This window comes from Peromyscus maniculatus, chromosome 9, assembly GCF_049852395.1.
Source record: "Peromyscus maniculatus bairdii isolate BWxNUB_F1_BW_parent chromosome 9, HU_Pman_BW_mat_3.1, whole genome shotgun sequence".
Classification (NCBI taxonomy): domain Eukaryota; kingdom Metazoa; phylum Chordata; class Mammalia; order Rodentia; family Cricetidae; genus Peromyscus; species Peromyscus maniculatus.
Window position 1 is genome coordinate 40,843,199 of NC_134860.1, and position 144,179 is coordinate 40,987,377.

The window sequence follows — 144,179 nt, forward strand, 5'->3', positions numbered from 1 at the left end:
AGCGGTGTGTCGCTGGGGGTGAGCTTTGAGGTGTCAAAAGCCCAAGCCAGGCCCAGTGTCTCTCTGCCTGCAGCCTCTGAAACTGTAGCAGGCCCTCAGTTAAACGCTTTCTTTTATAAGATTGCCTTGGTCATGGTGTCTCCACACATGACCAAGAGAACAGTGACTAAGACGGGTCTCTTCAAATTTAGAAGAAATAAAAAGACAATAGTATTTGGAATATAAAATATTACATCTTTATAATCTGTTACGGGTCTTTTTCAAGATTAGCTCTATCCCCTGCTCAGGTGGGTGGATCCTTTGGCATTCTCTGTGACTCTCCAATCTCCTCTCTGTGACTCTTTCTCCAGCCTCCTCTCCCCTGCAGTGCTCAGGGCTGATGACCAGCCACCGTCTCAATTAGCTGCCAACTTGGGAACTTGAAACAGACATAGACCAGAAACAAAACAACTGAAGAGTTTTGTTCTAAAGTGTCAGTTTCAGAAAACAAATGGTACAAACTATGTCCCCTTAAGAAATGCACTGTGGGGCTGGAGAGACGGCTCAGCAGTTGAGAGCACTTGCTGCTCTTGCTGAGGACATGAGTTTGGTTCACAGCACCCACATGGTAGTTCACAAATGCCTGGAATTTCAGTTCCAAAGGACACGAGGCTCTTTTCTGGTCTTTGCACACTCTTGCATGCACGCAGCACATTTAAACTCACACAGACTCACACACACACACACACACACACACACACACACACACACACACGGAAAGTGAATAAATCTTTTTTTTTTTTTCAGAAAAATACACTATCTACAGCTATGTGAAAATGTTTATTTTTCCTTCATCGAGTTTACTTTTCTGTTTTGTTTTTTTCTAAAATTTCATGAATTGTTCAATGAACCGCAGTATGTGTTGGTTGCAAAACTCCTTGTACTGCTGTTCTTGATTTGCTCGGTATACAACTTAATTGGGGGAATATGAATTGTCTTGCTAAGCCCCGTTACAACTGAACTCTGGCCTTATGTCATACTTGATACTTCTCATTATTCACTTATCACTTTCTGACTCCAGATTAGAAGCATTTATTTACTTATCTGGGTTTATTATTACATTTACACTTCCTGAAATTAGAGACTACAGCTTCCTCATTTGTATGCTCCACAGACGAGAACTTTAATTATCCACTCCTAAACTAAAGTGACATGTATAGTTGGCTTGGCTCCAAGCGCTTCAATGGCACCCCTCAGCTCGCCAGGAAAGGCCTTTCTTGATTAAGCCCCTGCCTTTGTGCACAGTCTCACCAGCTGTCACTGCCTTCCTCCAGCTTCCGGAAGTGTTTTCCTCTCTCACACCCATTGTTCATTGCTTGCCTTTGCACACCTTCTTCCAGAAAAATAAGTTATCATTTTGACTGCAAGTGAACTCCTCGCAATCTTCAAGTCACAGTCACTACGTCCCGACCCCCCCCCCCCCATCTCTATCTCTATTTCTATATTTCTATCTCTCTCTCTCTTTTGGCCTTTTAAACTGAATCAAAGTCGACAGCCGGTCTGTCTTGCTCACCACTGCTCTCCAGTGTTGGAAAAACAATTTGCATCTAGGATGAGAAGGATCTTAAATTTAGCAAGAACGCGTTGTCTCTAGAACACAGTGGGTGACTACTGAGGCAGGCAAGCACAGGAGAGAGTTTATCTCAGAACCCAAATTTGGTTTGGGGTTATACACATATCCCCTCTTACAATAATGCACTTGGCAGCCTCGTTCTTTCACCTGCATGTAACACACACATACACACACACACACACACACACACACACACACACACACACACCTCTCCAAACAGTTCACCTAGTACTTCAGAACCCCTTCAAGTCCCCCAGCTTCCATCAAGCTATATGTACGTCCATCTGCAAATAATAATGTTTTTTCCACCCTGAGTAACAATCATACTTAAACCATTTCTATTCAAGTATATTTCCAATGTATGGGGTATAAAGATTAGAAGGGCCAAGCCAGCCTGAACTGGTTTGGGGTACAAGCACAGTTAAGGGAAAACTATGTCCTCTAATAACCCTTCAAGGATAATCTCCTATTTACTGTCTTATGCCTGTGCACATAATTAAAACCAGATGCATTATTGGAAGGGACAGGAGCAATAGAGAAATGATTATATAACCCAATCTATCACTTAAAATAAAGAATCACCAATACTAGTAACCAGCCACTCCTTCCTTTGGACTCCGTGAAATCAGAGAGACCCAGGCTGTAGCCTGAAATCCTCGGTATTCTCACCTATGTGGCCTGCTACCCCTCTGTATGTTGCACTATAGATTTGCTCCAAATAAAACTATTTTGCTTTTGCAAATTTGTGTGAGCCCTTATTTTCAATTCTTTGGATAAGAGGCCAAGAACCTGGAAACAATCAGCTCAGACCACAACCACTGACACCTCTGCTAAAAGTACAAAGTTTTAAATGAGCGTTTTTAGACAATTAGTCGCATTGTAGAGTGAGGAAATAATTAGAAAAGGCTTCATCTCCAGGGAATCCGACACCCACACAAACATAACGCTCAGGCAAAATACCAATGCACATAAAAGAATAAAAGAAAGGGCAAGACTGGCTCTAGGAAACTAGTGAGGCAATTAACAGTCAGCAAAAGTGATTGGGGCCTGATCTGAGGTCACAGCCAGGGACTAGAGAGGACATAAAGGATGTGAGACAGGAGAGAGGGCCGGAGTTAATGGCCTATGGGAGACAGTGACTGAGAGTTTGGGGGAAGGAAAGGCCGGCTCCTGGTTTCCGACTTCACTCTGGTTGGTGACAAATTGAAATATGACACTGGGGTTGTATGTTATCTGTGCATCACTCCAACTAGTCCGAAAGATGTCCTGCAGGGACCTTTCTTTTCGGTCTTTGCTTTACCAGCGTTCAAGGAGCAATTAATACGCTCAAAATATTAAGCAGCAACTCTGAGCCAATGAGAGCTATAGCCGATCGCAGAAAGCCTACAGGCACCGTTTCTTGTTAGTTTGTTTTTCAGTTTCAGTTTTCGCCTCCTGTGACAAGGAGTTAAGCCCAAGAAGCGCGGCTCCAGGCTCGCTTGCGCTCCATTGTACAACTAGGAAGCTGACAATAAAGTTTATTTGAGCGTCGACGTGCCCCGACGTGGCCCCGCCTCCCCAGCAGCAGCGCTGATTGGTAAGCGCTCGCCGGCCTCGGGCGTTCCTAAGCCGCGATTGGCGCCGGCTGCCGTCCGTCCGGAGCGTCGGCCGCCGCCCCGCCCTCTCGCCGCGTCGCCGGGTGCCTGCGCCGCCCGCCTCACCTCTCTTCTCCTGTCCCGGCGGAGGCCCGGGCGGCCAGCGCGAGCAGCGGGGACCATGTTCCGTCGCAAGCTCACGGCCCTGGACTACCACAACCCCGCAGGCTTCAACTGCAAAGGTGGGCGGCGGCCGCGGGGCCCGGAGACGGCGCCTCCCCAGTCCGCCCGGACCCGGACTCGCCGACCCGGCAGCCGCTACCCCGCCGCCGCCCCGCGGCACGCTTCCCGGGGCTGGGCGGCTCGGCGGGCACCTGCTGGGGCAGCGGGGCAGGGGCGGGGGCCGGGGAGGCCTTCGGGGCGCGCAGAAAGTTAGTGGCCGGCTGCCAGGGGGTGGGATCGTCCAGAAACAAAACACTTGGTTTTGAAGTCCTGCCGGCCAGGGGGAGACGGGGAGTGTGGCGGGGACCAGGGCCTCATTCCGCTGTACAGGACGCCCAGGTAGAAAGCAGTTTGTAAGCAGGGTAGCAGCGTTTGGTCCCTGGATGCGTGACTGGGTCTATCCTGGTGTTGTACTCGGCCTTTGACTCAAAGCTTGATGGGTGGTGGTAGATCCGAAATTGGGGTTTGAGTCTCAGCTCTCTGACGTGTAAAATGAGGGTCTTTTCTGAGTATTTTTGGGAAACTCTAAGGAAGCAAATGCATCCTGGTAACAGTACACTTTCTACTAACTTTCAGTTTTAAATATTTGCGTTCAGGGTGTTCTGCTCGTTTATTTCTTGTTTATTTTACACTATTGACTTGCTTCTGAGCGTTTACCTGTGCAAAACCTGTTATACTCTGAGGGAACCAAAGTACACTGTTTCGTGCATGTTTAATTCATTTAATACTCAAAATAACCCCATGCAGTAAGTCCCATAATTATGACCCTGGTCTTTTATCTGAAGAATCTGAAGCTTAGAAAGCGGACCCAGTTTTCTGAGGGCCACCCAGGATTTGAGTACATTGCAGTGACTGTGGTTCCAGAGTCTGACCTTTGAACTGCTGCTTATGTCTCTTGAGGGGTCAGTTCACTTAATGTCTGCAGGCAGGAAAGTCACAGAGGATCACCAGGTCTATCTAGCAACTTGATGCGTGATGTTTTTGTTGCAGATGAAACCGAGTTTAGAAACTTTATTGTGTGGCTTGAAGACCAGAAAATCAGACACTACAAGATAGAAGACAGAGGTAACTTGAGAAACATCCCCAGCAGTGACTGGCCCAAGTTCTTTGAAAAGGTAATGAATCAGGAAGTAAGAGGACGCATGAAGTTGAGTTGAAAGTGTTCTATGTCCTTTCAAGATATCATAGTGATCAGTATAAGTAAAGCGAATTCCATGGATTTCAAATTTCGTTCTTCAGATTTTTTGGGGGGGTGGGGTGGGGGAATTTTAGACAGGGATTCTCTGGGTAGTTTTGGTGCCTGTCCTGGATCTTGCTCTGTAGACCAGGCTGGCCTCGAACTCTCAAGAGATCTGCCTGCCTCTGCCTCCCCAGTGCTGGGATTAAAAGGCGTGCGCCACCACCGCCCGGCTGCTCTTTTGATTTTTAAAACAAGTTATATTATGTCCTCCCACCAAGCTTTCAGAATTTAGTTTAAACATCATTTTCTAAATGGCACGGCATCCCTTAATAGGGTTGTCTACTCTAATTTTTATGTATGTGTCCCTGTGTATGCGTTGGTTGGGTGTCCACAGGCACCAGAAGAGTGCGTCAGATCCGGAGCTGGAGTTACAGTAGACACAAACATGCAAGAATAGACTTTTGAGTACTTGTCTTAGTCACCTTTCTAGTGCTATAAAGAGACACCATGACTGAGGCAAGTTATAAAATGAAGCATTTATTTGGGGTTTTGCCTACAGTTTCAGAGAGTGAGTCCATGACTGTCGTCCGGGGAACATGGCAGAGGCAGTCAGGCTTGGCACTGGAGCAGTAGCTGAGAGCTCACCTCCTTATCCTCAAGGAGGAGACAGACAGCTACCTGGGAATTGTGGGGTAGGGTGGCCCACCCCCAGTGACACACCTCCTCCAACAAGATAGCCCAATCCTCCTAATCCTTCCCAAGCCAGTTCCACCAACTGTAGACCAAGCGTTCAAATATATGAGCCTATGGGGTCCGTTCTCATTCAAACCACCACAGTGCTCTTATTAAAAGATGTAATTGGTCATCATCCCCGTTAGTATAGTGGTGAGTATCCTTTCCTGTCACTCGGGAGACCAGGGTTCGATTCCCGGACAAGACTATCCTTTTGGCTGGGCGGTGGTGGTGCACGCCTTTAGTCCCAGCACGCGGGAGGCAGAGGCAGGCGGATCTCTCTGAGTTCGAGGCCAGCCTGGTCTACATAGCAAATCCAGGACAGACTCCAAAGCTACACAGAGAAATCCTGTCTCGGAAAAAACAAACAAACAAACAAACCAAAAAAACAAAGAATGTAATTGATATGTCTGAAAACTTGAAACTGACATGTTTATTCTTATAGCTAGTGTACAGATAGATATCCTTGTATTTGATAGAAATGGTTCTAAAAAGCTCTGTGGATATTTTTGTGACTAGAATTAGGTTTCCTATTCATTTATTTTAATTTTAGCTATATTATTCAGAAAAATTGTTTTCAAAACTTGATAAAAAATCACGTTATAACATCAGTGAATGGGAGTGACGGCACCTGTCTCCTCATACTCTTGTTCATGAGCAGTGTGCCTGATACGCCTGTCCCCACAGGCGTTTTCCATAACAAGGCCAGCATGCTTATGGCCACTGTCACTACTTCTGCTGGTTTATTTTTGTTTACCCTTCAATTTTCAGTGGGCTTTTTAAGATTTTAGAGTGCAATACTGGTGTTTTCTATTTGTTCACTTGATCTCTGCGGCTGTTCCTTCATGTGAAAGGAACAGATGATGGAAAGTATGCAGAACTTAAAGACAGCTGCTTGTATAAAAGACCCAGACTAAGAGTAAAGATAAATCATAGGTCACCCAACTACTACCAGGAATGTCATTGTTCAAGACATATTTGAAAACATCTATTCTGTGGTAACCTCTAGATTTTAAGTTGTAAATTATATTTTTAAAATACTTTAGTACTGACAAGTTTTTTTGTTTGTTTGTTTGTTTTTTTGTTTTTGTTGTTGTTGTTGTTGTTGTTGTCTTATGTTTTTTTGGTTTTTCAAGACAGGGTTTCTCTGTATAACAGCCCCAGCTGTCCTGGAACTCTCTTTTATACCAGACTAACCTCGAACTCAGAGCTTCTGCCTCCCTAGTGCTGGGATCAAAGGCGTGCACCACCACACCTGGCTCTGACAAGTGTTTTTTGATCGTGGCCAGATCTTATGAATGAGATTTATTTGGTTTATTAAAGGAATAAAATCTTTGCTTAGAAAATGAATAGTGACTAAAAAGTATCAATTCATAAGTTATCCCCGAAGTTTTGACTGAAAACTTGGTTGTTAGGATGGACTTTCAGCTCCTAAGAGACTGAAGGGTCCTCTTGTTTGCCTAAGTACTTGGTGGTAGCCAACATGTGTTCCACGGCTTGCTCTGTTAAGCATTTGTATATGACATTTATATATTAAAATTAAAATTCCAGAACTGACTGAATTGTCTGTCCTTCTTTTAAAGGACTTTATCATTTTATCTAATTGCCCTGTGCACTGGGACCTGGAATCAAAGCTAAGGTTCTGGTCCTAGATCTAAGTTGTGTAGCCACTGTTGAGTATCAGATTTCTCTAGACTGCAGGTTTCTCATCCAATGAGGTTATTCTTGAGTCCAGCTGTCCTTCCTGGGATCTCCCAACGCAAACACTTTTTTAAAAGGGGATATTTCATTGTTTTTCTTAAAATTGTACTCTTAAGCCGGGCGGTGGTGGCGCACATCTTTAATCCCAGCACTCGGGAGGCAGAGCCAGGCAGATCTCTGTGAGTTCGAGGCCAGCCTGGGCTACCAAGTGAGCTCCAGGAAAGGCGCAAAGCTACACAGAGAAACCCTGTCTCGAAAAACCAAAAAAAAAAAAAAAAATTGTACTCTTAAATGTTTTCTTCCCCTGAGCTGTATAATTATGACAAAGGTTTAATAATAATAGATGTGGTGATATACACTGTAATCCCAGTACTGGGAGCTGAATGAGAGAGAATCAGGTTAGTTCCAAGCCAGTCTGGGCTGCATAAGGCACTACTCACAATGTTAATAATACAGATGTTACAAGAAATCCTTAGAGATCCAGACAGAGACCTCTGTCAGATGTGCTCTTCTTTAGTTCTGTGCTGTGTGATAATGAAGTAGATGTTTTTGCTCTTCCCTTTACAGTATCTTAGAGACGTTAACTGTCCTTTCAAGATCCAGGAGCGGCAAGAGGCAATTGACTGGCTTCTTGGCTTGGCTGTTAGACTTGAATATGGAGATAATGGTATGTTTTGTGGGGAGCGTGAGTGTGGGTGTGGGCTTGTGGGGCTTTTAAAAAGATTTTTATTTTTAGGTGTATGTGTATCTAAGCATACCTGGTGTCTGTGGAGGCCAGAAAAGGAAAGCAGAGCTCCTGGAACTGGAGTTTGAAGCAGCTGTGAGCTGCCGTGTGGGTGCTGGGACTCAAACCCAGGTCCTCGGCCAGTGCTCTGCTGAGCCACCTCTCCAGCCGTGTTTAGTTTGGTGCTGTGGGTGGTTGAAGATGAGAAAGAAGGTTGTGGAAATACTTCTTTGTTTTGTATTTTATGTTTGGTTTATTCTTATCACAAGAAGTGGAATGTGCTTTACTGTTTCTTTGATGCTTACATTTTTCTTTTAGAATTTGGAAATTGATTCCTGAAAAAGGAATCAATTAACTGAATGCCTCAACAAACATTACTGTGGTTAATTTGCCAGCTTCCACAGTCTGCCCTTAGCCAGCCTCAGAACCCACGGGGTTTGGAGTACTGGTTGCGGAAAGGGTCCTCTTGTTTGCCTAGAGTACTTGGCAGTAGCGACACACAAGTTCCATGGCTTGCCCTGTTGAGGATTTAACAGGAGAAAAGCCTTCTAGTGTGTCTGGTATGTAGTGTGCACATACATGGCCAGCACCAGCGTGTCTGTGTTGTGCTGTCCTGCTGTGTCCGCACTGCTCTATTGCTGGAAGCTTTGGAGTGTTAGAGCCAAAACACAACCTCTCGTTACACTTGCTGCCTTTCGTTAGATCTCAGGCTGAGCACCTTGCTTCACTTCCGCCCCTTACATTTGCTTTTCCTTCTCGGTACTGTCATTTTCCGTTCCGCGGTAGTCGGCTTTGAAACCTGTCTGATGTTCAGCTTCTCTCCCTCCCGTCCTCTTCTCCCGTCTGTTCTGTCACCTTTGCTCCTGCTGCTGTCTGTCGCCCAGCTTCTGATTTTGATTGTGCTAACTGGTGTCCAGTGGTTCTCCCTTCTGTTCCCAGCTGCACGGTCCAGTGACTAACTTTCTCAAATGTGTTTAGATGCAGCTTCCTTCTAAAGAACGGCTCTAGTTACATCTCAAGCATTATCAGTTTCCCATTCTCACACACAAAAAAGCCTTTCAGTTTGATTTGAAAATACAAACAACCCCGTGGTTTCTTTCCATTGTGGAATAAGTGGGACTATAAACCTTGTGACCTCCATCTTGTTAATAGTTAGAGCCTTTCGAGGTTTTTTTCTGCTTCCTTCTCTGGGTTGGTAGCAACTCTGTGGGAGGTGGTTGTAGCCCATTAGGTTACCCAGTGGCTGTACCCAGCAGGACTGCATAAGAGGTTGATTGGACCACGGGCCTGGGTACCAGGTGTTTGTAAGGGTCTACACTTGACTGTAACTAGCAAGGGGGATGTCTTTTACTCCACCCCTTGCCACTGTTATAAATAGACCTTTGGAATAAAGTTCTGGGTCGGTGGGTCCAGACCCACCTGAGTCTATATTTTTATATCGGAAAAAGGAAGGAGTCGAAAGAAATAGTATCAACAGGCTTTGTTTAATCTTAGTTTCAACATTGCAGGAGCAGAGACCCGGACCTGTCTAAGGCAGCCATGCTGGCCTTCATCAGCAGGAGGCGCTGGTGTTCTTGACTTTAAACAACTTACATTTGTTGAAATCATTGCAATTTTTTTTTTGTATGCCCTGCTATTATTAAAAACCTTTCGATCACATGCCAATCAAAGTGACTAAAATCTGATTTAAATTTCACTACCTTTTAAAGTTTAGATTATTAGGAAAATTATAACATTGCAGAGAGTTTTCTTATACCAGGATCTGAGAAGCCGTTTTTGGCATGAAGTTTCTTTGTTACTTCTTTTAAATATTTTTGAAGTAAAAAGAGAATGCTTTCAGAATTTTTAATTTCCATGACACGTTTTAAATTTGTGTCTGATATTACATTTTATGTGGTTTTGTTTTTTGGGTTGAAAGCAGTATTTTAGTATTGGAAAGATTTTGGGGAAAACTTTTTTACTTTCCACCTAATGTTCTTTTTTAAAACTTGAGCCAGGCAGTGGTGGTGCACGCCTTTAATCCCAGCACTCGGGAGGCAGAGCCAGGCGGATCTCTATGAGTTTGAGACCAACGTGGGTGACAGAATGAGTTCTAGGAAAGGCACAAAACTACACAGAGAAACCCTGTCTTGAAAAAAACAAAACAAAACAAACAAACAAACAAAAAACAAAAAAACAACCTTGAGACAGGTTTTTGCCAAGTTGCCCACAGTGTTGCTGAGTTTGATTTGTAGTTCAGGCAGACCTGCAACTTGTGACCCTCCTACTTGGCCTCTGTAACTGGGGACATGGATATATTGCCACCTTGCCCTGCTTCTGTTTAATTTTAGGTAACTGTGTGTGTGTGTGTGTGTGTGTGTGTGTGTGTGTGTGTGTGTGTGTGTGTGTGTCTCCGTTCTGTCGCAAATTTAAGAGCAAGGTATAAAAAACTTTATTTCCTAAACTTCAGATGTTGAAATATATTTAGGGAAGTTTATTCCTATAATTCATGTGTTTGGGAGATAGAAGCAGGAGGGTCAGAGTTCAGGGCCAGCCTTATCTCAGAAACATTAATGGGAAGAAACTTGTGTCCAGTGTCCCAGTAAGCAAGATTTCAGCTTAATCAAAAACTTCCTTACCTTTTTGAATTTCTGTGTATGTAGCACAGTATGATTTTGAGTGGATGTCATAACGGCTTAGCTAAATTCAGTAAATAACATTTATTTTAACATTAAGTTGCAATTATTTTGCCTTAAGTTGCCTGTTTTTTATAGCTGAAAAATACAAGGACTTAGTACCTGATAACAGGAAAAATACTGACAACGCAGCTAAAAACGCAGAGCCGTTGATCAACCTGGACGGTGAGTACGCGATCCGCGGGTGACAGTGGGTTTGTAGTGCTTTCTGCTTGTGGAGCGCAGGCCGTGTGCCGCAGTGAGACCTGACGGGAGGGCACTCACCGCCTTCTCGCCGGATTTCATTCTCACTGGCAGCGTGCTCTCTCCACAGCTCGCCACTGAGGATGTGAATGTCAAATGCTGGGAATTTGGGTCTTGATTTCTTATTCATGGTGCCGGTCATCGGTCACCTTCCTGACCTGGTGACAGGTGACAAAATGTTTCATTATTTCAAGTCCCACATGTACTTTAGTAATTCCCTTTTAAAGGGTGAAGATTATAAGAGTTACCTAAAGTGTGGTGTGTTAAGTATGTTTTCATCGACTGAGTCACCGTGACCCCAAGTACAAGTTAGTCTTGAGTGAATGAGCTGCTTGTACACACCATAGCTGCTGTGCCCGGAGAAGCAGTGGGGAACTATAAAATTAATAGCTTTGGGAAGAGCTGAGTGTCTGTAATGGGCGTTGCAGCCACTCCAGGGCAGACTCAGTGTTAAATAGTCACTTATGAACTGGCTTGATGGGCTGGTGAGATTGCTGAGGAGACCTCGCACTCATCCCCTGACTGTTGATGTGGTGCACTGACTGCGTCATGGCTTTCCTTGAAAGCAGCCGAAAGACTAGAGATGAGTCAGTCCAGAGAGCTGGTATTTCTGTAACACGTGTGTTCAGGTAAGTAGCAGGATGTTTGCAGAGCTGTAAGGTTTAGCTTATTCACCTTTAATCTTTTACAGTAAATAATCCTGATTTTAAGGCTGGTGTCATGGCTCTGGCTAACCTCCTTCAGATTCAGCGTCATGATGATTACTTGGTAATGCTTAAGGTAAGCTGCCCATTTTATTCTTGACAGACAGAAACTGCATATGTAGAAGAATCTTCACTTTTCCATATGCTATTTATTTATTTATTCTTAAAGATTTATTTATTACTTATTACTATTTATTTTTAACCTAAGTTTATGATGGGCTGATAAATAGAAATTCAGAAGAATGTGGGACCTAGAGCACACATCATTATTTTATCTTTTTCACATTACCCAGCAGTAAGCTGGTATCCAAGCATTAACTGTGTACACACAAATGTGTTTTCTCTTTGCAGAAATAAAATTTCACTCAATCCTACTAGCAATCATGCTGAGAAATACTTAAAAAAAAAAAAGCAAGGAAACAAAGACTGGGGGCCTATGGAGCTGGCTCAGCTGGCAGAGAGCTTACTGCATAAGCCTAAGGACTGAGTTTGGAACTCAACCACGTGGAAAGACAGGCACAAAAACCTCCGCTGGGAAGGCAGAGACAGTGGATCCCTGTGGCACGCTGGCCAGCCAGCTTAGCCAAATCAGTGTGAGCCGTCTCACATGGATCATTGCCCTAATTTTATTTTTGACAAATATCTAAAGGCAATTTAGTAGAGAAAGGCTAATCTGAAAAAAGGTTGAGAGCAACTGGGAGGCACCCAGTGCCAGCCTTTAATCTCCACAGACGTGCATGCACACCCATATGCACAGGTACACACAAACATGTACACACTTGCACCTCACACCAAAAGAAACAAGTTTCATTAAGAAACTGAGACCTGGAAGAAGATAACAAACATCCAAGACACAGACAGTGGCAGAGCCACCTCTGTTCAGTCAGATGAGAGTTGAGTGTGTTGTTGAGGAAGGGGGAATGCCACATCACTAATGGTGACTTTCGCTACACAGCAAAACCTCTGTAGGAAACAAGTATCTCGTCTTCAGCATCTTTCCCTTCTAGATAAACAATGCAATTTATATCCCACCATCAAGAAACACAGCTACCTGAAAGAACATTCTTTGAGAAAGGAAAAACATTCCATAAAAATTTCTGCTGTGAACACGCAGTCCTGGAGTGGGGCAGGAGGATGCAAGTAGTAGACTTAGAGGCTGTTAGATAACTACTCTGGTAGGAAATGAAAGCCTGAGACCTCGAGTGGAAGTCACTATACAGCACTTCATAGTAAATTGAATAAACTTCCCTCTACCCAGAAGGGATTATAATTTATCCTACTTATTAGAATTATGTGGGTTACGTGGACAGTTTCAACAAGGAAAGTAGTGTTCTTAGCTTAATAGAATATTCATGTTGAATCCAAGTGGACTTTCTCAGCCCAGCTTGGATGCCAAAGACATCAAGTTGTTGTTAAAGTTAACTGTTTGGAAGTTTAGTTCTCTGCTTAGTCCAGTGTGCAGATTTGTTTGGGACAGTCCCACAGTGATCACTTCAGCTTTAGTCATAAACTAAGGGAGAGGAGAAACAGATAATGCAGTGTATTTGGGGTACTTTTGCCAAACTTTGAAAATCCCTAAGTACATATAGTAGCTGTAACAAGCTTTGTGAAGTCCTATGTGGTGGTATTGTGTTCCCCAAAATATTGTGTGCCCTAATAAACTTATCTGGGGTCAGAGAACAGAAAAGCCACTAGATACTTAGGCTAGGCAGTGGTAGCACACGCCTTTAATCCTAGCATTCCAGGGGCGGAAATCCATCAAGGATACAGCCAAGCATGGTGACTCAGGCCTTTAATCCCAGAAAGCGAGCCTTTAATCCCAGGGAGTGGTGGTAGAAAGCAGAAAGGTATATAGGGCGTGAGGGCCAGATACTAGAAGCTTTTAGCTGGTTAAGCTTCAGGCTTTCAAGCAGAGTTCAGCTGAGAGCCATTGGGATGAGGCCACAGAAACTTCCAGTCTGAGGAAACAAGACCAGCTGAGAAGTTGGCTAGGTGAGGTTAGCTGTGGCTTGTTCTGTTTCTCTGATCATCCAGTTTTCATCCCAATAACTGGCCTCAGGTTTGATTTTATTAATAAGAACTTTTAAGATTCATGTTACAGTCCTAGGTCTAGATATACCTTTATCTTGTTAGGCATTCCAGTAGTCGTGATACTCTAGAAGGTGTCTTGGCTTTGCCAGGCACAAATGTCAGCATATTCAGGGCTGTTGTAGTTCAGTGGTAGAGTGCTTGCTTGGTGTAGCTGAACGTTTTCCTGTGTCCCACCCGGTCTGTAGCCACTCAGACCCAAGTAAACACACAGGAGCTTATATTAATTGAAACTGCTCGGCCATTAGCTCAGGCTAACTACTGACTAGCTCTTGCACTTAACTCAGCCCGTTTCTGTTAATCTATATGTCACCCCGTGTTCCGTGGCTTTACCTGTGTGCCATTACATGCTGCTTCCTGGATAGCAGGCTGGTGTCTCCTGACTCAGCCTTCCTCTTCTCAGCATTCTCCTTGTCTGCTTTTTTATCCCACCTATACTTCCTGCCTGGCTCCTGACCAATCAGCGTTTATTAAACCAGTGTACAAAAGCATCACCCCACAGCTGTTTGGTGTGCATTAGAGCTTGGGTCCAACCCCAGCATTGGGGTAGGGTGAGCATTGTGTATTAGTGGTCTGGTAAAATAGTAAGTATGGTGTTTTTGGGTTTCCTAGGCAATTCGCATTTTGGTTCAGGAGCGTCTAACACAGGATGCAGTTGCTAAAGCAAATCAAACAAAAGAGGTACGTGTGTTTCTAAGATTCTAAGCCAGCTAATGGAAATTCTTTATTGCAAGCATTCAAACTTACTGTTTTCTTAAGAGAACACATTCTGGGCCAGGCATGGTGGCACACACCTTTAATCCTAGCATATGGGAGGCAGAGACAGGCAGATCTCTTTGAGTTTGAGGCCAGCCTAGTCTACAGAGTTCCAGGACAGCCAGGGCTACACAGAGAGACCCTGTCTCGGAAAACCAAAGGAAAAAAAAAAGATATTCAGTTTGTTGGAACAGGAGAAAGGATAACTGACTTATGTGTGAATTGAATTCAGTTCTTAAGCAAATTCAGTGTATTCAGTGACTTGAGGTTCAGACAGGTGAGCAGGGAATTGCGTATCTCAGTCATCCATTCACGGTCTGCAAACTGAGGCATGTGCCCAGTGGAAAAGAGATTTGGCTTTGTGAAATGTATTAGATTGTTTTGATGCATGGTGGGAAAAGCAGGACACACTACTGTCCTGTTAAGTCTTGATCCCATCCTCACACTTGTGAGTCTTCGTAATTTATCTCATTTTGTTCAGTATGCCATGATCACCACCTCCTTGAAGAATGCTACTGGAACTTTTTGTTGTTGTTGTTTTGTTTTTCAAGACAGGGTTTCTCTGTGTAGCTTTGTGCCTCCTGTAACTTACTCTGTAAACCAGGCAGGCTTCGAACTCAGAGCTCCACCTGCCTCTGCCTCCCAAGTGTTGGGATTAAAGGCATGCCCCACCACCGCCCAGCTGCTACTGGAAGATTTTTAATTATACCGCCAATTTAGATATCACTGATAATGCCAGGTGTGGAGGTGTAAGCATTTAATCAGCCTGGACTACATAGTAAGACCCTCTCTCAAAGAAAGGAAACAAAAATGAAATCTCCCCAAAGCCACAATGCAGAGAGTGTTGTTGGGTGAGGAGTAGCAGCTGCAGTTCCAATAATGGTCCTTTCTTACTACACAGACGCTGGAGAGTGCTCTGTGCCTGCCCCCACCCCATCCCCTCTCTCCAGTCCTCCAGTGCCCTTTGTCCTCTGACCCCTGTAGCCAAGTCCAGCAGTGGTGAAGGGCTGCTGATTCCAGGACAGTACAGTGGAGGCGCTTCTGAAAGACACTCAGCTTTCTACCAAAGGGTCTTACTAGCTTAATTGTGTATGAATTGGCCACTGGAAACTGGATCAAAGATCACTTATTTCACCCACACTGTAGAACAAGCAGCAGATTGTTCTGGCTTAATAGTCATTCATTCACCAAAATGATGTCTTTGGTTTGGAGGCAATGTGAAATGATGCTGAGCCAGAACTCTCCCTCTGTTGCAAAGGAGATCTAGCTTCATCTTTAGTGATACAGTTTATCACTTCAGATTACATTCCTGACTAATATTTGAGGGCTATGTTGATTTCAGGGGTAGCTGTTCCTTGGTGGTCTGTTGGCAGGCCAGATGATACACAGAGCCATTCAGGACAAGTCTGCTCTTACTTTGTTCTGAATTCCCATTCATTATGTAAGTTATTAGCCCTGGTAAAGCAGGGCTCCTAGGTGGAGTATGTTAGATTAGGTAGAAATTTAGCAGTAACTAAATATTGCTAATGACTTGAGATACTTTTTTTTTTTTTTTTTTTTGGTTTTTCGAGACAGGGTTTCTCTGTGTAGCTTTGCGCCTTTCCTGGGACTCACTTGGTAGTCCAGGCTGGCCTTGAACTCACAGAGATCCACCTGGCTCTGCCTCCCAAGTGCTGGGATTAAAGGCGTGCGCCACCACAGCCCGGCAGAGATACTTTTTTATCAGCAGGAAGCCTAGACTTATTATAAAGTTATTATTGTAGTTTGGTATCATCATCCCTGAAATATCTAGATGTAGGTGCTAATGAGTTGGATAATTAAGCCATTTGATTAAGATGATATCAAAGTGACTTCATACGGTAAAACATTAAACACATCTATCTGTTAAACAAGCTGACTGAAGACAATTGTATGTTTTAGATACATTGGTATACTTTGTAGTGTCACTTGTAATTAATTTGCAGGGCACTTGCTTAGCTCAGTCCTCCTTCCTGAGCAGCACAAAGTCTTTGTAATAAGGGCTCTTAGAGGCCAGTTTAAAAGGGTGGGTGGGCTTTCCTGGGTGCTGTAACACCCTGTTCTTCACGGGGTACCTTGCATAGTCCTTACACTGAATAACCAGGTGCTCTTTAGTTTCAAATGAGGAAAGGGACTCTTAACTAAATAGTCTTGTTTTGTCATTCTTTTAAAGGGCTTACCTGTTGCTTTAGACAAACATATTCTTGGCTTTGACACAGGAGGTAAGTTATTTTGCTTTAAGTCAAGCTATTTTGAGGGACTTGGTGTTGTTCTGAGGTATAAGCAGGTAGCTGGAAGCACAGAAACCATTCAGAGAGAGAAGGGGGGGGAGAGAGAGAGATGGATGCAGTGTTCTTGTCTTGTGACAGATGCAGTTCTTAACGAAGCTGCTCAGATCCTGCGGTTGCTGCACATAGAAGAGCTCAGAGAGCTACAGACGAAGATTAACGAAGCCATAGTAGCCGTTCAGGCCATCATTGCTGATCCAAAGACAGACCACAGACTGGGGAAGGTTGGAAGATGAGCACATCAGGATTTCAGCTTCTTGCCTGCTTAGTGTGATGGGAACAGTCTACACCGGCATGTGTTCGGGAATCAAATGTCACATTTTCAAGGGAGGAATCTCAGGAGATTGCCCGTGTTCTAGAGATTTACCACCACGGCTTTTTTTCTTTAATAAAGTTGGGGAAAGTAAAAAGAGTTTTTTGTTTTGCTTTGTTTTGAAGTAATGTATCCTGTTTCTATAATTACTGTGCATCCTCCTTTTGGGTTAGAGTCATCCCAACCCATAACTTTGTCATGGAGACAATATAGATCTTTAGACCACAAGAAAGCTGTAAAATATTTTATTGGAGTTACATAGAAAATTTAAGAACTGCTACATCTTTGGTATTTTACATGGAATACTTCTGAGGGATGCTTCTGTAGAGGCACTTAGGGGATCATTCTAGCACCTTAAATATAAATAAAGTCTGAGGACTGACTTTTGCTGGGAAGTATAAATAGGCTGGATCATCCCCATGACCAGCATCATCTTCTCTGTTACATCATCTTCTCAGTGGGCTTTAGGAATACATTTTCATAACCAGCCATGTGTTTTACTTTTCTTGATCAGGTAGACTCCATGGCAAAAACCAGATTTAGTGTCTTAAACTCTTATTTGGTTCTTTGTTGAATGAATTTGGTCTTTTAAATAAGTGTTTACAAAAAGTTGCTTCAATAAGTAATGATTAAAATTCTATTTTAAACTTCTGATAACCTTTGTTTTTAAAAATACAGTAGTAATGATTGAGGTATACACTTCACAAACTAGACTTAGTCTCGCTGCACTGGGAATGCTCATCTTGTGTGCCCAGAGCTCATAGCGGCCAATTCCTCTTTCACTGCCTTTGTAGTAAATGTTCTTAGGTCAAGATTCTTGTAAACTTGAAATCTTCCTATACATTTTATGTTCATTTTCTTCCTGTGAGGGAGGGGACAGCAGAGATATTTCATTAGTTAAACCACACGGGAAGGAAAGCAGTAGGGTTAGCACTGTGTTAACTTTGTAGTGTTAGCACAGCCCTTCTCCTGGGTATCGTGACGTGCACTGATGGACTGACCTGTTGGACAGTAGGGGTAGACTGCGGTGATCCCGTAGAGGTGAGACCGCTGCTCGGGGAGGTACTCATCCGTAAACTGGCCACTGTTTTTATTCACTGAGATAACACCGTCCCTAGTAAGAGAAGGAGAGGTGGACAGGGACGGCCAGTCACAAGACAGTTTCAGTAGACAACAGTCTGGTGGCAGTTTTCCTTATACATTACAAAAACAACTTTAGCTAAATGAGTTTTGATTCCATTTGTCTACCACCAGTGATTCTGGACATAGCTCCTGCACCGGTATCACCTGGGAGCTTAGAGAACATGCAAAGACTGTTTTCTCCTCCCTGGCCCTCATAAGTCAAAACCCTGGGGCACCAAGCAGAATGTATTTCATTTAACACTTTGTAGCCATAGAGCTAGTGGCTAAATCAGTTCCCAATTTTGGCTACGTCTGGGGGGCCTAAAGTATGGCACTTAGAACTCATGTGAAAATCAGGAGAAGAAAAGGGCTCAGACATGCACCTCTGTTTTTTTTTTTTTAAATCTAAGCTCAGAGCCAAACTTTTTTCAGTCTTTAAGGTAGACAGTTGATGTTATTTTTCTTATTGTTTGGTTTTTTGAGACAAGATTTCTCTGTATAACAGTCCTGGCTGGCCTGGAACTCACTCTGGACCAGGCTGGTGTGAGACTCCCAAGTGCTGAGATCAAAAAGGAAAATTTAAACTTTATACCACTTAAAAGTACTCATTCTCTAAGAACAGGTTAAGTAAACACTTCTTTTTAAGTGGTATAGTACCAAGTGTCTTCAACTTATATGCTGCCTGAAGCAACACCAGTCAACTTCAGGGTGAGGTGGAAAGATGACTTCAGAGATGACCCTGGACAGACAGACAGACAAACAGGGCTTCCTAACTAGAGTCGCTGACCGGTAAAACAGCGGGCTCCCCGGAACTCGCTGTCCCTGCGGGCTGCTCCTGAGTGGGGCTCACCTCCGCCAGTCTGTATGGTAGAAGTGATCCGCGTAGCTCACGACGCTGAAGGGGTAATTGAGGTGACTCTGGATGACACGGCGTCCGGTTCCGTCGGGCAGCGTACACTCCAGTTTCTTGGTTCCTTTTAAGATATCCAAGGGGGAAAGTGAGGTGCCAGATAGAGTCCTCCAGGGGAATAGAGGCAGAATTTTAAAATGGGGCGTTTTATTCCCACAGTAGCAACTGTAAACCTTGCCGCTTGACTCTAGCTTTGAGTAGATATTCAAACTTAAATCCTTTTATGGAAGGAACAATGTAATCTGTCGAAATCTTGCAGTTTCTTCCCAAGGGGGAGCATCAAAGATTAGCATTTTTAATAATTTTAAGCCTACATTTATAAGTTGAAAATATCTACATATAAGAAAACGAGCATGGTAGTAGGTATTTTTACACTTTGAATTTTTGAGGAAAAAAAAAATTCAAGAATTTTCATGTTCCAGATTTCTAAAGACGTCTAAATTCCATATACTTTTAAAAAAACATAATGTTCGGACAACTGGATTTTAAAAACACCCAGCTGCATGTTCAGTAAATTCAAGAACTATATTTAGTAGAAATGAGGTATATAATGTCTTCGAGTTTTTCTAGTAATGCACAGTAGACCACAAATAGATAACCCTGGTGTTAATGCATTCCTGAAGGAGACCAGTCTCACAGCACTTGATACAGGATCATAATACACAAAGTGGTAAAATCTTAGAGTTAAACTCTAAGAATGGCCCAGAAGGTAGACCAACCTCAGTTCATCCAAGCGTCAACTAATACTTCTTCCAACTTAGTTTTCCAACGGCTCATAGCAGGGGCAGGGGGCAGGCCAGACATGCTGCACAGTCAGGCTCCCCTCTGAACCCCCAATAACTCACTGTAAGAATCACTGCAAAATGTTCTTTTAAAGCTTACAGATCTGCTAAGTATGCTCTGTGCCGATAGAAATTTAACCCAAAAGATCTAAAAGATGGGTGAATCCCCATAGCACTCACACTGCTGTAAGGAAGATCATTGTTCTCCACGTCACCAGTATTACCTGCATCTGCCCAGCACAGCAGTTTGGAGAAGGGGTCAAAGGTTAACCCATTGGGTAACCCAATATCTTTGTTGATCAGAATTTTTCTGTTTTCTCCATCTAAAGATGATGTTTCAATCTTAGGAGCTTCTCTATTCCAGTCTGTCCAGTACAAGTTGCTGTGGATAAATGTTAAATTAAGACTGTTATGAAGAGTTCTGCATGGGTTGGTATAGCTTAGCCTGGACAGGCCCCTAGACTAAATCTCCAGTACCCCACCACACACACACACAAACCCCCAAAAAGTCAGCCATGCAGCTTCGGGTACGCAGCAGCCACACTGGCCACCACTGATTGCCACCTCCTGGTATTCACAGCCTTAATCTCCTTCTCTGAGTTTGGTATCTTGCTCCGGGTGAACAGTATGGTAGAATTCAGAATATCATTTCACTATTAGTTTTTTAAAACTGGCTTTTGTCGGGTGCCTTTTCTTGCTCCACAGGGAAAGCTAGATTCTATACTGCAAGCTACCCTATGAAGAGATCCCTGTGCCCAACAGCTGGCAAAGACTGCCAGTGGCCCATGTGGGAACTTGAGAAGGACTTTCTCAGCCAAGCCTTGATCTTGGCGGCCTGGCCAGTGCCTCGGCTGCAGCTTCTTGACATTACCAACACACTTGTGCAGTCCCACCCAGATATTTTACAGTTAATAAATGTTGTCTTGGGCTGCTGAGGCCGCCTAACAACTGCAACTGTGTGGGGAGTCATTAACTGTCTAGATCCTTGCCTCTCAAGACACCTGATGGCAGTTGCCCAGGAACCCATTTTTGTTAAAATCTTGAACTGGATCTTAGGCCTACAATCCAAAGAAATGTATTTGTTAGGGAAACTCTTGTGGTAGAAACTAAGGGAACTGTTAAAAAGAACTGAGTGGGATTCAAGGAACAGAGGAAGAGTTTCTTTAAAAAAATACCCGTGTTAAAGGGGACCCTTAGTTGTCCTACACCTGGTTACCAGGACAGAGACACTCTTGTTAAACACTATCTTGTTAAAATCTGCAAACAGAGCAGAGGTACTGAAACTTCCATGTATCTATAGAGACTTGTCAGTTGAACCCAGAGAACCACAGCAAAGGGCGAGAACTGTGAGTCTCCTCTGCTGTGACTGTCCTCCTTACGGGTGGCCCTAAAAGCCAGAGATCCAAACAGTGAGCGGCATCCCTGGAGACGACCAGCTAAGCCTCCGCGAGAAGCTGTGAGGACTTAGACGTTACAAGTATGGCACTTACCCTGGGGTCAAGGCAGCTGCTTTTGACATTCTCCTCTAGAATCTAAATCCTGGAGTGTAATGACTGAACAAGGCGCCATTGTTCAGCTCCTGTCCTTTCAGAATAAGCACCAAGGACTATCAAAAGAGGGCCTAGGAGTTACTTAGTCCTGCAGATAAGGAGCCTTCGCGTGCAGGACTTAAAAGTCCAAACCACCTTTGAGGCTTCCTTGTCTGCCTTAAAGGGCTTCTCTGTAACTGTTTGATGGAAGCTGCATCTCAAGTCCCAGGGACCCCTGCCCAGGCCTGCACCCCGCAGGGGAGAGCCTTGGTAGCTGTCGTGGAGAAGGAACATTTTTATCTGGATTTTGTACACTCCCCATCTAGGAAGAAAAGCGCTGTTGTGGCTGTAACGAGGCTTTCTCGGGGTGCTGCTGAAGGAAGCCATTTCCAAGGTCCTGCCCGTGACCACCTGATCCAGGCAGCTCCCGCAGCCCGCACAACACATCACACCCCCAAGCTAACGCTCTCACTTGCATGTCATCTTACTTCCTGCTTCATACAATGCAAGCTCCTTAAAAAAACAAGACCTCACACCTTTAATCCCAGCACTTGGGAGGCAGAGGCAGGAGGATCTCTGAGTTCAAGGGCAGCTTGGTCTACAGAGTGAGTTCCATGACAGCCAGGACTGTTACACAGAGAAACCCTGTCTTGAAAATCCAAAACAAACAAACAAAAAAAAGAGCCTGCTTCTGCCTACAAGGATGCCTGCTACCTAGCAGCACCTTGACTCAACATATTCTCTGGTAAATTAGTGTATTTGAGTTTTTATTCTGGTCTGGACCTTCCCATGACATATATAATAGCCAGAGGCTCCAAAACAGATCTCCAGGGGAACTGGGAGAACAAGGGAAGCCAGCTCACCCTCGGATGGGGTCCACAGTGATGGCTCGTGGATTCACCAGATCTGTGTGGAAGAGGACCTTCCGCTCGGAGCCATCCAGCCTTGCACGCTCTATCTTATCCAGGCCACTGTCTGTCCAGTACATTGTTCGACGGATGTGGTCGATGGCAAGTCCTTCCGGGCTTATCAGACCTGGAAATAAAGGCAGGACAGAGCATCTGCAGGGTGTGAAAGGTGAACTTAAGTACCCTATCCAAACAGCTTACAGAATCCAAAGCAGAAAAGAGCCTTTAAGTTCCCAGAACCAAGGCTAACAGGATTTCACCTTCTGTTGCCTTTTCAACCATATCTGGTCTGTACTAGACCTTACCACTCTGGTGGCTCCTCCAACCATGGTGGTGGCGACAGGCACTATAAACTGCCAGACCCTGAATTCTTTTTGTGACCCACTTCTTTTGAGGACAGTTTGTCTCATCCTAGAATCACCTTTGTTTCTCCCGTATAAATGCGTTTGTTTACAGAGGGGCAAGGCCTGTGCAGCTCAAAAGTAATTTGCACAGTACTTAACCTTCCCCTTTAGATCAAACCAGGAGAAACCAGGATTCAACAGGCCAATGACATACAATCAGCTGTATTGCCAAGTGTCCACGGAATGAAGCCGCTGACTGACCTGAGGTTATGATGGTCTCGGGTTCTGCTCCTGCTTCCAAGCTGGCGCGGCTAATGCTCCGCCCGGCAACATCTGTCCAGTAGACCATCCTCTCCTGGCAGTCATAGTCAATCCCCACCACGATGGAACCCTTCGAGAACCAATCACGGAGTCAGAAGAATTAGGATTCCTCGAATCCCCAACACTAGTTCATGGCTACACAGTGCTACTGTGAGCAAGCAGGGCAGTGGCGCCCAGTGGTTAGACAGGTAGGTAGTAACTCCTCCCTAAGGTCAAAGCCAGGCTCAGCCACTTCACCCCTATGTCTTCGTCTCCTCCAACACTTCAAACAGTAAGACATTTATAAAGAGTCCAAATGGCACCCACCATACCGGAAGCTCCTCCAGCACTATTAACACTGGCTGTAAAAACCCTCGGTCATGAGGAAAATCAGCCCTTTCGCTGATGAGAGGATCATCTCCTCAAAGTAAGTCCTTAACATTTAATGGTGCAAAAGATGAATGCTTCCAAGTGTTGTGGGCATTTTCTCAAAGAGTCTTTCTAAAACCCGACAACACATGCCAACAAAATTTCCCCTCCTGGGTGAATAGACTGAAATCCTCCCCTACCTGGGGAGCAACCATCCCTGCCTCTTAATACACGCATTCAGCTGGGTGGTATAGAAGAAAGCCTGTAATCTAACAGTGTGAGGACTGTGGTCACCCGGCCCTTGGCCAGTGTCTCCTCTCCCCTTCCTTCCTGCTGAGTCTTATTGAAAACCCCAAATCTGGGATGTTCCTGCTGGAGCTCCACACAGGACTGGCTTCTTTCCATTTCTAACCCAGATTCCTGCTGTGAAAACCCCCAGCAGACGTGAGAATCAACACAGGTCACCCTAGGCCCCGCCTTGCCTGGCAAAGCCTCCTGGGGCTTGGCTCACCTTGTGCCTGAAGCGGTAATCACCAGGAGACACTGTATGAAGCAGAATTTGGCTCCTACAGAAAAGCTGGCATTTATATGGGGGGAATCTAAGGTCTCAGTACTTTTATTTGAAAATCAAAATTAAAAGGCCCTCTATCCGAGGCAAGAGTACACATTCCTACAGGCGGCAATGAGCCCAGGGACTCAAGGGATTCATAAACTAAGTGTCTTAGTATGAAGGTCCCATTTTAGGTAAATTTCCCTAAAGTGTGCTTGTAATGCAAGTCTCCTTTCTCCTTCAGTTCCACTACAACCGTCTCCACCCTGCCCGTTAGACATGTTCAGAAATGCAATCAAGCCATCTGGTGTGGCTAGAATATAAGACGGTTAGTACAAGAAACTTATAAAGCAGCACACTCTTAGAGAGGGAGAGTGGGGTTGGAGCCTTGAATCTTAAAAAGAAGAAAAAGACAATCTTTTTTTTGACAAACACTGGCTGCTTTTAAGTTTTCTTGGAATCAAACAGTAGTTTATTAACAGAAGTAAATATGGAGAACCCTGCCTGGATGAACAGTCAGCTCAGTGTACCATGAAGAGAGAGGGTCAGACCAGTTTTCACGGTAGATGTTAATGCCTCTCTTCTCCACACTTTGGAGAAGAAATCCCTCCTTCCACAAGGAGGTGCCTTGCTAGCTCCAGAAGTAAGCTCGTCCTCAGGGGCTGCAACAGGAGCACACACTCCCCCCAAAGCAACTGGGAACAAGGAGGAAGACTAGAAAAGATGTGCATCCAAGGGACATAACCAAATCGGAAGGGACAGGCTGACGAGCAGTCCAGGGAGGGCTGCCACCCTCAAGTAACCACGGAGATCACCTCCAAGATGTCTACAACCTGAACAGAGCCCCCAGGAACTTGAATTAACAATGATCTTCCCACAAACACCTGACAACTCTGAAGTTCCTTGCTATCTATCTGAACTTCCATGAGCCCCCAGGGTAGAACGGCTAGAATGGGCCAGACATGACCTCCAGCAACTGAACCCCATCCCATCAAGCAGACTGCAGCCCAGAAGCACGCCAGAATTCCCTGCCCTGCGGCAGCAGGCAGAGGCCTTCTGAAAACCACAAAGCACAGCTCTTCCATGCCCCATCAACCCAGCATGCAAGCCCACCCTCATCCCGAGCCCCATCCTCCTCCTCATGCAGCCCAGCCCTCGGGAGAAATCCAGTTTACATGCAGTGACAGCAGAGTCTTGGCTGCATCCTTCTGGAGCCTGCTGCCATTGAGAGGCAAGTGGCCAATCTGCTGGCCCTGGGCATAGAGCAGGAAGGTGCCCACAGATGGAGGGGTCACATCAGGGCGGGGTGTGGGCCGGACCAGAGGCGGGGCGACGGTGGGGATACCTGTTTGTGGAAACACGGACAGAAAGAAAAGTTATTTTTGTGCATGAACCTCCAAAACTATCCAGCTTTTTCCACAGGGCAGGTATTCTTCGAAGAAATTCTGGTTTCTAAGGTTTTTTTTCAAAGATTAATTATTTAAATTGCTGACAGTACTCAGGACATAAAGACAACAAAAAACACCAGTCTCCGAACAAAGTGGAGGGATTCTGTTGTCATTTCTGGAGGGCCACAGGCTTCCTGGGGCCCCAGGGTGGCCCCAGGGCTGGGGAGGCAGAATAATCACATGCTGGTCTGAGATCAGCTGTTCTTACAGTAGAAACTGCCAGTGGCAAAGCCAACCTTAACTCCAGACTGTGATCCTGAGTCATTCTAACGATAACCCAGCCTATCAATGGGGTGACGTCACTCATCAGACTTGGTAACCCGTTTCCTCCCCACCCTGCCCACCTTGGGAAGCCAAACCCCAACCCAAAACCCTCAACGGCACCGAGGGGAGCCGAGGCCGTCCCAGGCTTACATGCAGGCCTGGTGCCTGGCTGCGAGCGTGTGCCCTGCAGCTCTCTGCCATCCTTGTCCACACACCAACAGAAGTCACTCTTTCCATGACACTGCAGGGGTATGAAGTGGCCCAGGTCGTCACACTGGGGGACATACTGGTCATCCCTGGGTGTGGTCCCATAGTGCTCCAGCAGACTTTCCCTCCAGCGCTCACAGACTGTCCGAGGCCTCTGGGTGGGCTCTACGGTGGGGAAACAAGATCATCAGTCCAGGTCCAGGTCCCAAGCCCTGACCGCTCGGCCTTCTTGGACACACCCCTGGACACCGGGCCAGGGAAGCACCTGTGTTCTCAGGAGTTCCCTGTGGAAACGCAGAAAAGAAATCACCTTGATGTTCCTTGGTGCTCCTGTCTCCCAAGGCCAAGAGGACCTGCCATGGAGGCCCAGGCACCTCAGAAAAGAACAAAGGAGACAAGCTCATCGATATACCTCACTCAGGCCAGTAGAGATGCATATGGACATCTGGCCTGTGTCCAGGGATCCTCTGATGACAGATGACAGAATACTGTACAGACTCTGAGGGCTCAGTGATACATGTGACGCTTAAAAACAATTATTCTTTCCCACTTGTTTCAAGTTCTTGGACCTGTTGCTACAAGATCCATTTCCAGGCTGGCCTACGTGTCCTAGAAAAAAAGGGCTGAAGACCATGAGGTGCTACATGTAGTCCTCAGTTTCACTGGAAAGTCACATGAAGCAAGAGTAACATGGGAGTGTATACAGTACAGCAGAGGTGGCCCTGAGCAACGTGAAACTGATTCTTGGACTACCCAGTTTCATGAAAACTATGGCCATCCCATTGCTGGGAACTGTCTCAATGCTGAATTTTTCCTCCAAGCTCTAGCTTTCTGCCACAACGCTGTCCTGTTTTCTCCTCTACCCCACACCCCCAATCCTCCTCCTATCCACAAACTTGTGGTTCACACCATAATTAAAGAAAGCCCTGCTGGCTTCTGACCTGTGCCAGTCCCTGCTAGGCTGCTGCCCCGGGGCCACGGAGGTTCTGCTCTACACATGTGGTTGTATCTACAGAGGCACTGTTTGTTGAAATCACTTGTTCACTGAGATTGGGTTACCCTCAGGGCATAACTAAAGGCATTTCTGGTTCAGTCTTAATTCCTGCAACTCAAAGCCTGTGGTCTGCAGAATCACACAGTTGATTATCTCTTTGCTACCTCCATCTGGATGCACAATAGAACTCTCAGCACAAAACGCAAACGCTGGGCTCCTGCTTTTTCTCAAACTGGCCGCTCATGCCTTTTAGTTCCATTAAACAGCATCTGCATTTCCCATTGCTCAGACACAATCACTAGATTACCTCTTTCTCTCACACCTCACATTTCAAGTCAAAAAAGTCTACCAACTTTAACTCCAAAAACATTCCGACCAGAGGCGGACATAGTGGTGCATGACTTTAATCCCAGCACCAGGACACAGAGGCAGGGGGATCTCCATGAGTTCAAGGCCAGCCTGGTCTACAGAGTGAGCTCCAGATCAGCCAGGGCTACATAGTGAAATCCCATCAAAAAAAAGAAAAAGGAAAAAAAGAAAAAATCCCCAACAACAACAAAACCCCCATTCAGACTATCTTGACTTCTTGCCACTTTTCCCATGTGTGTGTCGCCCTGGATACGGACATTTCACCCTGGGATCATGGCAACAGCCTTCTGGCTGGCTTTCCTGTTCCCACCTTCCCCACACCAAATACTCAGCCAGCAGCCACAGTGGCGCATTTAAACCCAGGGCAGGGCATCATCTCACCCTGGGACCACGGCAACAGCCTTCTGGCTGGCTTTCCTGTTTCCATCTTCCCATACCTTCATGCCACCAAACCAATTACACCCAGCCAGCAGCCACAGAGGTGCGTTTTAACCCAGGGCAACTGAGTCTATTCTTCTGCTCAAAACCCTCCAGACACTTCAAAGAACAAAGCTGCAGGGAACCGGTCCTCTGAGAAGGTGGGGAGACGCCAATAAAGTCTCCAGTCTCAAGCTCAGCAAGCCCACTCAAGACTCCCATCTTGGGAAGTGGCTGTCCCCTCAGGCTGCTAAAGCTCATGACCCACAGGAAGTAAAGGAGACAAAGACAAGACTGATCTGCTCAGCCCCAAGTGTTCCAGGACCAGGAGAGGGGGCTGCTGCTCCCTCCAACACTCGCCATCCACTTCACGGTGGGATGTGCTGGGGGAAGCCACCAACAAGTCCACTCCACACTGACCCCCCTCAAGAGCTGCTCTTGTTTCTGGGGACCACCCAAAATGCCTATGTGTCTGGGTGAACGTAAACACACAGCAAGTCAAATGGGTCTCAGATCACTCCCAGGTGGGCACCCCTTCATCCTCTAGTGCTTTAAGCAACATCATCCAACGTCTTTCCTGCTTCTGGTGGGTAAGGGCTCAAACAGTCTCAAGTCTTGAGTGCAGAGCATGCTAGCCTCCCTCTCCCTGACTGGATGGTGCAAATGAGACTCGTCAGAGATGGCAGGCAGGGCCATGCAGTGCCAGGGAAGAAGTCTGGGCCATGAGAAGTCTGCACAAAAGAACGTGCCCTTATTTTAGTCATTAATATCCCAGCCTGAGTCACTATCCTCACCACATGTTTGTCTTAGTCAACTTAACAGAATGCCAAGCCATCCCGCCAAGGCCCCACTTAACCACGGACTTTCCAACCTCTGACAGAGAGCTGAGGCTTTTGAGAGAGGCCACGACAGAAACAGGATTTCTCTAGGCATCTTAGTTTTTAAGGCCCGCAGAGTCTCGTTCATAAATAATAGAGGGGTGAAGAGGATCAATGTGGAGCAATCCATTACCAGTTTCCCTGTGTGAATCTATTTTATTGAGAATTTTTTTTACAAGGTATTTTGATCGTATTCACCCTCGCTCCCCCAACTTAAAGTCCCTGGCCATGTTATGACTGTTATAGAATCAACACTGTTGGAAATTGCCCAGCTCTATTTCCCTCACGCATTAAAGGCTGAGATAAGTAAGTCTGTGGATTTTTTTAATTACTTTTTTTTAATCTTATAATTTTAGAAGCTGCTCTTTGGATACGAGCTCCCAGATCAGGCAGTATCTGGGCTAAAGCAGCAGCATGTGTTACCCATTTGTGAATAATTTCACAAGGGGCTGGAAAGCTGCCCAGTGCCAGCTGCCCGCTGCTCACACTGCCCGTGAGACTGCCCACCATGCTCCAAAACCCTGGCAGGAAGCAAGCAGATGGTAATGGCTGTTTGCCATGAGCACCACAGATGGGGGGGGGGGGATCCTACATGTCCTATGAAGGCAGCTGTGCAAAAAGAGTTTCCCATCACCATGCTGGACTAGCTAGAGAGGGGCGGGGGTCACTGGGTTAAAAGGAAACTCAATGGATCCGTTCTGAGTTTCATACCCATGTTTCCTGCCAACCTTAGCACAACCTTCAGGCTGCTTTCTACAGGGAAGTGACATGGTTACCCAGGAAGGAGCAGAGAAAACGTTAGGCTGGCGAAGTTCTTCAGCTCTCTCAAGCCTCTCACAGTGGGCCACAGCCTGACGTAGCCACTCAACTTTCAGTCACCGTTCACCAAGGATCTATGCACCTGGAATCCAATGTGTAAAGGATCCTGCATGTCACGTACGTAACCGATAGATCCCATGACATTAACATGCACATGGTGGTGCCTACATCATCCAAGTGTTCTTTGGAGGAAAAAAGCTATAACTACAGCAGCCAGTCAGACCCGCGTCTGTCTACACAGCGAGAGCTGTCTTGTAAATCACCCCATTTCCAGAGCCCTTCTATTCTTTGACTTCAGGCCTGAGCTGGCACAGGTCTTTCTTCGGGGCCAGGGGGCTCACCTGATGGTGGTCCACAGTGAGGTGGGGTGGAGCCAGGTGGAGTCTGGGTGCCAGGGACTTCCTGGCCATTCTGGTCCACACACCAACAGAAGCCAGTGCTGCCATGGCACTGTAGGGGAACGAAGTTGCCCTGGTCATCACACTGGGGGATGTGGATCCGTGACCCAGGGTAGGCATGCTGCGCCTGGGCATAGCGCTGCTGATGTTCGCAGAGCTTCGGGCCTGAGACGGAATCTTCCGGAACCGTGGATGGGAGTGACAAAGAGGAAATTAGAAATAAATTTATTTCACAACCCATGCACACTAACCAGCCCCCATAAAGTCTTCTGTACTGAGACTTTCATCCCTACAACTGGAAGTTATCATGACATGGAGAAATAGCAAGACACGAACATTTTAGAGTCCTGAATTCTTATTTTGGCTTTGCTACCATCTACCTAGTTGTCCCTAATTCCCTCCATTCACCCTGCACATCCTCAGCCCTTGGGGGCCAACTGCCACCTGGGCAAGATAGAGAATAATCAGTGGCATCTGCCCAATATTCTGGAGACTTCATTGGACAAGTTAACTCCATCCATTCTTTGGGACCCAGAGTTCAAGTGTGAGAAGCCCAGGTCAATGGCAGCCACACTGCTGTACGTTGGGCAAGTTCCCCCCAAGGAGTCACCCCGAGTACTGACTCCTGGCTCCTTGGTGCATGAGGCTCCTACTGAATAAGCTCAATAGTTTATTCAAACAACATGCAGCAAAGCAGATGAGTAGGGCGGTGAACCAGAACAGCCACAGAGTGAAAGACAGGCAAGCAGCTCACATACCAAGTAGCAGTAAGTGGGCATTAGGAGGCGACTGAGAAGAATCCAGAGCTTGGAAAATGCCCCCACCAGGCCCCCCAGACCAGCTTCCATCAAGAGTGGGCTGGGAGGAAAATAAGAGGGAAGGAGCTGGGAGATCCTGCGCTTAAGCAGGTCTTCCATCACTTACCAGATGTGCAGTGGAACCCGTCCCCGTGGTACCCAGGCTGGCACTGGCAGGAGAAGGACCCAGGGGTATTGTAGCAGGTAGCTGCCTCGTGACATCTGTTTTCCGCACATTCATCAACATCTGCAGAGGTCAGGGACAGGCGCAGAGAGGTGAGCAAAGGAAGGAAGACCATGACTTCACCACAGACAGCTGTGCAACTATATGGTCTCAGTGCACATGGCTCAACACGTTATCAACTTTAGAACATCCCTGGGTCTGAGCTGAGAAGTGCTAACATTGAAGAGTAAGCCTGACAGGAAAAACAAACAAACAAACAACCAAATCCACACACTAGCTAGTTTTATGTCAACTTGACACAAACTAGAGTCATCAAAGAGAAGGGAGCTTCAGCTGAGAAAATGCTTCCATAAGATCACTCTGTGGGGCATTTTCTTAATTAGTGATCAATGGGAGAGGGGCCCAGCCCATTGTGGGTGGTACCATCCCTGGGCTGGTGGTCCTGGGTTCTATAAGAAAGCAGTAAGTAAGCCATGAGGACCAAGGCGGTAAGCAGCATTCCTCCATGGCCTCTGCATCAGCTCCTGTCTCCAGGATCCTGCCCTCACTGTTTTTGATAATGAACTGTCATATGGAATTGTGAGTGAAATAAACCCTTTCCTCCCCAAGTTGCCTTTGGTCATGGTGTTTCATCACAGCAATAGTAACCTTAACTAAGACAAAAACAAATCCAGGAACATGTGCATTAACAAATGAGATGAATGCTCAGAGCAGACATCTAACGTGTGGGTAACTCAGAGAAAAATACCCTGCCGTGGACTTCTGGAGCGTCTTTGAGCTACAGTGAATTCTAGAAGTGATTTCCTTTCAACTACTAACCTTTAGACTATAAATCATTAATTTCCCGTCAGTGATGTTACAAGAGATAAATATAGGTAACAATAGTTTTTCCTCTTTGTTGGGCACCAGCTCCCTCCACACTCTTGTGGAGTACACTGGAGAAAGATGAAGGCCCAGATACACTTCAGCTCAGGACCTTCAGCCTGCCTAATTAGACTGCTGTCTAAAACCTCCAACGAGAGACTGCCTCACCCAAACCTACTCTTCACTTGTACAAAGAGAAGAATGTTATCAGTACTTTTGGAACAACACAGAAACAGCCCAGGCCCCTGCTTCCCTGAGGATTTCATACTTGAAACTCCAAAATCCACAGCTTGAGCAAAAGCCAATTAGCAGGCCTTTTTATTTTCCTTATTAAAGTTGGCCCATGCTGTCAACAGCAAGTCACCTCTTTCCCCACCCCCACACTCCAAAGACCCCCCCCCCCAAGAAACTCTTGAGTTCAACTAACTGCTAAAGCTGATGCCAGGGGATGAGGTAATCTCCAAGAGGACAGGAAATCTTTCAGGGGAAAAAGGGGAAAAACAAAAGGTACAGGTCTGAGCGAGGCTTGACCAAACACAAACGACAGCATGAGTCACATCCACAAAAACAACCAGCTCTGGTTTTGATGTGTGAGTAGAAAAAAATGTGTGACCCAGCGGCGGTGGCGATGGTCTGAAGCCTAGGGAAGAAACGGAGCCATGTCTGTTTGGTGCAGCCCATGGCAGGCACATACCAGCTTGGAAAGTGAAGTTTATGACCAGGGGTTAGATGTGAACGGGCAGGGATCAGAGGGACATTCCACCCGGCCTCCAGGCAGCGCACATTTTCCAGGGGCTCCTCCCACAGCTCAGCTGTTTGCTCGGTTGTCAGCCCACTGCGTCTCACACACAGGCATTCTGTTCCCTGGACAGGAATCCCTTATACTCCCTGAGTGAGCGGTAGGACTATCCTTTGCCTTTGGAGAACACAGTGCCTTTCAGTCTAAAAATCCCTGAATGCTCAACCAGATCAAGCTTAATTCCACCACAGCGGCTCTCCCTGGGCAAGCAGCTGGCTTTTCTGGTTACCTTCGCCTCCCAAGATTAGGAAGGAGTTATTTAAAGAGCACCCTACATAGTAACTCAGCTACTGAAGAACGGTCCGTCGTATACTAGCACATGCTGTCTCTTCAAAGGCCAGCTCCAGGGCACAGCTGGGGAGCCGGCTGGGCCTAGAGGGACTATAAAACTGACTGAAGCCGAAGCTGTAACTCAGGAAATTCAAGCTTTGACAGAACATACCATACAAGTACTTCCAGTGGGGACAGGAACCCCAAGCAATGGCAGGAAGCAGGAATTCCTGACACACACACAGCCTATTGCTGGGCCCCAGGGAGCCCTTTCTTATGGCTATTTTTTAACTCAAGAGGGGATTCCCCAAGGTTGCCAAACCTCTGGCATTGTTAAGGCCCTGACCAAACCTGAAACAGCCGTTTTCCCTGCTGTTACTGCCTCTACGATGCCATGGTTATGGCAGACAGTAGCAGTGACCAGCAAGTAGAAAAAAGCCCTTGAAGACGTTCAGTACGTCACACCTGAGGACTCCCTGGCCCCCAGGCTGGAGGACCGCAGGCTACCAGAACTGCAATCCAACTCCTTCCTGGAGGGCCTCCGTGATGGACAGCTAGAGCCAGCCAGCAGCTCCTCAGGAGCACAAACACTAGGAGGTTTGCAGAAGTCAGAGCTCATTTCCCAGGACCGCCCGCCGGTGTCCACAGAGAAGATGGGGAAGGACTCTGGCCTCTTGTCAAGGCAGGAGCTCTCTTTTTAATCCCCACTGATATGGGGACGCCAGTAACAATTAACTAGTTCCGGAGCTGCTGGAAGACTGGGGTCAGGACAAGTGGACTGAGACAGCAGAACAGACCCTTGTCGCAAAGGGAACAGAAAAAAAAGGCAACTCAATTCCAGAGCCATCAACACCTCCACCGTTCGTCCATTAAACTCAAGAACCCGTTGGGAAAACAAGTCTGGAGCCCTCCTCCATTTGGAGCTCATGCTTCGGACTTTGAAATCCCTTCCCCCTCATTCTGAACAGAAGCCGGTGGAAGCAAATTCAGCCACTGAATGACTGACTCGCTTTCTGACCCAGTGTTTGAATTCTCCGGTGCCAGTTAACCTCTACACTACCCAGAATGCTATGCTTTGGTCCACATGCCCTTGCTGTCTCTCTGTTCCCCAACTATCCAATCACACATAAATGTCCGCTGTTTGTGTCTGTGTGGAACCTGCAAAGGTAATAATAAACATTGTTGCTTCTATGTCCACACCCTCTTGTCCATTCTTTACCCGGCATCCCTGAGCACAGGCACCCTGACAATAATGTCAGCACCATTCATCTGCCTCCTGAGCAAAGATATAACAGACCCTCCTCTCTGCCCTGGCTTCCTCAACTCACACTTGAAACTCCTCAAGACAATCTGTTCTTCCTGCAAAGTCACCCAGCTTCTTAATGAAAACGTGCCTGGGAACTAGCCAGCTCTCGCTAGTACAGGACTGAAACCACTCCAGAGGGAGGGAGAGTGGAGAAGACTTCACTCTTTATGGACCAAAGCCTCCTGTTCGGGACTCAAACCAGACTGTGAACCCAAATCCAAGTGCAGCCTTTCCAGGACGGCTGGTTCTGGACAAACCGTGGCTGGAGGAAAACCCACACATCCCCCTTTCATCTGATGGAGTAGAAACATGTGCACCTCAAGACCACACAGTTCCCACAACACAGAGCCTCTTGGCAAGGATCCTTCCCTCACAGACATAACGAACACTTGAGATACCTCCGGATATGCACGCATGCATGCATGCATGCACGCACGCACGCACGCACAGATCTAACATGTTGTAGCTTTATTCTGCCAGCTACTTTCGTGATTAGCATAGGCTAACTTACGTGGGATCTTTAGGAAAATGACCCCCATCTGAAACCTGGATGGCTACCACACACTACAGGCTGTGGTTGTGTTAGGGAGCCTCCTAGATGGCTCTCAGTGACCCGTCTTATAATACGCATTATCTCAGAGTCCTTTCCTTAGGGACTTGCTCATATTGCTCAACAAATGCAGTAAAACAACATTGCAAGCATCTTCGGGATGATGACTTCCATCTTGCTGGCAGGCTTTAATAAAGCAGGCTGTTTTGTGACTCAGACACCCTTGTCTCATGAGAGGCCCACATGACAAGAGGCCAAAGGGCACACACAACATGCTAACACGGAAGGAAGCATGGTCACACAGAGAATCCCTGTCTCGAAGAAAAAAGAGAGAGAGAGAGAGAAACAAACAACCAAGTAGCTAAGAGTCCCTCAGTCTACACCAGCTCCAAGGAACACGAGGTCTCAAGCTGGCACCAGCACTCCACGACAACCACGGGTGCTCACCAGTCCAGTGACAGGGAATCGCCCATGGGTGATTCTGACACTAAAGATGCCCGCTCTCTTTCGGCAACGCCACGGCTGTGTGAGTCACAGGAGAGCAGAGGCTGTGTCTCTATGGGGATGTACACCTAAAAGGACCAGACGGAGTCCCCAAGACTTGCCCACAGGTACTCACCAGAACACTGATGTCCCGTGCCAACAAAGCCTGGCAGGCAAGCACAGCTGAATGAGCTGCCTCCGTGGTGAACACACCGGGCCTGCCCCTCAGGAGCACAGGTGTGACTACCATCAAGGCAAGGGTTGGAAGGCGGGGCGATCACTGAAAAGAAAGTGAAAGTGTCCCAAGAGTTGAAACCCGAGAGTGGGTGAGCCTTTCTCTTCACAGCCCCACCCACAGACTAATACCATCAGCACACCTGCAGATCTGAAGGAATGCAGGGTCCCAGGGGTCTCAGGCCCTGTCCCAGTTACAATCTCAATTTTAGCAAGATTCCTAGCTCAAGACTTCTATGTGTATTAGAGTTCAGATGTGCTACTGTGTGTTTGTGCTTAAAACAATTAGGCACGACAATAAGTCATCAAAACAGATCCTGGTTGCAGCTTATAACTCCCCAGAGTACTGTGCCACAGGACATCCAGCCATACATACTAAGCACACACACAGTTCCTACCATCATTGCTACCCTGTCATCTTCCTGGAGATTGGAATGTGTACTTCTCTGTTATCAGCTAGCTCCATCAGTGGGATAAATCTGGAATTCGAGGTCTTTTGGATCCATTCTTCAGTCTGAAGTTAGTGTGTTTTAGAACCCTAGTGGGTGCATTTATTGTGGATGGGGGTCTTTGGCTCCTCGAATGAGACAGGCACCTTTCAACATGACATCTTTACAGAGCTGGGGTGTTACAAGTCACTGTCTGGTTATGAGACAAGGCCAGGAATCCCAACTGAGACATCCTCCAGTAACTCGATATACTATCTAGGTGGGAAAATCCCAACGGGGACACACCGTCAGGGCAGAACTGGGCTGAACTGCAGGGGAGGGGTGCATCCCATCCAGTATACTTTAAGAAAGCCACACAACAGAGCCTCGGGACTGCAGGAGTAGAGACCTAAGTGACCCAAGGCAGGGTTCAGCATCCTTCTAGCTGAAGGGAAAAGAGATTCTGATACTCACAGATACAAGTGTGCTGGTCATCGGCAAATTCGTAGCCACTGCGGCATGCACATCTGTAACTCCCCTGTGTGTTGACACACACAGAGTTGGGGCCACAGTGGTGGAAGCCAGTGGCACATTCATTGACATCTAAGTGAAAACGAGACCAGAAAAGCCCCGATAAAGCAGAGGGCTGCAGAAACTGAAGGCCTGACGACTCAATTTTCCCACCACTGTGATGCTCCAGTGGGATTAATGGCTGGCTAATGGAAACCGTAGAAATCTGAGAGTCTTGGATGGACATTGAGCAAAATTCCAAGTTGCAGTTCGTCAGAAATAAGGAAAAACATTTTCAAATCTTTCCAGGTAAGCCGTAAGAAGGTAATTTTTGAATACTTTAGGAATTATTTAAAAGGAAAACAATTTGATTTTCAAAAGATGCTTTCTTTCTATAGCCTTAACCCCAAATACCCATCTCCAGACAACCTTCTCACACCTAGCCAGACTCTGCCTCAGTGTTCACATAACTCCAGACAGACAGAGGCTAAAATCACTGTCTAATGGTGATGACCGCAAAAACCACACGGACGTGTCCTCCAGACTGTGATGCTGGAGAGAGCGAGGCAGGAACAAGAGGTGCGTGACAGAAACAGACAACACGTCTCTTACCCACACAGCTCCGTCCATCTCCCTGGAACCCGGGGGTGCACTCACAGGTGTAGTCCACACCTGTGCCCGGGCGGCACCTCGCTGTCGTGTCACAGGTGTGGCTCCCATCATAGCAGGGATTCACTGGTGCAGGGGCCGAGTCCCCTGTGCACGTACCGGAAACAGAAAAGGGTCCAGAGTGAGTGTCACAGAGAGGACGAGGGGAGAAAGGAAGGAGACAGGCGTCCTTGCTATGGCATGAATCCAAAGCTAAGGTGGACGACTTGCATCTCAGGGTTAACTTCAACAGCTTCCTTGTGCCTACTCTGTATGATATTACATGTTATTATATGTAATTGTGTGTGTGCACTCGCAGTGTTCTAAACCCTCTATATCCAACCCCATTAAGTCCACATGATTACACATGCAGACTGCAGCAGCAGCCTAGGAAGGCCGAGCGAGTTGCCCAAGGTTACAGTCAGGAGAAGCAGGTAGAGTGAGAATAAGATAAAAATCCAAACAGCCCCAGGCTAAGGCCCATACTGGCCACCCCTCTGCTGCAGCTGTCGCCAGAGGAACACCATAAAGTTACCTATCTGAGCCAAAGGCAACAGGGATGAGGTTCAGATGCCCACTGACTCCCGATTCCTCCACGCAAAAATCCTAATAAAACTGTTTATACCTGCTGGATTTGCGTTTAAAAATGGAACATAACATATTTCCAAGGTTGCTGTTCCCACTGGCAGGCCTAGACACCATGAGGGACAGTTTCCTCCTTCTTCCTCAGTGGGACAGCTTTTTCCTATTTGAGGTGTTCGCGTTGACTCAGTCTGTGGAATGGGGACCTTAGTCACAGAAAACTTCGAGAGCCCCATGCACACCTATCAGACTACCCTGAACCACTCTGGCTATCACAATATCCCATGCAAATCACAGTAACTGGGGCCTCTGCCTCTTAAGCCCGTCGGAACCCTGTCTTGGTGAGCAGGTCGGTACACCCCAATGCAACCTCGTGTGACCTGCTCAACAGTTCTCCCACCGTCAGAGCCAGAATCCTGGCATCCGCAGGCACACCCTGGCAGGACCTCCGCCTGCCTGCACCTAACACCAGGATTCCCTGTCACTTCTCTCTCACTTGTGACTCCCCAGCCACCTTCTACACTGGGGCTTGTCCCAAGCAGCTGCCAGTTACACCCCAGTGCTCGTTACTGCAGCCCCGCTTCGGGGGCTGAGATTCCTCCCAGGCCTTCGGGACTCGCTATCTCCTGAGCACGTTCATCTTCCTGCTGCCCAAGTTAGAGTGCTCTGGTTTTCTCGAACAGTCTGCTTGTAAACTGAGGTACCTCGACTGCGCTATCTCCACTCTCCGGTAAACTCCCCCATCCACTATAAGAAACAGCACAGCAGAACACTCTTTATTAGCTCCCCCATCAGGGCCTGAAGATGAGCTCCGCTATGAGTTTGTCCTCGCTTCACCTCGTCAATGTTGGCTGAGGGAAGGGAATCTCTGCCAAACAAAATAGCGGGACAGCCATCCCGGGAATGCCTCTTTCTGGACCTCTTGGCCAAGGGAGGAAAACCCAGTGTCAGAGAAGCGGCGCTCAGTTGACTTGGGCACGTAGAGTTCCTGGAGTCAGCCTCCAGCCAGATTAAACAAAGAACAGGGTGACATCCTCACTGAAGGGCCCATGTAAGACAAGAACCCCGCTCTCCCCACAATTATTTCCTCATTTTAGAATACCTTCCAAAGGGAACAGTCGTCTTCGAAATGCTTTAATTTATAAATACTAATACTTAACCTTCTTATACAGCCCTCTCCAATATCAAACTTGTACCACAGTGCATTCCAGGAAAGATTACTAAGTGCGTATGTACGTCAGAGCTTATCACCCTGCTAGGCATTAAATAAAACAAGGATTTTAGAAGCAGACCAGAGGTGACCTGCACTCTTAAAACTACTGTACTTACAACAACATAAATAAGTCCACAATTACATGATACTGATTTAACAGGCAGTGCAGTTATAGAGCTAGTAATATAATTCAGAATCTAGTGCAAGGGGAAAATACAGAGCCTGTTATTTAAAAAAAAAAATTAGGCAAAAACTTAAAAATCAGCTATTTCAGTGAGTCCCTTTGCACACAGCCACTAAATGTAGCTTCCAGTTGTGTCCTGAGAAAACATTCCTAACACTAGTTCTCTATTTACCATTCCTAAGTCTGCTGGCTCTCTCCTCTTGCAGTAAGTCAAGGAGAGCTGTGTCCTTACGTTACTGTGAGTTGTCTTTCTGTACACTGTGAATGCGTGTTGCTCCAATTGGCTAATAAATAAAGCGGCCTGTGGCAGGGCAGGATGGAGCCAGGCAGGGAAATCCAAGAGAGGTAAGTGAGAGGAGAAAGGGGAGGGGGAGGAGACACCAGCCGCCATCCAAGGAGCAGCAAGGTACCAGCAGAACGTAAACACCACGGCCACGTGGCAACTTACAGATTAATAGAAATGGGTTAAGTTATAAGAGACACTAGCAAGAAGCTTGAGCCATAGGCCAGCCAGTCTGTAATTAATATAAGCCTCTGAGTGATTATTTTATAAGTGGCTACGGGACCGAGGGGCCGGTTGGGATTAGAGAAACTTCCAGCTACATTAAGTCGTTTCATATTTCACCCACTGACAGAGGAGTTGGAACCCATTGGCTCAATTGGGAAGGGAAGAATGGTTCCCTTAAAGGAGCGATCACTGAAGGGCTGAATTCACTGATGCGAACTCAATGGCCCTCTGCCCAAACATCTCCCCAAGTATCCCTGGAGAGGGAGGATGGCAGCATGCCTGGGTCGCGATCTGTGACACCACCACAAACACAAAAGGGACAGACGTCTGTGGCTGAAGGAGGGCAAGGGCCACAGGCTTCTCTTCCTCGCTGGGAAATCGTACTATCTGCACCTCGCAAAGCCACACAGTGCCCATGTCGCTGCAAGGTTATGTGGCTCAGCATGCCTTCCAGCCTGACAGCAGCCGCCCTGGAAAAGCCTAAGACTTCACACGCAGTGACAGGGAGGAAAGAGGGTTCACTTCTGGCATCCTGTGTGTGTTTTTCTATTGTTCCAATTCAGGAACAATGAAGGGTACCTCTGTGGGTGAAGCATGGTTCAATCACAAAAGGATGAAACCTACACCCACATGCAATCTGGGTCTAGAGCTAACAGCCTATGCGCTGCAGCTGGACTGTGTAGGACAAGTGTGGCCTCTGCGCCCACAGCCAGGGTTCGAGTCCCAGCTTGCCGCTTACCAGCTGTATTTCTGTTCTACCTCAACGTCTCAAGTTTTACATCTATAAAGGAATGATAACAATACAGCACTGTTGAGTAGAGGTTGCTGTGGGGATTAGATGGGGTAATTCATGGAAGGTACTCAGAATAGTGCTTGGCAATATACCATACTATTTATTAAATATTATTTGTCTGGGTGAGAAGGAACCTTATAAAACTAGCTAGCAGCTGGTGCTTTTTGCCAGCTTGCTCTCATTTGGTAAGAAGAGACCCAAAGACAAACTGTTTCCTTAATGATTCCAGGGACTCTCATGGCATTGGTGGCTCATCCTCTAATACAATGGTTCTCAACCTCCCTAATGCTGTAACCCTTTAATACGGCTCCTCATGTCATGGTGACCCCTAATCATAAAATTATTTTGTTACTACTTCATAACTGTAATTTTGCTACTGTTATGAATTGTAATGTAAATATCTGATATGCAGGATATTCGATGTGACCCCTGTGGGGTTGTGACCCACAGGTTGAGAACTGCTACTCTAAGGTACTCCAATGGCTCTTCTTACACACCCGATGCCTCCATCTGCAAAGGGCAGAACTGGACATCTGTGGGGGGGTGTATTCCAAAGGTGCCTTTATCTCTCTCCTTATGAAATGCAACTGGACTCTTCCTTCTTACTTTACATGCTGCTCTAAAAATTGTAGCAGGCTTTCTTTTGGGCTGTGGACCAGCTCCCAAATCATGACACGGAGATTTATTATTAGTTATGAATGCTCGACCTTATCTTATGCTTGTTTCTTGCTAGCTCTTTTAATTTATATGAACCTGTTTCTCTGCATGTATGTTTTGCCTGGGGTCTTTTTACCTTTCTTTCATTCTGTCTGTCCTACTACGTGTCTGACTGGCTGCCCCAGGCACCTCCCTTGTTCTCTCCTTCTCTTCTCTCAAGCCTAGACTCCGCCTACTTATTCTCTCTGCCTGCCAGCCCCGTCTATCCCTCTGCTGCCTAGCTATTGGCTGTTCAGCTTTTCATTAGACCAATCAGGTGCCTTAGGCAGGCAAGGTGAAACAGCAACACATCTTTACATCATTAAACAAATGCAGCATAAACAAATATAACATTCTTACATAGTTAAAGTAATATTCCATAACAAAAAAAAATCAAGTGGCATCTTTATGCATTAATTTACTACACTGTAATGTCATCTTTGGCTGCCCAATGCTTAGATCAGCATTCTATATCATCCTCTATGTTTGGACCAGTTTCCTATATGCAAAGCAACCAAACTAACAAACTTGGGCTTCTCCTTTCAACCAAGGCCCTGTCACCTTCCTCCGCTGCTACTGTGTGGCTGAGCCAACACCTGTATTGAATCTACAGAGGCATAAGGGGCCTTCAGCTCCAGCGGCAGAGCCCAGAATCCTCAGTCACCTCTCACAGATGCGACTCTGGGCTCACAGTGCTAACAGCGACTGAGTGTGCGAGGCAGTCCTTTTCTCTCCACATGCCTCTTGCCCTAGGGGAAAGCATGATGTATTGGTTCAGAGAATTCAAACGTCACCTTGATTTTTTTTATCAACTTCCTATGCAGGCTCATCCCAGCTTGTCTAGGACATGTTTGTAAAATAGCTTTTGAGGAAGAGGCAGGTTTGCCGAGAACTTGCTAAGAATGATTTCTGTATCCTCATCTCTCCGACCTCGGTCACAGATGCCCTAACGTGTACTACTGTGGCCGTAGTCAGTGACTAGAGTCCATGGAATTCATGGGGACTCACTCCACAGGACACAGAAGTCCCACCACAGAGAGCTCGCACACCATGTTTTTGTCCATTAATAGATGAATGGATAAAGAATGTGTGGTTCCTATATACAACGGGCTTTTATTTAGTCATCAAGAAAACAGAAATTGTGACATTTGCAGAAAAATGAGTTACCACATTGTTTTCTCTCATCTAAGAGCCTAGATTTTAACTTTTAATCATTTAAAAACAAAAATAAATCCTGTTGTGGAATATTATTTTAGGATGTGTTACACTTGCTTATGCTGTGGAACATTTGTTTAATGATGCAAAGATGTGTCGTATTCTTTTTTTTTTTTAAAAGATTTATTTATTCGTTATGTACACAGTGTTCTGTCTGCATGTATGCCTGCAGGCCAGAAGAGGGCGCCAGATCTCATTACAGATGGTTGTGAGCCACCATATGGGTGCTGGGAATTGAACTCAGGACCCCTAGGAAGAGCAGTCGCTGCTCTTAACCTCTGAGCCACCTCTCCAGCCCCATGTGTCGTATTCTTTTACGTTGTATTTGTTTAACTCTGTGAAGCTGTGTTACTGTGCCTGTCTAAAACATCCGGTTGATCTAATAAAGACCTCAGCGGCCAATAGCTGGGCAGGAGAAAGGACAGATGGGGCTGGCAGACAGAGAGAATAAATAGGAGGAAAAATCTGGGAAGAGGGTAAAGGAGCAAGAGAGAAGGAGAGGAGGAAACAAGGGGCTACCCACTGAGCCACACAGCCAGCCCCAGACTGAGTGAAAGTAAGATATACAGAAGTAAGAAAAGGAAAAATGCCAGAGGCAAAAAGTAAATGAAATAATTTAAGTTAAAGAAAGCTGGCTAAGGCCAGGCATTTATAAGAAATAATAAGTCTCTGTGTGTGATTTATTTGGGAGGTGGGTGGCAGTCCCCCAAAAGAACAAGTAGTAAAGAGTTTTAAAAAAAAGTAACAGCAAAATACGATTTTAAAGTAATAGGGCTTGGACTGGAGAGATGGCTCAGCGGTTAAAAGCCCTTGCTGCTCTTCCAGAGGACTGGAGTTCGGTTCCTGCCCACATCAGTCAGCAGCTCACAAGCTGCCAGGAACTCCAGCTCCAGTAGATCTGATGCTTCTGCCCTCCCCGCCCCCCGGCCCCACATACCAGGGCTCACTCTGCTTGCAAGCCTACAGGTTTTGAATAGCACACGCATAAGAACATATCTCCTATCAGAGCCCGGTGCACCACGGCTTCACCAACCGAAAAGGTCCTTCTCCTCCATCCATCCCCCCTCCACCCGGATGGATGCCTGGCAATCACTGCTCTTTTTACTATACTGTCTCCAGTGCAACAGCTGGAATCACCCAGTCTGCTGCCGACTGAGACCGGCTTCCACATCTAGGGCTCTGCTGTGCTCCACTGCTTTGATGGGCACAGACCATTGCTCTCTGCACAGGTAGGGCCCAAGGACTGTGAACCACTAAGTCGCTTCCACCGGTTTCCTTCAGTTGAGATGCAAAACCTGGGACACACAAGCCATCCACCTGAAGGTCAAAACTAAACAATTTTCACGACAGCCAGAGCTGCACAACTACCATGATGACCGGTTACTAGGACATTCATCACTCTAAGAAGAAACTCTACACTCTTTTACACTCTTTTTTTTTTTTTTTTTTTTTGGTTTTTTCGAGACAGGGTTTCTCTGCGTAGTTTTGCGTCTTTCCTGGAGCTCACTTGGTAGCCCAGGCTGGCCTTGAACTCACAGAGATCCGCCTGGCTCTGCCTCCCAAGTGCTGGGATTAAAGGCATGCGCCACCACCGCCCGGCAAACTCTACACTCTTAAGTGATATATATACCTTTGTCTAGCTCCTCTTGTCCACGAACAACCATTAGTCTCCTCAGATCTCTCTGCATTGCCTGTGTGGACATTCTATGTACATGGAATCATGCATCATGCTGCCCTTAGTCACCGGCTTCTTTCACTTAGCATGATGCTGTCCAATGTCACCCATGCTGTAGGATGAATGAGTACTTCTTACCTTTTTAACGACTGAATAATATTCTATTGTGTGGCTTTAGGACTGTTTTATATGTGTTCATTAGTTGATGGCCATCTAGGTTGCTTCTGCCTGCTGCCTATTTTGAATTATGTTGCTGGGTTAGTATTATCATCACTGTCACAAAATACAGAAAGAACTTCAGAAAGAAGAGATATAGTCTAGCTCAGGTTACAGTCTACAGTCCTGATGCTGTTGCTTCTGACTGTGGTAAGGCAGACCGTGACAGCAGTAGTAACTGGCAGAGGCTGCTCATGAGTGGGGAAGATAGGACATGATATAACCCATGGAGTTGTGGCCCCGTAATCTACTTCTTCCAGCTAGTGCTCTTCTCCTAAAGTTTCTGGAAGCTTGGCCATCTGAAGAAAAAGCCTTGAGTACATATAAAAGGTTAGCCTTTACATTTAGGTCTTTGGCCCACTCTGAGTTGGGTGTTGTTTATGTCTGAGGTCAGATATGGGTCCCACTTCATTCTTTTGCATTTGGACAGTTGTCCCAACATCACCCATTTAAAACACTTATTTTCCTGTTTGAACAAGTAGTTAAAAAAAAAAAAAAAAAAAAAAAAGAGCAATCTGAGAGGCTGGCTCAGTGGGTAAAGCCTGCGCTGAGAAAGCCCAGCAACTGAATTCAATCCCCAGAACTCACAAAAGAGCAGGAGGAGAGAACAGATTCCACAAAGTTGTTCTCTGAGCTCCACATGCATACATGTCACAACACGCATCCATCATACACAGTAATAACTAAGATTTGTGTTGAATTGATTGTAAACATGGTCATCTGCCTGTCCACATGGGGCCCAGCTTTATTGACTTTTATATCTGACACTCACCAAACTTTACTCACACACACCAGAACTGTTTTGTTTGCCTGCTTCTAAGAAAGGATGTTATTTCTGCCCAACAAAAATAAATATACATACCTTCGACGGGGCCAATCTGATTGGTCACAGCAAACCTCAGCACACCCTCATCCTCACTGTACAAAGCAAAAGCCCGGTCCACAGTCAGCTGCTGGGTGGCAGGGATGGCCAGGTGTCTGGGGGCATGCCTGCAGGCCTGGTAAGTGATGTTCTGGTCTATGTGGTAGGACCATGTTTGATTCATAGAACCAGAAATGAGAGAGAAACTTCTGGAACTGGAGGAGGTCACAGCTGTAAAGAACAGTTTACAGGCAAACCGGTCAGTTTTTAAAATACCGAAGACGGAAATGTTCATGTTTGATGTATTTTTTTTCCTATAAGTTTTTCACCCCATTCCTGGAACAGGTTCCCTTGAGAACTCCCCAAGGTTCTACAGGAAGCTTGCAAGGAAGGACCTATAACCATTGAACTTGAGTGGGCACAAAGCCACAGTGTTGAGAAGGGCCCACAACTGCTGCACTAAGAACAAGCATTATGAACTGCGACCATCCTCACACACTAAGAACAAGTGTTATGATGTGCCGGCATGCTGAGAGCTGCCGGCGTGCTGAGATGTGCCGGTGTGCTGAGATGTGCCGGCGTGCTGAGGGCTGTCTACATACTACCTGGGTTTCTCCTCTTGGCCATGCAAGATAGGCACTGACTGTGTGTGCAGAAGCCACGGAGTTCAGGTGATAGCCTAAGATGCGGGGCGGGGGTGTGGAGGAGCTGGAACTGGAACTCAGCGTGTCTCAAGATCTGAGACACATTCCACAAAGGGAATGCCCCCAATGCCCTGCACTTTGGTGAGCTGGCAAGGCACCAGCAGAGGAAAAGGTTGTTCCTCTCTGGCTGGGAGCTGTGCCAGGATTGGCTCCAGTGTATTCTGGTCACAGTTAAGGTCTGTGTTCCAATCTTTCCCTCTCACTGGAAGCTGGGTACACAGAACAGGTGCCGCTCAAGCCAGACCGCCAACTGCAAAATGACAACCCTGACCACTGGAGCGTCTTGCGTGCAGCTGGCACTGCATATACACGTGTCCAGCCTTTAGACATTGTGACAAGACACTATCATCCACAAATCTGTCAGGCTGTATTTATAGCTACCCTGGGACGGATGCAGCCCCAAGGCTGCACGCTGGATACACTGTACAGCTTATCACCTCTTATGAAATTTATCAACTGTATTAGTCGGTCAGAAAAGATGTTTTTATTTTCATGGGAAAAGATGAGAAAATAGGCTTTCAGGTGATTTTTCTCCCATAGACTTTAAATGGCAAATCCAGGATGTGAATGAATTGATATATTGACTCCAAATCCCATATCTGTTTTACAACACTGTAAAGCATCTTTGTATGACTTTGAAAGTAAACTAAAATCATCAGCTGACACAGTTACAGGACAATCATAAATTCTAATCCCCAACGCAGTCCATGCCCGAGATGGCAGTGTCTTATCAGTTATTATTATCAGAAAATAACGTGCAAAGATTATTGACATTCTTGTGTATAGGAGTCATTACTCTGCTCACCCACACAGTGTGTACTTCCTAAAACACAAGAACAAAATTCTATCAATGTCATTTTGTGTTCCAGGACATCCCACGATGACTATTCATTTAAGCCTAGTCACTATCTCCTGGGGCAGACACCATGTCCATTTCACAGCCCTGGAAACGCACATACCTGAGTCCCTGTGATGATAAAGCTCTTTGTACGGGGCAATGTGGGCTGTGAAATTCACCGGGATGAAGGGCACCTGGCCTTCGATGTTGGTCTTAATGCTCAAATAGTTCTCTGGGTCAAGTCCCTCAGCAGTTTGAGTGATTCGAACCTTCTCTTCTCCAGGGAAAAAAGTAACTTCCACATCATGGACAAAAGTAGCACCTGCAGGGGACGAAAGATCAGTGAGTGGGTGACGAGGTCTTGCTCAAATCACTCTGAGAACTGGCTGGGGCGTGGGTGGTCGAGTGCTTGCCTATCGTAGGACAGGCGTGGCCTCAAGCAGCTAGTCACTAAGTGTGCATGTCCTCCTCTGGTCTCTGTTGGAGATGGTACGTGAAGAGAGTATGCTATGCCCAGGCTCAGTGCCACCTGCAGACTCTCTGCTCTCCCAAAGTTCTCAAAGAGTCTCAGTTCCCCTGCCCTGGTCTCTCTATGGAAGTCTGTATTTTGTAAGAGATAACTGAGAACTTCTTTCTGAGGTTGCCGGGTGAGCAAATTACACATAAACCAGGATACCCAGTTAAATTTAAATTTCAGATAAACCACGAATACATCAGTCACGTATGTCCTATGTAATATAATACAAACACAGTTATACTTTAAAACATTGTTTTTCCAAAATTCAAGCTTAACTTTGCATACTCTATTTTAGCTACTTTTGGCCCAAGATTTCATTTAAATCTTGTGTAAAAGTACAACATGAACTCTTCTCACGGTATACACCTTTGTGTGCAAGAAAGGAAACGTGTTATTAGTGGGTATATGAGAAGCCAAGGAACACCCCCCCACATCCACACTCCCTGGCTATGAAAGGGAGAGTTCCAGCTACTGGTGCTGGCACCGGCTGAGGGCTCATCGGCAACTCACACTCCACCCCAGCCCCGGTCGGTGCCAGAGCCACCAAGGCGATCTGTGTGCAGTTAAGTCTGAGAAGCCGTGCACTCTCCCAGAGCCTCTAAACATCTTCCACTCGGGACCCTTTCACCCAAGAACTCCCTGCTCTACCCAGATATATAGATGTGTAAGAAACGGATACATTTACGGAGAACAAGTCATAAAGAAATTGATTTTAAGGCAATGCCTTGGTATACATATAAATTTACCACTTATTAAAAATGAAAGACACGCCGGGCGGTGGTGGCGCACGCCTTTAATCCCAGCACTTGGGAGGCAGAGGCAGGTGGATCTCTGTGAGTTCGAGGCTAGCCTGGGCTACCAAGTGAGTTCCAGGAAAGGCGCAAAGCTACACAGAGAAACCCTGTCTCGAAAAAACCAAAAAAAAAAAAAAAAAAAAAAAAGAAAGACACTTGTATACTACCGAGATGGACATGCTTGTTTACTTTATACAAAAAATTATCTCTTAGTTGAATATTTCACACTGCAGGAGAGAGAATATCTTCAGCGTTTCTAGAGTTGACTGATTTTGATCCCAGGAAATCACTGATGCTGAAAATGCCACTTTACACAAGTCCAAAATGGCAGAAGTCTATTTAGGGACACTTCAGTAATTGTTGGAAAATATGTCCTAATCCCTACAACCTACAACTCATTGACCAATTTTCAAGAAACTGAAGTCTGAAACTCAGACAACAGTTTTTAACATCTCACATATTAACGGACAACGACACAAAGCTACACTAACCTGATACCTACATGCTGAGGGATGACAGTAGAAAATATGAAAACTTTACCCGTCATTAAAGCGGTATGTTTCTGTAAGAGCCGAAAGCTTTGGACATCCAGCAAAAAAAACACTGCAATTCAAAAACCTCCAACAGACTGGAATCTGAGCACACGGGTCCCGGGCAACGCTTTTACAAAGAGTGTCTGTTGTGTGCTCGGAGCCAAGCCTGCTCTGGAGTCGGTGGAACAGCACAGGCAAGTGCTGTCGGAAACGTCCGTATTCACTGCGTGCTTACAAATTTTTTGAGCAGCCAGAAACTTTTTTAGCAAGCCCCACATTCAGGTACATGACCTCCTCTGTAGTCATGACTCGGCTTAAAAAGCTTATGACCTACGTATGTCAAGGACATGCGGGTAGAGTTAGGGGAGAGATACCGTCCTCTCCAGAAGTCAAAGCGGCTCTAGGTGCTCCACAGGTGCTCCTTCTGAATCCCTGACTGCCAACTCGGCGCTCTCCTCACCTGTGAGGCTGAAGCCATTCTCAGAGCCCGGCTTCTCCAAAGCGAAGAGCCAGCCAAACAGGCCTCCGATTGGGATGACGGGGAGAAGGGCCTGGGCTGCCGGCTGTGGGATGTGGCTGATGGCTGTATAGGCTCTGCCATCATTGCCCACGATGTAAGCGTGTAGGTCCACGTCAGTGAAGTGCACAGGAGCGTGACCCACTCGGAGGTGGCCGCTCACTTTCCCATTGACTCGGTGAGGTGCTCCTGAAAGACAGAAACAGTCCTCTCAGCCTTGGCCATCATCAGGCTGGGGACAGGTGTACACAGGCACAATGACTCCCCTGCCTCTCCCTAATACTCACTCTTTGGAAAACTTACTTTAATATTATTATTAGAGTCGTTGATACTGGTTTTCTTGAAATAAGATCTCTACGGATGCCAGCTTAGAGCTCACTATGAAATCCAGGCTAGCCTTCAGCTCCCAACCCTCCTGCTTCCACCTTCCTCCTGAGTGTTAGTACTGTAGGCACGTACTACCACATCTAGCAAGTCCCTTTGACGATGCTCCAACCAACCGACCGCTCACTAACGACCCAGTCCCGTCTGTAATCTCTCCCATTCTCCTTCTTTTCCCTCCCCTTTGGCTCTACAGAGTTAGGAATGAGCCAAGTGGACACATTTCTAGTTAATTCTCCAACTGGGAAATCAGCCCAAACCTATCCGTTACTCAGGCATCCACCGAACACTCGCAAGTCACTAGTGCTGTGATTGACACAGCCGGGATGGAAGGAGCACCAATCAGAGCCCACACTGTACCAAGAAACAGGCAAGCGGTGACGCCACACACACACAGCAGCCCCAGCCTGTCAATCACCTTCTGGCAGACAGTGCTTCCCATTTCCATAAAACCTGGACTGGCAGTGGCAGCAGAAGCCAGTGGCGTAGTCGGTGCAGAAGGCATGCCGGGAGCACTGGCCATGACTGCGTTCACAGGTTTCCCTGCTGGCACCGTTATACGAGAAGACTGCAAAATAAAACAAACAAGCATTAGAAGGGCCGAAGGGTTCCAGCCTCGTCACTGAGCTCCACCAGACACCGCATCTGCTCCGCAAAGTCAGCCTGGACTGCAATAAACAAATCGGTTTTGATGCCGAGGAGACGGGAATAACATGCAGCCTGGGGGATTAACTTGCTTTATATTTTTCTGGCAAGAAGCTCAGGTCATTGCTGCCAACTGGGTCTTATTGCAACACTGGAGAGCTGGGTTGAGGCTGCACCACTGTGGTCTGAGCGCAGTTCTGAAGGCAAGCCTTGCTTGCAGATTAGAGTGCGCTTGATGAAGTCACACAACTGGTGAGTTTAAAAAAAAAATGGGCAAACACTAGCAATTCTGTATGATTCAGCGTAAGAGGACCTTCTGAGAGCACGGCAAAGGAGGGAGCTAAGAACCAGGGTCTATAGCTAACTTTTTCTTTCTTTTCTTTTTTCTTTTTTTTTTTTTTCCGACACAGGGTTTCTCTGTGTAGCTTTGGTGCCTGTCCTGGAACTCACTCTGTAGACCAGGCTGGCCTCAAACTCACAGAGATCCGCCTGCCTCTGCCTCCCGACTGCTGGGATTAAAGGCGTGTACCACCACTGCCTGGCTATTGCTAACTCTTAAGGAACCCAAACTTAGAGGATGCACACACACTTGCCTTCAAATGCAGACGGGTTGAGGAGGAAAGAGAGAAGGAACAGGTTAAAAAACTCTCGGTCCTTGCAGGCTTCATCCTTTCCAGCACTTCCAACAACCTAGGCTATGGTCACAGGCGTTCCACAAAGCTACAGTGAACCAGAGTAAAAGCTTGATGCCCAAGGGACTGTTGCCCAAACCACCCACATACTCTACCCATTAAAGAGAGGTGTTTGTGCAAGAGAGAGGAGGGACGGAGAGAGGAAAGCGGAAAGAGAGGAGCCTGGAGTCAGTGCCATCATGTCATTGTTCATAAGAGAAAACGCCCAAGTGTGTCTGAGAACTGGGTCATAGGGCCGGTGAGAGCTTTATATCGGCATGCTGGGCAATACACCAATTCCAAGCACGGCCACCAGGAGGCAGGGTGGCTGTGTACGCCTCTGCCTCCCAGTCCCCCAGAGTAGGCTAGAGACACCAGATTTCCTCCGATAAAGAAAGAGTTTTAGAGCATTCTAGCCCACTGGTGCTGATGTGAGTACCAGCTCTGGCTACTCCTAGAACACACAGGTTGTGGTGGCCTTCCAGGGCTAAGTCTGAAAACAAGGAAACAGGAGTGGGAGGAAGAAACGGAGAACTCAGTATTTACTTAGAGTCTTCCAGATGGGAACAAAAACCAAGAGGATAGGGAGAGCTAGCTCCCTGTGTGTGGCAATGCAGCCAGCACAAACATGTGCACCAGCAAACACAAGTGTGACAGAGATAACCTCGAAGTTGGCTTGATGCAGACCAGGCACTCTTCCGCCTGCTTTAACATTAACCTTCCATTTGCACCAGAGCCCAGGGTAGCAAGTGCCCTTTTTAATCTGTTTTCCGGATAAAGAAACAGAAGCCAAGGGGATTAGGGTGACTCACCGGAAGTCACGAGGGCTGTGGGCAGCTGGGACTGAACTCTGAAGGGTCCTTCTCTGGATCCTTACTACTCCCCAGTGGTACCCAACTAAGGCTCAAGGTGGGATTGGGTGTTTGGCGCATGTTGAGAAAAGCACACAGGTAAGAAGTGGTGAAAGGGCCTGGAGATGGCAGTGAAGTCAGGACCCGAGTTCAGTTCCCAGCACTCACACGGGTGGTATCATCATCACCAGTAACCCCAGCTCCACAGGATCTAACGCCCCCTTCTGGACTCTTTGGGCATCTACGCTTATGCGCACATTCCCAAGCACAGACAGGCATTACAAATAAAAAGACTTATTGAGACGTATTGGGAGCATCACAAGCGCTCCTTCTGCAGTTAAAGCATCCTTGAGAAGCAGCAAGCCGAGGGGTCATGGGGTCAGAACACCGTGGTTAAAGGGAAAGGCTGGTGAGGAGCTGTGAGGATGGAGTTAGTGACTTGCCTAAGAAATTCCAGCTTGATAAAAATAAAAACTTAGGCATAACTCAACTTTTTTTTTAAACAAGAAAATGACAAGCATTAATTTTTTTTAAAATAAAAAGTGACAAAATTCACTGCAGGAAAAAGAAGGCACAAGAATAGCACAGACCTTTCTATGTAGAAAACTCATTGCTATCGTTGATTTAGGGATGGTGTGTGTGTGTGTGTGTGTGTGTGTGTGTGTGTGTGTGTTGCGTGCGTGCATGCATGTGGTTTTGGGGACGGATCGCAGGGCCTCGTGCACACACTGAGCATGAGCTTTCTGAGTAAGCTATGCCCCTTATCTCAACAAAAAACAGTGTGAGTAAAAAGATGTGAATGTAACTCAGGTGTATCAAAGAGCAGTTTCCCCAGCTCAGACAGGTGCACATGTAAAGCCCTGAGTCAGCATAGGGTGGAGCTTTGGAAGGTCACAAGCTGGGCTACCTTCAGTCCCTCTGGGAGACCACAGGCAAGCCCCACCTCTACTCCCTCTCCTCAGAACTCTCCAGCACGTGCAGATGGAACTCAGCTTCTTCACCCTCCTCGGGCACTAAGGCAAAAAGGCAATCCAATGCAGGTATACCGGGGAGTCACAGTTACGTCTAATCAGAAGAAAACCAGCTTCCTCCGGGCGGTGGTGGCACACACCTTTAATCCCAGCACTCAGGAGGCAGAGCCAGGCAGATCTTTGTGAATTCGAGGCCAGCCTGGTCTACAGAGTGTGAGTTCCAGGAAAGGCACCAAAGCTACACAGAGAAACCCTGTCTTGAAAAAAAAAAAAAAAGAAAGAAAGAAAGAAAGAAAGAAAGAAAGAAAGAAAGAAAGAAAGAAAGAAAGAAAGAAAGAAAGAAAGAAAGAAAGAAAAAGAAAAGAAAACCAACTTCCACACATGGCTCAGCTTGTGAAGGAAGCAAGCGATGGATGGATTTGTGCTACACTCCTGCTTTGTTATTTCGGGAAGACTTACTGCCCCAGTTTCTCTAAGCCTCATCAGGAAATGAAGAGTGGGATGAAGAAGAGACCAGAGATGAGAGAGCTCGGCTAATTCAACTAAAACACTAGATGTGATCATAGCATGAGTCACAGGGCCTGTCCAGTAACTCACAGCAGACTACACGTGCAAAAGGGTTATTTTAATACTTATCTAGTTAGAGAGAGAGAGAGAGTGTGTGTGTGTGTGTGTGTGTGAGAGAGAGAGAGAGAGAGAGAGAGAGACAGAGACAGAGACAGAGACAGAGACAGAGACAGAGACAGAGACAGAGGACAACTCATGGGAATCAGTCCTTTCTCCCACATGAATCCTAGGGGTCGCGCTCAGGTCATCAGGCATGGTGACCATCTCTCTGATCTCAGAAAAGGGTTCTAAAGTTAACAAGAAACCAGAATGGAAATTGATAAAAAGGCTTCTTATAAAATCTATAAGACGTGAATCATACCTACGACAGGTCAACTACCTATTGGTAGCGGACCTGACCCTCTCCTCAGATTTTTATGGAAATTTATATTTTGAGACTTGAACGTGAACCAAGCACACCCCCTTTTCAGTTACACAACAGCCCCAAACTCAGGAAAGCTTACTTCCCTTATACGCTCTTCCACACCCACCTGCACAGACACTTGCACACTTAACGCCTAAAATGGAAATGCGTTGGCGAAAGCCAACAGCTCCTGCGATTTTCTTTCTTTCATTCATCCGCCAGTTGAACGAGTATTTCCTAAACACTCTGAGCCATGGATCTAGATGTCAGCCAGACAGCTGCTCTGAAGCGCAAATCCTCCTGGGCAGGAGCCAAGAACAAATATGGCTGACTTCAGTGAGCTAGGGTCTTGGTAGTCAAAAGTGCTAATGAAGAGCATGAGAAAGCAGCAATCCAGGAGACTCGAGAGCCAAAACCAGCAGGGTCTTGCTGATGGATGTGAGATGTGAGAGGGGGAAGAGGGTGGGAAACCGGGAGAAGCTGCACTCAGATGACTGGCAGCTTTGACCGCCGCTGAGGGGTGCTCCGGAAACCCATCCCCACCCTGACAGCATTGCCCACCCTCAGCACAGCACATCTATCCTTCACAGGGAGGGTTAGTATATTAGGAACCCTGGATACATAACCGTTAAAAAAAGACTGTTTCTGAAGCCCACCTCAGACCCACAATCCTTCCCAACTCTCTACAGGAATGCCAGGAATCTGAGCTTCTGCCTCCACAAACTATAGATGGTCAAAACGCTACAGAGTCTGGCGGGCAGTGGGCCGAGGCTGCCAGGTTTAAATGAGCTCAATCTGTCACTGGCTTGTCATCTGAGCTTGGGTAACTGCAAAAGGCATCTTAGTGCTAGGGTTTGCAAAATCTCACTCCCCCCCCCCCCACCATTTATGTTTTCTTTTTTTTTTTTTTTTTTTTTTTTTTTTTTCTTTTTTTTTGGTTTTTCGAGACAGGGTTTCTCTGTGTAGCTTTGCGCATTTTCCTGGAACTCACTTGGTAGCCCAGGCTGGCCTCGAACTCACAGAGATCCGCCTGCCTCTGCCTCCCGAGTGCTGGGATTAAAGGCGTGCGCCACCACCGCCCGGCTCCATTTATGTTTTCTTAAAAACCGTTCTCATACCCTTGGGGGTGGGGACATAAGAAAATGAAGCAAGGACGTTGCCAGAGTCCTTGAGTCTTATCCTAATTGGGAGTTTTTAACAAAAACAGAAAATCCTCCTCTGTACTCGTTCTGACCCATCCTTCAGTCTTCCTGCTTTTCAGAAAGGTTGAAGCACTTGTCTTCAGCCCTGCGCTTGCCTGAGGGCAGCCTCGGGAGAGGGGGTCCCACGGTGCGCATCACAGGTGCGCACAGGGTTTCCTGCACCTGTCCCGCAGTGGCCTGGCAGACCCGTGCCTTTAACAACACGGCACAGCTACCCGAAGAACAGGAACCAATGTTCTCACTGCAGAGCAGACTCTCTTCCCCAAATTTCCTCAGCTCCCAGAGTGACAGACGACACAGGACCACCACGCCCTGCTTTGTATCAGCAGTGGCCGGTCTTCCCTTCCGGCCCCCAGGGTCATTCTGTATGTACCTACAGGGTGGGTGACAAGGCTGGTGACGAACTGATCAGACTTCGGTTGTTGTGGCAGCTTACACGAGTGGTCAGGACACTAACAGGATCCCTTCCTCCCACCTTCCGGACAGGGGACGGGGCCCATCAAGGAATTCTCTGCATACGGGTGTCCTCACAGGTATGGGAGAATCTTAGCAACCTGGAGGTAGCCATGGGTGTGACTTTGGGGCCTGGAGGGCTGGGTTGAGGGCACAGCCTGCCAGAGTTCCTCCAAGAATGTACCTCCAGTGATCAGAAGATTCATGTAACGTGGGGGACCCGCTCCCACTTTTTCCCTAGGGTACTCTTGAGGAGTGAGGGGTAAGAGATTTAGAGAGAAATATAGAGGGGAGAGAGAGACAGAAACACAAGATAGCCGCGGGAGGGCCAGGATCCTTATCCACCAGTCCCTTCTGGCTCTTCTAAAGGGCTTTTTATAGGAATGCCAAAGTGTGAAGCAGAAGACCTCCCCCTGGCACAGCCAAGTGCAGACCCTTCCAATCACCTGGTGACCATGCACATGGTCAAGCCATCCCCTTATGCAGCCCTGCTGGGTAAAGCAAGCTCGGATCTCACTAGGAAACCTCTGTGGGCTCCCACAATGGAACCCCCTGAAGGCCAGAAGGAGAGAGGAAGAATGACTTCCAAACAGAAAGAGCAGGCCCCTCCATGGAGCAGAACACACAAGGCATCTGCAGCCCAGGTGCCTTCCCTTCCGGGTCACATTGCCAACTGAGAGCACATTAAGGTTCTTACAGAAGAGCCTCGGCAGGTTCGAGAGCACCCAGACCCCTTCATCAGCCTCACTACCTGCCCCTCACAAAGCAAGCAGACTCTGGGCCCTATCCGCTGAAGCTTCTCTGGCAACTCCTTAGCTCACTCCTACCCCGGCTCCATTTCCACCTCTGTACCATCTTTCTAGAATGTCCCCACATTCTCCCCTTCTCTTGCCTCAGACTCAGAACCCCACGACCTACTTCCAGCATCCCTTCCTCCAGGAAGACTTCCCTGACTGCAGCCACAAGCACAGATATAGCCCCTCCAGGGAACCCCGGACCCTGCTGCAATGTCTGCCGCCTCTTACTCAGCGAGACACTACTCATTTTCAGCCTCCAAAACAAGAACACTATCTCCCGCCAGTCAATTCTGAGCAGCAACCAAGACATCACAATGGAAAGCAAAGTCCCTTCTCAGGGAAGCGGCAGACACACTGCATCACAAGAAAACGTCTCCCATGGTTCCCCCACAGAAGAGCACATGGGTGGCTTGGGTAATTTCTTGGTCACCTCAGAGACAGGATGCTCACATATCCCCTGTGTTGCAGGCTCTGTGAGCTGTGAAAGCCGAGTAAAGCCAATTGTACAAGGCCAGAACCTGAGTGTGCCTGATACAGACATAATTTGAAAAGAATCTAGAATTCTGAATTTAAAAAAAAAAAGAAAGAAAGAAACAGTCTGTAGGTAGCCAAGCATGTTGGTGCACACCAACATCCCAGAACTCAGAAGACAGAGGCAGGTGGCTCTCTGTTGACATACAAGTTCCAAGCAAGCCAGGGCTACAGAATGAGAGCCTATCTCAAAAATAAATAGATGACAGATAGGAAGGGAGGGAGGGAGACAGACAGATGGATGGATGGATAATCTATAGGACTGGAACAATGGCTCTGTTAGGAAAGTACTTGCTCTGCAAGCATTAGGACCCAAGGTTGATTCCCAGAACCCATGTTTAAAAAACAAAACAATACCGAGAGGCGGCTCTCTAGGGCGTCCTGGCCACCGTCCAGGCTATTTGACAAGTTCTAGGCCAGCAAGAGACAATGTTAATGGCACTCTTGAGGATGACACTCACTCAAAGTTGTCCTCCATCCTCCACACACTTGCAAAGACGTGCTCCTGCGTGCACACGCACACGCCTCCTAATGGGCCTTTAACAAAATCCTAATCCTCCGGCTAAGTAAACTGAACGCTACACGCTTAAAGGGGAAGGTAAAATTTTTGGGGAATGGTGTTTTCTATTCTGAAAACCAGGTTCAGTGTCTTTCCTCCAACTACCCAACAGAGCTGCCGGGGAGCTCACGTCCATCCACCACCAGAGGCCATGGACTGTCCACTCCGGAGCTGGTCCTTGCCAGGTCTCAGTGACCCTTGTGTTACCAGCGACCCAGAGTCAGCCCCACAGTTGGCAGAAAAACCTCCTGGGTGCCAGTATTTCCTTTCACATAAATAATAACAATGACATGTTTCTACGCTTCACACAGCTCACAACATTTTTTTTTAATGCTTAGGCTTCCACACACACACAAACAGGCTTAAATATTTTAAAAATAAAATCTAAAAATTTTTTTCTTCTAAGACTTAAAAGCTTCTAATTAGACATTCTCCCCACGAATGTACTTTTCTTAAACATTCTGCCATTTAAGATGTCAATAGTTGGCTACATTTGGCAGCTGATAAATATCACAGTTCATGCCCCTCCCGGGTTATGCCATTACCTCAATTCCCAACGGCCAGTTCCATTTCAGCCCCTCTGGGCTCCTCAACAGCCATCCCCAACCTCTGACATCCTGACACATCATCATCTACCAAGTTCTCACTGTGAGAACCACAGCTGAGTTACAAAAGAAAAGAAATCTCATAGTGCTGTAAGTTAGTTTACAGTCTCGCGCTGGGCCATATCCACAGCAACCTCGGGTGCAGGCAGCCACAGACTGGCTTTTCCATAACTACAGGCTCTTGTTGGGCCTGGAAAACACAGCCCCCAACCAAATGCCACTCAGAAACACATCTGTAGCACAGAATCCCTTAGAGAAAACCTTTGATTCATGCCTGTAATAGAAAGAAATCGCTCGGAAACTATTGGAGACTGTTAGAAGGATCTGAAAGTTCAAGGACCTTCAGAAGAAAAAAAAAAGGTCCATGCCTTTGCATTTACAGAAGCCGTGGCTCCTCTGACTCCATCAGGGAGAAGGGAATCAGGGCAAAAAAGACTTTTTAATGAGTCCTTTTGTTTTTACATTTTCTGTTCATTCTCCACCCCACTTCCAAATGTTTTAAATCCTCTAAAAATTATTAACGGCAGTCACTATTTTAAAGAACTAATGGAGGCGCTGAGAACTTCACATATATTCACATCAAATCCTGGCAGTACATCTAGGAGAAATCAGAGACTTGGGGGTGAAATAAGTTGCCTCAAGATAGCCAAGATTGAAATCTGACATCAATGCTCTTCCACTAATTCTCACTCAATGCTCTGTTAAACACAAAGTGGTTTTCTTTCCTCCTGAAGTATTTCTCCAAACCACATACTGCAAAAGAAAAAAAAAGTGTCGAGGCAGCACCCAGAAGGTCCTCTTTGTTAGGTTAGCATGTTTTTTGTCATGGATGGGAAAACAGAAGAGGTGAAACACATGGAGAAGGTTGTCACCTCCGACCCTGGCCTCCTGGCAGAGATCAATGAGCAGGCCCGGAACAAGGGGATGAACCCAGGGCCGGTTTCCCGGTCCCTCAGTGTGGACGGAGTGCTGTCCTCTCTGGCATTCCCCCACCTCCCTCCAGCTCCGCTCAGTGAGTCATGGAATGAGGATATGGCTCAAGGTGGTGAAGGCCACAGCTGCAGGGCCCAGAACCAGAAACAACGGCAGACACAGGTGTCTACCATGTCCTCCCCATGGGCGCTTTCGTGTGTTTGCCAAAGCTCTGCACATCTCACCACGGTCAGAGCCATTTGGCTTAGCCCCCCACCCTGGACTGCCTATGAAGCCTCCAAACGGCTCACCTTCCCTGAACTTGCAAACTGAAATATTTCATTACACTTGAGAGGCTAGCTGGCAAAAAACGGCCCAGTTCTTTCCCCACTCCATGAGGCTTAATTTTTAGAACACATTATTAATGGTCAGGAGACTCCAAGAAGAACTCTCCTGCCAAGATTTACTTGGCAAAGGGAATTTATCTCCTTAAACACAAGGAGGAAAAAAAATCAGTTCCAGTCTTCTTGCTAAACTTTTCACCTATTCACTTAGGAGAAAAATCAGAACTCTTTTTTTTTTTTGTTTGTTTGTTTTGTTTTGGAAAAGCTCTCCCTCTATAATCCAGGCTGGCCAACTGGCCTAGAATTCTATATAGCCCAGGCTGGCCTTCAGCCCCAGCCCCTCCCCCCCCCCATGGTGATATTTTATTTGTACCGAAATGTGATTTTATTTGTATGTTAATAAATAAAGTTGCCTGGGGGTCAGAGCTAATAGCAAGCCATAGCAGAAGTCTGGCAGTGGTAGCACACGCCTTTAATCCCAATCACATGACAGGCAGATCTCTGTGTGTTCAAGGACACCACCAGCATGGAGACACACACCTTTAATCTCATTACCAACCACAGAAGACCTGGAGGTCTGTACAGACAGGCAGTGACAAGGAGGTCATGTGGTTGGGTTTATAACCAATGAGAAGGCAGGACAGAAAGTCAATAAAAAGACAGACACACAGGAAGTAGGTCTCTTTCAGAGGGGAATGACGGCAGCGGCAGCAGCGAGGGGTCAAGAAAGGGTTTTAGTCTCAGCTCTTAGCTACTGCTCTGACCTCTTGGGCTTTGTAACTCTGCATTTGGCTCTGTGTTTCTTATTTAGTAAGACCGTTACAGCTACACCCCTGCCATGCTGAGATTAGCACAGTTGAGTGACCACGTCCAGCTTGACAATTCTACATGTTTTTAAATGAAGTCTCAAACAAGCTGTTTTCCAAGGCACTTACCTTGATCATGAGAACCGACATGGTCCTCCGCTCCCACCATGTACCTCCCTCCACTCAGCGGAGGCACATGACCAGACACTCGGTAATTTGGAAGAACTTCTCCTTCCAGAGGAGGGACAGGAACATCCGGCCCTGAAGGCTCTGGCCCTGCATCAGGGTCGGGCTGGGTGCTTCTGTTCCCAAGGTCTTCCTTGCCTGGAGTCAGGAGAGTTGCATCTGCCTCCGGAGGAGCCTGGGTTCGGGTACCCATATGATCCAAAGGCTTGACTGGGTCCTTGAAATCCGGGTCCTCTACCTCTCCCACAGAGGCCCCCTGTTTGGTTTGAGGGTCCAAGGAAGCTAATTCGGTTTCCCGATAGGGTGGCCAGTCACCAGGGTGTGGCAAGGGAGAAGCCCGATCAGCATCTGGAGACAAGGTCCCACTTTCCAAGGGGCCTGGATCAGCCTTTGAATTGAATGATACATCAATTCTGCTGTGGCCTTCGAAGGCCTCCCCTGGGTCAACAGGTGGGTACTCAACATCCTCTTCGTTCTCGTCGTAATAATCGAAATTGTCCTCAGAATAGCTCTCCAGGGCCGCAGCATGATTGAAGGGGTGCTCCAGAGCAGCTGAAGAGCGGGCTGAGGAAAGGTCGCCTCCAACCGTCGCTGGCCTGACATTGTCCAGGGGAACCCTGCTGCCGATATGAAAAGCCCACGCTCCAGGAATCCCCAGGTTGCTTAATCTGAGAGCAAAGGAAAGAGCTGATGGTTACAGGTGCCCTCGTCCTCCTTCACAACTCATTTCAAAACCAAGACTACAAAGATCCAAGCCGGATCTTCCCCGACGTATGTCTAACAGCAGCAAACCTTCGAGGTAAGTAACTAAAATATCATACAGGAATCTTGATATAAGCTGCCTTTTGTTTGGTATCACGTGCAACGCTAAACCATCACGTTATAAATCTGCTCCAAGCTGGGCGGTGGTGGCTCACGCCTTTAATCCCAGCACTCGGGAGGCAGAGCCAGGAGGATCTCTGTGAGTTTGAGGCCAGCCTGGTCTACAAAGTGAGTTCCAGGACAGGCTCCAAAGCCACACAGAGAAACTCTTGTCTCTTTTTTTTTTTTTTTTTTTTTTTTTTTGCCCTACAACCCAAAACCAAATGGGATATTCTGCATCAGTTCCTACCTCCCTCCAGGTTCCTGTCCTGCCTGAGTTCCTGCCTCAGCTTCCCTCAATGCACTGTGACCCAGGATATATAAGCCAAATAAACCCTTTCCTCCCCAGACTGCTTTTGGTCAGGGTTTTATCACAACAGAAAGCGGACTACAGCACCTGCTACAGTCCACCTAGATACAGAAAGCAGACTGCCCTCCTTTCTGTGATTTTCTATATCCACCGGCTGCGGCTTCTCTTTATTTTTTGAGACATGGTCTCATGTAGCTCAGGCTGGCCTCCAAATCACCATGTAGCAGAGGATGACCCTGAGCTTCTCTTCCTTCTGCCTCCACCTCCCAAATACTGGGATAATAGGTGGGAGCCACTGTGCCAGCTTACGTGGTACTGAGATCAAATCAGGGCTTCATGTCCGCAAGGCGAGCATTCTACCAGCAGGGCCTCCCTCTCCCTCTCCCTCGGCATGCTTATAGAAATCAATGTTGTAAATAAACAACACTACAGAAGACAAAAATCCAGGCTGGCAAAACGGCTCAGCGGGGAAGCCTGCTTATCAACAAGAACTGAGAGCTATATCCAGGTTCCAGGTGGTGGAAGGACAGCAACCGCCCCCCAAACAGCCCCCGCCCCAAACGCGCAGTGTCATTTTAAAAACTGAAGACCATCAGTTAAGAGGAAGCCCCACCCCCACAGCAGAGGTGCTGCAGCTGGGAAGCCTCTGGAATTTGGAAATGGACAGCTATAAAAGCTTCAAGGAGGAGGGGAATACAAATTATGAAAGGGTAAAGCTAAATAAATGCCTTCTAATGAGACATAAATCAATATCCTGCTGCTTGCCCCAGTGCCTGGTGGGAAACCAACCAATTAGTTTATCCTACACTCCGAGGTCATTTGGAACACTTCCCGATAGAAAGAATTTGTCTCCTAGAAAGAAAAACTGGATCATAAAATGGGATGGCTGTGCCTTCCTGCCTGAGTTCTTGCGAAGAACATGGGAGAAACCCACATTAAAGGCCCAGCACAGGCCCTGTGGGTAACACTTACTAACTACTCTCTCCCCTTCCTGAATGTGCATATTTACATACTCAAAGGAGCACTGCAAACATGAAGGACCATGACCTTCACGGAGAAGGAGATTCCAGTACGAGGAAAATGACCTTCCTGTTGGAGATACACATCAGTCTCCAGAGGGAACCAGGAGCATGCTTGTGAGCCCCTGGAGCTCACGAATGTTGTCCTCACAATGTTGGCCATATATGATTCAAGGTTTAAACCCACACAATGATAATATTGACAGAATCTGGAGGAAAGGGGCCTAGAAGACAGTGTCAAGCATAAAAACGCTGAAAAGGAGGCAAACCCCATTCTGGATGGGCAGGTGGCAGGGCTGTCACTCAAAGAAGGGGCAGGCGATTCTCACACTGATTTCATGTTATTCTGTTGTTTGTATTTTGTCTCATTTAATTAAGCATGGAGTACCCCAAATCTATCAGTCATTCTGGTGGCGTCTCACTGTGCTCTTCTCTGGGCAATTCTGATTCTTTCTGGAAAGCATCAAAGAAAGAAATGAGAGAAGATCAGGAGTGGGTCCATGTGCATGCACGTGTGTGACACACGTGAGGGCCTTTACGGCTCTGGCGGGGAACACAACTGCTTCTCCTCACAGGCTCTTTGCACACACAGACACATGCGCACACACGCACTCACGCACACACAGGCACCCGCTTCCTGTGGCCATGCAGATGCCACGTCTCTTCCCAGGGTTCTGTGATTCCTGGCCCTCCATGTTGTTAGTGTGCGGGGCCTGTGCCTTAAAATCGTAGTTATTTCAAGGGCTCAGCCCTCCTTCCAAGGGCTCTCCATACAGCCCTGGGAGTGGGAGTCTTGAAGTTCCTGGGTAGGAGATGGGAAGAGAGGAGACAGAAGGCAAGGAGCTGAATTTGTTCTAGAATCTAGACTACACAGCAGGTGAGGAGACCCACAATGCCCCGCATGGATCACAGAACAGGGAAGGACACTGAGGCTCTGTACAAAACATAATCCATGTTTTAGCGCTTCAGATCTGTGCTTGACCATGGTTTGGCCATTTAACTCAGACATAGGCACCTTACTTTATTTCCTTGAGGTGATTAAAAAAAAAAAATCGAGAAGATAGCTATACTTACCGCCTATAAGCCGAGTGAGTTTTATTTAATTAAGATAACATCTGCAAATGTCTTGTCACAATGCTTAGCAGATAGTAAGTGACCAATAAATTTCTGCTGAGTTAGCCATATGCCCACCCTCTAGCTGCTAAGTACAACAGATGCATGCCCAAGGGTAAGGTTTTCCTTAACCAAGCGTGATGATTCAGTGCGACTGAGAAGCAGCTAAGGGAAACCAGGAAATAAGCAATGTGGGGTAGGCCAGTATTCCATAAAGCAAAGACAGGGGCCCACACGGAGTCAACCATCCTCCTACGAGCACTAAGTGGACAGACAAATGCAGAAAGGCCTATGGCCACACCAGCAGAAGACGTCATCGGGGAGACTACGACGCAGATCTGTCTTTGGCAATGCTGTGGGCAAACCTATCAGCATAATTTCAGGTGGTGAAGCCAGAGGAGAAATCCTGAGACTTCTAAAAGCCTCAGCCATTCTCCCCTCCGCCCCAAGTTATATTACTTGTAATTTAATCTTCAACAATACCTGTTTGAAAGACTAAATCATGCTGCCTCCTCCTGAGTAATAATTAACCTGAAAAGCCTCCATTGAGACAGTTATTACTGGATATTTTTATGTGGCTCCAAGAATAATGTTGTTCCTAGCAAGCCCCAGTGGTTCTGCAAACACACACATAATCGCTGCTGGTTCTGGTTCCTTTGCCTAACGGCACAGGGGAAATAAAGGACCTTTTGTACCGTGGAGAGCCTGAAGCTCCAAGGTCGAACTTAGCTCCCGGTTTGGACCCAACGCCTTCCTTAGAAGCCACCAAGCTTATTATTCAATGGTCTCCGGCCACTTGGGATCATGTCCCTCCTAACATCCTTCCAATGGCACAGCACGGGCACACACTCCACATAACTTACTGGTAGAGATTTTTCACAGACTGCTCAGTGGTAGTCAGGCTGAAATACGGCACTTCTCTCTTCGGGTCGTCCGCCTCCCCTCGGCAGAAACCCATCCTAGCGGGAAGCTGCAGCTGGACATTGTAGGACTCTTTGGGGCGGGTTCCAAAGAACTGAAGGCCGTTGTCAGGATAGAGGAAGAGGGCGTAGGTATCAGATCCATTGGATGCCAGGACTGCCTGGAAAGTGTTCAGCTGTGGACAGACAGGAATTGCAAACATCCTTAAACAAACAAATAAACAAAAGAAGGGAAACAGAATAGAGCCAAGGTGCCAGAGTCCAAAATCCTTCTTAGGATTTCCCCACACTGGTTTTAAACAGTCTCCTTTAGAATTTTCTTTCCAAATTACAAATATAATTTTGTAAGCTACAAGAGTTACTATTCTAAACCTCTCCTACCAATTTAGATCAATAGTTGGGTTATGCACAAGGAAAGCACTGGTTAAGAAACTTGAGGATCCCAGGGAAGTGGAGGGGTCGTGGAAGGGATGACTAACACTGAGGACACTGGATAAAGCCATACGGAAACCTCCTTGTCAAGACACACACAACACAAGTTTAAAGGGAATTGCTTCACGCGGGGGATCACGCTCCTCCCATCAGCCTTAAGTTGTAAAATAAAAACCCAGTGCACTCGGGAGGCAAAGGCAGGGGGATCTCTGCCAGCCTGGTCTACAGAGTGAGTTCCAGGACAGCCAAGGAAACACAGAGAACTCCTGTCTCGGGAAACAAACAAACAAACAAAAACAGGAGCTGAGTGCCAGGGGTAGGACACCTGCTCCACAAGTTGTCGCTGGTCAAGGGTGTCGCAGAGATGCCCGTACCGGTGCTGCCTCCTGTGATGGCTCAGGGTCACCCGCCAGCACGTGATGGTAAGGAGACCCTATAGCTGATGAGGCTGCACATGTAGGTCAAAGGCCTTGGAGAAATCAAGCCAGGACTAACCAGGACTAACCAGGACTAACCAGGAAGCTTCCACCCCGGCTAGTGCAGGCTGCCGAGGGAGAAAAGGCATCAACGGCCTCCCCTACTGAGACCGCTGAGAGAGCTACAAAACAAAAGCCCTGGCAAGATGTACTGGCCGGGCGGTGGTGGCGCACGCCTTTAATCCCAGCACTCAGGAGGCAGAGGCAGGCAGGTCTCTGTGAGTTCGGATCTCTGTGAGTTCGAGGCCAGCCTGGTCTACAAAGCAAGTTCCAGAACAGCCAAGGCTGTGTTACACAATGAGACCCTGTCTAGGGAGGAAAAAAAAAAAAAAAAAAAAGAAAACAGATATACACATGGGTGCAGTAAGCAACATGGATGTTATGAGGATAATCAAACTTTTTTCTGGGTGGATTTACAGCCTGCTTGACCAGAGGAAACTTTTGCCTGGTATTGTAAATCTGGCCAAGAACTCATGGCTGGGGAGGTTCCAAAGCCCTAGGGGTGAACCTATGGCTCTGATTTTGTTCAATGGATATAATATCAAACTGCCTTCTAAATACCTACACCTCCAAGCCCGTAGATTAACTCTCTGTCCTCACCAGGGGAGCATCTTGTTCGGTGGATGGTAGTTCGTGTAGACTCCTAACTAGTCAAAGTACGGAGAGCACGCTATCTGTGGGGTGCTCAGCCATCTACATCAGGGGGTCCCATCTACAACATCTATTTCCCCGGAGGCTCAGGGAACATCCCAGAAGAGGTGGAAGGAGTTTAAGTGCCAGAGGTCAGAGGGAAAGGGTCAAAAGCATGTCTTGTCGATGACAGGGCTGTTGCCCTCATGAACGCACAGCAGGTGTGGTGACCCGCACAGGATCAAGCCACTCTACATTCCAGCACGGATGCCGGAGGGCACCCCACCTGCAGCTGAGCAGACACTGGCCGTTGATGACTGCTGGGGAGGAAGAGTAGGGTATGGTCCCTGGTGGGTGGAACACGCTCCAGGGGGTGACCCCTCACCCATGCCCACGTGGGCTGCACTCACTGTACACAGTGGGTTATTAAAACAAATAAAGGACACAAAGTTGTGAGCGGACAGGAGTAGAGAAAGAGGGGGAGTGAGTACACTGAAATACATTGTATGGATGCATGACATTCTCAATAAACAACTGGAAAATAGTATATTTAAATTTTTTAAGGTTGTTAAGTTTCTCCAGTCCAAACTCTTTTGAGAGGCTGAACAAGGAACAAAATTAACTTGTTCATTCCCATACCCCAAGTCCTAGTTTGTAATCTGTGTCTCGGCAACTCCATTTGGACCATCCACCCATCCATCTACCTACCCACCCATCCATCCACCCAACCCACCCACCCATCCATCCATCCATCCATCCATCCGATGTCCCCTGCAGGCAAGCCTCAGTTAGGAACTGGCTGATCAAAAGACCTGTTCTCACAGCCGAATTCTCTTTTTATCTGGTCACACTGCAGATGAGGAAAGAGAGCCAGGGACTTGCAAATGTGCTTGAGGTTGGGCAATGAGTAGTAGTGGCCGCCAGCGAGCTCAGAGCCCCTGCCCCGCAAGTCAGCATGTGAACTCTGCTGAGACAGTCAAGGATCTGTGCTCTGGCCCAAGCTCCCTTCCCAGGCTTGGCTTCACTACACCCTCCACACAGTGTTTAATAGCTCCCACTCCTACTGTGCGTTGTGATGCTGTGTTCCTATTTCCCTGCACCTAGAAAGCCCTGTCCTTCAAGCACTGGTCCCCTGAGGCTGGGTAGTGTGATTCCCTATGGAAGCCCTCCTGTTCTCCGGCATCCCTTCTGGTGTGCATTCAGCTCATGCTGCCTGGGTTAGTTTTAAATTCCACTCACTAACCAGTCTGAATGTTAATTCAACAGGGCCGAGTACCTGCGGAGCCAAAGCATCGTGTCTGATGCGGCAGGCTCAGGAAGGAGCCAGGGTCAGTGACTAGGGCCGCAAGAGCCCGCATTTTCAGGAGAGAGAAACCGCCATGACTGGAGTTTTCGGGGAGTTACTGGGGACAGGGATGGTGGCAGAGGCCACAGAGAAAGGAGGGTGTTCAGACCGTCAGAGTGGGGGTGGGGTGGGGTGGCGGCTTGGCGGCAGCCAGTGACCGCAGATAAACACTGCAGGAGCCCAAAGCCTTCAGAGGACAGATGGAGCTGAATTAACACCAGGGTGACTCCGGAATCACTCCTTGGTGTCTCATTTACTCAGTTTCAACAGGACCTTCCTGCCTTTAGCACCTTCCTCCACCAAAGAATTAGTTCAGGGATTGTGCTAGACGCTACAGTCTGTCTCTCTCACTGTTCGTATTTGTTTCACAATTTAAGAGGGAAACTGGGAAGGGATTTTTTTTTTAAAGACCCTTGCTTTATAAAGAAGATGAATGACAGAAAAATCATTACCTCCCCATATTGCTAAACAAGACAAAACCAGGCACAGGAACAACCTCAACTTTGAATACAAGGAAGGAATGTGTCCTTGTGGTTTTTCTGTCTCACTCTAGAACTTCTCAAATGTTAATTTTACCTTCCCAACATCTAATGCTATTGATTAGACTGAAGTTGGGCTGACTGGACAAAGAAATGTAGATAAGAATATGGTTTCAAAAAGCACCAAATCTACGCAGTCCTCTGTGCTCTCTACCTGGAGGTCTGCTCGCCTTCCGTTTGTTTTGCTTTGTTTTTAAAAAGGTTCCTTTACTCAGTTCCCACTACATCCACGGCTGTAGTTGTAGATTACCTCATCAGCAAAGCCTGACTTTTCCCCAAAACTGCCATCTCAGGTAGATAGATGCCTAGCACATGTCATCAGTCAGGGTGGGGCCGGTCACTGCACGAGGTTTATTTCAGTCACAACAAAGTTCAACTAGGGAGATAAAGGACGCAGAGCGGAGAACCTCATCCTTAAATAACCAACTGTGGCGGCCCCTGGCATGGCGGCCACAGTCAACATCTCGAGATAAGCGAGAACCCAGGTTCTAAATTTAGAGAAATTCTATAAGATAAGGGCTGTCTACGTCTGGAGAACTGGAGGGGGAGGTGGGGAGGCCTGGGAAGAGGTGAGGAGGGCTGCCATGGGGAGTCTGGCTTTTAACGAAGGAATCTGCACCTCTAGTGCTTTGTTCATTCATGTCCACTAAAAAGCCCAAGTGTCTTTTCTATGTCACCTTTTCGACAAGCACTCAAGTGTTTAATTTCCTTGTCTCCACTAAAATAGGCCAATACCAGAGGAAAAAACAACAAAAACTTCCTTTTAATATAATTATGATCCCAGAGTACACTCCAAAAAGAGTTGAGCTGTCTGAAAACTACCCACACATGAACAGACCCCTTGTCAGGCTACAGACGTCCACAGAGAATCGGTAAGAGGCCACTTCACAGGTCCTGAGGGGCCCCTCCTTACAGATACCCTTTGACTGGTTTCCAAAGGGAAAGGCCCTCATATTCCCAGAGACCAGCTTTCTAAGAGCCCTGAAGGGCTCCGAGGCTCTGAAGGGAACCCTCAGATGGACTGCCAAGGGTCACTGGCTCTCAACTTCCCCGGAACCCCGAGAGGAGAGGGGCTCTCCACAGGGTGAGGAGCAGTGCAGAGGAGCAGGCCGGAGCTGCCTACTACAGTGTCTCCAGTTTCCTGTTGAGAAAGAAGGCCCGAAGCCTTCGCAGAAACCCCGCGGGAGCCTGCATGTCCTTTCCCGATACAGAACATGGCCTTTCAGTGTTGAGAGGCCGCTGGCACAGCCAGGCTGACGGAAATAAAGCATGCCATTTGGCAAGAGAAAAACAGCAGCCAGCCGATGCCACCTTTCCCACAAGGGACCTGGCTATCCAACCTTACCAAAATGATAACGAAGTTAGAAATGAGGCGATCCCTTCATGGGGACAAAGTTCACTGTCCTCTCTTCCTAAGGACACACGTTCTCGGAGTTGTAAGACCAATGAATTCTGGCCTCCCCTGCCTGGTGCGAACACCAACCTCCTCTCAGTGAGTTCTTCCCCCATTCCTGTGGGACAGTGGCATTTGAAGGGTGTTCTCTATTCACCTCGGTACTGCGGAGTTAAGAAAAACGCCCAAGACTTTCACGTTCCTCATAGTGTCTTCCCTCATAGGCAGGCTTCAAGAAGACATGAGCAGCTTTTTAACCCATTTTCAAAATATCTAGCTATTCGCTGTTCTCCTTGTCATCACAGACTTGTGGTAAACTACACACACACACACACACACACACACACACACACACACACACACACACACACACACACACACTTTTTCTGGACTGAAGTTCCAGAAGTTAAAAAGCCAAATCCAGGCAAATCCACAGTTCTTGACCAATGACTGTCATCTCTGCACCAACTTAACACGCACCATCCCCATGTCAAGGCCTCCACTGGCCAACTGTGATGGGTACTACTGATTGTCAATCAAACCGTATCTACAATCGTCAAGGAAAACAGCCACTGGACATGTCTCTGAGAAATCATCTCGGTTAATTGTGATGGGAAGACCCACCCTAAATATAGACAGCACCTTTTCCCTGAGCTGGATCCCGAACTGCATACCAAGGAGAAAGCTCAGAACCACATCCACCTTTCTCTGCTTCCTAGCTACAGACACAACGAGGCCACAGCCCCAAGCTCCGGCCTCCATGACTCCAATTATACAGCCAGCTGCTTTTCAGGTATCCCAGTAAGAGGAAAGTGGCTAACACTGCATCCTTCCGCTCATCTCTAGGTCACCGTCCTATACCCCGTCATCCTCTTCACAAGCGTCAGCATCCCTCCATCCTTCTCCCAGGACACAACCTAGCTCAACACAAGCTCTCCTGCCACCTCATTCTCAATTTCCATTCTTGTGGTCCTTCCAACCCAAACGAAATTCCTAGTCAACAAAGGCATTTCACATACTGCATAACTCAGTTCTCGATAACCCCTTCCCCAATGAAAACACAATAACCCTCCCTTGAAAACAAAAACACACCGAACAAAAGAGTACGTATCAGTACTCAGTCCTTGGCTCTCTGAAGTGACAGTTCAAGAAACCTCAGATTAACTGGATGGACCAACGCTTTCTTATTTGTTCACATATTTTATGCAGTTACACCAAGACATTCCTGCATGCCAGGTGGAACATTCTGTCACACCCAATGTGAGCGTCCATGCAGAGAACGAACATTAACAGAATCACTTCACACTGTGAAGATGTTGTTCCTGATGTCATTTCCAGTAACTGTAATATTAAGATTACTAAGTAACCAGATGTAAGAAAACTATGTAGAAATCACAGATCCTCCAGGCAAGGGAGATTAATATGTGCCAAAATCTACCTAAAAAGACAAAAAACAAACTATCAAACCGAGAGCTCAATCCCAGGGCTTTCAAGTATCCGGAACTGCCTTCCACAGGAGTGACTGAAAACACATCCTGTGCACACAGCCCTCACCGAACAGAGCAAATCCTGAAACCCGAACAGCCCATGGCGATATCTGAAGAGTGACCTGGACAGACAAGTTAAAAAGACAGAAGAGCTACAGACTTTTCTCCATCCCACTCCCCAATGAAGAAGAAAAGATAGGAAAAACAGACAAAGGAAGAAACAGTGATTCAGAAAAGTCTCCAAGTAAGGAGTCCTTACAGAGGGCCCTCTAGAGGGTGGCTCAGCACGTTAAACCCTTGCCTAGAAATCCGAGTTCAATTCCAGGAACCCACATGGAAGGAGAGAACTGGTACCAAGAGGTTCTTCTTCTGAACTCTGCATACGTACCATGGTGTGTGTACACACACATCATACAAACACACATACCATACACATCATGCACACGCCATCCACACACATACCACACACACACACACTATACACACATCATACATATACCACGCACAAACAACACGCACACATACACACACATACCATGCACACACACCATGCACACACACCATCCACACACACATCACACACATGCCATCCACACACATGCATATATCATACACACACCACATGCACATATACACAATCATATACACACCATATAGACACATATATCATACAGACACATTCATATATACACACACATACATAATACACACTCATACATACGCATTATGCACACACATCATACACACAGACATACATATTCACATCCATCATACACACACCATACACACACAAATACATACCAAACACAACATGCAGACACACATCAAATCACACACAGACATATATATCATACACACACAGGCAGACACACACACACACACACACACACACACACACACAGAGTAAGATAAAATGAAATAAACAACCTAATCCTTACATAGAGCTCTACCACGGCACTGTTTCATGGCAGGAACAAAAGGACCAGCACCTGGTCTTCTCAAGTCAGTGTGGGAAAGAACATCCCTGAGCACCTGCACACCTTAAGATTTCAGTGAAAACCACACCTCAGCTCGTTCTTATGACAACCCTATAAAGCCGGGACTGTCACCTCATTCTACAGCTTAGAAAATGAAGGCTAAGGGGCTACCTCTTCCAAAACCACTCCTGGAAGTGTCTTCCACCTCGTCACTGACTTCACAACCACTGGGAAGGCTTCATGAGGGAAGAATTACTGGGCCGTTGGATGTGGGTCAGTCATAAAGGACTCACCTAAACTTCATGAGGACCTGTGTTCAAGTCCCAGAACTGCCAAACTGAAGGGTGGGGAAACGGTTCAGTGTGCCAAGGGTTTGGTGTACAAGCATGAGGTCCTGAGTTTGATCCCTAGAACACACACACACACACACACACACACAGAGAGAGAGAGAGAGAGAGAGAGAGAGAGAGAGAGAGAGAGAGAGAGAGAGAGAGAGAGAGAGAGAGAGAGAAATAAAAAACAAAAAACAAAACAAAACAGTCATGGTGTCTTAGGTCTGTAATCTCACGTTGGGAAGGCAGCCCTGAGGAGCTCACCAGCCGGCAATCCTGGGTTGCTCAGGAGATTAAAGGCATTTGCCATGCAAGCCTGAGGACCTGAGTTCAATTCCCAGATCCCACAAAAAAAGTAGAATGACTCCAAAGTTGTCCTGTGACCACACACACGTCACAGCACACATGTGCCCCTGCCACAATAAATAATCGTGTAAGAGGTGGAGGGGACCTAAGGAATGACACTCAAGGTTATCCTCCACATGTGCAAACACACACATGCACACCAAAAGGAGAAAGAGTCGAAGAAAGCTGCTGATGAAATGAGAACATGAACAAACCAAGCTCATCCCTGGGTGCTGCGACCTTCCAGTCAAAGAAGCCCTGGTACACCAGGGACCCTGTCCCAGGACCCCAGAGCCTCTGTGCAAATGCTTCTTGCTCTAATTCTTCTTCACCTTTCTTTTTTCCTGTTAAAAAAGGCCAATTCAGCCGGGCGGTGTTGGCACACACCTTTAATCCCAGCACTCGGGAGGCAGAGGCAGGCGGATCTCTGTGAGTTTGAGGCCAGCCTAGTCTACATATTGAGTTCCAAAAAAGGCCAATTCAGTTTAACTCTCCTCAGGAGCAGCAGAATACTAATCTGCAAGTGACAGTGACATCACAAGTGTCCCTCCCTCCAACAATTTCACTCCAGTTCACACTTCTTTTGAAGGAAACATAGCTCCAAGAACTGTCCAAGTCCTAGCCACAAAGAACAATAAGATGCAAACCTTATTTAGTGGAAGTCTTCTGGGAAAAAAAAAAAGCACAACTGTTACTCTAACTGCTTTCATGATTCATTCGTAGAAAAGAGGTCTCGCATGGACAGTATGAGAAAGGAAAACACCGAGAGCTGAAAAGCTTGCTTTTGCCTCACTTAAGGCAGATTTGGAAATCATTTTCTCTTCTGTCATCTGTAATAAAGAATTCTTGCACTTATCCTCTAGGACTGTATCTAGAAGACAGTATGCTATAAGAAAATGTAATGAAATATAAGACTTGGTGACCTAGTTACTTGCATTAGAAGTGTTTATTCTGTTTTCTATTATAAGCTTGTTACACAGTATTTTAGGTAAATGTTTAAAAAATAATGAATGAATGAATGAGTGAGTGAGTGAGTGAGTGAGTGAGTGAGTGAGTGAGTGAGTGAGTGAATGAAACCTAACAGCTGAGCCTATCTTCTCGAGCCCTCTAGCTGGCCCAGGGCACAGTGGGCACAGAGAAAGCACAGTGTTTGAGTTGAATTCTGCTGTACTCTGCTGAACTGTAATTAAGATGTCAAACCCATGCATTACAAGGTTAGTCAGTAAACAGAACTAGATGTCACCTGTCAAATAAGAAACCATAATTTCAAACGCCATTTATTTCCAAACCTTTGCTGGACTTGAGGAAACAGGTCTCTTCCTTTAAGAGCACAGCCACCATTGGTTATGAATCAGCGACAGTGGGAAGACTTCGCTATTTCTGTAGCTAAGAAACACTAGGAGGTACAGTAAACATGGCTTTGCTCCTGGTCTAGGCGTTTGACACCCAGGTGGAATTTCACAGGAGGACACTGTCTCTACCTACACCAGGAAGGAGGCAATCTACCCTGACCCCACCCATGCCCATTTCACATGTTGCCAAGACCCAGGCCTGGGTGCTTTCTCCAGTGAGACTGCAGGACACAGTCTCCTACAGGGCAGAAGGATGCACACTGTTACCTCAACGGCAATGTGGCCAACGCCACAAAGAGCTTATTAAAAAGTGCAACCTTTCCGCATGTTCCTGGGATGTCAATTAAGGCTGTGCAGTAATGTGACTCTTAAAAAAAAAGCCTTTCATGGGGGCTGGAGAGATGGGTCAGTGGTTAAGAGCACTGACTGCTCTTCCAGAGGACCTGGGTTCAATTCCCAGCACCCACATGGCAGCTCACAACTGTCTGTAACTCCAAGATCTGACACCCTCACACAGACATTCATGCAGGCAAAACACCAATGCAAATAAAATAAAAATAAATTCATTTAAAGTGTTCCATGGGGCTGGAGAGGTGGCTCAAGAGCATCTGTTGCCCTTTGGGGATGCTAGTTCAAATCCCCAGACCCACGTCAGTCAGGCAGCTCACAACGGCCTGTAATTCCAGCTTCAGGGAGTCCATGCCATCTTCTGGCCCTACTGACATCAGCAGACACAGAGACACATACACATGAACAAAATAAATAAAAAAATTAAAAAGCCCTTCATAGTATTAATTATAATAATTAATTATAATAAAAAGACGGAAACAACACTGAGAACTATCGTAAATGCACTGGGTGAGATCTTATATTGTCATTACAAACGTTACATAAATACAGTGACTGAGTGGAGGTTCCTACCGAGATCTGAGAAAGAAAGGACCAGCTGACGGACACTCTTGGAAGGCCGGCCGGCATTTTAAGGTAAGAGTGGATTGAAATGGGTGCTGCTAGCTCACAGTCACTCCTCGAGGAACAATTAATTGGACTGTTGAGGCGGCAAGACACTATTGTTAAGAGCAAGACGGCTAAAGATTTTGTTCAAATCCTCCAGAATGCTAGTCCTTGGTTTCTGGTCTCCGGAGGATTTAATATACCAGATTGGGAACAGGTCAAGGTTGACTTACAAAAATATTTACATAAAGAAGGGCCTGATTCCATATCCTTAGCTACTTTTTCTTTGTGGCGCTTGGTTAAGGATACATTGCTTAGTGATGATATTGAAGTCCAAGAACACTTAAATGAAGCTAAAACTGTGTTGGAGGAGTCTCAGATAGAGGAGGCTCTCAGAACCCTTAAAACTTCTGATGTTTCTGATTCGGCAGAGTCGTCTTCCGATTCTGCAGAGTCATCTTCAGAGGGTGATGATGTAGAAATCAGATCAAAAAAGGATGCTAGATGCCTAAGAGGGAAATCACAGATTTCTTACAAGGATAGACCTCCAACCCATAATCCTGACTTTTACAACACAGAGGTCCTTCCTTCCGCACCCATGGAGGGATTGACGGGGGGAGTTGCTTACCCGGTTATAGAAACTCAAAATGCTCAGGGACAGAGACAAAGGGAACACAATCCTCTAGATTTTAAAAACATCAAACAGCTCAAGGAAGCTGTGATGTCATATGGGCCCCATGCTCCTTTTACCATCGCTATACTTGAATCTTTTTCTGCCTTAAATTGCACCCCTAGCGATTGGATGCAGCTGTGTCGCGCCGCTCTCTCTGGGGGGGATTATCTAATTTGGAGGAGTGAGTTTCAAGAACATTGTCAAACTACAGCTAATAGAAATGCTGCTACAGGCTTCCCGGCTCGTAATCTTGAGATGCTCACGGGTACAGGACAGTATGCCACTTTACAAGCACAGATTTTGTATGATCCTGCAGTTTATGCACAGATTAGTGTGGCCGCTACCAGAGCGTGGAAAGGGCTACCTAATAAAACTGCTGGTGAACAACTATCTAAAGTCATTCAAGGGCCATCAAAACCATTTGCAGAATTTGTAGATCGCCTGCTTCAACTAGCAGGGAGAGTGTTTGGGGATGTTGATCAAGCCATGCCCATAGTAAAACAACTGGCCTTTAAAAATGCCAATAAATATTACAAGGAGGCCATTAGGCCTCATAAAAATAAGAGCTTAAATGATTATCTTAAACTATGTAGAGATATAGATGGGCATCACATCATGGGACAGGTAATGGCCTCAGCCATGAAGGGAATTAATTCTGGAGGAAACCGCCCAAAAACCTGTTTTGGATGCGGCCAACAAGGTCATATTAAAAATAATTGTCCTAGACCCCAAGCAACGGCAAAGACACCGGGACTTTGCCCACGATGTAAAAAGGGACATCACTGGAGTAATGAGTGCCGATCTAAGGTTTATGCTCAGGAAAATATGTTACCACCGTCGAAAAACGGGCAGCGGGGTCCGCTCCGGACCCCCCAAAGCCAGGTGTACGGAGCCCTGGATACACCTGCCCCATCCCCAGTTTCCCACCATCCCATCCAGTTTGTTCCTCGAAGGAACCCCTTTTTGTCCAAGACCTTATCAGAGGCACCCCTAAAAGCACAGGATTGGACCTCTGCTCCTCCACCAAAACAGTATTAACACCTCAGATGGGTCCCCAGGCTCTCGGTACTAGAGTTATGGGTCCACTACCTACAGGGTCTTTAGGACTGATTCTGGACAGGAATAGCGCTCTTATGCAAGGTATTAGAGTAATTCCAAAAATGATAGATAAAGACTCTAAAGGGAAAATTAAAATCATGGTTAAGGCTGGTAAAGGGGTGACTATTATTCCCCAGGGTGCTCGCATAGCACAACTGCTTTTGATGCCCCGCTTTCATACTAATAATCCTTTTCTTAAACCACACAGAGGTGAAGATGGATTTGGCTCTACGGGCCCTCTAACATGCTGGGTTTCCACCTTAGAACAAAGACCCATGCTAAATTTAAAAGTTAATGATCACAGTTTTCGGGGTCTTTTAGATACTGGCGCTGACACTTCAGTTATTTCTTTAAAATATTGGCCCGAAGCTTGGCCCCTTAAAGATTCTACCTCTCACCTACAAGGTATTGGCACAGCTCAGACGCCATTACAGAACAAGCTACTTTTAAATTAAAAGGATAAGGAAGGTCATACAGGAACTTTTCAACCATTTGTGCTACCTAACATTCCAGTAAACTTGTGGGGACGGGATGTGTTGGATGGCATGGGAGCAGTGCTTACTACACAGCCTATACAACAGATGCTAAAGAGTCAGGGCTACTGCCCGGACAAAGGCTTAGGGAAAATGTTACAAAAAGACCCGCTCCCTGTGACAGACAAAAACTATGTCACTAGGGGTCCTGGCGATACTAGAGGATTAGGATCTTTTCCATAGGGGTCACTGCACAGCAGCCTTCAATAATACAACCGATAAAAATCACTTGAAAGAGTGATGACCCTGTATGGATGGAGCAATGGCCCCTTGCTAAAAAAAAATTAGAGGCTGCATATACATTGGTTAAGGAACAGTTAGATGCTGGACATATCATTCCTTCCACTTCACCTTGGAACTCACCTATATTTGTTATTAAAAAAAAATCAGAAAAATGAAGGCTGTTACAGGATCTTAGAGCTGTAAATAAAACCATGCTTCTCATGGGAGCAACACAGCCTAACTTGCCTGCCCCTATGACAATTCCTAAACATTGACATTTAATTGTGGTTGACTTGAGGGATTGTTTCTTCACCATTCCTTTACATCCCGAGGACAGTCCTCGTTTTGCTTTCAATGTTCCTTCAAAAAATCTTAAGAAACCTTATCAGAGATATCAATGGGTGATGTTGCCTCAAAGAATGGCCAATAGCCCTACTATATGTCAAATTTATGTGTCTTTGGCCCTAGCTCCAGTTCAAAAAGCTTTTCCAGATGTTTATATTATTCACTATATGGATGATATATTAATAACTACTAAAGATAAAAAACTTGTTTTTGATGCCTTTTCTTATTTACAAGAGGTTCTTAGTTTGGCTAATTTACAGATAGCCCCAAAAAAAGTACAGGTATCTTTTCCCTATCATTATTTAGGTCATGAATTGTTACACACGGGCATACGCCCACAAAAGATTACTCTGCGTATGGATCAGCTACACACACTTAATGATTTCCAAACCTTTCTGGGAGATATTCAATGGCTTCGGCCCACTTTAAAAATTCCAACAGGTCAGCTTCGCCCCTTATATGATGTCTTAAAGGGCGACCCTGACCCTTCATCTCCCCGTAAATTAACAGCTGAAGGACGTGTAGCCCTACAACGTGTACAAGAGGCCCTAAAACAGGCTCACGTACAGTATATAGATCTTAATTCTCCCTTATTGTATTTGATATTTTGTTTTACTCATTCACCTACTAGAATGTTTTAACAAACAGGTCCTATTTTATGGGTACATTCCCCAGCTTCTCCAACAAAAATCATCACTCCTTATCCACAGGCTGTCTCTCAGATTATATTTAAAAAAATCAAGATCAATGTTCAAACTTTTGGTAAAAAGCCAGATATTATGATGACCCCATACACCCAGTCTCAAGTAACATGGTTACAAGCTAATGATAATGATTGGGCCATATTGACATACTCCATACAGGGTCAATTTGATACTCACTACCCCTCCAATGATATATGTCAATTTTTTAAATTACATCCTGTTATATTTCCCAAGATAGTACAAATGACTCCTATTCCTCAGGCCCGTGTGATATTTACTGATGACACTTCACATGGTTTTGCTATGGTGGTTTCTGGTAACATAGTAAAGAAAATAAAAGTCCAGGACACTTCTGCCCAAATGACAGAGATACAGGCGCTGTTGCTTGCTTTACAGATGTTTTCTGATGAGAATGTAAATATTTATACTGATAGTCAATATATGACACATGCCATTATGCCTTTAAAAACAACAGCCTACATACCATCCATTTCTTCCATTCATGAATACTTATTACAAGGACAAGGACTTATATGGTCTCACTCACATAACCTTTATGTGGGCCACATTAAAGCTCATACTCAATTGCCTGGACCTCTAAGTAAAGGTAATCAGAGGGCTGACGCCATTACTCATATGGCTGTCACATTAGTCTGTTCTGCCTTTGATAAGGCTACTCAGTTACATCAGCGTTATCATCTTAATGCTGGATCTCTCCGTTATCATACAGACATAACCCGAAAACAAGCCATCCAGATAGTTAAATCATGCCCTAATTATATGAAATTTTTACCTGTTCCTCATTTGGGAGTCAATCCTCGAGGACTTTTACCTAATCATGTATGACAGATGGACGTCACACACGTGCCTTCCTTTAAAAAATTACAATATGTCCATATGTCTATTGATACATATTCTTCTCTAATTTTTGCTTCTGTCCATTCAGGAAAAAAGGTTAAAGATATAAAAAATCATTATTTTCATGCTTTTACTTACATGGGAATGCCAAAATACATAAAAACTGATAATGGTCCCGCCTACAGTAATACGGGATTTTCAAAATTCTGCCAAGATTTTTCTATTGTTAATAAGACTGGTATTCCTTATAATCCTCAAAGACAGGCTATAGTAAAACGCTACCATCGTACCTTAAAAACTTATATTGCTAAAATAAAAAAGGGGGAGCTAGGGGCTCATCTTTCCTCTCCACATTCTATTCTTTCCCTTGTTCTATACATTTTAAATTTTTTATCGGTGAATTCTGCTGGAGTATCTACTACAGATAAGCACTGGAGGGCTCCTGTTGCAAATCATCCTCTGGTGCATTGAGACAGCAATATGCATACTGCGACCCCACTACTGTTAATGGCAACAACAATATTCGTAAGAAATAGCTGGAAATCTAGCCCGGTGGTGGTGGTGCACACCTTTAATCTCAGCACTCGGCAGGGGCAGGCAGATCTCTGTGAGTTCCAGGCCAACCTGGTCTATAGCCCAGTTCCAGGACAGTCAGAGATACACAGAGAAACCCTGTCTCAAAACAAAACAAAACAAAAACAAAAACAAACAAAACTGGAAATCTACATACAAAAAAAATGTTTAACGATGATCGTTCCTTTTTTAATTTCCTGAATTTTCCAATTTTTCCTTCAATGAACATATTGTTGGAAATATTTGTGTACTTATAGGTGACTCCAGAAATAAACCGTATAGTGCCTTGGGTCCCCAGGGTCTTTAGTATCTGCACCTCAGTCCCTCATTTCACTAAAGCTGTTTTCTGTGCCGACTTAGCCACATTATGGGCCCTTAGAACACACCCAGAGCCAACAGACTTCACTCCCAAGGCGCCTAAGCACTGGTTTCATCCGGTTCAAACGGCAAGGGAAGAAACTCCAAGCCAATCCCTTAGTTCCCGCTCAAAATCCAAGCCCATCCCTTCAATTTGCTCAGCTGCAGGGCATCCCTCACTCACTTACCTCCCCCGAGGGCGCAGCCCCGCGCCTGACCTCCTCGTAGGCGCCCACGTGCTCCCAGGTGGCCAGGAAGGCGTGGGTAGGGGTGAAGCTGGACGCGGACCGCGGGAAGCCTGTGCGCACGTAGCGGGCCGCCAGACCCAGCACAGCCGGGGAGGTGTCCTCGCGATACAGGATCCGGCCCCGGCCGTGACTAGTGTCGATGTCAGCCAGGAAAGGGGCGATGGCTGGGAAGTCAGTAGGAAAATCATCATCCACATATTGAGTCTCCCTGGGGAAGTCCTGGGTGGAGATGATGCCGTTGGTGCCCACCTGCAAGAAGGGCCAGGAGGAGGGTGAGATGGTTCAGCGGCTAAGGGCACTTGCCTCCAAACCTGACCACTTGAGTTCCAGGACCCGGACCCACATGGTGGAAGGGAAAAAAAAACTGGTTGTTCTCTAACCTTCACACGCACAAGGTGGCGCGTGAGCTCCGTCCCCGCCCGCCCCCTCCCCATAAACAATTTTAAAAGGACAAAATAGTGGCGGTCGCTCCAGCCCACAATGCAGCCACCACGTTCCTTCCCGTCGTATGCGCCTACCGTCCCTTTGGAGAAAAAGGAGCTCTGCTCGAGCCAGGAAGCCTCCCTCTCCTCGCCGATTAGGAGACACAACCAGGACAACCAGCTCAATTTCCCTGACGGTCCTCACCTCTACCCCACCTCTCCAGTGTAGTGCGACCCACAGGTGTGGCCGCCCTCGAACCCGTCCATCTTTCCACTACTGCACGCCCTGGGCGCCGCGTGTCCTTGAGAAGACAGCTCTACCGGCGTGCACAGCCTCCCACCGCCCTAAACGCCAACTCCCCTGGCAGCCTCAACATGGCCCATCTTCCTTCCTGCCTAGGATGCCAAAGTAGAAGGGTAGGGTCTTTGCGGCCCCTTGAGAGATGATCCTTATTCCTGCACAGCACGGGTCACGAAGCTGCAGCACCGTGGCAGAGCCTGGCCCCCAGAGAGACGACAGCTGAGCATGGGAGGCTGGTTGTTCCACTCCATGGACACCCTGGGGAGAAGCTACGAGACTAGCACCGAGCCGCGCACCTCCAGGACCTGAACTTACGTAGAGGTCGCTGAACTGGGCATCGTAGAAGCGTAGGGGTACTGCCAGCTTCACGGCTGCCGAGCTTTCGTCGTCGCCCTCTGGCAGCAGCTGGTCTCCCCGCGACTCTCCGTAAGGGAAGAGCTCGTCAGGACGCAGAGCCCCGACTCGCGACAGCGACAGCAGCAGCAGCAGCGGCAGCAGCGACGGCGGCGATGGCGGTGCTAGCCGCCCGGCTGTCGGGTCCCGAGACATGCTTGCTCCTCCCTGGCTCTGCCCTTCACTCCGCGCGTCTCTGCCGGCCGTACTGCCTGCCAGTCTCCAACCTGGACCTCTGGTCCGCACTGCGGGCCCGCCCAGCGCGCTGATTGGCTACGGTTCTTGGACATTAACCAATCAGCAACTCTGAGAAAGTTCGCCAGCGGCCACTACATCTGGTTCTCATTAGGTTTTCTAAGACTGCGGTAGTTCGCTGGGGCGGCCGGGCCGGGAAGGTGAGGCTGCTGGCCCGTTGCTCCTAGGCTGTCCCCCTCCCTCCAATACAGGCCACCACGCTGCAGGAGGTGACCTCACGCCCTGGCGGGACCCCCGGCGCGCGTGCAGCTGCAGGCTGGAGCGACTGTGCGCGCTGGGCTGGCAGAGCGAGCGAGGGAGGGTGATGGGTGACACACTGGGGTTCGCGCCCTGCCCTAGGGTCGGGGTTACCCCTCGCGCTAGAGGCCAGGCCCTGGGATAAAGATTCAAAGGAGCTTTGTCTCCATCCCGGGACTGCTCCGCCCCACCCAAGTTTCCTGATGAGAAGTTCGGCTTTGTGAAAGGCTGAGTCCCAAGTTCCATCCAAGCTTTGGCTAGCGCTGGGATGAGTCTGCCACCCTCCGAAATGTCCTCACTTCCCTGGGGAAAACCGCCCCAGGGCGGACGGTGAATCCCACTGTGTGTGTGTGTGTGTGTGTGTGTGTGTGTGTGTGTGTGTGTGTGTGTGTGTGTGTGTGTGTGTGTGTGTGTGTGTGTGTGTGTGTGTGTGTGTCGCGTGTGTGCTCCCCTTGAATTGGATCCTGGAGTGAAGCGGCCAGGCGCCAGGGCGGGTCCATCAAGTGTTTCTCCCGAAGCCTGCGAGTGAAAGAATTGTCCTAGCAGGAGGCCACAGAGTCGGTAACCTGAGCTGCCCTGCAGGATTGGAAACCTCACAACCTAGAAAGCAGCTGCGCGGGTGTGGGGGAACCCCCTCCACCATAAACATCCCCTCTGCAAAGTCTCGGGAGCCGGACGAGATTTTATTACCATTTTATTATCAGGAGCTTGAGATTTCCCACATAGTCTGTTTTCTCTCTCAGCTCTGCCCACCCCCACCCTTAGAAGCAAAGGTAGTTTAAAAGAGAAGAGGGGCGGGGGAGGCTTAGAAATAGTTTAAGAAACTCTCAAAAAACAGCTTTCTCTTTGTGTTTTTTCCCAGCTAAGTAATTCTTTAAAACCCAAGGGGTCAAATACTAAAATCCTTTAATACGGGAGACTGTAAGACTCAGAATCAACACAACAGAAAGGACCCCAAAGCAGTTTGCTTCCCCAAGCTGGAGAGGGGGCTATGTTTGCTCTTACAAAATCAAATTTAGGCTTGCACGTATTTTTCTCATTTTTTTTTCTGGGACCAAATATTTACATTTTGCTGAGGACAAAATGATGTCTCAAAGACGAGAGGTGATTTGACTTGTCCAAGGTCACCTTAAGTTACTCTCCCATCCCCCATAAATTCCTCCACTGGCCCGTGATCTCTCTATTCAGCATAATAACAGCTAGCATTGATTGGTGGTCTATCCTACAAATTAGTGGTGAGGCAGACTCCAAGAAGGAATCCCCACATGCTGATTTCCTAATGTGCATTCCTTTGTATAAGCCCTCCCCCGGAACGTTGGGCTAGCCTGTGCATTCTAACCAGCTTAATTCGGCCATGGTGATGATTTATGACCCTTCTGTCTTGCTGGCCAACACTGTTATCTCCATTAATTCTGAGGAAGCCGGATATTGTATTCGGAAGGCAATATATAGCAAAGAACTTCGGACAGGCTCTGGCCACCAGTAAGAAAGAAACTAAATTCTGCCCAGAACCAAAGCCCTGACTGACTTGCGGTGCAGCCTTGTGCAAGACCCTTAAGCAGAGGCCTCAGTTAAACTGACCCAGATTCCTGAGCCATAATAACCCTGAGACTTACTAAATGCGTGCTGTCTTAAGCCATTACATTTTTTTTTATAATTATTTATTATGTATACAGAAGAGGGCACCAGATCTCATTACAGATGGTTGTGAGCCACCATGTGGTTGCTGGGAATTGAACTCAGGACCTCTGGAAGAGTAGTCAGTGCTCTTAACCTCTGAGCCATCCCTCCAGCCCCTAAGCCATTACATTTAACAACGGTTCCTGTACAACAATAGATTATAGAATTGGCTGGACACTGTGCTGAGGAAACTAAGTTTGGAGAGTTATTTGAAACAGTGATTATTCCCACATGATCGGTGTGTGTCAGAGCTTAGGTTTGAACCCATTTTTGTCAAATCTCTAAACTTCTACCCTCAAGCTCCAATTATATGGATGCAATGGCATTTTTGCTTTGCAAAGTAGCTTAGGTTACTTCTCTTGCTTCTTCTCTGCCTATGGCCACCAGCTCGCAAATGCCTCCTCCTGTATTTCATGATGCAGAATAACTCACATGCTAGTACTCTTCCCTACAATGGGTTTCCCAATCAGTTTTTTGTTTTGGTTTTTTTGTTTTTTTTTGTTTGTTTGTTTGTTTGTTTGTTTGTTTGGGTTTTTTTTGGTTTTGGTTTTTGGAGACAGGGTTTCTCTATGTAGCTTTGGAGCCTGTCCTGGAACTCACTCCGTAGACCAGGCTAGCCTTGAACTCACAAAGATCCGCCTGCCTCTGCCTCCCAAGTGCTGGGATTAAAGGCATGTGCCACCACTGCCCAGCTTTCCCAATCAGTCTTTAAATAACACTTTGCATCCTTCAGGAGGCTTTCCTGGAAAACACAGCCTGATTTAGAAGCCCCTTCTTGCTTAGCACCTGCCCTGGGCTTACCATGGCGGTATCTCCTCCCACACATCCCTCCTGTGAGCCCCTTAGCCACCTTCAGTGCATTTTGAGAGCAGGAATTTTGTCAGAGCTTGTCACAATGCCTAGAAACTCAAGACATGTTTGCTGAGTGAGTGAAGTCAAGCAAGGCATGCTGGGACTAGGACCCAGGTCTGCTGACTCAGAACTTTCTCTCCTCTCTGCCACCTTTTCTACTTATCAGGACTAGTTTGTAATCCTCCTTACCAAGCTGCTTAGCAAGCCGCCCACCACTGTTCTCCAGTTTTCCTCATTCTCTCATTCATTCATCCAATATTCCTGCAAGCTTACCGTGACAGGTAAGATATGAAGGCTCTCATGACCTGGCCTTTGACCCTACAAGCTCATGATCATGATCAGGTCTAGTAAACAGAGCATAAATACAAGGCTGTAACATTCCATGCACTCACCAGCAGAATGGTCAAACTGGCCTTTGAAACTAAAGATAGCACTAGCTTTGAATCCGATGTGATCTGAGTACCAAGAAGTGGACCCAGGAGAGAAATGGTTGAAATGAACACCCCTGTTTTCCTGAATTTTTTAAAATATGAGGCTTTGGACAGCTGTGCTTAAACAGACATTCCTTGGAGCTTTTATTCCAATTTATTTTTAAACAACTCTGGCACCAAAAGAGAGGTTTCTCCTTTAAAAAAATGTCACTTTGTATCTTAGGGAAAAGAAAAACTCTCTCATAGCTGTTTCAGTCATCAGCGTGAAGAGGGAAGAAATGCTTCTCTTGTGCCCACAGCTCTCTTTGCAAGGGTAGAATTTCCATGACCTGCCCAGCTGGCTGAAGAGCCAGAGCCCCCTTCAAGCTGAAGTTATAAAGGACTCCTGTAAAAGTGTTTAGCCCTCTTGGGTTGGGTTCTTACATTAGACTGAACACTGTTTGAGAATGGAGATTATTTTATCCATCTCAAGTCAGGGATAGTACCAAACACCATGCCTTCCCAATAGATCTCTAGTGACTCTCCACAGTTCTGGTTTTTTATAGTTACATTTCTGTTATGAATACCAGGACTTCAAGAATGATGATACTTCCTGTTATTTTGATCAGGAAAGTGAAAGCACAGTTGCTCCTCTGTGCAGATAGATGCAAGTACTCAAGAGCATGCACCATGCATAGTCAGATGAGCATGCTCCATGCATAGTCAGATGAGCATGCTCCATGCAGTCAGATGAGCATGCTCCATGCATAGTCAGATGAGCATGCTCCAGTTCTTGTAGCACTCAGGGATTCTTTGCATAACTTAACTACTAATTATATTCCAAGGAGGGTGTACTAGCCTGTGAAAAAATAGAATTGAGCAAATTAGCATGTCTTCCCAGACTCAGGCTCAAATGAAATTATGTTGGGCCTAAGAAATACCATGGAGTAAGAAAGTATTTGCTGTAAATGTACAGTATATAAAGACTCTGAGTCTTACAATTTTGACATCTATGTTACTAAAGATGTAGATTTTACCATGATTTTAAATACAGAGAAACATAATGTGGTGTACATTTGAATTCTTTCCCAACAGCCTTCCTTTTGTATTCTTCAGACTCAGGAACTTCGTATTGCTCAGATTCAGAGAGCAACAAACCTAGGAATGGCAGCAGCCTCTTCCATTTTGACAGATAAACTGAAATTGGTCAGGGAGTCATGATTCCAGTCACCACCTCCTCAGATGCAGGATACATTCCGTGGATGTCTGAAACTGTGTGTATTATGACTTTTTGTATGCATTTCCGGGACAGCATTTCATTGTTAATTAGAAGCATTAGAAGCAGCAGAAGAGGCTGGAGGCAGCTCAGTGGTTAACAGAATGTGCTGTTCTTACAGAGGACCTGAATTTGGTTCTCAGCACCCACGTCATGCAGCTCACAACTGTCTGTAACTCCAGCTCCAGGGAATGTGGAGACCAGAGACATGCAGACACATATACCTACACATAATTAAAGATATAGTAAAAGTAAATCTTAAAAATATTAACAGTAACAAAATAGAACAATTATAACACCATGCTTTAATAAGACTCATTAAAAACCTATTCATTATCTGTATCTGTACATTTTCAGAAAGTTTTGGGGCTGCAGTTGGTTGACCGGATGAGGGGAGAGGCCTGCATGCCTTTCCTCTTTTATTTAAGAGTCTCTTGTGTCTTCAACCCTTCCCTTCTGTTGGCCCTTCTCCTAGCCTCCAAACACACTCCAGTCAAGCCATTAATTTATTTCTCTACTTCCTATTGCCTGTTTTTATTTCTCTGGACTTCTAGAGCCTCTACTTGAGAAGGAATTTAAATTCACAAGCCGCCCTCCCTTACAGTACAGGGTAAAAGAATGCCCCATCTCTACCAGTAGACTGCTCAGCTCAAGACCAACTATGAAATCATATGACCAGATCATCTCCACCAGCAGACTGCTCAGATCGTGACCAACTATGAAATCATATGACCAGATCATCTCCACCAATAGACTGCTCAGATCAAGACCAACAACTATGATATCATATGACCAGATCCTCCAGGCATTTTCCACTTCTTTACCTTGTGGGACCTCTTTGGTATTTCTGGCCCTTCTGGGACTTCTTTCTAGAAATTCTCTGCTCCCTTGACTTCTTTGGCCATCTCCTTATAGAGTCTTAGGGTTTTCATCTTCTGCCTCCACTGTCTAAAAGTATGTCATCACAGTGGCCTGTTGCTCTTCCCTGTCCATGCCACACCTGAGTGTCCAGACTCTTCTAAAGGCCCTCCTCCCAGCTGCAGTCTCAGACCCAGCCCTGAGCCTTCCTTTTGAACTTACATCCATTCCTTTGCTGAGCTTCCCCTGAGATGGCTCCTGACCACCCCATCAAGAAGGACTGGATCAGGATTTCTAAGGTCCAAGTTTTCTGCAGAGGCAATAACCATGCCTTTTGTTGTTGTTGTTGTTACTATTATCCCGCCCCTGCCGCCGGTTCTCCTGTCTCTCACCTGCTAGCTTTGGTGGAAGAAATGACAGCTTGAAGTGCTCATTGCTTATTTCCAACTTCCTACATCCACACTTTCATAGGAGGAGAATTATTGCTTGCTTAGCTTCTCTTACAGCCAAAGGAGGCCATCTGGGATCATATCTACCTAACTGCCAAAAATCTGCTAAGAGCCTGTTGGTCTCTGGAAGGGCCTTTATAATTGATGAAGGAACCGTTGGCTCTTTCTCCATTCTTGTGGCCTCAAACACAAATGTCATGTGTTGAGCTCAACCAACCATCTGTGGATGGCCACTCTGAGAATAAAGCATGACAAAGCCAAAATGCAGAAAGCAGAGTATCTGAACCCGGCCCTGACAGCTGCCACCACCCCTTTGCTGTGTGAGAAAACATCCCTCTGTTGGCCTAAGCCATTCTTACAGGTAGCAATCGCCAGTCCTCACTAACACACTCTGCCCCTAAACCTGTGCTCTTTATGAATTTTAAATAAACCTGACTATGACATATCTTTGTCTTACATGCTTGGGTGGAGCTTCCTCATCTTCAGGACAGCTGCTGCGGTCCTTCAGTCCTGGGAAGAGATAGATCTGTCATATCCTGTTCTTTCCAGCCTTACAGTCTCAGAATACTGAGCTATTTCTGGTACCCCATTCACAAAAACAGCTGGGTCCTGGTATGCCTTCATGGATGGTGTTCCTTGCCCTTCCCACCTCCAGATATTATACAGAGCATCTCCTCTTTTTGGATGCCTAATGCTTGGGCGTCTCTGCCTCAGTCTCTCACCTAAAATATACAGTTCTCTAGTTACATCTGTCACTGTGGACAGACAAAGTCTGGAGTGTAGAAGTACAGTTTTCACATAATGGCACACCTTTGTTGTCCCCCACCAACCCCAATTCCACCCTACCACCACCCGCCCCCTTCTCTCTTGGAGTTTTCACATAATGCTACACCTTTGTCCTCTCTAACACGCTCATCTACCTTGTATCTCCACTTCAGAATGCTTCTTCCTCTGATCACAGGACAAGAAAGAGCCTTACAAATGTACTCCTGGATGGACCTGTGTGGTCATTGGAATATGGTCGGAAACACATAGTATATTTTTATCTTGTGTTTCCCACACTTAGCACAGAACCTGCCACACAGGGCTGTTCAGGAAGCCCTGCTGACATGAATAGAAAAAAATACTACTCCGAAGGCTTTCCTAACCCCTACAGCTTTTCCTGGATCACTGCATTCTTGTTTCATTCTTGATTGTTGCTAAGGAAAAAAAATGGGACTTGGAGAAGAGAGAAAAAAAAAAAAAAAAAAAACCAGGCAAATCCACACAAGTTATACTTCATCACATTACATCAGCCTCTCTGTCCTCCATATAGACTTCATGTCCAGTCCCGGACTCCAATGTTCCTCAGAGGTTCTACGTTTCACTTCCTTTAAGACCTTCACAGCTGCCCTGTGACATATTCTGTAAATAAGGGCTGGTCAACTTCTGATGAGTTGGATGATGGCCCGAAAGTGACATCAGTGTGAGCTGTCCGCACTGGGTAGTGAGAGCAGCCATGTTTCCCGTTGTCTTTGGCTTCCTCTGCGCTGCTTTCCGAGATATGCTGCGCTTCTCACCCAATCAGATCACCTCGTTTCTGTGACATGTGACCCACTGGCCACTGGCACTTCCTCTAGAAGTTGGTACCTGAGTCAGAACGATGCTCCTGAAGCCAATAATAACAATAGCAAGTCCCTACTGAACCTTCAGTAATGTCCAGGGCTCAGTCTGAGGGCTCTTGGCTGCTTTATTCATCCAGTGAACATGCCCAGTTTTCGGATAAAGAAATGGAGTGGAGAAGGATTAGGTGACTTCAAGAAAAGCAAGAGTCAAGAGCAAAATTCAAACCCAAGCTATCTGGATCTAGGATCCAGATGGTTAAACTTCCTAAGCCTGGCTCTGGTGCTGGGATCAGTCAGGGACCTTCCTCAAAAACATGGGCACCAGCAAAACCTCTCATTCTACTGCCTGTAAAGGAATGTTCTTGCCTTCCCCATTATTCATGAAGGTAGAACTGTGCTCTTGTGACTGGACATACTTCATAAACATTAGAGAATTGTAACGGCCTAAATTCTACAGACCGAGGAAGTGTAACACTGTGCCCTTTAAGGGCCTACAACCTAGATTTATTGATGATGTTCTAATTTATTGAAAATTTATTATACAATAGACATTACAATGCATTTGAAATCCTCACCACAACCTATGAGATAAGAAAATCGAGATTCTGAACATTTAAGTGGCTTGCTGAGGCTCCAAGAACTAGCAGTAACTGAATGAGAATCTGAATGGCCCTGAAAGGTCACATCGCACATCAGCATAGCTATGGTCCGTTAATCTGGAAGCAGAAATCTGATTTGTAAGCCACCCAGAATGACTGCAAAGTTCAAAATTCTCAGAATTTCTCCAAGCATGAACATCAGATATTACCCCAAACCCTAAAATAATAAATAAATGAAGAGTGGTATAAGGCTCCACAAACTCCACAGTGCCTGGTTCCATTGATACAGACGGACTCTATGGTAGTGGAATGTTCACATATACTCGCCATGTCTCTTCCTACTGAAATACTGTTGCCAAGGTTATCCTGGGCAGTGGTGAGTTCTCACCTTCTCCGTGATGGAAAGTTGGCTGTGTTCTAAGGCTGCTTTTCTTCTTTGCCTCAGTCACTGTGCTGGCTAGTTTTAACTATCAGTTTACGCAACCTAGAATCACGTGGGAAGAGAGTTTTCATTAGGAATTGTTTAGACCATGTTGGACTATAGACATGGTGTGTGGGGTGTGGCGGGGGTAAGTGGGGGGAATAACCTTGATTATTTTTTTGTTCATCCAGTACCAGCAACTATCCTGCTCCTGGTACCAATTTCTGTTCTAGTTGCATTTATATTACTGTGATAAAATATCCCGACAAGAAGCAATTTAGGGAAGAAGGGACGGTGGTGGTTTGAATGAGAATGGCCCCCATAGGCTCATATGTTTGGATACTTAGTAGAAAGGCCCAGCCCACTGTGGACAGCACCATTCCCTACGCTGCCCTCAACTGTATAAAAGTAAACAAAGCTAGCAAGCAAGGATCCATGCATATATTCTCTCTCTACTCTTGACTGTGGATATGTTTCCACCAGCTGTCTTAAGTTCCTGCCTCTATGATTTTCCTGCAGTGGTGGACTGTTACCTAAAATGATATGCCAAACAAGCCCTGTCTTACTTACTATTCTATTTATGTGAGGAGATACCATGACCAAAGCATCTCTTGTAAAAGATAAAAGAAAGTATTTAATTGGGGGCTTGCTTGCAGTTTTAGAGGGTTAGCCCATGACCATAGCATCATGGTGGGAAGCAGGCAGGCATAGTGCTGGAGCAGCAGCTGAGAGCTTTACATCCTGATCTGTAGGCAGAGAGAGAGACACTAGGCCTAGTGTGGGCTTTTAAAAACCTCAAAGCCCACTCCTAGCGACACACTTACTCCAACAAGGCCACATCTCCTAATGCTTCCCAAACAATTCAATTCACTAGTGCCTGAGTATTCAAACATAGGAGCCTACAGGGGCGTTCTCATTCAAACCACCACAATCCCTTCTTCTCTAAGTTGCTTTTTATCAGGATATTTTATACAGTAATATAAATGAAACTAGAACAGAAATTGGTACCAGGAGTTGGAATAAAATATATACATGTACACACACACACACACACACACACACACACACACACACACACACACACAGGAAGGTTATGGGGATATGTTTGCATGTCAAGTTGACAAGGGGTAGATTGTGTTGGTTAGGGTTTTTTGTTTCTTTTTCTTTTTTTTCTGTTTTTCTTTTCTTTTTCTCTCTTTTTTTTTGTTTTGTTTTTCAAGACAGGATTTCTCTGTGTAGCAGCCCTGGATATCCTGGAACTCACTCTGTAGACCAGGCTAGGCTTGAACTCACAGAGATCCGCCTGCCTCTGTCTCCCGACTGTTGGAATTAAACATGTGCACCACCACACCCGGCTTGTGCTGGTTGGTTTTAACTGTCAACTTGACACAACCTAGAGTCACCTGGAAAAAGGGTCTTAAGGAAAAATTGTCTAGATTAAATTGACCTGTGGCCATATCTGTAGGAGATCATCTTGGTTGTTAATTGAGGTGAGAAATGAAGCTAGTAGAGCTGTGCACTTGAGAAATATTGTCTATGAGTGACAGAAGGTGCACCTCCCACTGCCAATGTAAAGTGGGAAAGAGTCCCCACCATGAGGGCTCCCTCATGCCCTCATCACCAAGACACTACAACAGACCTCAGAAAGAGCTGCACTTGGGCAAGAGTTGCATATCAGAACCATTTAGGAAACTTTCTTTTCTCAGTTCAATTAGAACCTCAGACATCAGTTGATATTAAAATTCCCTAGATGATTCAGAGTATAGGCAAAGCCGCTGGCCTACTGAAGTCTGATATAGAGGGCTTCTTTGTCGAAATATTAATTGATGGAATATAATTACAACATTTTTTCAAGATAATATAGTCCTTTTTTAAAGTTTATGATGCAAAGCAGTAAGAATTAAATCAATTCTTTAAGAGTCTCAGCAGAACTGATGAATGTTTGTGATCAAAGGAAATATGATCTTGGGAAAATACTTCTGTGGGAAACTATGATGATCTTCAGTCTAGGCCTGCTTCTGTAGAAGTCAAAGAAAAAGCTTCTTAATTTTGCCAATAATATGTCAACTCTGAGAGTACACATCTGGGACCTACAGAGTGACCTCTGATGGGCCACACTTCATACTGCCGCGTCAAGCACCACACTGAACATGGCTGTGTCAGGCACTAAGTGAAGAATTTGGTTAGAAACTAAGCAAAATCTAACTAGTAGTCATAGTTTCCTGGGCATTCTTGATGTTTGAGACACAGTCAAAAGGACACACCATTTCTCTCCATTCTACCTCTATTGTTAGGTCAGTGGATTACACTATTTTATCACCTCCAGAGAGGTACCTTGGATGAGTTAAGATGAATTTTTTAGGCTTTAAATGTTAAATTTGCATTACATTTATTAACTATTTGTGTGTATACGTGTGTGTATACGTGTGTGGATACGTGTGTGGATACGTGTAGGTACAGAAGTCAAAGGACAACTGAGGGGGTGGGCTCCTTCTTCCATGTGTGGTTCAGGCATCAGACTCAAGTTGTCAGGCTTGATGGAAAATCCCTTTACTTGCTGAGGCCTCTTGCTGGCCCTCAATATTTATAAATAGGCCTTCATGAGGAAAACTGACTTCACAAATCTATCTTTTTTGAAAGATGTATTAAGTACATTATTAGTTTGATGAATTTTCCTATATTAGTGCAAAAGGAAAAAATCCTAAACATTAAGGATTGCACTAGGTGAACATTTCAATCAAATGGGTGTTCCCTCAATTAGGCTTTGAGAAACTGGAACACTACATAAATCACCAAACCCAGGAATTTACTGTAGAGCTTGTTTCATTTGAGAACAGAACTTGGACTGGGTATTGGGACTTCACATCCACGGTGTTGAACACTGATGTGTCCATGCCACTTTCCCAGCCCATCCCTCACCTACCTTCTGTTGTTATCTGTTGCACCACCCTGCCCTCCAACACCCACTGGAAATGGTGTCATGACTTCCCACTTTCCATTTCACTGACATCCAGTGACTTTACAAGGGCTCCAGACCCTAAATACACAGAGACCCAGATTTTTCCAGTTTTATTTACTGAGACATTCCCAGTTCTAACACAAAAACAGCTCAATGAACATTGAATGAATGTCTTACTTCACAGACTCATTTCCCGCAGGGTTTCTCACCTCGTTCCATCTCACTGTCATTGTGAGTCCTCAGCACCCTTCCTGTCCTAAGGGTACAATGTCTACCTCATTCCAATCCCTCCCTCTTCATGAAGTCCACACAGCCCAGTCTCTGTGAGTTCACATGCTCCTAGTCCCTTCCTCTCCAGATCTTCAGCCTTTGTCTTGCTTAAGGATGCTCTTGCTCTAGCATTCGGGATTAGTGGTTACCATCATCCATACGTCTGTTTTGAATAATACAGCCTCAGAGAAGATAGGGCAGAGGGCACCTGGGGCAGCATGAAGAAGAAAGGGCAGGGTCAGTGTGGGGCAGCGTGGCTTATGCTCTTTCAGAGTATGGGAAGAAGTGGAGGTTATATACGTGAAAGTGGGTTAAAATGGCAAAATGTCACAGATGGGCACATTTAATAGATTTGCATGGAACAACCCGAGTCATTTTCTAAGAGGCAAAGTGTTTCAGCATGTCATGGCAGCAGCTGTTGTAGCAAGCTTTCTTGTTAGTCTATCTTTGGAGTGTCAGCCCATAAATAATGACCTGGAGACTTCTTATTAATTATGAAAGCTTGGCCTTTAGCTTAGGCTTGTTTCAACTAGCTTTTATAACTTAAATTAACCCATATTTTTAAATCTGTGTTCTGCCATGTGGTATTTCCTCTCTTTAATCTTGCACCTTCTGTTTCCTCTCTGTGTCTAGCTAGAAATTCTTCCTCTCTTCTTCCAGAATCTTCTCTGTCTCCAGAAGTCCCACCTAATCTCTTTCTCTGCCTAACTATTGGCCATTCAGCTCTTTATTAAACCCATCAGAAGGCTCCTTGGCAAAGATACATTTTACAGGGTAAATGAACATTCCACAACAAGCTGTCTCAAAACAAATACTTCTGCTAAAGATTTTGGTTCAAAATCTTATGAAATTATAACAATCCCTGCATTGGCAGAGAAGTTTGTGATTTATGATTTACTTTTTATTTTATGTGCACGAGTGTTTAGCCTGCATGTATGTATGTGCACTCCTGGTGCCCATAGAAGCCAGAAAAGAGTATTGGATCCCTTGGAACTGTGGTTACAGAAAATCATGACCTGCCATACATATGCTGGTGCTGGGAAATAAAACCCAGTCCTCTGCAAGAGCAGTATGTGATCTTAACTACCTCTCCAGCCTTGAGTTAGTGATTTTTTATGCACACTTTGAAGTGTATTATTTCCCACAACTCATCTCAACATTGTAGAGAGATAGATATGTATCAGTAACCTAGTGGAAAGGTCGATGACAAGCTCAGAGTTAACCGGCTAGTCAGTGGCTGTAGTTGACCCATAGGAGTTATGATTCTTTGAGAGTGCAAAGATCTCCTTTTAGCAGCTCCTTGAAGTATTTGACAGCCATGGTAAACAATTACAGACTCAAAGGAACAAAACAGAGAACATGAACTTCCAACTACTGGTCTCCGGAGGAAGAAAGAGTTGGTCTATTACAAGGGGACATAATGGTAGGAAGCTCCATTAGCTTTGACCCTGAGTATGTGGTTGTGCGAAAAATGGCCAGTTCACAAAGAAAATCTGGTATACCACAATCATTACCTAGACTTCCATTTTGAAGATTTGTTTACATGGAACAGCCCGTTTCTGCCTCTTTTATTTGAAAGCCTTAATTTCTTAGGCATGAATCTTTAATAAGTCATGTAAATAGAGTAGGATTCTTCTGTAGAAGGTCTGAAAAAAATGGATGTGACAAAGAAAAGTTTAGCTCTGCAGCCTCAAGCTCAGCAGATCCCTCCTCTCTATTGTTACCTAGGGGCCCCCCTTCCCCATTCTCTCTTTTCCTTATTCTGTATTGTTATTAGGGGCCCCCTTTCTCCCTTCTCCCCTTTCCTTGTTCTGGTTCGCTCTTTCATTTTGTTTTGTTTTTTTTCGAGACAGGGTTTCTCTGTGTAACAACCCTAGCTGTCCTGGATCTCGCTCTGTAGACCAGGCTGGCCTCAAACTCACAGAGCTCTGCCTGGCTCTGCCTCCCAAGTGCTGGGATTAAAGGCGTGCGCTACCACCGCCCATCTGCTCTGGTTCACTCTTATTGCTCAGAGGAGCAATATCCCTCGTGCACATGAAAGGAAAAATGCAGCCTGAAACAATGCTTTTACTTTACTGCAGACGGTGCTAACAACTGAGGAGGTCACCCTCAGTGACTCCAGCCCTGCCTAGTGTGGTGTTCTGGGTTATGCTTTTGAGCTTAAGCAGAAACAGAGTTCAGTCCAGAAATCTGTCAGAGGAGTGGCACCTTGCTCTGGCTGTGAAGTGCCTCCCCCTTCTCCCCACCCCCAGAGTGTTCGTAGATGGAAGAAGTTGAAGGACTTAAGGCAGACGTGATTGAACAATTGATAGTACCTGACTACCCTTTGAGTAGGATTAGGGGTTCCTCCAGTGTGAAAGGGGAGCTGGATGGTGCTAAGACTTGGCATACACTATCCATGATATAGGATGTGCTCATGAGTAACTGCCTCCTTGAAGTGTTGGCCACTACCTCATCCATTCTGCATCTGTATGGAGTTTTCCAAACTGTAGCTATGAACTCCCAAATGACCCTCACGTAATGAGAATATCACACTTCATTCATCTTTGGCAATCGAGTCTGATCTCAACAAAGCAGTCTTGCTAGTCTTGCCTCTTGACTGGACTTGGCAAAGCCACAGGATGAGTGCAGGGATGTGAGAAGGTTGGAGCTTTCTTAGCATGCCTGCAGCCCTGGATTGCATAACAACAAAAACTCACTTGTGAAGAGATTTCTAAAACTAGAACATGAACTGGGTATTTCTGATAGCATGTTTCTTTTTAAGCGTTATTTTTTTGATTTACATACAAGAAAGCTCATTTGGATGTACAGATCTCTGAGCGTGGCAGATGCTTAGAGATGTGTGAGCAACACCACAATCAAGATACACTGCTAGCTAGCTGTTCCATCCCTACAGCATCCTCTCGGGCTTCCACTTTGCTCTTACTCCACCATCCTGACTCTGTTCTCCAGCCCTCCAGCAGTGATTTTTTCCAGAACAGCATATAAATGGGAACATACAGTCTTTGACATCTGGCTTCTTTCACTTAGCATAATGCCTTTGGCCTTCATTCACAGAGTTGCAAATATGGGTGGCTCATTTCACTTCATTGCGGCCAAGTGTTGCACTACATGAGTGTGTCACAGCTATCTGTTCACCAGTTGGAGGATATGAGCTGCTTCCAGATGGCAATATTTGTGAATAAATCAGCTACAAATATTTGTGTATGATTTTTGCATGAAAAATAAGTATCTTCCTTTTCCTAGAAGTGGAATTGTTGGGTCATTGACTAACTGTATGTTTAACTTATTAACAAAACTTGCCAAAACCCTGAGTGGTGGTACCCCTTTGCAGCCTCCAGTAAGGTGCAAATGATTTGCTTTTGCTGCATCTGCTCCAGCTTTTAGTGTGTTCACTACTTTATCCTCCTGTCATGATTATTGATATGGAACAGTATTACATTATGATTTTTAACTTGTATTATTCTAATTGTAATAATTAATCACTAATTGGTGTTGAGACTATATCATATGACTACTTGTTATCTCTACCTCCAGATGTTTAAAATAGTGATTATTTTATTTCAAAGATGATACATACTTGTTATTAAAAATAAAAAGACAATGTATTGCCAGGATTGGTGACCCATGCCTTTGATAACAGCTGTCAGGAAGCTGAGGCCCAAGAATTAGGAGTTTGAGTCTAGCGTGGGTTACACAGGACTACACAGTGAGTCCCATGCTGGCTCAGGAGACACTTTCTCAAATAAACAAATAAAAGCCAGGCGGTGGTGGCACACACCTTTAATCCCAGCACTTGAGAGGCAGAGGCAGGTGGATCTCTGTGAGTTCGAGGCCAGCCTGGTCTGCAGTGTGAGTTCCAGAACAGTCAGGGCTTCACAGAGAAACCCTGTCACAACGAACAAACAAACAAAAACAAGACAATAACCCAATGATAACATGCTGTAGAACTATTTATAGAAAATACAAGTTTTCCATAACCATTCCAGTTTCTGGTTATAGCTTCTGTTAACAGATTCTCTCATGTTTTATATACTAGCATACACTTAAAAATATTTTATTTACTTTAATGGGTATGATTGTTTTGCTTGCATGTATGTATGTGTACCACATGTGTGCTTGGAGATCAGAAGAGGAAGTTGGATCCCTTGAAAATGGAAGTACCCACAGTTGTGAGGTGCTGTATGAGCTGCGAATGGGTCCTCTGGAAGGGCCATGAGTGCTCTTAACCACTGAACCACTGCTCTAACCCCTTATAAAAGTATTTTTTTTTCAATGATGGCATTTTGTTTATTTTAAATTATTAAAATACTTGAGAATATTTTAAAGTCATTTCATAATAATCTCATATAACTTTTTATATTAGAACATATAGTTCAAATCTATTTTTTTGGTGACTTTGTGATAATCTCATGTTTTATCCAATCATCTATTGTATTATATTTTCTAGTAGAACATAAATTTACTATTTTTAAGTTGAAAAGTCACATTTTGACAATTCCATGGCTCAAAATAATAGCAATTGTACTTCTAGTATATTCTAGTAAAATTTGGGGTGCTACCACTAAGTGATGAAACTACACATTTCATGCTTTGAGTGTGTGGCAGTTATTTTAGTAACGTGATTAACTGAATTCTGCAGAGACATGAAACAAGTTCCAGTTGATTTCATGGTGATGTCCCAAGAAACTCAAGAGTTTGGAGAGCTGCAGTGCTGTGAGGGTGAGCAGGATGACCAAGAAGTACAGGACTGTGTCACTGTGTCCCTGGGTTTTCCACGGTAAGCAAGTCGAGTCCAGTATACCCACAATAATCTCACCTCAAGGCAATCCTTTCTGTTCAGTCTCTCCCACTAACTTCTGCATATTCTCGGGGGAGCTGAAGTCTCACCCGTGTCCTGCTTTTGATTTATTTAATTTATGTCTAGTAACTTAACCTTAGACCCCTGTGTTTGTTTAACTCGAAAGAAATAAAGGGAAAATCCAGTCTTGCTTAAAGAGGTTCCTTTTAGGCACAGATAGGCACAGTTGATCCTAGAAGGCTACATAGACCTAGGGAGAAGATGAACATATCAGAGACTTGGCAGGTATTCTCTCTCTCTCCTTCCTCTCCTCCTCCTCTCCCTCCTCCTCCTCTTCCTTTTTCTTCCCCCTCTCTCCCTCTCTTCTTCACTCCCTCTTTCCTCCCCCTTCTTCTTCTCTCCCTCTCTCTCCTTCTCCCCTGCCTCCTGTCTCAAGAGCATTTAATGTTTTGGTTGTCTAAGCAAATCTCCTGCAGCTGCAGCTGTTCAGTTCTCTGTTCGTGCCAAGGACCCTTTGTTTATAGTAAATGCACCCAAGGAATTCTTCTTACACAAGTTGTACTACTTAAGCTCTTTTGCAAGTCTCGGACTTTATCACATCCACAGGGAAGCAGAACCAGGCTCTTCTTTCTCAACATTCTTTCTGGCCAGAGGAGAATGAGGAGGATTTGATTTCTTGCACAGCAGTTCATAACCTAAGAATGCTTGTGGTTTCCGTGTAGCTATGAAGGAGAGAAACTCCCCTAGGCTGGTTTATGGATGCACCCAATCCTATGCTACATGAGGACCCCACAAAGGGGCCTGAGCAATATTTAGTTGAAACCTTAAAGTCAGCAAAAATCAGAAAAGCCCAAGGAACAGAAGAAACAACCAGATCAAGCTCTGTGAAAGGACAGGAGTGTTGGGCCCTCTGCACCTCGTAGCCTCAGTGCCATGGGAACTACTAGTTGGGACACCCCCCCCCACCCCCGTTTTGTTTTGTTTTGTTTTGACAAATAAACAAGGTCTTGCTATGTAGCCCAGGCTAGCCTCAAACTCTTGCTCTTCCTTCTTTAGCCTTTCTAGTTCGTTGGCTACAGGAATGCACCCCCACACCGCTATTGTAGATTGCAGGCATACTTTTCTTTGCTTCTCTTTTCTTCATGTGTGGGTGTGGGTGTGGACGATGACTGTATGTGTGCCTTCCCTTTTTTTTTTTTTTTTTTTTTTTTTTGAGAAAGGATCTCTCACTGGCCTAGAGCTCATAGGCCAGGCTGGCTGGCAGTGAGTCCCCAAGGTCCATCTTTATAGTGCTGGAATTTCAAGCACATGTCATCACACCTGTCTTTCCTTCTTTCCTTCTTTCCTTCTTTCCTTCCTTCTTTCTTTCTTTCTCTCTTTCTTTCTTTCTTTCTTTCTTTCTTTCTTTCTTTCTTTCCTTCTTTGTTTTTTTTTGTTTTGTTTTGTTTTGTTTCGTTTTTTGGGGGTGGTGGGAATTGTTTGAACTATCCCCCCAGCCCCTACACATGCTTTTAAGGCCTCTGAATTTTGTTTAAAAATTAGTTATAGGGGCTGGAGAGATGGCTCAGCAGTTAAGAACACTTGCTCTTGCAGAGGACCTGGATTCAGTTCCCACCATCCACATGGTAGTTCCTAACCATCTCTAACTCCAGTTTCAGGAGATCAGACTTCCTCTTCTGGACTCCCACAGACACCACACACACATATTGCACATATATACATACAGACAAAACATTCATGCACATAAAATAAGATAAATAAATCTAAAAATACTTTAAAAATCAGTTATCACAAACTGGATATGTTGGTGCATGCTTTTAATCCCAGTACTCAGAAGGCAGAGGCAAAGGCAGGTCTCTATGAATTTGAGGTCAGCCTGGTCTACATAGTGAGTTCTGGGACAGCCAGAGCTACATAGTGAAGTCCTGTCTCAAAATTAATTAATTAATAATCATATACTTAGTTATCATCCTTTTTGACCATCAAACTCAAAATTACATAGTTTTAGAGATGAAATTTATTTATTTGTTTGTTTGTTTGTTTATAGACAGGATCTATGTAGACCAGATGGCCTCCAACACAGAGATCCACCTTCCTTTGCCTCCAGAGTGCTGGGATTAACGGTGTGTGCCACCACACCCATGGAAAGTCCAGGTTTTTAAAAATGTAAACACAGGGGCTGGAGAGATGGCTCAGAGGTTAAGAGCACTGTCTGCTCTTCCAGAGGTCCTGAGTTCAATTCCCAGCAACCATTATGGTGGCTCACAACCATTTGTAGTGAGATCTGGTGCCCTCTTCTGGCCTGCAGGCATACATGCAGACAGAACACTGTATACCTAATAAATAATAAAACTTAAAAAAAAAATTAAACAGGGGGCTGGAGAGATGGCTCAGTGGTTAAGAGCACTGACTGCTTTGCCAGAGGACCCAGGTTCGATTCCCAACACCCACATGGCAGCTCACAACTGTCTGTAACTCTATCCAGGGGATCCAATGTTCTCATAAAGACATACATGCAGGCAAAGCAGCAATGCAAATAAAATAAAAATAAATATTTAAAAAAATGTAAACACAGCCTAATACCCCAATGCTTGCTATCACCAATTCAATTAACTGATGCTTTTTGTTGGTATCATATAGAGAAAACAACATCTATGCCATAACACTTGAATGAAATTGCTTCTTTCCAGTCCTTCATTTACTCTCAATGCTTTCTCTAAAGTTCATCATCCACAAGGTTTAAGAGTCTGGTCTAGCCTTAGTCTAGACACACTCCACTTGTATGTTATGTGACCTTCACCAAATCTTTTAAACTCTCTGGACCTCTATAGAGTCTCCTTGAAATGGCTGGCTATGGGCAAGTCAAGCTGGAAATACTCATATAAACCTTCAGGGTAGTGTCTGGGTGTACAGGAGTACAGAGAATTGGCACCACACAAGTGTGCCAGGCTCCTCAGGATACTCGATGGCATTAGAACACACAAGGTGAGCTTGGTGTGCTGACAACAGCTGACGTCAGCTGAGTAGATTTGGCGCATTTCTTCACGCGTCTGTTCGGTGGGATAAAGTTAGTGGCTTGAGATCAGCTATGGCGGGGAACCACAAACACCACGAAACAGAGTCTCTTCTCTACCAGAGCCCCAAGTGGTAAACACTCATCAGAACACACTGATAGAACCCAGACTTCAAGCAGACACCTATATTTGCATCCCAGCTCCGGCCCTCATCAGCTCTTAAATCTAAACCCCGGATTCTTAAGCTGGAGATCACCCAATATTTGGCAAACAAACAGTAAAAGATCTGAGCACTTTGCCCAGCACACGTGTCATGCTGGCAAGGCTAAGGAGGCCCCGTGAAGCACTTGAGTTCTGAGCTAAGACTACTGTGCGTTATAAACAGCCAAGCTTTCCCCATAGCTCTCTGCTCTCATGGAAACACAGTGAGTGGTCTCATTACAGAAAACAAAGGCTTTTTAATATTATCTGACCCTTGCGCTTCAGCATGCAAATGTCAAATGCATACAGCTCTGGGTTTCGTTATGCTGAAATGTTTGGTTTCAAAAATTGCTGTTTGAATTGCTGACTTAACTTTCTTAATGTAATAAATTTTGGCAATCGTGCAATGAAGTTCTAACAGTTCCTGAAATGACTCTAAACACACCTTTGCCATTGTCAGCTAGGTTTTATTCAGATTAGTATTCTTAAGCATTATAAAGTCAAAACCCATCAATTCTGAAAAAAATCTAGAAAGAATGAAAAATACTATGTCCAGAAATACTAAATATTCACCCGATTTAGTTCTTCATGCAAAAATAAACAAGCACATTATCTCATTAGCATGCAAATTTGTTTTCCTTAACAACTGGTGAAGATATATGTATAAAATTAAAGCGTTGCTTCACAATAAACCATGACTCATTAACAGTAAATGTTTGATCTGTATGCCTGTCTTATATACTTGTACGTCCAGATTCATGCAAAAGTTTCTCAAAGAGTTGCACGTAGAAAAAGTGCAAGAATCCCTGCCTTCCACCAGCTCCCTTAGGCAGGTGAGCCGCAGCTTCCTGCCCATGCTTGGGATACATATGTAAGGTGAAGGACTGTCCCAGCCAGGCAGGACACAGTCCGGGCTGTGATCCCAGCACTTGGGAGGCTGAGGCAGGAAGACTGAAGATTTGAAGCTAGCCTGGCCTTTATACTGAGCCTTGTTCCCTTTCCCCAAAAAGGATCAGTAAAAAGATGAAGGGATGAGATACATGAAACACTTACAATGTAACAGCAAATAAAATGATAATCGTTCGTTTTGCTAAAAACCCCGAGGACACAAATCTCAGCTGAATCTTGCAGCTTTTACTTCTTTGGATAAACGCTTGATAAAGATAAGGACAACATGTTGGGAAAGGGTTTGTTTTATGGGGGGATCATTTCTATTCAAGTTCTTTCCTTGTTTCCTTTGAGAAACTAAACAAATTTGACCATCTAAACAAAGAGGGTTTTAAAGCCCCAAATCTAAGTGCTCTGGGGCTCTCCTCTGAGCAGTTTTCAACAATGTTGGGCCCAGAGCCAGAACATGTTAGAAACGTTTTTGAACTCACCCCACCCTGTCTCCACAGCCATCCTCCCCCAGAGCAAAGAATTTGATACAGTGCCAACATTAGGATCTTCCTCCTGAAAATGTCTTAAGGTTTTCATCCTTTCCCTTTGAAAAAAAAAAAAAAAAAAAAAAGTAACTAAGCCCTTGCAATGTAGCAGACCCAGGATGTCTGTGGACCCCAGGATGCATTGGAAGACCAACATCAGCGTTCTCTTGCCGTGTGGTAGGAAGAGCCCAGACAACCTCGCAGCTGGCTTCCTGTCCAGCTCCAAGCGTCCCCTTCAGTTCCTTCATCATGCAGACAGCATCAAGGTCACGCTCCTGATGGAATTCCTGAAGGACCTCAAAGTCATCCAGTTGGGAAGCTCTGGGAAGAGCCGTGGGGTTCCTTGCTCTCTGTTGCTAATGTGTACAGAGGAAGTGGCAGGAACAGGAGAGGGAAGACTGATTCGAGACACTGGTGTGGCTCCGGAAGCCACACCTCACAGGCTGGGGAAGGAAGGAGGCAAAGAGGCCCTCCAGTGTTAGGGAAGTTCTAGTACTTCCCCTCTGCCATGGCCTCCTTTGTTGTCAGGGCTGCTATGAGCCTGTAATACACTCAGTGTACCCGCCCTAGGCTAGTCACACACCAGCACTCTGTGTGTGTGTGTGTGTGTGTGTGTGTGTGTGTGTGTGTGTGTGTGTGTACATATGCATGTGTGTATGTAGAGGACTAGGTGCATGTCAGGTGTCTTCACTGAGCACTTTCCACTTCATCTTTTGAGACAGGGTCTCTTGAAGAACCTAATGCTTCCAGATTGGCTAGACGGCTGACCAGTCAGCTTTGGGTATCCACCCGTCTCTGCCTCCCTGTGCCAAAGCTGCAGATGTTTATGAGGACAGCTTTTTTAAAATTTAATTAATTAATTAATTTTTGTTTACGGGTACCGGGGATCTGAACTAGGGTCCTCATGTTGGTGCCGCAGGCACTTAGGCACTTTACAGGCTAAGCCTCTACCACAGAATTTCTCTGGCACACTGTTGCAAAATAGTTTCCCCTGAGATTGAAACATTCTTATCCTGCCGGGAAGCTCCTTAAGCAGGTAGGTAAACAACTCAAAATAGCTTCAGGAAGTCCCTGAAACTGACCAGACTCACTAGGTCCCTTCCTGCCAGAGCAAGCATTAAAAGCTGGAGTCCCTCTCAGATGGGAGCCAAGCTCCTGAGGAGACTCTCGGACAAGCTGAGCCACAAAGACTCTGACAGGAGAAAAGCTGCAAAGAAGACTGAGATGGACCAGATGCCTGGAAGAAGCAGAAACCAACCAGCTGCCTGGAAGAGGTGTAGACCAGAGTCACTTGGAAAGGACACTCTCCAACTTGCTGAGCTGCTTGCAGGCTGTACAGTGTGCTCCAGGATTCCCAGCTTTCATGAGCTGTGGCCCATGCTGGGGTGGCCTTGGTAATGCAGCTCTCTTTGAGTCATTTCCACTTATATATGTAACCCCTCACCCATATTCCTGTAAGTAACCCCAATAAACCCTATTGGTTCACCAAGGTGGACGTTGGTGGTATCTATACTTTGGTCAGTCATGGGTTCCCCCCATATCTGGGGTGAGTAGATGTCTGTATTGTATCTCCCCAGAAAAAGTTGTGTCGGACAACACAGTTGGTGTCCTAACAGGGACAGAACAGAACCAAAGATGAGCTGGGGAGGAGGGAGTACATGGTCCTGGCTGTGGCTATCAAGGGATGCACATGAGGCTAGAAGCCTGGGTGGGCATCGTCCAGAGAGGAAATTCCAATAGAGTTGTCCTTTCCTGTATGCGAGTGTGTCTCTGTGCTATGACAGCCGTTGTGTGGTTCTTGCTATGGGTAGTGAGACATGCAACCAAGGCTGAGCCATCAGGATTAGGAGCTTCTGGGGGAGGGATCCCAGGATGGCAGTCTTTTATGGTAGGTTGATGATTAGGTCCACCACATGAATATGGAGATACCCTGGAAAGAGCTAGAGGTTTAGAGGAAATCTTGTAGTCTTTGAGATTAGTGCACAAAGTGTAAGCGTTACAGCTCTGAGGGAAAGGCTTCCCTAGTTTAAGTGTTGCAGCTCTTAAGGGAAAGGTGTCCTGGCAGCTGGGAGCCAAGGAATACCACGAAGTCATGCCAGGCAATGAACCTCACACAAGCGATTTATTGGGAGAGACACAGGAGAGCAGTTGCCTCTGCCTGGTGAGGAGCAACAGGGAACTGAGCTGGAGACAGGCTTATATAGGGTTTCTTGGGAGCAGAGTCTTCCAGGGTGGAGATGTCCAGGGTGGGGATTGATGGGATTTCAAGTCCTGAGTTTGGGACAAGCCCAGGGATAAGTGGGATTTTGAGCTCAGGGATTGGTGGGTTTCTGAGCTCAGGGATTGGTGGGATTTTCAAACCCAGACATGCGCTTGGATCTTTTACCCTACCTGAGGGTCAAGATTGTCGGCAAGCCGTGACAGAGGTTGCTCAGCCTCTGTTGTGTGTTGTCAGGAATGAATCTGAGGCTGAGATGGTGGCCAGGCAGGAGCTTGTTTGTGTAAAGGAGCAATTGCAAAAAGAAAGGGAGTGACGGCCAGCATTGTGTTAGTATCCCATTTGACAGGTAAATTAGACAACTAGAAGATAGGCAAGAGGTAGGAAAAGCAGTAGAAGGCACCCCTCAAGCCTGACCTTTAGTAGAAAAAGAGGGGGAAACTGTGATCCTCCATAAAGAGGGGGGCCTTTACAATGGTCCCGTTCAAGAAACCAGTGTGATCAGGAAACACTCAGCAACTGGACTGCTAGAATTAGGAAAGACTTTTAAGCGGTGAAACAGCCTGTCACAGGCTGGCTTGTGAGGCTGTGGGACACGGGAGTGGACGGGATCAGTCTGGCTGTGGAGGCAGGAAAACTGATCAATGTAACTTTCCATCCCCCAAGGCACAGGCTGCATAACCTGCATCTCCTGTAATGTCCTGTAACCCTCCATGAATGACCAGAATGGAGGACTGTGGAAGAGGGGAGGGCGCTATTGAGCGGACTGAAAATAAGGAATTCTGTGTTTGAACCCCCGTTCACTCAGCCAGATAGGACTGTGTTCACAGAGGAGTTAAAGAAAGGCTGGGCAGTGGTGGCGCATGCCTTTAATCCCAGCACTCGGGAGAAAGAGCCAGGCTGATCTCTGAGTTCGAGGCCAGCCTGGTCTATAGAGAGAGTTCCAGGACAGGCACCAAAACTATACACAGAAACCCTGTCTTGAAATACAAAAGAAAACAAAAGAAAAGGTGGATCCGGCTAGGACCTCGAGGCTGGTGTGGAGCTTTCGCAGGTTTGCTGAGCCCTTTGGTGGTGCAGGATCTTTCTAAAGTAGGAGAGGCTTTGACAGGTCTCAGTGACTTAGTCCAGCATGTAAAGTGTCCATAGAGTGGGAGAGCAGCCTAGAGGAGATGAGAAAAGGGTAAAGCGGAGAGAGAGGTTTATCTGGGTTCCTCAAGAGAAATGTGGCAGGGTCTAGCTGGAGTTCCTAAGGGGAAAAATAGCAGGAATACATGTGAGGACAGTTAAGCCAGTCCAGGCGTGGGTAGTTATCTCCCCACACCGAGAAGAGCACGTTTCCTTGCAGCCAGAGGTTATGCTAGGGGGTTGCCCAGTCGGGAGCAACCAACCCCAACAGCCGGGTATGGAATGCAGAGGCCACAGCTGCAGCTCTATCCACAGTGCCATCCCAGGGCCGCTCTGATCTTCAGGGCCAGCAGGTGCAGCGGGGAGCACAAGACCACCTTCCCCTTGGGCCCTGAGCGGGTCTGAGGAGATTAAGTCAGGCCAGTGAGCTCATCAGATGTGGAGACATACAGGGAGGCTCTGTGGAAGAGCTCCAGGATATGGGGACATAATGGCCCAGGGAGAGTGACAGGATTACAGAGAGATAATTTAAGTCAACGTCTCCTCTCCGTGCTTTGTATCCAACCTTGATCTGTGGAGGGAGCAATTGATACGAATGGATGGAACCTTTGCAGCCTACCTAGACCTTTTGACTTTAGTGTCTTCCTAGTCGGGAACCTCTGGGCTCACCTGGCCCCACTGAGAACAGGTGACAACAGACTTTCAGAGCGCTTCACCGAGGGTATCTTTGCAACCCCACTGTTTGTTATGGGATGGTGGTCTGTGGTGTTGCCTTGTTCTGTCCATCATTTGGGAAAGGATTTGTTATACAGATGACAAAATGCTAACCCGAATGTCTTTGCAGATTTGGAAAGCCAGAGGAGAGACAACCAGGTTCTTCCAACTACCTCACAACCCTACTGGGGCTGGGTTAACTGAAAGGAAAAAAAAAAAAAAAAAAAAAAAAAAAATATATATATATATATATATATATATATATATATATATATCCAAAAGAACACTCCCAGAGGAATGAAAACCTCAGTGCCAGGGGTGGGCTCCCTCCCCTTGAGCTGTAGGCCAGTGAAGCCTTTGAGGCTCCACAAACCACAAGGCTGTTGCCACTGCCGTTGGTTATATGCCGGAATGAGACTGTAAGACCCCATTGCTGAAGATGCTGCATGTCCATGCTGTGACTACAGGACACGGAGAAATGAAGCTGGGACCGCACTGGAAACCCCCAGCCTGCTGGCTGGCTTTCAGAGTGCCAGCAGTGGCCATGCAGGCTATTGGTGGAGAACTGTCACCAACATTCCTGCTTGGCTTTGGACTGTGTGCTGAAATCCTGACACGTGTCTGCTTGTGCAATAGTGGCTTGGTTAGTGTGGGTAAGACCAAGGGCCTTCCAATTAGATTTAAGGTCTGCTCCACAAAAGGGAGTTCATGTCCGGTACTGTAAGCCAGGACAAAAACCTGTGGCTAGGGAGGTCATAGGTCCCAATGGGGAAGCAACTTCTATGATTTTTCTAGACAGATGTGACATGCCTGTCAAACTGCCCTCTAAATGAGTGTGTTTGCACCTGTAGATCACTGTTTTTGTCAGCCTCAATTCATAACCACCGGTGAAGCTCCTAAGAACAAGTGACTGTTACTGTGACGTGGTGGCCTCAGGGATCATTACAGAGAAGGGGCAGAAATGAATGGGGGTGCTGAGTGGAGTGTTGTGTAACAGTTTCCTTGGAGATTGGGACATCCCATCCTGCACGGAAGATCCTTAAGCAGGTAGGTAAACAACTCAAAATAGCTTCAGGAAGTCCCTGAAACTGACCAGACTCACTAGGTCCCTCCCTGCCAGAGTAAGCATTAAAAGCTGAGAGTCCCTGTCAGCTAGAGGAAAGCTGAGTTAGGAAGAAGACTGAGAGAAGAAAAGCTGCCTGGAAGAGGTGTAGACCGGAGTCACTCGGAAAGGACGCTCTCCAACCTGCTGAGCTGCCTGTAAGCTGTGCAGTGTGCTCCAGGTTCCCAGCTTTGTGAGCTGTCACCCATGCTGGGGTGGCCTTGGTAATGCAGCTTTCTTTGAGTCATTTCCACTCCTGTGAGTAACCCTTCACCCATATTCCTGTAAGCAACCCTAGTAAAAACTCAGTGGTCCACCAAGTTGGACTCTGGTGGTATCTGTACTTTGGTCGATCTTGGGTTCCATATCTAGGGTGAACAGATGTGGGTGTAGCACCTCCCTAGGAAAAGTTGGTCACACAGCACCCACCATAGCACCACCACACTGCCCCATTGCTGTGGAAGCTAAGCATGAGCAAATGGAACCTTACAGTTTTACCCTGTTCTATCCACACGTTTCTGCACAGTGAAATCCTGTTTGGGAAGTTGGTAAACTTTCTAATAGTGTATCTAGGATTCAGATGTTCTCATTTCTTTTCAAATGCAAGTTTCCCTGTTCACCTACAAGTCCTGAGACTTCAGTTTCCCGTCTCTAACTTCATCTGTGAATTCTGCCTCCCGAGGCTAACCTTGAACCATGCTCACGCTTAGCAAGCCTTTCTCCTTTCATTTCCCATCTGTGCCAACCTCACCTATTGAAAATGAAAATGCTAGCTGGGCAGTGGTGGCTCACGCCTTTAATCCCAGCACTCGGGAGGCAGAGGCAGGTGGATCTCTGTGAGTTCAAGGTCAGCCTGGTCTACAGAGTGACTTCCAGGACAGACAGGGCTAAACAGAGAAAAACCAAAACCAAACAAACAAAAACAAAAAAAAGCTCACTGATTCTCTATCCAAAGGTTATGGTTTACTATGGTGTACTACAAATTGTCTCTGAAAAGATGAGTCCTGCTAATAAATTTTTACAAGAATGGTTTAAGGGTGAATCTTAGCCAGCAGTGGTTGTTCATGTCCATAATTTCAACCCGTGGGAGGAGGAAGGAGGAGAATACTGGAATTCAAGGTCAGCAAGGGGTCCATAGTGAGTTGCAGATCAGCCTAGGCTAGAGCATATGACTATGCTCAAAACAACAGAAGAATGAATCTTAATGAAAACTATCATCAAATTATATCTGTAGTTCTTCGTGGACAATGTGGTTACCCCTCCCTTTTAAAAAAGTATTACTTACTTGCTTATTTTTAGCAGAGTACTTACTTTGCTTCAAGAGCCGCCTTTAACAACCAAAGTGTAGTCCTGACTGGTCTAATGCTCCTGCACTGGTCCCATTGACCTTTGATAGTTGTTTGAGTGTGGACATATTCACCTTCCCAGTCAGTGAATTATGAGGAAGTGGATGGCCGCGGGGTTTGGGTGGAGGTCATGCTTGATCTTCAGGAAGACAAAAGTGGGGAATGGCCTTATTGCCAGTGATGATTGAGTGACAATGAATTCTGGGAACTTCTTTTTGTATTTATTTTAAATGTAATTCTTACCTGATAACTGTTCTTATTGTATTTAGTTTTACCATGTTAGAGTTAAAATTTTTTTTTCCTTTTTATTTAGACAAAAAGGAGAAATGTGGGATATTTGTACACTGTGTGAAGATATATTGTGGTGATTGGTTTAATAAGGAGATGAACAGCCAATAGCTAGGTAAGAGGAATAGGCAGGACATGTGGGTAGAGAAAGAAAGTAGGAGATGAATCTAGGTGTGCAAGGAACACCAGGAGACACGGAAGAAGCAGGACAGGTGGTATGTAACAGAACATAGACTAATAGAAATGGGTTAATTTGAATTATAAGAGCTAGTTAGAAACAAGCCTAAGCTGTAGCTAAGCTTTCTTAATTAATAATGGGTGTCCATGTCATTATTTGGGAATATTGGCTGGCGGGATAGAGAAAGACTTGTTACATTTTTATGTGTATGGGTGTTTTGTCTGCATGTGCATGCCTGGTACCCATGAGGCCAGAAGAGGGCGCTGGATCCCCTGAGACTGAAGTTGTAGACAGCTGTGAGCCACCTTATGGTGCTGGGAATCAAATCTGGATCCTCTGGAAGAGCAGTCAGTGCTCTTAACCAATGAGCCACTTCTCCAGCCCTGGATTGTTTGGAACTATCACGGCTATCTTATGACTGGAGGTCAGCCTGAAGCTGTGATTGATACAGCATGGTGGAAAGTAGGGAAACTCATGAATTCTTGATGTGTCTTTTAGACGCTAAAGTAACCAACCTTACAGATGCTAAAACTATGTAATTCCAGGTAGTTAACACTTATTTCTTGGGACACTTGAGTCAGGATCTCTGTTACTCATAGTTGAAACCTATGTAGCAGGTACAATAAGTGGTTTACTTTAGGATAAGCTTTCTAATGAGTTCATACAGCTGAGCTCATCAAGAAGATGCGTTCACTGTTCTTTGTTTTTTCTCTTCCTCCATTCCTTTCATTTGTTTTGTTTTCTAGACAGGGTTTTTCTGTGTAGTGCTGGCCATCCTGGAACTCACTTTGTAGACCAAGCTGGCCTTGAACTCAGGGATCCACCTGAGTTCCACCTGAGTTGCCTCCCAAGTGCTGGGATTAAAGGCATGGGCCACCATGCCTGGTTGGAGATACATTTCTTAAAGTAGAAGTCCTGCAGGAATTTTATCTCTACTTTCTTAATGCCTTTAAAAGTTTCTTTCTAAATGAACTTATCCAGCCAGGTGTGGTGGCACATGACTTTAATCCCAGTAGTCTGGATTTTGTGAATTTGAGGTCAGACTACATAGCAAGTTCCAGGACAGCAAGGGCTGTATAGTAAGACCCTGTCTCATAAAAACAACAACAATAATAATTTTAAATTAAAAAATTTGTTTTGTACCACAGAACTTTAGAGTCATGGGATCTCGGTTGCTCACATATCTGTGAACTGGATATTATAGTTTCATTTTGTTTCTGCAACAAACATGACCAACAGGAATTTAGGAGGGGGAAGGGTTTATTTGGCTTACACGGCTAGGTCACAATACATCACTGAGAGAAATCAAGGCAGGAACTTGAAGCAGAAACCAGAGAGGAAGGTGGCCTGTTGGCTCACTCCCAGGATCACGCATAACCGGCATGATTATACAGTCCAGGCCCACCTGCCTAGGGATGGTGCCACCCATAGTGGGCGGGACCCTCCTGCACCAGTTAATAAACGAGACAACCCTGGACTAATCTGATCTAGGCAATTTCTCCATCTAGGCTTTCCTCTCAGGGAACTCTAGAATGTTGGGGTAAACCAGAAACACAAAGGATAACTTTAGTTTTGCTCTGTGGAGGTATGTCACCCGTCCACCCCCGGAGTTAGGCCGATCAGCCTCCTTTATGGCAGCAATAGGGTAATACTCTTGCCCTCGGCTCCACGGATAGTCCAAGGATAGTCCAAACATCTGCATCTGACTTCGATTAGAGGCCCAGATAACCCCACTCCATGCTCTGCTGACTATTGCAGCTTTCAGCTCTCTGTGGTCCCCGGCTCAGCCAGAGTCCAGCTGCAGGCATGGGGCTTGCCAAAAGTCCCGTGATCCATCATTCTGCCGGAGATTAGAAGACTGCCTTGGGCTGAAGTTTGTCCAGCAAGCCTGCCCGTGACAATATGCTTCCCTCTCCCTCTCAAGATATCGGTTGGCCAGAAAAATTACTACTTTAATATCAGGATTCTGTGGGCACCCACTGGGACTTCCAGATTCTTGTTTCCTGGAGCAAGTAATTGGACGAGACGCATAGGCAGAGGCAGGCAAAGCGGAAGAATTTATGGGGAGAGACTGTATTCCTGAGGTGGGAAGTGGGCTCAAGCACTTTGGAAGTTCAATGGGGACGATGCAACAGTAGATGGGGGATCAGGGGTGGGGTCGGAGGGGAGGGTGGGGGCGCAGGCTTGGGGATCATTTGCATAGTGCAGACTTTTTCATGCGTGCTCTCCTATATGTAGTCTATAGTGAGTCACCTACAGACACTAGAGTGCCACTGAACCCGTGCCAGAGACCCCGGACTGTTCTACTTAGCCCCGGTCTTGAGGTATCTAGTCCTCTTCTTTGCCAGTAAGGGTTTTTTTTTTTTTTTTGTATGCTAATTTTTCAGCTTTTGTAAAATGCCTTTTTGGACCGTGCGCTCCACCCTGTTCTCCTACATCAACTCTTTCTGAGAGCTGTGGCCCCGGAAGTCTTTTGGGGGAGCTGAAGGGTGATGATCTGTTGTTTGTAATCATTTCCTTTATGTCGAGGGACGAATGTAGTCCCAGCCTGAGAGGAACCATAAGGCTCTCCCTGTTCTATGTTATAGCTGTCACGGAAGCCCTGGTCCCCTGGCATTGGAACGGCTATAATCCCTGTATCACAGGAGTTTAGTCTGAAACGTCTGTAAGAGAACACAAGTTTTATAAGGAAATGGGTCGGAAACATAAGGTCCAAAGAGTTAACTGATTACATCAAGGAACAACCTTCAAAGGAGCAAGAACCAGGAAAGCCATGACCATGGCGCAGATTTGAAGGTAAATAGTGGGACAGAGAGATTGTTCCATGGTAAGTGACTACTGCTCTTGAAGAGGACCCAGGTTTGGGTCTCATCATCCATGTCAGACACCTTACAACCCTCTGTAACTCCAGCTCCAAGGGATCTGTGGTAGTTTGAACGTAATTGGCCCCCATAATCTCATAGGAGTGGCACTATTAGAAGTTGTGGCTTTGTTGAAGTGGGTGTGGCTTTGTTGGAGATGTGTCACTGTGGGGACCGGCTTTGAGGTTTCCTATGCTCAGGATACCACCCAGTGTTTCAGTGGACTTCCTGCTGCCTTCTAATCAAGATGTAGCCAGCAACATGTCTGCCTGCCTGCCGCCATGCTCCCTGCTGTGGTGATAATGGGCTGAACCTCTGAAAGGAAGGAAGCCACCCCAAGTAAATGTTTCCCTTATTAGAGTTGCTGTGGTCATGGTGTCTCTTCACAGCAATAAAAACCTTAACTAAGACAGGATCCTACATCCTCTTCTGTCTACCAAGTTAGCCTCACTTATACACGTGCGTGCATGTACACACATTCATATTTTTTAAATTAAAAATTATACCTTTTAAAATTTACTTTTTAAATTGTATATGTTGGGGCCAGGTGTATGCATGTGAATGCAAGTTCCCCTGCAGGTCAGGAGAGGACACTGTGTTCCCTGGAGTTATAGATGGTTGTGGCTGCTTGGAACAGAACTCATGTCATGTCCTCTGCAAGAGCAGTGCTTTCTCTTAAGCGCTGAGCCATCTCTCCAGCCCTAACAATCATCCTCCACACATTTTTTTCCTTTAGGGAAATAGTATGAAATTGTAATCATTGCATTTTTTTTATACACCAACATTGCCCAAAGCTGAAATCCAAGACATACAGCAGGGTTGCAACTGCAAATGGATTTATAAATAAGACTTATCTTTGCATTTTAGGGTAATAAGTACAGTTTTCTTGAAGACAAATTTCAAGTCTTCTGGCATTTTCACAGTTTTCAGGTGTGAGCAGCCACATTTTTTTTTTTTTTTTTTTTTTTTCGAGACAGGGTTTCTCTGTGTAGCCTTGTGGCTTTCCTGGATCTCGCTCTGTAGACCAGGCTGGCCTCAAACTCACAAAGATCCACCTCTGCTTCTGCCTCCCAAGTGCTGGGATTAAAGGTGTGCACCACCACTGCCCGGCTCAGCCACATCTTTGAGGTGTTCTTGACACTGTGGAGAGTCATAAAGGAGAGCTCTATCCTGGAGACTAACACTCTGTAGTTCTCTTAGTCTGGGTGGGGCTAGCCTCTATCAACCCTGAGAAGGTATATATACTTATATCCTTGACAAGGCTCATCAATCAGCATGACTGTAGCCACTACAATGTTTTGCATTTATTTATTTGTGTGTACACATGCATGCACAAATGCCATGACATGCATGTAGAGGTCAAGGGACAACTTAAAGAGTTGGCTTTCTCCTGCTACAGTGTGGGTCCCAGGGAGCAGACTCAGGTCACCAGACTTGGTATCAAGTACCTTTGCCTGCTGAGCCATCTTACCAGTCTTGGCTTAATAGGTTCCATACATTGGAAGCATCCTGGCCATCCACATTAAGAGTCTTGTTGGAGAAGTGAACCATGGCTTCAGGAATGTCTTCTAGCTTTTCAGTGAGGATGTCCAGTGTCATGCCTTGCTGTTGGGCCACACACAGGGCAATCTTCAAGGCTGGAGCTGAAACAATAACTCATTTGGCTTGGGAGACATTCCCATCAACACCTGTTTCTATACAAGCTCACTTCGATTATTTCTCGTTGATATACTTGTTTCTATATGAGGTTCTAGATGATGGATTAAGGCAGAAAATAAATCCCCAGTATTAGAATGAAAATAAACATTTTTCTTTTTTAATTTTTTGACTGGCCATGTCAAGAGTTACTCAAGGTGCCTTGATGGGTCTCTGGAAATGTATTCAATAGGAAACCCTGGGCAGCTTCATTTCTCACTGGAGATGAAGAGCCAGTGACTCCCTCTGTGACTTCTCTCTTTGCAAAGTGGGCAAAGCCCTGCTTTTCAGAACCCGACAGAGGGCAGTTATTCTCCAGTCCCCCCCCCCCCCCCACACACACACTGTGGTATGCATTGCTCTAGGTTCCTTTCTTCAGCCTGGGATTCCTGTGAGGGGGAAGACCTCTGTCACTCTGGGGAAATGTTTTCAGGGCTCTCATCTGGCTTGTTCTGGGCCTGCCATTTCTTCCCTAGACCTTTGGGATGGTATTTGACCCCAAAAGTCAAATTTAGAAGTTAACTCAGAGGGTCTGCAGCTCCCTTCCTTCTACGCTGGGAGCAGGCTGACTGGCAGATAGTATCTCACCTAGCCATATGTGTGACCTTAGGAAAATTTCTAATAGTTTTTTACATTTCTCTTTATGTATTTTGTGTGTGTGCATATGTGTGGACATGCTCATGCCATGGTGTGCATCTAGAAGTCAGAGGACAACCTGCAGGATTTGGTTCTCTCCTTCCACAGTGAGGGGCCCAGTGATCAGGTCAAATTTGTTATCAGGTTTGGTAGCAAGGACCTTTGTAGGCCAAGTTGTCTCACCAGGCCACAATGGAATTTTTAAAACCTAAAACAGGACAGAAGTTTTCCATCTCGGCCTCATTTTCTGTTCGTCTCCATTCCTTTGGGTTACTTGCTTTACCTGAGCTTGTTAAAGCAGAAAGAAAAGTCATTGTCCCAGTCTTAGATTCCAGGAACAACAGAACCAACACCCTACCCCCGCAGTTACATCTTGGGCTGGGGCAATCGTACCTGACAACCAGGCCATCCCTTCAAATAGGGTCTTCCTCAGATGATTTCCAAGAACCAGAACTGAGACAGTGACTAACCAAGCCTTCCTAAGATGTCCCAGTTATGCATACCTTGTCTGCTGTTTTTTTTTCTCTACTCGAAAGAAAAAAATCTATATTTAAATTGAGCATATCCCATGGGAGGTTTAGAAACACTGGTGTGAGCCCGTAACTTTTCTATGCTTTCTTCTCCCAGACCAGGATTTGAACCAATCACCTTTGTTGTCTCTCCTACAATGAGATAGAGTCCCCGCTGTGGGCATCCCTGACATCACTTTTCTATTTAAATTTGCTGGTACCCCAAAGATAGCCCCAAGGCCTTCAGACCTCTTTGCTTGCTTCTCCAACATGGCTACATTTATTAAGTCTCTTCTCTTTGTCCCTTGCCATTATTCTATCTCTTCAGGACAAGTGGGGGCTGCTGGAAACAGGACACTTGCCTTAAAACTTAGTTACACTGTGAACTAAAAGGAATTTGGACTAGTTTACCAATTTTATCTTATATGACCACTTACATATGAGCTAATTTGGTACCATATAAATAAAAAAAAGACAGAGGCGTGTGTAGCAATGCATATGTATCTATAGTTGTACATAAAGACAGCTTTAAAAACGGGGTGGGGGGGCTGTATTGATTTTATTTAGATCTCTCATTTGCCAGCTTTAAAGACAGACTGTTGATCTGATCAGTTTCTCCAAAGCATTCATCCAAACCCTGCACTTCAAAAACACCACTTTAAAGAGTGGCAAGGTACAAAGCTTAGATGGTGCTCAAAGACAGAGCCTAACCCACTTGTTGATAAGGTCCAAGCAGAGGCCAGAAAGAAAGACAAGAGCTCAAGCAATTCCTTTCTCTGCTTAAGAGGTCAACAGTAGAGCAGGGAGCCGCTGGGGCAACCCCCATTTTCTACAGTCTTCAGCCAGCTTGTTGAGAAACAGGGCAGGATTCTTCCCGCATTTTTTGAGTAACATCGCTGCTCTTATCAGGTTTACCAGGTTTTACTACAATTTTCTTCCCTTTGAGGAGGCGCTCTACATTCCCTCATGTCCATGCCTGTGGGTCCCTGTTGGAATGTTGCAATCTCAAGCAGCGGGCTTCTCAGGTCTGTCCTGCAGGCAGATGGTCACTGGGATTGTGAGCAAGTAGTTGACCAAAATGTCTCCTTGCTTCTCTCACATCCTGCCCCTCCCCAAGAGTAGAGCAAGTACTGAGGAGCAAGTTCGCGTCCTTCCTTGTCGATCAGAGGCTTACGTTAGAGTCTGACAGTCACTAGGAGTCACAGTGGCTCCTCAGAGACGCTTCCTGGATTATCCTTGAATTGCTGAAATCCCAAGGTTAAAAAGACACGGAATTTAATTATCCCAGAGGGCATGGGAGCCTCTCTTCAGAGGGATGCTCTACGTGTGGGAGTGGGTGGATGACTGCAAGCTCCATTCCTCCTGTGCTCAGCAGGACTTCTTCTTTTCTGGTAACTTGAGACAGAAGAAGCATAGAGGGGTGGTGTGGGGCTCTACAGCATGTGAGAAGACATGGGCTGTATACTGAGTTACATCCAGTCCCCCATCTGTGAGTTCACTGTTTAGTTTGCACTGACAGTTCCATGGAAATCTACATATCAAAACTGAGGGGTCTAGAGATTGGCTCAGCGGTTGAGAACACTTACTGCTCTTTAGAAGATCCAGGTTCCACATGTCAGCCCACAACAGCCTGTGAATCCAGTTCCAGACGATCCAATTCTGAAGCTCTTCAGGTTTCTGTACGCACATAGTGCATATGCATACATACAGGGCACACACATACACATAAAAACCAACAGAAAACCTACCCACGGCAGGGGATGTAGTGGTAGACTGTGCAGTTGGTAGGTGCTTGTCTAGCATGTACAAAAGCCCGGGGCTGAATCTTCAGCATAAAACATGGTGATGCATGCCTGCTATTCCAGATGGAGGCAGGAGGATCGGAAGTTCAAGGTCATACCTGGCTACATAGTCATTTCAAGGCCAGCAAACACAGATTAAAACTATATCTCAAAAAAGTATGGTTTAAATATGTGTAGTTTAAGTAAAGTATGTTTCAGTAAAGTTGTAAAAGAATAATAAATCAGGAAAAAAAATCTTACATGTTCAACCATCATGGTCCATAGTTCTTACCGTCTCTCTGTCAGGAAAACGCCCAGCTCATCTGAGCCTGCCCATCCATTGAACACATTGTCTTTCACTGCTTGTTTTGGTCAGGGTTCTCCAGAGACCTAGGATGGATAGGGAGAGTGAGGGTGGGAGAGAGAGAGGCACAGAGAGTTTGGTTTTGCAGGAATTAGGCCACATGATATATGAGCAGCCCATATTTGCTCTCTGAGATCTGGAGTGTTGTGAAATATTAGTTGAAGATGTGTTACATTTGTTTATGCTGTGGAACATTTGGTTAACGATGCAAAGATTTGTTGCATTCTTTTATGTTGAATTTGTTTAGCTCTGTGAAGCTGTGTTACTTTGCCTGCCTAAAACACCTGATTGGTCTAATAAAGAGCCGAACAGCCAATAGCTAGGCAGGAGAAGAATAGGTGGGGCTTGCAGGCAGAAAGAATAAATAGGATGAGAAATCTGAGAAGAGAAGATTGGGAAGAAAAAGAAGAAGGAGAGGAGGACATCAGAGGCCAGGCACCCAGCTATATAGCAAGCCACAGAGTAAGAAGTAAAGAAAGGTATATAGAAAAGTAAAAGCTCAGAGGTAAAAGATTGATGGGATAATTTAAGAAAAGCTGACTATAAACAAGCCAAGCTAAGGCCGGGCATTTATAAGCAAGAATAAGCCTCCGTGTGATTTATTTGGGAGCTGGGTGGTGGGCCTCCCAAAGAGCCGAAGAGTAATAAAAACCAACTACACTGGAGTACCAGAAGAAACAGTGGTTTTATCACGGATCCTCAGTTCAAGTCTAAAGACCAGAGAGATGGGGGTGCTGGTACCCCAGGGCAGGGGAAACATGTTGCTGCTCAGCCAGGGGGACCCTCCTGCTGTTTCACTCTACTTAAGTCCTCAAGGGATTGGAAGATGCGGTCCACACTGGTGAGGGACTCTTCTTTGCTTAGTTTACTGATTCCAGCACTATGTATTCTGGAAATTTCCTCATAGAACCACCCAGAAACAATGCTTTACTAGCTATCTGGGCATTCCTTAGCCCAGTCAGGCTGGCATGTGAAACTAACTGACCATGCTATTGTAAGGCTGCTGGTGCATCCTTGAGGGGATTGCTGAGTTCATTCTGCTGCATGAGCAGCAAACTGAGTGTCTGGGAAAGACAGAAGACCAAGCCTCTGAGAAAATGAAGGCAACAGTGTTCTCCCTTTAGGATGGGAAGGTCCCTAATGATTGGAGTCTTCTAATCAGACTGGGTGTGGGTACTTTACAGGGCCCCTGGGTTCTCCCCTTTCCTCTACTGACCCTGTTCAGGTCTCCCCTGCCTCCATGCCTTCTCTGATGGTTTGAAAGAAAATGGCCCCCATAGGTCCATAGAGAGTGGCACTATTAGGAGGTATGGCCTTGTTGGAGGAGGTTTGGCTTTGCTGGAGGAGGTGTGTCACTAAGGGGCAGGCCTTGAGGTCTCAGATGCTCAAGTCTGGCTAGTGTGACACTGTCTCTTTCTGCTGCCTGCCCATCTGGATGTAGAACTCCCAGCTACCTCTCCAGCACCCTGTCTGCCCGTGTGCCGCCATGCTTCCTGTCATGATGACAATGGACTAAACCTTCAGCCTCAATTAAATGCTTTCCCAAGAGTTGCCGTGGCCATGGAGTCTCTTCACAGCAATAGAAACCCTAACTAAGACACCTTCCCACTATTTCTCTTCCCAGTGTCTTCTGGGGACAAGAAGCCACCATCTCTGCAAGCCCAATTTACTCTCCTTGTCTCTCCATGTTCTGCTGATTCTCCTTCATTAGCCTTGTTCTATCAATTTGTCATGAATCCGCAGACTAACTAGTTTATCAATTCAAGATCCTCACTAGAGGACAAAGGAGGAGGAAAAACCAATCTCCAAACAAAGCACAGCGTGCTCAGTGTGCTGCTCCAAGTAGAGCCTGTGTCACAGTGGGTTAGAGTCTCTTCCAGAGTTGCAAGGGCACCTGTGCTCTTGGCCTAACCCCGGAACAATGTTACAGATATGCACTCATATCTGCAGTGGTGGCAGCACCCGGTTACATCATGAGTCCACTGTCCCCACTGGCGTCTCCCTCGTATTTCCACCACTAAGCCACAGCCTGGCTCCCCGCCGTCTCCAAGTCTGCATCCAACAACCAGCTGAGACTTTTAACTGAAGCAACCCATGACCAACACTCTGCAAGAGCTAAGGAGGAGACACCGATTAGCAGTGATGTTCAAAGGCATGGTGTTGCCCTCAGGCTTCGCTCATGCATCATGGCTTTTCCAAATCAATGTTTTGGGCTGGGGATGTGGCCCAGTGGTTACCTAGCACACATGATGTTCACAATCCTACATAAACCAGGCACAGTGGCTCACATCTGTACTCTCAGCATGTGGGAGGGAGATGGAGGCAAAACAATCAGAAATTCAAAGTTATTGTTGGCTACATAGCAAGTATGGGGCCAACCTGGGATACATGAAACCCCGTCTCAAAATACAAAAACAGGTTGGGGGAGGGGAGAGTATGGCTTTAATCCCAGCACTTGGGAGACAGAGCCAGGTGGATCTCTGTGAGTTCGAGGCCAGCCTGATCTATGGAGTAAGTTCCAAGACAGGCTCCAAAGCTATACAGAGAAACCTGTCTTGAAAAACCAAACCAAACCGACCAACCAACCAAACAAACAAAAAAATAGTACTGGACCCTGTCTTAGTTAGGGTTTCTGTTGCTGTGAAGAGACACCATGACCATGGCACTTCTTATAAAGGAAAATAATTAATTGGGTGGCTTATAGTTTCAGAGGTTTAGTCCATTATCATCCTGGAGGGACATGGTGCTGGAGAAGGAGCTACATCTTGATCCTGCAGGCAACTGTGACACTGGGTGTGGCTTGAGCATATATGAGACCTCAAAGTCCACCCCACATTGACACACTTCCTCCAGCAAGGCCATACTTATTGCAATAAAGCCACACCTCCTAATAGTGCCACTCCCTATGAGCTATGGGGACCAGTTACTTTCAAACTACCACAGACCCCCAATCCCCTTTCCTCCAAAATCTCACAAAAAGATTCTCCTTACTCATATCCTGATTTCTCATTCCTCTTATTTTTCTCTCATCAACAAAATCAAGAAAGGGCAAAAGAAGGAGAGAAAGTCTACAAATGCAAAAATAACTTTAAATCGTGGAGGAAGAAGAGCGAGTGAGCCAGCAGAGTACAAAATCCATTAAGAAGTGAAGGGCAGCCGGGCGGTGGTGGCGCACGCCTTTAATCCCAGCACTCAGGAGGCAGAGGCAGGTGGATCTCTTTGAGTGTGAGGCCAGTCTGGTCTACAGAGTGAGATCCAGGACAGTTAGTGTTGGCATTTTCTCCCACCCCTTGGGGACCCACCCAGCATTCTAACATAAAGTCCCCCCCCCCTTTTTTTTTTTGGTTTTTTGAGACAGGGTTTCTTTGTGTAGCTTTGCGCCTTTCCTGGAACTCACTAGGTAGACCAGGCTGGCCTCGAACTCACAGAGATCCGCCTGCCTCTGCCTCCCAAGTGCTGGGATTAAAGGCATGGGCCACCACCGCCGGCCATAAAGTCCCCTTTAAGAGAAAACTCCTCTTCTCCCTCCTCTCTTTCTCTATTCTCATGAGGTGTGTACCTGCTTTCTCTCTCTCTCTCTCTCTCTCTCTCTCTCTCTCTCTCTCTCTCTCTCTCTCTCTCTCTCCTTTTTCCTCCCCTCTATTCCCTCTACCCTCCAAAATAAACTTTCCACGTGGACATGTGTCTGCGTGGTGTGTGTGACTTTCCATCACTCCACACTGCAGCCCACTGGCCGAGTCTGCGTGGTGTGTCTCCCTCACCCACCGGGCACCTTGGCCCAACCCACTGAGGCCTCCCGTGTGTTGCATCATTATAGTCAGGGCTACACAGAATAAGCCTTTTTTCAAGAAACAAAAGCAAAAACAAAGAACAAGGAGGGGGCGGGGAAGAGGAGGAAGTGTTCAATGCTAACCCTGCAGGGTAGGTCAGGAAAGTGCACCATCTGTTACATCATAGTGTCCTCCCCAGAACACAGGAAATTACCTGATTCAGTATCCCCAAACCTGCACTTCTCCTGAATGGCTGATGTGTGTTTGAGTCCTGGGACCTGCATGCGTCATGCAGCAGCGCAGCGCCAGACCCACACTGTCACTCCAGCAATGCACAGTACAGTATCCGAAGTATGCAAAGCTGCATCCAAACACCACATCTGGATTTTATATTCCCCGGGCGTATTTTTCTTGTCCCCCAATTTCCTCGTTGGCTTTCCAGCTTGTGTAATTACAGCTGGCTCTCGACCCACTGCAAACGAGGTGGTATGTTAAACGAACGGATGGCGAGAGCACAGTTCCATCTTTCCATCTGCTTCCTTCTTTGTAAAGTCACACTTGCCTTCTCCTCCTGATTTGGTTCTTCGGCTCCCCCACCCCCGTCCAGGGATCCAGTCTTTCTTCCAGTGGCCTGGGACTGAAGGGCAGAAGTGACCTTGGCTTCCCCCTGTCCCTTCTCTCCCAGGCACTCATAGTATCCTCCAAGTCCTCACTTCATTTCCTGTGTCACATCTGTCCCTGTCTTTTCATTTGCAACCCAGCTCTCCTCCAGTCCTCATTGTCTTGCATAACCACCAGTACACTGTCCCCATTTAGTGTTCTGGCTACAGCCCGACCTCGACTCCAAATTGTCACAGAGATGGAGTGTTCCTCATTAAGCACCACCCAACACATGTGAAATCTTTTTATGTCTTTCCAAGAGCTAAACACAACATACGACACTTTTGAAAGTCAAGATTAGGGCTGGAGAGATGCTCAGTGCCTAAGAGCACTGTCTGCTCTTCCAGGGGACCCGGGTTCAAGTCCCAGAACCCACATGGCAGCTCACAACCGTCTGTAACTCCAGTTCCAGGGGATCCGACACCCTCACACAGACTTACATTCAGTCAAAACACCAATGCACATAAAAAAAAAGTCAAGATTAATTTATATTTTATCCATCCTTGATGCTTTCTAGATGGCCCCCGGGTAAACAAAAAGATTTATCCCCTCACCATATAAAAGTAAAGGGACTAACATAATAGGGGTGTTCGATGTTCTTTGTATTTTAGTTAGTTCTATTAAATATAGAAATGATTGTAATATGTATAACAATAATGCCTGCTTTGGGGGATCCAGATGCTAGATGAGTCGTTCCCTTCCTTAAACAAAAGCTGGATTAACTCCCTAGGTTAGATATGCCTGATAATATTAAAGCCTTCTCTCCTGACTTGGGCATTAAAGACGATCTCCATCTTAAGACATTTATTGAAAACCAGGGACATATTAGAACCCAGGGACCTAAACCCATTGTCCTGCTCGCTGTCCCCTGCCCCTTCACTCACAGGTCATCTACAGCCTTTTTATGCCCTAGTTGAATTCTGCTCTGATCCCACCCTGTAGCCCTGTAGTCTTTTCCCAAGACAGATGTTTCTCTTGACACTCCAGGAAAGCCCCTAGCAGAGCTTATTCTGAAATGTCCAACCCTGATGACAATGCTAATTAGATAGTATCTGGTGACTGCTTACACCTTAAGAACAATCAATGTAAATTTTTACTGTATCATAATAGATTCTAAACATTCTGTTACCAACGTCTCAATTTCTTCATTTCTGATGTGAGCATGTGCAATGAACAGAGATCCAAGTCAACGCTGTTCATGATTTGACATGTAACAAAAACTGAAGGGCTGTCTAACTCCTTCCAGTACTTCAAGCAATGAATTCTTTGTTTTTCCAGACAGGGTTTCTTTGTGTAGCTGCTGGCTGTCCTGCAACTCACTTGGTGGATCAGGCCTGGCCTCGAACTCACAGAGATCCACCTGCCTCTGCCTCCTGAATGCTGGAATTAAAGGTGTGCACAACCACCACCCAGCTCAAGCAATGCTTTTTAATTAGAAAGATATTTTATATTTTAGAGACAGTCAAACATCTATCTCCATAATTGAGATGAAAGCCTTTCTAAATAAAAAAACATGCTGGCCAAGCATTAGATACAATGAAAAGACACCATTTGGTGTGGTTACCTTAATTATAAGATGATGGTTTGAACTGATTTCATAATACATAATGAAATTAACCAAGTTGAATAAAACTATTTATTCCACCTGGAATATATTATATTGGCCACTCCAAAAATTCCTCGTACTACTCGATGCCTGAGAAGCCACAGCTTTAGGCTTTTACACTTAATCAGGAAGTAACTCAGGTGAGAGGTCAGCCTCAAATTACTTCAAATTTTAGGAAACTATGGAAAACATTTTTTTTTTTTACCCCAGGAAATCAATCAGGTGACCAAAATTTACCTTTTCTCTAATAATCATCATCCAGGAAAAGCTGTATTGTTTTAAAATATCTCACTTTACAGTTAAAACATCTAAAGAAGTGTCATTGGCATATCACACTTGAAGCTCTAAGCATACAGAACGAACCAGTGGTGTCTTACAGTCAGAACTGCTCCACTCTTCCAATAGAATGCGTCTGCCAGAAATACCTATAAATTCTCACTGCATAGCATCACTACATGAGGCCTGCAAGACTTTTCCTCCGACAGCTCCCATTTTCTGGCTGGCCAGCTATGATCAGATAGATATGTGGCCATGAATCCAACAGATTAAAAAGTACAATTCTAAACGTCCATGCTGCACTTGCCCCAAGACACCAACTTAAGAGACAAGCGTGTGTGTTCAAATGGAATCTGCTGATGTCCGTTTCAGAACTAACACGGACAACAACAGGTAATGTGCCTACCCCCTTGACTCCATTTCCCTCCCTTCCTTCTTTTTAAAATTTTTATTTATTGTTTTGTTTTGCTTTGAGACAGGGTTTTACTGTGTGGCTCTGACGGCCCTAGTACTTGCTCTGTAGACCAGTCTGGCCTTGAACTCACAGACATCTACCCGCCTCTGCCTCCAAATGATGGGATTAAAGGTAGGTGCCACCGTGCCTGTCTCTTCCTTTCTTTTTAGACTCAGTCTCATTTTGTAGTCAAGGTTGGCTTCAGATTCCCCTCCTTTTCCAGCCTCCAGAATGAGTGCTGAGACTATAAGCATGTGCAACCAAGCCCAGACGTTACTTCCTGTCTGATACTGGTCACTTCCGGTTTGACACTAACTTCTAAGCCATGCGTCCTGGGCACCTGCTTCCCAGTAGACATACTTGGGGTCCTTGGCTGGATCTTATTAAAGGAATCACTGCACGTGTGATCCAAATTTGCATTCAATACAGTGGCTGCATTTTAAGCGACTGCTGTCCCAACAGGCCACTGTGACACCACAGCTACCAGCGGCAATTTGGAAACATGGGGCGCAGCCAGGCGGGGATTCTGTTCCCTCAGGCACTGGTTCTATCATAGCCGCTAAAGGAAACTTTATCTAAATCTCTATCTTTCTACAGAACTCAGGATTTAAGGTTGAGGTGATATCCTGCTAGCTCAGAGAGGCTGACTAGCAAGTAGCTCACCTCTCCTTTCTTGGGTCCCCTGAAAAATGGCCCCCACTAAAGATTCCTCCTTACCTTAGTTCCTCCCTACCACTTCCTGTCAGCTAGTTGCTGACTCAGCCTCCTGAGACCAGGTTAGTTTTATTTAATTAAACAACTGTAACACATCTTACATTGTTCACAAAAGCAGCAGAAACAAATGTAACACACACACCTTTACACAGTTAAAATCATATTCCACCACACCCCAGGAAGCAGGGTCACTGGACATCTCTCCCCACCATCTGTGGATGGGAATGGACCTCTAAGTGCAGCCTTTCAGTCCCTTCAGGGAAATGTCTGTGGTGAGACAGACATTGTAATTGGACTTAAGTTTTACTATTTGTCTTTCCTTCGCTTCTTTCATTTTTTTTTTTTATTAATCCTTTCTGATCATTTCCTAACTACCCTCTTTCCTATGTAATTTTCTGTACTAAATTTTTCTTTCAGAAATTTTTGTAGGGACCACAGATATTTCTAAATATTAAATTTTATTTGCAGACTCAAAAGTCACTAATATATATTTTTTAATATTGAAATCTATCCACTTTAATGTGCTCACTACCCCTAACCAATTAGCTGCTGCTGTCCAGGGTCTCAAGGATTGGAGAAAATCAGGGATATGCAAATGATTATGTAAATGATGCCCCAATTATTTTCCTAGAAAGTTATGCAAGGATTTTTTTTTAAACTCTCCTGGGAATTTTGTCCTCCAAAATTAGACCAATTAAATCAGATGGCTGTGTCTATTCTGATTAAAGGGCCCTTCATCAGTAACCCTGTGTCTAGCCATCTTAAATGAAGGCACAGCTTCCTTGTCCTTACCAAGAGAAGGTGTACTTTGTTCTTCAGACATGGTACTCCAGTTTTTCCAAGAAGTCAAAGCTACTTGCTGATTTCCTTGCATTTCATTAGGAGCTTCATATGGCAATTTTTCAGGAAGGGTCCAACACAATGGCTTCAAAGATTCCTAGGCTATAATGTATGACACATAATTTATGCCTTAAAGCCTGAAAACCCTCAAAATGGAGTTACTCGAGAAGCTAGTATAAATTTGGTGGCCAAAAGAGTCCTAAACAAGAAAATTGCTCTGAACTATTACTGGCCAGTGAAGATAGAGTCTACTAACACTTAATGTATTTTATTGTATCTGATTAAGAATATTAAAAATAATCAGTGAAGCTCACAAAATCGTTATTTAATTAAAACTGATCAAATCTATCCTTGAGACCCTACTGACTTGGCCCAGGCTAACAACTAAAGAGTGAATTTAAAGGAACTTCCAGTATTTTGAGATACTGAATTATTTGCATACATGGGTGCTTCTCTGTCTTTTTATACCATACAAAAAGAGACTGGGACCCTCATGCTAAGTTTTTTTATTTTTTTTTGATGGATGTGTGTTTGTTTATTGTCTTTCTCCTGCACTAAAATACGAGTTCTGTGAAAAGGAAGACCATCTCACCACCATCCTCTCAGTGTGCCCAGGCAGTCTGCTGTGTAACATGGTCAATAAGTTTGTTGAAGAAATAGGTGTTGTCCTACACAGTTTTTCAAGACAAGGTTTCTCGGTGTAGCTTTGCACCTTTCCTGGAACTCACTTGGTAGCCCAGGCTGGCCTTGAACTCACAGAGATCTGCCTGGCTCTGCCTCCTGAGTGCTGGGATTAAAGGCGTGTGCCACCACCGCCCGGCCTGGAGGAAGGCTTTCAGAGACCAGCCTTCTCTTAGTCAGCTGCCGTCAGATTGGCATGTGTGTGAATAGAACAGTTAACTGTTTTACACACTAGGATTACACTCGTATTTTCCATTCTGAATATGTATGGCCTGCTTCCCTGACTTAATTATAGGTTTCTGAAGGCGGTCACTCAATGTAGATGGGAACTATTATTTGTCTGGTGATGGAATGAAAATACTCCCCCAAAGGCTAAGCACATGGAAATAAAGGATAGCTAAAGTAGGTTAAATTCTTTCTTTTTCTATGCTTTTGAGGCTACTGGGGAAAAAAAGTTACTAAATAATTTAACAGTTTTAAGTGATACATAATAATTGTTTTTAAACCATATAAGCCAGGCATACTTATTATCACAACACCTAAGAAGATGAAGTAGGAGGATCAAGGCCAGCTTAAGCTACACAGGAAATTCCAGGCTAGCCTGAGCAACATAGTAAGACCCTGTCTCAAACAAAGTACATTTTTTTGGGGGGTGGGGTGGGGTTGAGACAGGGTTTCTCTGTGTAATTTTGGTGCCTGTCCTGGATCTCACTCTGTAGCCCAGGCTGGCCTCGAACTCACAGAGATCTGCCTGGCTCTGCCTCCTGAGTGCTGGGATTAAAGGCTTGTGCCACCACCACCCAGCCAAACAAAGTAAATTTAAAAAAGAGAGAGGAAGAAAAGAAAGGAGAGAGGAAGGGAGGAAGGAAAAGGGAAGGAGGTGGGAGACTGAGCAACCCTGGAAGTCACCAAATACTTTCCTCTTAAGCAGTGTTTAGGTGTGGCTACCCCTCTGTGGTGCAGAGCTGTATGTATGATGAGGTCATCGCCATTTCTTTACAATGTGCTGGAAGCAGAGTCCTCTGCATAAAGTACTCGGCAGAGAAGCCATTATTTCACTTGGAAAGATCCAGTTGCAAATTCCTCAAGATTCCCAGAAGGGGAGATGCGCCCTGGGGTGAATGACAGCTACACTTGGCTGAACTCACTGCATCCATCCTTCACCTCCCGACTAGGCAGCATCCTCACTGCTGAAGTCTGTAGACGGCATCGCTCCGCCCACCTCCCCCTCTTCCTCTTGCTTCTGCAGACAAGCATCACCCTAACCTGGGAGGTACTTCTTACTGATTAGCTAAAAAGTGGAATGAATCCACCAGTTAAACATGAGAAGCTTTGCGTAAGTTAGATATAGCTGCAAGACACAGACATTGCCAAAGTCTCCGAAAACCTTAGACACCTCTCTTCCAGCTTGTCGCCACCTTCCTATCCTCGACGCGGTACAGTTGGATATTTGATAAGTGTAAATCTGTCTAAGCAAAAGCAACAGTTTTATTTCTAGGTAGGCACTGTAGAAGAACCAGGCCTGGTGGTGCCAGGCCTATAATCCCAGCTTCGTAGGAGGCTGAGGCAGGGAAGATTTCAAGTTCAAGGCCTGTATGGGCAACTTAGAGAGACCCTGTTTCAAAACGAAGAGTTAAAAGAAATCCGTAGATATATTTCAGTGCATGGTGTGCATTTGTCTAGCATGCATGAGGCCTGCAGTTTAGTTCTTAGCACCCTTCCCAATAAAAATTAATCAATTAATTAATTAATAAATTAAAACGCTCTATCTCTATCTTTTAATCCCGGGAAGAGTGACAGAGTCGGAGGACCAAAAGAAGAGTAAGCAGACGGATGCTCTGATGATGGATGCTAAGAAGGTTCCCGTCTGTCTGTCTTACAGGGTGTCTCCAAGGTGGATTCTGCACTGCCATGCCAAGTGTCTCAGACCCCGACTTGGCCTGCCTGGCGTCTTCCGCAAGTTCAGCGCCATTCCACCTTCTCCGTAGAAAGGGAAAATTCCTATCCAGTGCCATCGTCTTGGTTACCCGTGGAAAACATAGCGCTGCTGTGTACTCACACAGAAATATGGGACACCTGGAAGCCCCTTGGTCAGAGGCGGGAGGGAGGGGGGGAGGGGAGGAAGAATGTGTCTTTCTCTGGGTGAGAGCGTTCTCACCAGCCCATGATACCACAGTGTAAGGGAAAGGCAAGGCTGAGAATTAGTCCTCCTGATCAGTTCAGTGTGAACCGGAGCAGTCTGGGGAGATCTTCCAGGCCTTTCCTGGGCTCTTTGAACTGTCCACAACCCCCCAAACCCCCTGAGGTAATTCTTCAGTACTCCAGGTGTTAGTGTCACAGCGTCTCTCGCTGAGGTGTTTACACAGCTGTTTTAATGTTATCTCATGGAGTTCTTCAGAATCACTTAAGGAGCTTCAGAGACAAGGGAGCTTGGAGAGATTAAATACATGGCCGGTAAGTGGCAAAGCCACACTTGAAGCCAAGTCTTCTGTTCCACATCCAGTCCTTGCTCCATAGTGTCAAAGCTGCTTCTTTTACCTTCTTCAGAAAAATGCACCAGCTCACGTAGTCGTCTTTGATACTCTCTTAGTTAGGGTTTCTATTGCTGTGAAGAGACACACTGACCATGGAAACTCTCATAAAGGAAACATTTAATTGGAGTGACTTACATTTTCAGAGGTTCAGTCCATTATCATCATGGTGCAACATGGTGTCGTGCAGACAGACATGGTGCTGGAGGAGTAGTTGAGAGTCCTACATCTTGACTTGCAGGCAACAGGAAGTGATCTGAGACATTGGGTGTGGCTTGAGCATAGATGAGACCTCAAAGCCCACCTCCACAGTGACACACTTCCAACAAGACCACACCTACTCCAATAGTGCCACTATTTGGGGGCCATTTTCTTTTAAACCACCACACATTCCATGTCCTAATTACAACCACCTTTGTAGAAATCTCAGCCCCCATGTCTGTTTATAACACAGAGCTCTAAATCCAGGTACCATCCTACTGGTGAGTCAGTGAGAACTGAGAGGTGAAGATCTGCTTTCAGGTCGATAGGAATGACTCTGGAACTGAAGCTGGTCCATGCTTGCTTCTCGGGAGGATGTGACAGTAGTGCCTAACGCTACCATTGAACAGCAGTCACCAGAATGCTGATGCCACACCCCCTCCTCTCAGGCTTCCCTTATTTTAGAACTGGGGGGTTTTATTACAGACACTGAATGTCTAATTTAGCTCGACCATTTATCACATCATTATTTTTCATGTGTGTGTGTCTGGCACATGTCTCTATGTGTCCACATGTATTTAACGGGTACGTGTGTGTGTGTGTGTGTGTGTGTGTGTGTGTGTGTGTGTGTGTGCTTGTGTGTGGAGGTCAAAGGTCAGCATCAGGTCAGCTGTCTCCCTCAATTGCATTTTACCTTATTTTTTGAAATGGGACCCCCTCACTGAAGCTGGAGGTCACCGACTGGCACTCCAAACCCCAGGATCTGCCAGTCTCAGTCTCCACCTCCCCTGCACTGGGACCTCAGATGGCTCCCACCACACTCAGCTGTCATGTGTGTTCTGGGGTCAAACTTAGCTCCTTAGGCCTAGTCAATAAGCAAGACTCCTTAGGCAAGCATTTTTGCCTGTCTGAGCTAGCTCCTGGCTGGTTTTAGTTTTTCTTCTGATACCTTATTAAATTCTGCTCTCCTTACCTTGCCAGACTTAGCAGCAACCTTCAATAAGCAAGACTGCAAACTCAGTCCTCTCAAGTCCCACGGCTTCCACTCTCTCTCTTCCCCTCTTTCATGTCACCCTCCCCTCTCTCTCTTTCATGCCTCTCTCCCTCCCCCTTCATGCTTTTCTCCCCCCCCCCTCTTTCATGCCTCTCTCTCTCCCTTTCTTTCATCCTTTACTATGTATGGCTGGATCCTCCATAAGGACATTATACTGCTTGAGGCCACGCCTCTGAATGTATTAATGCAGAAATCGGGAAACATTTTACTTTTTTCAAATGTATTTTTTTATTTAAGAATTTTTTTTTTAATTTATTTTACATACCAACCACAGGTTTCCCTCTCATCCCTCCTCCTTCTCCCCCTGCCAAACCTCTCCCCACCCCCCATCCCCTCCTCCAAAAGGGTAAAGCCTCCCGTGGGGAGTCAGCAGGACCAAGCCCCTCCTCTCTGCATCAAGGCTGAGCAAGGTGGTAATGGGATCCAAAAAGCCAGCTCATGCACCAGGGATAGATCCTGATCCAACTGCCAGGGGCCCCTCAGACAGACCAAGCCACACAACTGTCTCCCGTATGCAGAGGGCCTAGTCCCGTCCCATGCAGGCTCCACAGCTGTTGATCTAAGTATCATGAGTTCCTGTGAGTTTGGTTCAGTTGTTTCTGTAGGTTTCCCCATCATGATCTTGACCACCTTTGTTCATATAATTCCTCTTCCCTCTCTTCGACTGGACTCCCAGAGCTCGGCCTGGTGCTTGGCTGTGGATCTCTGCATCTGCTTCCATCAGTTACTGGATGGAGTCTCTATGATGACAGTTAGGGTATTCACCAATCTGATTACTGGGGTAAGCCAGTTCAGGCACCTCACCAATATTGCTGGTAGTCTAATCTGGGGTCGTCCTTGTGGGTTCCTGGGAATTTCCCTAGCACTAGGTTTCTCCCTGACTCTATAGTGTCTCCCTCTATCAAGATATCTCTTTCATTGCTCTCTCACTCCATCCCTCCCCCAGCTCGACCATCCCATTCTCTCATGTTCTCATCCCCCATCCCCTCTCCTCTCTTGCCTCCTCCCCCAGTTTACTCAGGAGAGCTCATCTATTTCCCCTTCCCAGAGTGATCCATGCATCCCTCTTAGGGCCCTCCTTGTTACCTAGCTTCTCTGGGGCTGTGGGTTGTAGTCTGATTGTCCTTTGCTTTACATCTAGTATCCTCCTATGACTGAGTACGTACCATGTTTGTCCTTCTGAGTCTGGGTTACCTCACTCAGGATGATATTTTCTAGTTCCATCCATTTGCCTGCAAATTTCATGATGTCATTGTTTTTCTCTACTGAGTAGTACTCCATTGTGTTTATGTACCACATTTTCTTTAACCATTCTTCCGTTGAGGGACATCTAGGTTGTTTCCAGTTTCTGGCTATTACAAATAATGTTGCTATAAACATAGCTAAGCAAGTGTCCTTGTGGTATGATTGAGCATGCCTTGGGTATATGCCCAAGAGTAGTGTCATTGGGACTTGAGGTAGATTGATTCCCAATTTTCGGAAACATTTTTCTTTTCCAAGTTAGGAGTCCAACTCTGGGTCTTATGTACACCAGACAAGTGCCACTGGACTACATCCTAGCCCTTGTTTTTTTGAGACAGTCTTAATATACAGCTTAGGGTGGATACCTACAGACACTGGATTTTTCTGCTTCAAGCTTCCTGAGTGCTGGAATTACAGGCACACACCATCAGTGGCTAGAAACGTGTTTCTTTTAAAGGCCAGAAGTTACATATCTTTATTTTGGGGGACAAAAGATCTCTGTCACAACAGTAACTATATAGCTGTCCAACAGTAGCAGAAAAGTAGCCTCAAACAATACCCAGGCTAAGGACTCTGCCTCTCTGATGGAGCCTGCTCTCTAGACATTAGAAGTTGGATTTCATGCATTTTTTTTTTTTTTTGTCTTCTGATTCCTTCTCCACCTTTTAAGTATCTAACAACCCCTCTTTGCTCACAGACAATGCACAACAGATCTGGGTTGGCTTACTTGCAGATTCTCCTAGACGACCTGATAGACAAACTGTAACTTTCATTCTTGTCCTCTGTTTCCTGGGTAGCAAAAAGCTCTGACCCAAAAGCCCAGAAGCTGGCAACCAATAAAAATGCCTCATCTAAGCAGATTTCATATTCAGTCTAGAACCAACTGCTCCCTTCAAGTGTAGCTGCAGATTGCTGTAGCTAAGTGCCCTCCGGTGTGTGTGAGAGCTCAGAGTCTTCATATATCCTTTGCCTTGCAAACTTTGGCTACATGAAGTGTTTACAGGGACAACACATGAGAAGTCTTTCCCTGCAGGTCAATACTGAGCACTGGACCCCTCTGTGTTGCCCTTGGCTCTGGAGCACAGCTGAGCCCGCTGATCTCGTCTTCCTGTCCCAGCTGATTTTAATTCAAACTCTTCTACCCAGATCTGCGGGATCAATGTCCAGTTTGAGTCCTTGCTTCTGTGAGTTGAATACGTGATTCAGATCGGGGTAGAGGGCTATGGGAAGAGAAATTTCAAGCTGATGGAATGAATTAGGGGAGAATCTGACAGGGAAATGGAGAAATTGCTCAGTTCCCCCCCCCCCCCCCAGACACAGGCCTCGTCAGCACGCTGGACCTGGCACTATGTACTAGAAGATGAAATGAATGCATCCTGTCCAGTCAGCTGTCTGGGTTTTTTGCTGTGAGACCTGGATCACAGAATGAGCTTTTCTGGGCTTCGCAGGACTGACTGAGGCCCCCTCTGTTTCTGGCTCATCCTGTCCTCAGGTATCCAGGCTCTCGAATCTTCCCAGTTCTGTCAATGTGAGCATTTCTGAGTTCCTTTCTCGAACACCAGCCTCCACCCTCACTGTGGCCATCCATTTGAAGCAGTGATGTTTTGCTTATTTCCAAGACCAAAGTTGGGTTCTTGGGGGAGGAGAAGAATGCACATTAAACTAGAAGATGCCACACTGCTGTATCAAATCAGCCGTGTACACATACAGTACATATGTAAGGGCATTATATGGCTAAGACTGTATACAGTTACTTTTGTTCACTGTCTCGTCATGAAACACAATCTCACAAAATGCAGGTTAATGTAAAACTTTGCACAGGCCTGTTAGGATACAGCCCTTCTGCATGCACCACAAGCTCTGAAATTGTATCCTTTCATTGTATAATCCCTTTCTAGGAATATGTCCTGTCAGAAGAAAAGGTCTTTGGGAACAAGGTATAATGGCACATGTGTATGAAAACGTCACAAAGAAACCCATTACTTCTTATGCTAAGAAAAGCATTAATAAAGAACATCCTTTGCTAGAAGACATATTCGCCAGCATAATGATGATGGGGAAGGACGGACAGGATCCTCAACCGTAGAGGAAAGACCAACCCTTACTACTCAGCAGGCAGCTTATTTCTATTACCGTGACGATGACGACGAAGGGGCGTGGGGCACAAGATGCCAACCGTGATTTCATTTTAGTAGCGATTCTTCTCCTCCCAAAACTCTACCGGGAGGAGCATGTCTGTTTCCTGCCTTATCACTAGAACTGCTGAGGCGGGAGTGAATTAGGTAAGCATACGGAATCCGGGATAATGCAGGGGAAGCTGATGTCCCAGAAAGTGGGAAAGGTTTTCTACTCCACTGGGAATTATTTGAATCAGTCTACTGGGAAAACTGAACTGTTTCTCCAGACATTTAAGAAATGCGACAACCAGCCACCTGACAGCAGCTGCAGATGTTGGAGACAAAGAATCAAGGAACCCAGAGCTGCTCCTCCGCAAGTTCAAGTGCCGCAAAGGGCATCTTTGATCTCCTTCTCTTTCCTGTTTTCGTTGGAGGTTTAAAGGAGCAGCTCAAGTCCCTCTTTGTGCTCCGACGATGTAAGGGGACGGATGGGTCATGGAAGGAGCCCTCTCCTGTGAATGTGCAGTAACCTCCTCAGGCCCGAATTGGGGTGTGTGGGCACTTTCTGCTCCAGCACAAGCAGTGTTTGGTGAGGTGGGTCCAGAGGCCTGGGGCTCTGGGTTAGGCTGGGGTGGTGAAGGGAAGCGGCTGGTGCCTGGGTTTGTGTAATTTTGAATTTCTGCCAAGCTCGCTTGATAGTCCCTGGATTTTTCCTCAAATGGTTTGTCTTGGAGCTTGTAAATATTTAATAACTGGTTCTTCAAAGAAAAGAGTCCCGATTTATGACGTTTACTGATTTCTGTAGTATAGTCAGTTCTCAGTATCTGTGAATTCCACTCCCCCTGCCATTTAACCAATTACAGATCAAAAACACCTGAAAAAGTAACTGTACTAAAGGTGTACAGAGAGACATATCTATTGTCATTATCTGCTTTTATATCTTATTTATTCCTTGAACGTTTCATATAATATGCAGTGATCATATTCATCCCTTTCCCAACTCCTCCCAGATCCTCCCCCACATCCCTAACCACCCGATCTCATGTTCTCTATCAGTTAAAACACACACACACACACACACACACACACACACACACACAAAAAAAAAACAACAAACAGACAAACAAGAAACAACACAAACAGACAAACAAGAAACAACATCCACACGAAGTCCAATTGTGTTGGTCAATTACTCCTGAGCGTGGGAGCTGCCCAGGTGTGTGGTTGATATACCTGGTGTCCCTCCATTGTGACTCTCCTGTCCCAGCAGCTAGCAATTGTCAAGAACTCCTTGACTATGGGTGGGACTTCATGCCTCCCTCCCCTCCTTCATACTGGCATTTTGTCTAGCTTGAGCCTTTGCAGGTCATGTACATGCTGACACAGTCTCTGTGAGTTCATACACACATATGCCTTGTTGCTTCCAGAAAACTCTGCCTCTCTGAAGTCATCCACCACCTTTGGCTCTTACAATCTTACTGCCTCCCTCTTCCATAGACCCCTGAGCCTTAAAGAGAGGGCTGTGATACAGATACACCATTTAGGGATGAGCATTCCAAAGTCCCTTGAACTCTGTGCACTGACCAGGGGTGAGTCTCTTGTTAGTTACCGTCTATTGCAAGAAGCGTCTCTGATGAGGATGAGCAATGTACAGGTGAGACAGATGGGTTATTAGGAATCGTTTTATTACTGTGTCTGTCTAGCAGAATAATAGTGTTCTTCCCTAGGGTCCATGGCACTATCAGTGAGGTCAAGAACCTGACACTACATAGGCCATGGGCCCTAGAGATGACTAGAAAAATGAACAGGAAGTGTATGTGTAAGTTATATGCCAACACTATGCCATTTTATGTAACGGACTTGAGCATCTACAGAGTTTGGTGTTTATGGGGTGTGTGTGTGTGTGTGTGTGTGTGTGTGTGTGTGTGTGTGTGTGTGCCTGTTCCAGCACACACACATGCTCAGGAATCAGTCCCCCAAGGATACTGAAGGGCAACGGGGACTCAACTCTTTTCATGCCTAACTTTGAGCCACCACCATGGGGTGACCTGATGCAGACCTCCTGCACCCTATACACCGTAGAGACTCCTGAGGGGTTGACTTCCAAGGTTTTTGTTTGTTTGTTTTTGTTTTGATTTACTTTACAATGTTGTGAAACACCACTATTCAATAGAAACCAAACTTCAATTTTGATCTTTTCCTGGGCTGGGGTAATTATTTATGCCAGTAATTCTCCTGATGCTGGGTAGCAACAGTGAGTCCCAGTCAGCCGGACAGTCCCAGAGGGATTGATGCACCATTGGTAAACTGTTGTGTTCTTCAGGGTAGGTGTAAGGAATGTATTTTCATCCTACTGTGGGTTTACCAGAACAACCCCATCCAAAGTCCAGGACATGTGACTTTGTTACTCTCGCTCTGTAGGGCCCAGCCAGGGGCTGGTTGGATCCCAGCTGCCCTGCTCCGCCCTGTAGGAAGGAAGCGCTCTCTGTGGAGAGGCTCAGTCAGCTCCATTCTCAGCTGCTGTCTTAACCTCCTTTGTCCCGACAAGGAGCACAGACTTCCTGGGCTGTTTCTCATTTTCAGTAGTCTAGTGTATTTGGAACTATTTCACAGTGCCATAGTTCTTCCCTGTACTTGATCTTCTATTGTGTTTGCCTTTTCTCCTTGTTACTGTTCATTTCTGATTGGCAGCCCCCTGTCGCTGAATATAGATTGACAGCTCACACCATGGTCCATATTAAGAGGACTTCCGTCATCACCAAAAATCCTTTGAGGGTCAAAAGTAACAGCGTATTACATGGTTTCATTGTTGTTACAAAGGCTAAATATGCTCTTTATGGGACACTGGTATCTTAGTCAGGGTTTCTGTTGCTGGGACGAAACACCATGACCAAAAAGCAAGTTGGGGAGGAAAGGGTTTATTAGGCTCACACTTCAGCATTGCTTGTTCATCACTGAAGGAAGTCGGGACAGAAACTCAAACAGGGCAGGATCCCAGAAGCAGGAGCTGATGCAAAGGCCATGGAGGGTGCTGCTTACTAGCTTGCTTCCCATGGCTTGCTCAGCCTATTTCCTATACAACCCAGGACCAGCAGCCCAGGGATGGCACCACCCACCATGGGCTGGGCCCTCCCCTGCTGATCTCTAAATGAGAAATGCCTTACAGCTGGCTCTCATCGAGGTGTTTCCTCAGCTGAGGCTCCTTCCTCTGATGACTCTGGCTTGTGTCAAATTGAAACACAAAGCCACCCAGTACAACTAGTAAGTATAACTTAAAAAGGAGAAAAATATAAACAAAATAAAATATCTAGCCATAATCCAAACACACACACACACACACACACACACACACACACACACACACACACACACACCCTTTAGTGTTCTGTATATTTGGAGCTTGTTGCTCCTTCAGAATCCTACTCTCTGTACTGATGGCAGCCCCTCAGCACCCATCCTGTGTGGTTGGCCTTTGCCTAGCTGTGACAGACCTGGCTGTGTCTTCAAGCTTTTCTCCCCCTTATTTGGAGAAGTGCCCTGAAATTATTCAACTGCTCTAGGTAAACTGCTTCCCAGACTGGAGGAAAAACCCTATCAAGTCCAGGAACTTGAAATCCAGTCACTTGAGGCTCATATACATCCAAATTCCAAATGGCAAAGATGGGCATCTTCCTCTGATGGTTCATAGACCCATTTTCCAATAACACCACCAGCAAGAATTTTCTTTTGGGTGACACACGCCTTTAATCCCAGCACTCGGGAGGCAGAGCCAGGCAGATCTCTGTGAGTTTGAGGCCAGCCTGGGCTACAGAGCAAGATCCAAGACAGGAACCAAAAAAAAAAAAAAAAAAAAAGAAAGAAAAAAAAAAAAGAAAAGAAATCAGTGTAATTAACATTCCTGGATGCCTAAGAGAAGATAGTGTCTCTATAGAACTCCTGCAAAGAAATCTTACCCTGGATTCAAGTTAGATTTCTAGGCTGTGATAAACATCATGATCAAAAGCACCTTGTGCTGGCCTGGGGGGTTCATTTTACCTCACAGCTTACAGTTCATTGTGAGGGGCACTCAGGGCAGGAACTCTAGGCAGGAGCTGAAGTAGAGGCCATGGGCGAGCGCTGTTTACTGGCTCGCTCCTCATGACTTGCTCAACCTGCTTTCTTAGACAGCCCAGGACCACTTTGCCAGGGGTGTCACCACCTACAGTGGGCTGGGTACTCTCCATATCAATCATTAATAATAAAAAATATTCTCCACAGACTCTCCTACAGGCCAATCGTCCAAAGAAAATTTCTCAATTGAGGTCTTTCTTCCCAGATGACCCTAATTTGTGTCAAGTTGACGGGAGCCCAACCAGCACATCTGTGTTCAAAACGTTCATTGTAAGTAACATGAATTCTGGGATTTATAAAGCGACAGATGTGTGATAAACTAAAATTAGTAAATATCTATGTCATTGTCAGGCAAACCAAGCTTTTAAATATGTTAAGACAGAAAGTCCTTGTTTCAAATTTTCCAATGCACAGAAATTTTCCAACTGTTTATTCTGAAAACAAAACAAAACAAAGAACTATAAACAGTGACAATTTAGGGACAAGGAATACCCCTTGACCAGAGACTGTGGTCTCTAAGTCCATTTCCCAATTGAAAGGAATGAGGGTCCTTGGCAAAAACATCACAAGAGCGCAGTAAGGCAGTCTGAAATGCGGGGAACTCCGTAGTACCACCGGTGACCCGATTCCTTTCGCAAGTGATCAGCATGGCCAAAGACAGGAACTGATGATGCCTGTGCGTAGACCTCACGAGGATCTCAACCCACCTGGAAAGAACACATCAGCCAAGCAGTGTGAGTGGAGGCTCGGCGGGATGTTCAGCAGAAGCCTGGCATCCTGAGTCCCATCCCCATGACCCACACGGTGAAGGAGGAAACTGACTCCTACAAGTTTTCCTTTGACCTTCGCATGCATGCCATGATTACCCTCCTCTAAAAGTTTAAAAGCGAGTGGAATGCTGGGTATTTTATGATACAAAAAAAAAAAAATCACTGTTACGTATGGTAGCAATATTGTTAGGTTAAAAGAATCTGTATGTGCAAACAGTGAGTTTCAAGCCACTTAGAGATGACCTGGTGTAACATTTGGGGTTCACTTTAGTATACCTAGAAAAAAAAATTGGACAGGAGCAGAATCAATGTGGCAGAATGCTTGAAGAAATGGGTAAGGCCATGCCAGTTCATCATGATATCTCCTTGCTGATCTTTTTACACGTAAACTGTCAACATTTTTAGAGGTCTATTAAAAGAAGACTAATTGAGAAACACTAAAGAGTCAAACAAAATAAAGAGATTTTAGTGTAAGGATAATTTAAAAGTAAACCAAGTTAATTAAAGATGCATGGTACATCAAAAGGGAATCCATTTCCATGATGCTTCAGGGTTCTGGAGCTAGGAAAGTGTGCTTAAAATCTCCCCAGGCTATAGATCAGGACCTTCAGAGAGCTTATCTCTTCCTGTCAGGTCAGAGGTTAGCATTCCTGGGCTGCTGGTTGGAGGCGCATGTGCAGACTGCATGAGCAGCCTCATTCAGAGCCGTTCTGGACATGGTCTGAACAGTGGAAACATTCTTCACATATTTAAGTAGATGCTGCTGCCCATGATGGACTCTGGGGGCAGCTGCTGGGGGAAGTCACTGAGGCCCCAGGAATAGCTGCCCCCCGAAGCTCATGTGGCTTTGGATTTGTTCCTTTGCTGAATTGCTGGAGGGTCCCGTCCCCCCCCCCCCCCCGGTCCCCCCCCCCAGCTCCCGTATCACTCGCCCCTCCCCAGCACAGAATTCCGCTCCATTTAGAGAGCTCCTGCCTGGTGTTTCCTGGTAGTCGGTGACTCATTTTTCTCCCTTGAATCTTCTCCGTGGCCGGCCGGATCCTTGTTTCCCATACCCTTCCCACCCCCTCGCAGAACAAAAGGTGCTCGTTGGTCTTTTGGCTGGAGTCTGAGCTGGACCATTGCACCCCGCATAGGAAGAGACCGGAGGGCTCCTCCAGCTTGCCTAGATTTCTGTAAGCATTCCGAGATAAATGCTAACCGTAGGATAAATGCTAACCGTAGGCTACTCTTGCTTTGTGGCTGAAGTGATGTGTTATGTGATTCATCTGTGTCTGGGATTTCCGGTTATAGTCCTGAAATCTGGTCTCTGCCCCGATACAAACATTTGTAAGATGTAACCTAAGTCACCGCACATTTTCAGAACTGGGAACACGCTTTTTCACGCCTATAAACACATTAAGATGAATTTTCACTTTTACATCATGTTTGAAAGGCTGCTTTAACAGAAGTCAGTTCAAAAGAAGATGGGTCAGAATTAAGTTCTGAGTCAAGAATTCCATGTTAGCCCTCCCCCCCAAACCCCAGCGAGAACAACAAGGGCCTTTGGTTGCACCTGACTTCGCCAGACAATCCCATCATTTTGGGGGAATTAGAAGGTGAGGAACACCTACCCCATCGATGAACTGCTGGAGCTGGTGAAGGGGCGGGTTGGGGAGCCATAACCACAGGGTCTCCGTGACCTTGGGCATCAGCAGGATATCCGAGATCTCAGAGAGGACCCAGTATTGATAAAGTAGCAGAAACCAGAAGCCTTGAACCAGACCAATGACTCACTGCACCGAACATTCGGAAGTAAAGCTGTTTGGACAAAAGGGTCTACAGTGTGACACACCACAGCTCCCAATGCCACTACGGCCAGCGAACATATATGATGGAGGGGCAGGAAAGATGGATGGCAGAGCTGGAGACTCGGCAACTCCGGCTAGTGTGAAGAAGGCAGGGATTGATAGAGGAGCAGGTTGTTCTCAGACAGGCTGGTAAGAAGTTTTACCTGTTATTGTTTTTCTTTTTATTTTGTGGGGGAGGCTGCAAGGGTGGAGGGCAGATACAGAAGGATTGGGAAATGAGCAGAATGTGTAACTCCCAAAGAAATAATAATAGTAATAATAATAATAATAATAATAATAATAATAATAATAATAAAGAAGGGTGAGGGGTGACTTAAGCCATCCAGCGTTATTCTTGTAGAAAACGAGGCCTTCAGAATCACAGAGCATGAGGAGGCAAGGGCACTCACTACCCAGCAGCCGCTGTTTCACAGGTAAGAAAACTAAAGTCCGAAGCGTCAGTTGTTACAGCAGAGATAGGGGACCCATGTTCCCCGAACCGCTTACTAACCGAGTCAGCCTGGGGGTGTCTTTCTCACGGTTCCGCACCCCACTGTTCCCCCCTCACCCCTGACTGCTGCCTTTGCCACAGTCTGAAGCGTGGCTCTGACCCATGTGCAGGTCTCCCCCAGCTCAGAGCTGCTCTGCTTCTCAGTGACACGGGTGTGGAACTCAACGTACTCACGCTCTGCACAGTCCACACAGGAAGGACCTACCTGTGTCTTTTCCCATGTGGCTTTCACTGTCTGGGAGACGTAAACAAATCAGGTTTTCCTGTCACCTAGAGACAGGGCGGCGCCCCTTCCTCTGCAGCTGTCATCCATTCTCTCTGAGTGAAAACTGGCACCCTCCCTCCCTCCCTCCCTCCTTCCATCTCCCAGCACGGTGTGCGTGGACTTCCATTTGCCTGGTATGATACTGTAGTTAATTATGAACATTTTGCTCTTCTCCACTTCACCATAAATATTCCTCTGAGCCGGAGACCAGATTTGTAGCCAGGATCTTATTTATAGCCCCAGCAGTTAGTTACTCACCGAGACAATGTTAAAAAAGAAGAAAAAAAAAGTTCTGTTAAAGCAGGCTGAACTTCACTATTTTTGGAAATCCAACAGCATTTAGACAGACAATTCTAAAGAGGTGCAGTTTGGCATTTTTCTGTTTCTCCTCTGCTAACTTTAGGTACACTCAAGGATATTTTTATCTCTACGGCATGCCATAGATGAAAACAGGGAGGTCTCTCTTTTCCTGTTTCCTTACATTATGTTCCATGTAAAGCTCAAATGAACCTGTTTCCTAAGTAGCCTGTGTGGAGGAAACACTTTCCTAGGTTGCCGCAGGGGCAGAAGACCATTGAAATCCCAGAGGGGAAACCATGACATCGATATAATGGGGGCAGGTCCCACAGTTATAGACTCCAGGGCCAGCGCCCCCATATTCAATGTTAAGCATCTTCCAAGTAACATTTGCCAAGCATCCCTGCCAGCTACTAAAGAAACCACTGAAAGATGGTTAGCCTCAGGAACTAGCTTTGATCAGGCGCGGAAGACCCGGGCCTTCTTCGGACAGTACCGAGCTCTGTCACTGTGACCCTGGAATCTGGAATTGACTCCTACTTATCCTTCCTCAGCGGGGAAACAGCCTGGCCATGGAGGTGAGTTCTTCCACAGGCAGGGATGCCACCCAGCCCGTTACAGGGCGTGGATCAAATTAGCAAACATGTGGGACGTGTTAAAGCCCTTCTCAGTCTCTGGACGGGTAGCATCTGAGGTTGGTGGTTGAGGAGGCTCATTCTCAGGCCCCACCCCAAAGCATCTAATTTAGAAACTGTCTCCCTGGGCTGGGGGCAGTGTGGCCTCTGCTACCTCCTCCGCGTCACACACAAAGTGAACCTGGGTTAGCTGGATGGAGGATCTCTCCCCACTGGTTCAGTGTGGTAAAGTAAAATCAACCCTGCTTGCCAAAGGCAGTGCAGGCCACCGCGCCTGCTCGGCTGGCTTCACAGAAGTCCGAGGCTCCCAAGACATAATACTTGGGAAAATCTGTTAGAAATCCCAGGGGCCATATGAACCTAAGTTAAAGTAACTGAATTTTTATAGAGATGTGCAAAGAGAAACACAGGGCAAAGGCAGATTCTGCTGGAGATCTTCTAAACTACTCTTGAACCCTGACGAGTCCTGGCTGCATCCACATCTCTCTTTGTGATTTCGTGCCGTCTGTCTACTCCTACCTGAAACTAAAATGAAACAAGACTGAAGTCAGCAATGTGAACCAGGTCTCCAGAAGCGGCTCCTGCTCTGCCTGGCGGTAACGTTCCCTGGCTGGCAGAAGACCTCTGGCGCCCTCTAGAGGGAGCAACTGGAAAGAGCCCCTTCGAGGTCTTTTCCGCGAGTGACTGGAAATTTTCATGGCTAAGTATATAAAATTGGTATATTAATCAATCACCTGCTAATAATATTTTATAAGGAAACTTATTTTAAAATAATCCTTTAGTATATATATAAAATTTTATCACTTGCTAAAGATGAAAGCAAATTTGCTAAGTAATGATTTTTACATAAAGAATTAACTGTTGGCTGATGATGTGTTACTGCAGGATACAGAGCTTCTAAAGAGTTTCTCCGAGTTGATCGATAGTTTGATCTTATAATCGTCAATGCCGAGAACAGTGCTTCACCTAAATATGTAGTACACACGACAAAAATATGTTTAGGACCATTTTGGAAATTATGTCCTAATCGTATCAAACCTGAATCCATTTTAAAGACGAGCGAGGCGTGGTGACGCCTTTAATCCCTGCACTGGGGGAAGGGAGGGCAGAGTCAGATGGATTTCTTTCAGTTCGAGGCCAGCCGGCCTACAAAGTGAGTTGTAGGGACAGCCAGAGCTGTTACACAGAGAAACCCTGTCTTGAAAAACAAACAAAACACAAAAAACCAAACCCAAAAAATAGGCAAGTGCAAATATCAACACAGAAAACGGGACTCCAACTCAGGCATCAGTCTGAGAATAGTTTCCCTTTGGGGCTCAAGAACTCTGGGAATCTGGTAAGTACATTTTGAACACAAACCTCTAGATAACCTTCCTTCTCAACAGTCACACAGTAATTTCCTTTAAAACGGTCTCTGGAGAGAAAGCTCTACAACCAGCACAGGTCCGAGTTGGAACAAGTCTGCGGGCTGTCCTCCGCCCCCTGGCGGTGGATCGCCGGTAGTACACTCGGCAACAGCAGGACTCACTGGCTGAAGAGGAAAGCGGGTTCCTCGTGGATGTGGCAGTCCTGTTATCTCACGGCCACATTTCCTGCATTCGAGTGTGTTGGGTTCTTCCGTGAGTAAAACACGAGAAAAAGTTTTTCACTGGCTTGCACCTGCATCCGCTGCCCCCGAGGACTCCGCAGAGTGCTCCCTTCTAAGTTAGTTTGTTTTTTCTCACCCCAAGATCCTGTTTCAGATGTCCCTGGCTGCTGAAGATAGGGCCAGAGTATCCCATCCTTAGCCCCAGGTCCTTTATGCAAAACACTCTACAGTGCAAACCCTGTTTGGTCGGTCTCCCCCTGCTGCCTAGTGCTGTGAGAACAGGAACTCTGTGGTTCTCAACCTTCCTAACGCTGTGACCCTTGCACACAGTTCCTCATGTTGTGGTGACCCCCAACCATAACATTATTTTCCTAGCTACTTCACAGCTGTAATTTCACTACTGCTATGAACTGCAGTGTAAACACTGATATGGAGATGCTCTTAGGTGACCCCTGTGAAAGGGTCGCTTGACCCCACCAAATGGATCGGAACTCACAGGTTGTGAACCACCACTCTAGGGTCGGCCTTGACTTGGAACATGACCTCTCTGAGACATCCTTCTCATGCTCTTCTTGCTTTTCTGCTGTACCCTACCCACGAAGGCTTGTCCTCTTTCAGTCTCTACAGACTGCTCTTTGTACTGACAGCAGCACATACCTAACTGTGGCTTGTAAGAGACTTAGTTGTTTATAAATTTTCCCCATTGGAATGCAAGTCCCATTCCCTCACTTACCTCATGTAGTTTCGTGCTTTGTAGAAAGGGAAACCAAGGTTTTGCTTTTTTTTTTTTTTCACTCTTACCACTGAACTACATCCTTTTCCTCTTGAGATAGAGTCTCACTAAGTTGCCTAGGCTGGTCTTGAACTTGTAGACTTCCCTTTTCGGTCTGCTGAGTAGCTGGGATTTCAAACTCAGGCCTGACTCTGAGTTTCCTTCTTGAAGAGGACTCGGTGTGACTGACTGAGGCAGGGGATGGGTAAGGAAGGCTTAGATGGAGCATTTTGGGGTAATTCTCAGAAAGGATCTGATCTGCACAGGGCACTAAAAGTGAAATTTGCTAAATTTATTTTTTTTGTTTATTGACTTTTATCTTAATATCAGAGATATACTGAGATAGAAAAATTCACAAGATTTACTTACATTTATTTTATGTGTATGACTGTTTTGTCTGCATTTTTGTATGTGTACTGCATGCCTGAGTGGTGTCTGCAGAGGCCAGAAGAGGGTACCATGTCCCCAAACTGGAGTTAGAAGCCACCACTGGGAATTGAACTCAGCTCCTCTGCAAGAGCAGCAAGTGCCTTTGACCACTGAGCCATCTCTCCAGCCCCTTGAGAACATTTTACCTCCAAGTGGAGAGGAAGTTTGATGTAGATGACTATCAGATTGTACAACTAGTTAAATGTGATTTTTTGAATCACACCCTGTTTCTTATTAGCTTGG

The 144,179-nt window shown here is 46.0% G+C and overlaps 2 protein-coding genes across 2 annotated transcripts; one reads left to right on the forward strand and one right to left on the reverse strand.

The window, feature by feature from the left end:
* Positions 1-3,266: 3,266 nt before the first annotated feature.
* On the forward strand, positions 3,267-16,929 carry Rtraf (RNA transcription, translation and transport factor). The gene is made up of 8 exons (XM_076544740.1): positions 3,267-3,428; positions 4,399-4,523; positions 7,589-7,688; positions 10,499-10,585; positions 11,355-11,443; positions 14,068-14,136; positions 16,403-16,451; positions 16,599-16,929. The coding sequence occupies exons 1-8, from the start codon at positions 3,368-3,370 to the stop codon at positions 16,751-16,753; spliced, it is 735 nt and encodes a 244-aa protein (XP_076400855.1). The 5' UTR covers positions 3,267-3,367; the 3' UTR covers positions 16,754-16,929.
* Positions 16,930-17,059: 130 nt separating this feature from the next.
* On the reverse strand, positions 17,060-80,678 carry Nid2 (nidogen 2). The gene is made up of 21 exons (XM_042284701.2): positions 80,377-80,678; positions 79,279-79,587; positions 63,409-63,641; positions 59,186-59,910; positions 49,158-49,307; positions 48,302-48,547; positions 46,119-46,319; positions 44,456-44,686; positions 36,476-36,619; positions 35,828-35,956; positions 34,828-34,971; positions 30,363-30,482; positions 29,382-29,615; positions 25,507-25,728; positions 24,820-24,989; positions 22,687-22,816; positions 22,037-22,208; positions 19,869-20,026; positions 18,803-18,926; positions 17,832-17,944; positions 17,060-17,692 (listed from the first exon to the last, which is right to left on the reverse strand). Exons 1-21 carry the CDS (start codon positions 80,608-80,610, stop codon positions 17,682-17,684), a joined length of 4,200 nt encoding a protein of 1,399 aa, XP_042140635.2. The 5' UTR covers positions 80,611-80,678; the 3' UTR covers positions 17,060-17,681.
* Positions 80,679-144,179: the final 63,501 nt, after the last annotated feature.

Bases quoted from the DNA above. Each gene is read 5' to 3' on its own strand.
- Rtraf (XM_076544740.1), top strand. From the start codon at position 3,368: ATGTTCCGTCGCAAGCTCACGGCCCTGGACTACCACAACCCCGCAGGC. The intron at 4,524-7,588 runs GTAATGAATCAG...TTCCCTTTACAG, and splicing joins GGCCCAAGTTCTTTGAAAAG to TATCTTAGAGACGTTAACTG. The intron at 16,452-16,598 runs GTAAGTTATTTT...GTCTTGTGACAG, and splicing joins TCTTGGCTTTGACACAGGAG to ATGCAGTTCTTAACGAAGCT.
- Nid2 (XM_042284701.2), bottom strand. From the start codon at position 80,610: ATGTCTCGGGACCCGACAGCCGGGCGGCTAGCACCGCCATCGCCGCCG. The intron at 30,483-34,827 runs GTGAGTACCTGT...TGACCTCTGCAG, and splicing joins CACGGGACATCAGTGTTCTG to ATGTTGATGAATGTGCGGAA. The intron at 24,990-25,506 runs GTAAGCCTGGGA...TTCCACAAACAG, and splicing joins GCCAGGCACCAGGCCTGCAT to GTATCCCCACCGTCGCCCCG.